We start from the raw sequence: 144,179 nt of genomic DNA, 5'->3' as shown, positions 1-144,179 counted from the left end.
TTAAGGGCTTGTTACGACTGCACCATCTTCTCCTTCGGCCCAAACCTGCTTCCTTCTTTTCCTCCCACAAGTGTTGTTTTTTTTTTTTTTTCTTAATTTTGGTTTTATTGGAGTATGGTTGACTTGCAATGTCGTGTTGGTTTCAGGTGTATGGCAAAGTGATTCAGTTATACATATACATGTACTCATTCTTTTTCAGATTCTTTTCCCATACAGGTTATTACAGAATATTGAGTAGAGTTCCCTGTGTTACACAGTAGGTCCTTGTTGGTTCCCACAAGTGTTTTGTTGTTTTTTTTTTTTAAAATATTATTGAAGTATAACATACACACAAAACATACTTAAATTCATGATTTTTTTTAAGTGAAGACAGTTCTGTAAGCACTATCCAGATCAGGAAATACAATTTTTTTTGGTATTCACAGATATTACTAATTTCAAGAAGTGTAAAAATAGATCTTTCAAGCAGATATATTGTTATGGACAGACTAGAGACAATAGCCAATTAGCATTTTAATGTTCATTATTTTTTTAGTGGAGTTGTTTGGATAGTGATATCAAAAAGTGGCATTTTATAGAAAAACAGAAAATTGTAAGGAATAATAATTTTTTTCAGGCTAGATTGCGTACTTTAACACCAGTTTATGCATACTCTTCTCTGATGAAGTGAAAACATACCTACAGTAAATGTTATGAAGGGGGTCTTGAAGAATGTTAATTTTAGATGGGCCCCAGAAGGATGATTCACCATTTTGCTCTTGGAGCAAAGATCTAGGCTTGTTCCACTGTACTCATATTTGCAACTAATTATTTTAGGGTTTCTGATGCATTTAAAATAATATAGAAGCTTTTCTTGTTTGGGTCAATGATTCATTCAAACGCTTATTTCCTCTGACTTCTCTAAATGTTCTAAGTGATTGTCCATTTTAACTTCTCTCCAATACAGCACTGAGAGTCCTTGTTGTTTCCCACAAGTGTTTTTAATGAGAGTACTCCCCAATAAAATTTTGCATGCAAAAGCGATTACGAGAATAAAACGGGGTTTAAGAATGAAAATATTTAGCTAGTGATAACTGTCCACAAAACAACAATCACAACGAAAACTGTACCCAAATGCTCTGATATGAGTTCAAAACAATTAAACAAGAATTTGCAGATATGAAAGGGCATTTCAATTCAGAAATTTAAAAACCCAGAATGGAAGTAAACAAAGAAATAGTGAAACTGTGAAACAAAAGTGAACTGAAGCTAGGAAAGATTTAAAAAGATGCAATCTTCTCAAAGTATCATCATATTACAGGTGTCCAAAGGATTAGATTTAACTGAAAACATAATAAGAAAATCATAACTGGACAATTACATTTTAAAAACAATACCTTAGGGGCTTCCCTGCTGGCGCAGTGGTTGGGAGTCCGCCTGCCAATGCAGGGGACGCGGGTTAGTGCCCCGGTCCAGGAGGATCCCACATGCCGTGGAGTGGCTGGGTCTGTGGGCCATGGCCGCTGGGCCTGCGCGTCCAGAGCCTGTGCTCCGCAATGGGAGAGGCCACAGCAGTGAGAGGCCCGCGTACTGCAAAAAAAACAAGAAAAAAAAACAATACCTTTTACAATAGCATAAAAAAGTCTAATATCTAGGAATAAATCTAATAAAATGTACAATATCTCTAATTAAAACTATCAAATATGATTGAGAGAAATTAAAGATGACCTTATAAATGCAGAGTTAAACCATATTTATAGATTGAAAGATGCAATATTTTAAATTGTATCTTCTCCCTATATTATTAAGTGTCCTTCTCCACAAATTAATTTGTAGATTCAACACCATCCCAATCAATCCCAGCAAGGTTTGTGTGTGTGTGAAAATTGAAAACAATTATCAAATTTATATGGAAATGCATAAAACCTAGTATAGGCTTTGAAGAAGAACAAATTTTAAAGTTTTACATCTCCAGATTTCAGGACTTACTTTAAAGTCACAGTAATTCACAGAGTGTGGCACTGTCTCCCAGGGGAACAACCCCACTGTCCTCAATCCATACCTAAACTCTCTCTGTATAGTAGTATACAAGTGCACCTGTCTTGAGGCAAAGAGGTGAGAAACGCTATTCCCCATTTCTAATACAAACCTCCCCTCTGGGCAAACGTGCAGAAAACCAAAGCTGACTGTATCTTCTAGATGTGTTTACATGACAGGAAACAAGAGGCCTTAACCACAAGAAACTGGCATAGGTTGGTTGAACTTCAAAACTGGGACAAAGGTTGCTCTACAGTTCCTTACAGCTCTACAGTTCCTTACATTTCTACAGTTCATTGTAATAATAAGATCTCCACCGCCTGCACTGAGGTTGTTGGACCTGCTTCTGACCCAGACACCAGAGGACTATACAAGGGCAGAAAAGAAGTGAGAACTGCACTCTGGGAAATCCCCACCCATTTCAACTAATCAGGATGACAATACACCCTTGCCCCCCACAACCTCCTAAACCCTTGTCTATAAAAAACCTGTTCTCACTTGTAATCAGGGAGAAGGTGCTTTCAGAGGATGAGCTCTCCCTTCTCCATTCCTTGGCCAATGAATAAGGTTTCTGTTTGCTGCTACAAAAAGTAATTTTGCCTTATTGATGAGAACAATAACCAGGTAGGGAAAGAACCAAACAAAGGGTAGGTAACAGCACTGGCCATAGGATAGAGAAATCAACCATAAAACAGAATAAAGTATCCAGAAATATGTGTGTGTCTGTATAGTCGCTTGATTTTCAACAAAGGTATCTTTGAAATTCACAGGAGATAGAATGAGCTTTTAATAGAATGGTACTGGGTCAGTTGGATAGTCATAGGGAAAAAATAAACCTTGACCCCCACCTCACATGTAAATTTTAATTTGAGATACATTATAAATCTAAGTGGCAAAGATGAAACAAAACTTCTAAAAGAAACAAATGAGAATATCTCTATGACATGAGGTAGACAAAGATTTTTTTTTTTTTTTTTTTTTTTTGTGGTACGCGGGCCTCTCACTGTTGTGGCCTCTCCCGTTGCGGAGCACAGGCTCCGGATGCGCAGGCTCAGCAGCCATGGCTCACGGGCCCAGCCGCTCCGCGGCATATGGGATCCTCCCAGACCGGGGCACGAACCCGTATCCCCTGCATCGGCAGGCGGACTCTCAACCACTGCGCCACCAGGGAGGCCCGACAAAGATTTTTTTTAATAGAACACAAATAACAATAATCATAAAAGAAAAGAGCTAGAGAAAGTGGACTGTGTTGCAATTAAGCTTCTATTTATCAAAGACATTATTAGGAGAGTGAAAAGATATGTAGTGAGGGGCTTCCCTGGTGGTGTAGTGGTTGGGAACCTGCCTGCCAGTGCAGGGGACACAGGTTCGAGTCCTGGCCTGGGAGGATCCCACATGCCACGGAGCAACTAGGCCTGTGCACCACAACTACTGAGCCTGCGCTCTAGAGCTCGCGAACCACAACTACTGAAGCCCACGCCCCTGGAGCCCGTGCTCCACAATAAGAGAGGCCACTGTGGTGAGAAGTCTGCTCACCACAATGAAGAGTGGCCCCTGCTCGCCGCAACCAGAGAAAGCCCGCGCACAGCAACGAAGACCCAAAGCAGCCAAAAGTAAAAATAAATAAATAAATAAATTTATATTAAAAAAAAAGATATGTAGTGAGAAAAGTGTTTACATTTACATGGTAAAGTGCTTGTTTCTGAAATATATATAGAATTCATATATTAATAAGGAAAAAACAAAACAATGGCTAAAATGGGCAAATAACTTAAAACAGGCAGTTTACCAAAGAAGATATCAACATAAGACAAATGATTCAACATCATTAATATTAGAACATGCAAATTAGAATGGCAATGAGATACCAGTATACACCCACCAAAATGACCACAGATAAAAAGCCTTGGCAATATCATGTGCTGGCAAAGATGTGAAAGAACTGGAAATCTCATATATTGCTGTGGACGTATAAATTGGCCAACACTTTAGATAACTGTTTGGAATTATCTACTATCATCTGAATCAGAAATTCTACTCCTATACAGTATATATATCCAAGGGGAATGAGTACATATGTTCAATAAAAAGACATGTACAAAATATACATAGGAGTTTTATTCCTAGCCATTAAAAGCTGTTAAAAACAGGCAAAATTTGGAAACAACCCTAATGTTACCAGGTGGATTGTAAACATAAATTTGAAAAGAAAAACTATAAACCCTTTAGACGATAATATAGGAAAATGGCTTCAACCATCAAGTCAAAGAAATTTCTAAACAGGATGAAATGACTGATAAATTTTATATTACTATAAAATTAAGAACTACTTATCAAAAGGTATCACTAAGTGGATGAAAACACAAGTCACAGAGTGGGAGAAGATATTTGAAATATTTAAAACTATTCTATTCCAGGATTTATGTGCAAAAAAAAGGTATGCATATGAATATGAGGAGACATGGATAAGAATGTTTGTAACAGTATTATTTATAATAACTAAAAAGCTAGAAAGAAGTCAAATATTTGTTACCGAAACAAGTTCATTTTACCTGATGCACAGCCAGCCAAGCCGAGAAGATGCCGAGGTCTGCAGCAGAGAGAGGGTTTATTCACCAAGCAGCCAAGCAAGGAGACAAACCTCAGACCTGCATCACTTAAAGGAAGATGAGTAACTCGGGTATTTATGGGATAAAGAAGCAGGGTGCTCAGAGGCGTGAGGGGCATGAGGGGCGTGAGGGGAGTGGAGGGCATGAGGAGCGTGGGGGCATGAGGAGAGTGAGGGGCATGGGGGCATGGGGAGCGTGGAGGGCATGAGGAGCGTGCAGGGCATGAGGAGCGTGAGGAGCATGGCGGGTGTGGGAAGTGTGGAGGGCGTGAGGAAAGGTGATTGGGAAAAGGTGAGATGGTAGTCACTCTGCGCACGTGTAGCTAAGCTATAGGCCTCAGAAAGCCAGGAGGACATTCGTGCATGCCCAGTTGGAGGGTCAATGGTCCTATCCAGGCTTTTTTTTAAATTAATTTTTTTATTGGAGTATAATTGATTTACAATGTTGTGTTAGTTGGTCCTATCTAGTCTTAACCAGCTCAGCTGGAACTAGACTCATCTGACTCCAGGTTCCTGGAAAACAGCTCCGGTGAACATCTTGTTTAGGGTTCTTGCCGCTCGGAGGACATGCAAGTTTTTTTGTAGCAACCATTAAAATGACCTTGATTAGTGAGGTCAGGTTACAGGTATAATGATTTAACTAATGATTACCTATGGTTTCATATTCACCAACAATATATAGTGAAATAAATAGTGGTGTATTTGTGTAATGGAATATTGGATAGCATTGGAAATTAACAAACTACAACTTCCTAAAATTACATGGACAAATCTCAAACATAAAGGTAAGTGGAGGAAATCAGACACAAAAGAATGATTCCGCTTATACAAAATTCAAAAACACAAACTAAACTACATCATCTAAAACTGCAGTGGCATACAGAAATGCTACAAAGAAAGGCAAAGAAGAGATTATTATAAAGTTTAGCAAAGTTACATTTGTTAGGGCAAAAGGGGGTTGTAATTGGGATGAAGCACAGGTAGATCTCCAGGGGGCTGGCGATGTTCTATTTCTTGATCTGGGTGGTGGTTAAATGGGTGTTCAGTTTTCTAAAAATTTGTTAAAGTTAAGCTGTGTATTTACATTTTATGCCTTTTTCTGAACGATATTACATTTCACAAAAAAGGTGTGAAAAAAACTCTATTTTCATTATCTGTTTATAAGTGCATGCTTACTCTTGGAAATATTATCTCACTCACTTAAAGACTCTAATCCCAAAGGTAGGAAATAATTTTAAGGTTCTTCTTTCATTATAAAATACAAAACAGGACAGAAAATTATATCTCAATAATACAAAATTATATCTCCCTACTAGTCTCATTACACAGCCTATTTTTCTCTCAGAAAAAAAATTACAACTAACAAATTAGAATAAAATTCAACAATGCTGGAAGGTTAGAAAGATAAAAAAAAAAAGTTGTCTTCATGAAAAAACAACTCCTATAATTTAGTCAGGACCCACATGCCAAGTTAGAAGCCTGACACAATGGCGCTTTTCAGCTCCTTGTTAAAAAGGAAGGGTAGAAGCTGGGACTTCCATGGTAGTCCAGTGGTTAAGACTAGGTGCTTCCGGTGAGCAGCAGACTTTGGGGAAGATGGTGGAAGAGTAAGACACAGAGATCACCTTCCTCCCACAGATACACCAGAAATACAGCTACACGTGGAACAACTCCTACAGAACACCTACTGTACGCTGGCAGAAGACCTCAGACCTCCCAAAAGGCAAGAAACCCCCCACGTACCTGGGTAGGGCAAAAGAAAAACAGAGACAAAAGAATAGGGACGGGACCTGCACCAGCAGGAGGGAGCTGTGAAGGAGGAAAGGTTTCCACACACTAGGAAGCCCCTTCGCGGGCGGAGACTGTGGGTGGTGGAGCGGGGAAGCTTTGGAGCCACGGAGGAGAGTGCAGCAACAGGGGTGCGGAGAGCAAAGTGGAGAGATTCCTGCACAGAGGATCGGTGCCGACCGGCACTCCCCAGCCCGAGAGGCTTGTCTGCTCGGCCGCCGGGGCGGGCGGGGCTGGGAGCTGAGGCTCGGGCTTCGGTCGAATCCGAGGGAGAGGACTGGGGTTGGCGGCGTGAACACAGCCTGAAGGGGCTAATGCGCCACAGCTAGCCGGGAGGGAGTCCGGGAAAAAGTCTGGAGCTGCTGAAGAGGCAAGAGACGTTTTCTTCCCTCTTTGTTTTCTGGTGCATGAGGAGAGGGGATTAAGAGCGCTGCTTAAAGGAGCTCCAGAAAAGGGCGTGAGCCGTGGCTGATAGCACGGACCCCAGAGACGGGCGTGGGACGCTGGGGCTGCTGCTGCTGCCACCAAGAGGCCTGTGTGCGAGTGCAGGTCACTGTCCACGCCCTCCTTCCAGGGAGCCTGTGCAGCCCGTCACTACCGGGGTCCCGGGATCCAGGGACAGCTTCCCCGGGAGAGCGCACCGCGCGCCTCGGGCTGGTGCAATGTCACGCCGGCCTCTGCCGCCGCAGGCTCACCCTGCACTCCGTGCCCCTCCCTCCCCCCCGGCCTGAGTGAGCCAGAGGCCCCCAAGCGGCTACTCCTTTAACCCCGTCCTGTCTGAGCGAAGAACAGACGGCCTCCGGCGACCTACATGCAGAGGCGGGGCCAAATCCAAAGCCGAGACCCGGGAGCTGTGAGAACAAAGAAGAGAAAGGGAAATCTCTCCCAGCAGCCTCAGAAGCAGTGGATTAAAGCTCCACAATCAACGTGATGTACCCTGCATCTGTGGAATACATGAATAGACAACGAATCATCCCAAATTGAGGAGCCGTGTGGATAAAAGGATCTTGGTGCTGCAGCCAGGAGTCAATGCTGTGCCTCTGAGGTGGGAGAGCCAACTTCAGGACACTGGTCCACAAGAGACCTCCCAGCTCCACATAATATCAAACAGCGAAAATCTCCCAGAGATCTCCATCTCAACACCAGCACCCAGCTTCACTCAACGACCAGCAAGCTACAGTGCAGGACACCCTATGCCAAACAACTAGCAAGACAGGAACACAATGCCACCCATTAGCAGAGAGGCTGCCTAAAATCATAAAAAGTCCACAGACACGCCAAAACACACCACCACACGTGGACCTGCCCACCAGAAAGACAAGATCCAGCCTCACCCAGCAGAACACAGGCACTAGTCCCTTCCACCAGGAAGCCTACACAACCCACTGAACCAACCTTAGCCACTGGGGACAGACACAAAAAACAATGGGAACTATGAACCTGCAGCCTGCAAAAAGGAGATCCCAAACACAGTAACATAAGCAAAATGAGAAGACAGAAAAACACACAGCAGATGAAGGAGCAAGATAAAAACCCACCAGACCTAACAAATGAAGAGGAAATAGGCAGTCTACCTGAAAAACAATTCAGAATAATGATAGTAAAGATGATCCAAAATCTTGGAAATAGAATAGACAAAATGCAAGAAACAGTTAACAAGGACATAGAAGAACTAAAGATGAATCAAGCAACAATTAGAAACACAATAAATGAACTTAAAAAATACTCTAGATGGGATCAATAGCAGAATAACTGAGGCAGAAGAACGGATAAGTGACCTGGAAGATAAAATAGTGGAAATAACTACTGCAGAGCAGAAGAAAGAAAAAAGAATGAAAAGAACTGAGGACAGTCTCAGAGACCTCTGGGACAACATTAAATGCACCAACATTCGAATTATAGGGGTTCCAGAAGAAGAAGAGAAAAAGAAAGGGACTGAGAAAATATTTGAAGAGATTATAGTGGAAAACTTCCCTAATATGGGAAAGAAAATAGTTAATCAAGTCCAGGAGGCACAGAGAGACCCACACACGATAAATCCAAGGAGAAATATGCCAAGACACATATTAATCAAACTGTCAAAAATTAAATACAAAGAAAACATATTAAAAGCAGCAAGGGAAAAACAACAAATAACGCACAAGGGAATCCCCATAAGTTTAACAGCTGATCTTTCAGCAGAAACTCTGCAAGCCAGAAGGGACTGGCAGGACATATTTAAAGTGATGAAGGAGAAAAACATGCAACCAAGATTACTCTACCCAGCAAGGATCTCATTCAGATTTGATGGAGAAATTAAAATGTTTACAGACAAGCAAAACCTGAGAGAGTTCAGCACCACTAAACCAGCTTTACAAGAAATGCTAAAGGAACCTCTCTAGGCAAGAAACACAGCAGAAGGAAATGACCTACAATAACGAACCCAAAACAATTAAGAAAATGGGAATAGGAACATACATATCGATAATTACCTTAACTGTAAATGGACTAAATGCTCCCACCAAAATACACAGATTGGCTGAATGGATGCAAAAACAAGACCCATATATATTCTGTCTACAAGAGACCCACTTCAGACCTAGAGACACATACAGATTGAAAGTAAGGGGATGGAAAAAGATATTCCATGCAAATGGAAACCAAAAGAAAGCTGGAGTAGCAATTCTCATATCAGACAAAATAGACTTTAAAATAAAGACTACTAGAAGAGACAAAGAAGGACACTACATAATGATCAAGGGGTCGATCCAAGAAGAAGATATAACAATTGTAAATATTTATGCACCCAACATAGGAGCACCTCAATACATAAGGCAAATACTAACATCCATAAAAGGGGAAATTGACAGTAACACATTCATAGTAGGGGACTGTAACACCCCACTTTCACCAATGGACAGATCATCCAAAATGAAAATAAATAAGGAAACACAAGCTTTAAATGATACATTAAACAAGATGGACTTAATTGACATTTATAGGACATTCCATCCAAAAACAACAGAATACACATTTTTCTCAAGTGGTCATGGAATATTCTCCAGCATAGATCATATCTTGGGTCACAAATCAAGCCTTGGTAAATTTAAGAAAATTGAAATTGTATCAAGTATCTTTTCCAGCCACAACGCTATGAGACTACATATCAATTACAGGAAAAGATCTGTAAAAAATACAAATACATGGAAGCTAAACAATACACTACTTAATAACGAAGTGATCACTGAAGAAATCAAGAGGAAATTAAAAATACCTAGAAGCAAATGACAACGGAGACATGATGACCCAAAACCTATGGGATGCAGCAAAAGCAGTTCTAAGAGGGAAGTTTATAGCAATACAATCCCACCTTAAGAAACAGGAAACATCTCAACTAAACAACCTAACCTTGCACCTAAAGCAATTAGAGAAATAAGAACAAAAACACCCCAAAGTTAGCAGAAGGAAAGAAATCATAAAAATCAGATCAGAAATAAATGAAAAAGAAATGAAGGAAACGATAGCAAAGATCAATAAAACTAAAAGCTGGTTCTTTAAGAAGATAAACAAATTTGATAAACCATTAGCCAGACTCATGAAAAAAAAGGGGAGGGCTTCCCTGGTGGCACAGTGGTTGAGAGTCCGCCTGCCGATGCAGGGGACACGGGTTCGTGCCCCGGTCCGGAAGGATCCCACGTGCCGCAGAGCGGCTGGGCCTGTGAGCTGTGGCCGCTTAGCCTGCACGTCCAGAGCCTGTGCTCCGCGATGAGAGAGGCCACAGCAGTGAGAAGCCCACGTATCGCAAAAAAAAAAAGGGGGGGGGGGGGAAGACTCAAATCAGTAGAATTAGAAATGAAAAAGGAGAAGTAACAACTGACACTGCAGAAATACAAAAGATCATGAGAGATTACTACAAGAAACTCTATGCCAATAAAATGGACAACCTGGAAGAAATGGACAAATTCTTAAAAAATGCACAACCTGCCAAGACTGAATCAGGAAGAAATAGAAAATATGAACAGACCAATCACAAGCACTGAAATGGAAACTGTGATAAAAAATCTCCAACCAACAAAAGCCCAGGACCAGATGGCTTCACAGGCGAATTCTATCAAACATTTAGAGAAGAGCTAACACCTATCCTTCTCAAACTCTTCCAAAATATAGCAGAGGGAGGAACATTCCCAAACACATTCTACGAGGCCACCATCACCTTGATACCAAAACCAGACAAGGATGTCACAAAAAAGAAAACTACGGGCCAATATCACTGATGAACATAGATGCAAAAATCCTCCACAAAATACTAGCAAACAGAATCCAACAGCACATTAAAAGGATCATACACCATGATCAAGTGGGGTTTATCCCAGGAATGCAAGGATTCTTCAGTATATGCAAATCAATCAATGTGATACAGCATATTAACAAATTGAAGGAGAAAAACCATATGATCATCTCAATAGATGCAGAGAAAGCTTTTGACAAAATTCAACACCCATTTATTATAAAAACCCTGCAGAAAGTAGGCATAGAGGGAGCTTTCCTCAAGATAATAAAGGCCATATATGACAAACCCACAGCCAACATCGTCCTCAATGGTGAAAAACTGAAACCATTTCCACTAAGTTCAGGAACAAGACAAGGTTGCCCACTCTCACCACTCTTATTCAACATAGTTTTGGAAGTTTTAACCACAGCAATCAGAGAAGAAAAGGAAATAAAAGGAATCCAAATCGGAAAAGAAGAAGTAAAGCTGTCACTATTTGCAGATGACATGATACTATACATAGAGAATCCTAAAGATGCTACCAGAAAAGTACTAGAGCTAATCAGTGAATTTGGTAAAGTAGCAGGATACAAAATTAATGCACAGAAATCTCTGGCATTCCTATATACTAATGATGAAAAATCTGAAAGTGAAATCAGGAAAACACTCCCATTTACTATTGCAATAAAAAGAATAAAATATCTGGGAATAAACCTACCTAAGGAGACAAAAGAACTGTATGCAGAAAATTATAAGACACTGATGAAAGAAATTAAAGATGATACAAATAGATGGAGAGATATACCATGTTCTTGGATTGGAAGAATCAACATTGTGAAAATGACTCTACTACCCAAAGCAATCTACAGATTCAATGCAATCCCTATCAAACTACCACTGGCATTTTTCACAGAACTAGAACAAAAAATTTCACAATTTGTATGGAAACACAAAAGACCCCGAATAGCCAAAGCTATCTTGAGAACGAAAAATGGAGCTGGAGGAATCAGGCTCCCTGACTTCAGACTATACTACAAAGCTACAGTAATCAAGACAGTATCATACTGGCACAAAAAGAGAAAGATAGATCAATGGAACAGGATAGAAAGCCCAGAGATAAACCCACGCACATATGGTCACCTTATCTTTGATAAAGGAGGACGGAATGTACAGTGGAGAAAGGACAGCCTCTTCAATAAGTGTTGCTGGGAAAACTGGACAGGGACATGTAAAAGTATGAGATTAGATCACTCCCTAACACCATACACAAAAATAAGCTCAAAATGGATTAAAGACCTAAATGTAAGGCCAGAAACTATCAAACTCTTAGAGGAAAACATTGGCAGAACACTCTATCACATAAATCATGGAAGATCCTTTTTGACCCACCTCCTAGAGAAATGGAAATAAAAACAAAAATAAACACATGGGACCTAATGAAACTTAAAATCTTTTGCACAGCAAAGGAAACCATAAACAAGACCAAAAGACAACCCTCAGAATGGGAGAAAATATTTCCAAATGAAGCAACTGACAAAGGATTAATCTCCAAAATTTATAAGCAGCTCATGCAGCTCAATAGCAAAAAAACAAGCAACCCAATCCAAAAATGGGCAGAACACCTAAATAGATATTTCTCCACAGAAGATATACAAACTGCCAACAAACACATGAAAGAATGCTCAACATCTTTAATCATTAGAGGAATGCAAATCAAAACTACAATGAGATATCATCTCACACCTGTCAGAATGGCCATCATCAAAAAATCTAGAAACAATAAATGCTGGAGAGGGTGTGGAGAAAAGGGAACACTGTTGCACTGCTTGGGAATGTGAATTGGTACAGCCACTATGGAGAACAGTATGGAGGTTCCTTAAAAAACTACAAATAGAACTACCATATGACCCAGCAACCCTACTACTGGGCATATACCCTGAGAAAACCATAATCCAAAAAGAGTCATGTACCAAAGTGTTCATAGCAGCCCTATTTACAATAGCCTGGAGATGGAAACAACCTAAGTGTCCATCATCGGATGAATAGATGAAGAAGATGTGGCACATATATAAAATGGAATATTACTCAGCCATAAAAAGAAATGAAATTGAGCTATTTGTAATGAGGTGGATAGACCTAGAGTCTGTCATAGAGAGTGAAGTAAGTCAGAAAGAGAAAGACAAATACCATATGCTAACACATATATATGGAATTTAAGAAGAAAAAAATGTCATGAAGAACCTAGGGGTAAGGCAGGAATAAAGACACAGACCTACTAGAGAATGGACTTGAGGATATGGGGAGGGGGAAGGGTAAGCTGTGACAAAGCGAAAGAGAGGCATGGACATATATACAGTACCAAACGTAAGGTAGATAGCTAGTGGGAAGCAGCCGCATAGCACAGGGAGATCAGCTCGGTGCTTTGTGACCGCCTGGAGGGGTGGGATAGGGAGGGTGGGAGGGAGACGCAAGAGGAAGGGGATATGGGAACATATGTATATGTATAACTGATTCATTTTGTTATAAAGCAGAAACTAACGCACCATTGTTAAGCAATTATATTCCAATAAAGATGTAAAAAAAAAAAAAAAAAAAAAGACTAGGTGCTTCCACTGCAGGGGGTGTGGGTTCAATCCCTGGTCGAGGAATTAAGATCCTGCATGCCAAGCGGTGTGGCCAAGTAAAAGGAAGGGTAGGAGCCATTGCCAGGCACAGAGGAAGAACTATCCAGTTATCCAGTTACAAGATAATTCAAAAGGAAATTTAGTCACTACAGAATTTAGATCCAAACAGTCATCACTGTCTGTAGTAGAAACTATTTAAATTAAAAACTACTTTCTTGGGGGCTTCCCTGGTGGCGCAGTGGTTGAGAGTCTGCCCGCAGGGGATACGGGTTCGTGCCCCGGTCCGGGAAGATCCCACATGCTGCGGAGCGGCTGGGCCCGTGAGCCATGGCCGCTGAGCCTTCGCGTCCGGAGCCTGTGCTCTGCAACGGGAGAGGCCGCAGCGGTGAGAGGCCCACGTACCGCAAAAAAAAATAATAATAATAAACAACAACAACTACTTTCTTCACAGACATTTGCAGTGAGGAGTCTGGATCTATGCCTGTTGGTTCACAGAGTGGCCCTCATACAAAGAAGGCAGGGAGAGACAGGAGAAAGGGGAAGACCACAGCAGACTGGGTGGCAGTTTTAACTTACGAGGCTTGTCAAGATGAATACATCTCTACCCCGACCACCAGAATCTTAAAAGTTTATACAGAGGTCATAATAGGGTTGTCATGTATTCAGTCCAGATGGTCTCAATGCCACATTACTCCCTCAAGGCTGCATTCTTGAAAATGACTCCCACTGTGGGAATGGTGGGTAGACATATATTTCAAGGGTAGGGGAGGGAGTAAGGAGCCTCTGAATGCCTGGGTCAAGCTCACTGATCAACTAGTGGTCACTTCCTTTTAATGACCTCCTCCAACATGCCTTTTAGCCATCTCTCACTAGCTGTGTAGCCTAGGAAAAATCATTCTGTTTAAGCCTCAGTTTTGTCAATTGAAAAATGAAGGAAATAATCTTTACCCTAACTACCCCATAGAATGTTATGAGAAGGAAATGAAAAAATAATTGTGAATTCATTTTATATGTAACAAAAGGATAAACACATGTGAGTTTTATAAACTCTAAAAAGGTGATTTCACATGTGTGGAGCGGATGATGAGAAATCAGCATGGGGTTTCTTCAAATAATTCAAACTAACCCAATGAATCACTGGCATCAGTAGTATTGCATAATATCCCTTGGGTGTGCCGGTTGGGATAGAGATAAGACTGACAACTGCTGCTCTAGAAGTTATAGTGGGAGCTCACATAGAAAGCTAATCAATGACTCATTTGAAGGTTATAGCGGTCAACCTTCCAGAATTACTTTAAGAAGTGATAACCTCAAAAGAAGGACTTGTCAAAAGAACTTTAACTCAGATTATTTTGCCAGTTTAATCATTATTTAATATCTGAATATTTGCCACTTTATTCAGTTAAAATAAATTCTTGAGATTCTAGGAAACAGAAAACATGACTTACTTTAGTATCCCCAACACTGCACAATGCCTGGCATGTGATGTTTATTAAATGACTGAATTAAGTGGATGGTTTTGTCTCTCTTATGCCGTTAAATCTATTAAAAACTTTAAAAAATGCAAATGTAGCCCTCCCACAGCATGGCATCAGTCCTAGCTTGTTTTAATGGAATTTCTTTAAATATTCAAGGAATAGACCATTCTTAATATTTAAACACTCTAAATGGACTTTTAATGTCAATCCTTCCAATGAACTTCACAGGTCCAGTCTCAACTTGATATTAAATTTGTCTCTGTTATTGTAGTCACTATTAAGAAACTGCATAATGGAATAAGAGTGGAAATCACATTTGCAGGAATGGGATCTGTGAAGAAAATCAGAAAACTTTACTGATATACTGACATAATGGAAATAAATTCCATATTTCTGAAAGGGACCTCAAGGGTGCAAAGTATCAATTAATCAATTTAACAAAGTGCCTCAAAAATAGCTGGAATAGCTAGGACAAATTTTTTGGGGAAAAAAGAGATAGACTTACTCTTTCATATAATAAACCACATATTCAAGATACAATAATTAAGACACTGTGGATCTGAAACAGAAACAGAATGACAGATGATTGGGTTAAATAGCACATTGAGCTCCAGAAAGCCTACATCAGAATTTAATACATTTTGTGGCATTACATAACAGTGGGGAAAGGACAGATATAAACAAATGCTAGGAGGTAAACAGACTAACCATTCATAAAAATAAGTAATTTAGGGCTTCCCTGGTGGCACAGTGGTTAAGAATCCACCTGCCAATGCAGGCGACACGGGTTCGAGCCCTGGTCTCGGAAGATCCCACATGCAGAGGAGCAACTAAGACCATGCTCCACAACTACTGAAGCCCGCGCACCTAGAGCCCATGCCCCACAACAAAAGAAGCCACTGCAAGGAAGAGCCTGTCCACTGCAACGAACAGCTTGCACGCTGCAACGAAGAGTAGCCCCTGCTTGCTGCAACTAGAGAAAGCCCACGCGCAGCAACAAAGACGCAACTCAGCCAAAAATAAATAAATAAATAAATTTATTTATTTTAAAAACTAAGTAAATTAAACGTTTACAATACCTTATACAAAAATAAACTCCAGTAGGATTAGGGAATTAAATCTCTAAAAATATACAAAATAAAACACGAAAAGAAAATATACATGAGCTTTTTTTTTTTTTTCTCGGTACGCGGGCTTCTCACTGTTGTGGCCTCTCCCATTGCGGAGCACAGGCTCCGGACGCGCAGGCTCAGCGGCCATGGCTCATGGGCCCAGCCGCTCCGCAGCATGTGGTATCTTTCCGGACCGGGGCACGAACCCATGTCCCCTGCATCGGCAGGCGGACTCTCGACCACTGTGCCACCAGGGAAGCCCACATGAGCATTCTTATAATTAAAGGCCTTTCTAAAAGTAACTTTAGTAATCATAAATGAAAAGATTGTTAGGTTTTAGGTAAAGAAAAACTCAATACTTCTGTGTATGAAAAGACAATAAATAACAGCTAAAGAGCTGTAAAATGGCGTAGTAAAGATATCTTTGCTAACTTTTTTTTAAAATTTGTTTATTTATTTATTTATGGCTGTGTTGGCTCTTCATTTCTGTGCAAGGGCTTTCTCTAGTTGCGGCAAGCAGGGGCCACTCCTCATCGCGTTGCATGGGCCTCTCACTGTCGCGGCCTCTCTTTTTGCAGAGCACAGGCTCCAGATGCGCAGGCTCAGTAATTGTGGCTCACGGGGCTAGTTGCTCCGCGGCATGTGGGATCTTCCCAGACCAGGACTCGAACCCGTGTCCCCTGCATTGGCAGGCAGACTCTCAACCACTGCGCCACCAGGGAAGCCCCTTTGCTAACTTTTTTAAGCAATCAATTGAAAGCAACAATTGAAGTGGGAAAAAAAAAAGTCCTTTCTGAGATAAAACTAGGAAACACCCATGCCCATAGTCACATATATTTGAAGAATTCCTGCCAGGAATGGTGAAAATTTGACCAGGGAAGGGAGAATGTGGAGGGAGCATGCTCACTACAGAGCTCAAGTGGAAGTAGCTGATTCTAAAATATGAGGGACATGAAAGAGGGCAAAATCAATGAACTTTTGTTTGCAGATGAGGAAACAGCATCTGAGACCCTCGTTGAATCCCCTTTAATATCACAGAGAGGCAAAGGAAGTAAGGACAAATGAGGAAAGAGACAGAAGAAAAAAGCTTCCAACATGCCACATCTGCTACCATGTGCCAGAGTTGGAAAGAATTTTGATGAGCAAGAAGCTCTGCAGTTGCTAATCTTTCTCAGCCAAAATGAACAGGACTTAACCCCTTATAACCATAGCCCCTGTTTTACATGAGCTTCATTCTGAGTTAGAGAGAATTCCTGGGTTTTCCACACTATCCTGTTGCAGATAACTAGCCAAGGAAGAATTTACCTCATTCAAAATCCAAGGCACTTGCTGTGGGGTGGCACCGCATGTGTAGTTTTTAATTTTACCAAAATTTCCTGAAAAGAAAATACATCCACCAGTATAGGAGAGGAAAAGACATGGACAACATTTTCAGCAAGATCCCCCCAAAAAGCATCTGTGGCCAAACCATCAATAGCAGTAGGATCTGCATGAAATAACTGTTGTGTGGTGGAAGTTCACTACTGTATCCTAAAAGATATCAAAACTAAAAAATTACCAATAAGTGCTCACCCACAAGAAGGGAAACACCATCCTGATGGAAAACCAGTATGGACTTGATAAACAGCAATAGGGAAAGACTTTCATGAGGTCCAAGTTTTGGTAACTACAACAACAACAGCAGCAGCAGCAGCAGCAAAAGTCATATGGATGAAAAAGTGCTAAGGCTGTCTGGGCCTTTGAGAATCTCAGAAATAACCACCAAGAGTTATTTTCCTTAAGGATAAAGCTTTATCTTGAGAGAAAATATTGTAAACATACCAAATTGAACAGAGCAAGGACAAAAAAGACTAAAAGAAAAAAGGCTCTGAGGAAGCAGATCCCAGAAAGTAGTGCAACAGCAAAACACAGTCTAAAGTGGAGAGCACCAACCTGGCAGCAAGGCCTATAGGGTGGAAGCTGGAGCACACAGGGCTAGAGGCAGAAAATGTTATTGAATCCGATGTTACTGAATCCAACAAGGCTACAAAGAGAGGCCATATTTTAAGTTTTCTATGGTAATAACAGAGCAGCTAGGAAATATATCCTACTCCATCCTTCCCATTCAACAGGAAACTCCTAATAGCCCAGAAAAACACCTTATTTAAACATGGGTAACACAAAGGATACAATTTAACCCCATAAATTACAAATTATAAGAAAAAAATATTAAAATGAACTTCATAATATTCTGATTATGAGAACACAGAAAAATGGCTGACAAAGCAGATGAAAACTGAGATTACAAAATGAACTAAAACACATTAAGAAAATTATTGCACCTTTGAGAGAAAAGCACATATCAGAAATAGAGAATCTCAGAAATTAGTCCTTCAAGCTAATATGCACCACACACACACAAACACACATACGCCATGTGAATCTCTACCATGTTTGGCTTCATCTAATAGTTTTGGACCAAATTGTTCAAAAAGAGGGTTTTTTTTTTCTTTCTTAATTATTCTCAGAGATCTCTTGGTTCTTGCTTCATGTCCCCACTGGGAGGGCCTGGGAGAAGTGACATACCAGTAGCAATTAGCACACTCAGAACCCAGATCTTGGTTTTTAAATACCATTTTCTACTAAAAGAAATCAGAGTTCCTTGGAAAAATGAATAATTCCAGGCCTAGGGCAGGGAAAGTACAAAATAAGTCTGGAATATCTTGTGCATGAAAACAAAGAAGTAATAGAGTCAATTTGAGAGGGCACAGAAGCCATCTTTAAGGGATTCCCACTGGCCAAATCTGGGACAATTTGAACTTTATAATAAACAATGATGATAATGGATTATAAGACCGTAAAAATCCACAAATTCATCCTAATTTAAATAAATGAACTAAGTAATAACATGTTGAGGAATAGAATATTTACATAGTTTGAAAGTAATTCTTTACAAAATACCTTTGAGAAAAAAATTAGTAGAGGAACCTGGAAGACAACATTGTAATCAAGTAGCTAAGTTAACATTACCAGGAATAGGAAAATCTAAATAATATACTATGGAATGGGATGCATTGCGAGCTCAGCATAACAGCAAAGGAAACCATAAACAAAACAAAAAGACAACATATGGAATGGGAGAAAATATTTGCAAATGATGCAACTGACAAGGGCTTAATTTCCAAAACATACAAACAGCTCATACAACTCAATTAAAAAAAAAATTAAAAAATTGGCAGAAGACCTAAATAGGTCTTTTCTCCAAAGAAGACATACAGATGGCCAACAGGCACATGAAAACATGTTCAACATCGCTAATTATTAGAGAAATGCAAACCAAAACCAAAATGAGGTATCATCTCACACCAGTCAGAATGGCTATCATCAAAAAATCTACAAATAATAAATGCTGGAGAAGGTGTGGAGAAAAGGGAACCCTCCTACACTGTGGGAATGTAAACTTGTGCAGCTACTATGAAAAACAGTAGGTAGGTTCCTTAAAAAACTGAAAAAAAGATACAGCAATCCCACTGCTGGGCATATATCTGGAAAAGATGAAAACTTTAATTTGAAAAGATACATGTACCCCAATGTTCATAGTAACACTGTTTACAATAGCCAAGACATGGAAGCAACCTATGTGTCCATCAACAGATGAATGGATAAAGAAGACGTTTTTTATATATATATATATATAGATATATATATATAGATATATATATACAACAGCACAGAGTTTGTTTTTACAGTCAATGATGCAAAAATGAATTATAAACATGTAGGAAAAACAGATAAGTCTAAACTGACTTGTCTAAATTAACTATCTTGTAATCTTCAAAAGCATCAAGGCCCTAAAAACTAAGGAAAGACTGAGAAATGATTGTAGATAGCTAAGAAGACTAAAGAAATGTGACAATTAAATGCAATGTAAGAGTCTGAGCTGGATCCTCTTTGCTGTAAAGGACATTGCTAGAGATATTGGTCCAACTTGAATTGAGGCTGGATATTAAATAATAACAATATATCAATGTCAATTCTCTAAATTTGACAGTTGTAGTTATGTGGAAAAATTTCCTTGTTAGTAGGAAATGCACATAAGCATTTGGTGGTGATGGGGCATCATATCTGCATTTTACTCTCAAAAGTTTCAAGGGAAAATGTCTTTGTGTTGTACTTTCAAATTTTCTGTAAATTTGACATTGTTTCAAAAAAAAGAAAAGAGTAAATTAGAAGGAAGATAAGAATAGATAGACACAGAAAGCAGAGCAAAGAAAATGAAAAATGGTTAAGAAATTAAAATAAATTTTAAAAATTAGATACAAAAAGATTTTAAGACAATGACAGATATGGAAGACCAACCGGGAAATGGAATATGGATACTACTGAATCTCAGAAGAAGAAAAATCAAAACAAAAATAAATATTTAAAACTATATCTTAAGAAAGTTTTCTAAAATTAAAAATAAAGTATTGAATATATAAGCTGAAGTAAAACTCCAAGGAACTGGTAAATATTTCTCAGAGTGGTCAAACCAAAACCTATTCTAATGTGGAGTTTCAATGTTAGAGAAAATTTAAAAAAAAACAACATGGGAGGGATAATCGTAACAGAAGAGAAAATGACATTGGGAGCAAAGCCAACAGTCAAAAATAAGAAAAGGATTTTGAGTGGTTTTCCTTGGCTCTTGATGTGTTCAAAGGTTTATCAATACTGCTGAGTTGTTGTTTGTTTGAGGAATCAATGCAGAGTTTGATATGACTGAAGAATTACAGGTGAGAACATTTTCAAAGTTAAGAAAAACACTAATTCTGTACAACCTGAAGTGTGGAATCTGCCAACATGTATTACAACTGATGGTGGCATAAATACATGTGGAGCAGAACAAAAGCTTAGATTGACAAATTTGCAAAACTTGTGAAAAATGTAATGTTTAAACCCTTTTATTATTCATTGTATGATTCATCAACAGGGACTTTGAGGGTGATATTTGAATCGATCGTGTGTTATGAACACAGTGGCATTAACAGTGAAATTTATGTGCTCTTATAAACTTAATCACTGGCAATTCTGATAATTTTTGTTCAGAAATAGTTGAATAGCTTTAGTTACCCACCCATATAGAACGTTAACAACCTAACACTAGTAAAATTTTGCTGACTCCTCTGAGCACAGGGCTGAGATTGACATTTTTTTGAATAAGAACTGCCCTCATTGGCTATTGTTAAACTTTTAATGGCTTTGGAAATAAGCTGTTACTACAAATTTGATAATGTTTCTTAATGAATTCAACCAAAAATAACAGGACAAAACAGTGCTAATGTGTGAAACTTATTTAATACTAAAGTCATTTCATTGACAACTAATATTTGAATCTCAAGTACATTCAAACTGCTTTACAATTCCCATGTTGGCCAAAGATAAAACAAGAAATGAAATTCCATTTCCACACAAATTTGCAGATATATTTTCCAAGTTCAAACTACAGTTCCAGGAGTATTTTCCAGACCTCAGTGTATGAAAGAATGGAACTATCTGTGTTTCTTATCTTTTATTCCCATATGTGGCCCCACCATACCTCCTGCTTTAAGATTCTCCCTCTACAACACTTTCCCAACCATCCTCATAATTTTATAAATCCTCTTAACCTTCAAAGGCTTCCCTAAACATCCCGGACCAAGATTTCTCCCTAAGTTCAACTCCTGTAATAACTATTATCTGGTCGTTCATTTGACCCTTTGTGTATTGATCTTTTCTTGCTTATTATATATCCACCTACACAATCAATATCTCCCCATATATGCTGTAAATTTCTTGAGGGAAAAAGTTACATCTTAGAGTACAATCCACAGCCCCTGCTGGCAATACTTGAAACACTGGAAACTGTTGGTTGATTAACTGCTTGAGCAGGTATTTTTAGTTGCAAACATAAAAGTAATAAATGAAGACTCATCCACACTTTGCTCTTACAAATTTAATGAATTAACATTTCTTAGGTATTCACTTACTTTTGGCTAGTCACAGAAATAAACCTGAAATTGTCTCTACTCCCAGAAAAAGGTAAGGTAGAATTATCTCCTGCAGTGGCTCTCAACTAGAGGAAGTTTTGCTCCCCAGGGGACACTTAGCACTATCTGAAAACATTTTTGTTTGTGGCAACTAGGAGGTGCAGGATGCTATTGGCATATAGTGAATAGAACCCAAGGATACTGTTAGGCACACTGCAATGCACAGGGCAGCCGTCCACAACAAAGAATTATCTGGCTCAAAAAAAATGTCAATAGTACCAAGGTTGAGAAACTAATTTTCTGTGCCAATGTGGGCTGAGATATATAAAAATAGTTCTCAGTATTTGTTTTCATCTTCTGAATTATGACGTTTTCATATGACTTATTTTTTATATCTGTGAATCTAGGGCTAATGTTCTCCCCTCCCACTCACCCCCACTTCACTAGACTAATATGTTCATGAGGCTGGAAACTGGCCCTCCTCTTTGAGGTGCTCAGTAAGTGTTTGTTAAATGGATAATGAAGTATTGAAATATTATCCATTCTTCCCAACACATTTGTTTAACACTTACTTTCTAGAATGACTGACCCTTCAACAATCTAGAAGGACCTTCAGAGATAAGTGCATCATGTGCTTTTTAATATTCAAGACAGTGGCAACTTTTCTTCAAATAACTTCCTATGGGAAATTCTAACATGGAAGGCAGATAAAAATAGAGATGCTCCATTGAGTCAAGGTGAGGGATCCAGAGCCCAACGGCCAGTCCACCCCTAAGGTGGACATTGAGAAACCAACCCACTCAAATTACACTCAAATAACAATCAGGAAAACTGAAGTAGAAAGTGAAAGTAACTAGAATAAAGTCAGAAGGCTAGATAGTGGTAGGTCACTAACTGAAGCTGTGTTCATTCATTAAGCACCCTGAAAGACAGGTGCAGAACAAAGGTTCCTATTATGTTGAACTAACCTAATATTATACTATGCTAATATGTGTGTGTGTTTATATCTGAGCAACTAGGGCTGATTCCCCCCACTACCACATTCACCTCCTAAAAACTCCATGAGGCCCCTCGCCACCATGGAAATTCAAGACGAACAAAACCTGTGGATCAACTAGCTATAGAGACATTTCTTTATGAATCCTTCTTTCTAGTGAGACAGTACTTATGTGAGATCAATTTAGAGGAAAAAATTTTTTAAAGTCCTTTAACACCCACTTGCCCTTCTGTGTAAATAAATGATTCTTAATGGGGGGGAGTGTTGTTGCATAATGGGATTTTGGAATTAGGAGAATGTGTAGTCTGAAAAAGCATAGCCTGTAAATTTATTTTTAACCTCCCCCCAATACCTCTAATTTTTGTAATACATACCTCAGAAAGCTTGTCAAAATATTTTTGGCTGGCTGGTGGGAATACTTAGAAGACAGTGATTCTCTAACAAATAATAGGAAAGTAGAAAAGGGATGTCTAAGAGAATCTCACAAGGAGAGGTTGCAGCATGAGGTTTTGTGTTTATCAGAAGACTGCAAGATATTTAAAAGTGGGAGGTAGAACACAGGGAATTTCATGTAATGACCTGGGACCTTTCAACGTTCTACGTAGCTGGTGTTAAAAACAATTGAAAGAGGATTGAGTCTGGGCATCGAACGTTTGGAAAATGAAGCGGCCAATGCCAAAGGCCAGAGATGTAGGCCAGGACCTTTACTGTGAAGATAAGGAAACCATTCCTGGGCTCTCTGCTATACTTCTGTTATGATTCTTTCCCACACTATCAGCATAGAAAAACACAAAACGACTGGAAGGTCAGTATGAGGCTGGAGTCATGCTATGATCTTGTCAGAGTCACAGAATTATGATGGAAGACATGCCCCAAAGGTTTCTACCACCAGGTGAACACATAGTAGTCAGAGATCAAATTTAAGTGGATTATACACCCAATCTACCTTCATGTCACACAAACCCCCAAATGACTTTTTTCCTCTTAGAATTCTTGTATAAAGAAGCTGAACAAAACTGATGTGTGAGTTAGCCAGGGTCAATGCTATATTTAACAACTTGAGAGCAAAAACAGTTTCAACTTTCCAATAAAATCCTTGTGTAAGCAATAGCTTTATAAAATGTCACAAACACAGCTGTTTGGAGGGCACAGAGAGATTTGTACCTATGACCACGAGACTGGCCTTGGGGAACTTTCAGGACAATGATGCCACCCTGGAGTGAAATTTTTAAAACAAGGGGGAGGGGAGGGGGAAGGGGAGGAGGGGAAGGATGGGATAAGCAAAAGCGACGTCTTCTCATTAACCTAGCCTATCGGAGCACTGCCCCAAATGTCCATCCACCTCAGCTCATTTGGAGCACCCGCTGGGGTCTGCAAATTCCATCTACCAGTCATAAAGTGTCATCAATTAATCTTCCCTCGTGTCCAGCTCCTATCTTTGTGTTTTTTCTCCCTCTACAGCCAAGAACTCTTCATGGAGGGTCCTTAGAGATCACAAATCTCAATCCTCAATTTATAAATGACAAGAGCAAACAAGACCCAGAAAAGGGGAGGACAGTCATTCTGTGAATTTCAATAAGCATTATAGAAAGTACCTGCCAATCACCGTAGAAGATCTGGTGTGTTTTCTGGAGGAGATTAGCAAGAGGATGCAACCTCCAGCTGACCCAAGAGCTGGACCCTGGCAGTCGGAGGCTCTTCACCCCTCCTCTCGTCCTGGTAATGTATGCTCCGCCCACCATTCCCACACTAAGAGCAAGGATGAAGCCTTGAGAGAGTAAAGTGTTGCTGAGACCACCTGGACTGGATACTGACTGAACCCTGTGAAGGCCTCTATGGAAACTTGAAGAGATCTACTCCTGCAGCCACCCAAGACAAGCCTACCCTCAAATATAAGTTCCCTTGCTTATTAAGTCTGCCACCTACCAACCTGGAGTCGTTTGGCCCTTTCTTCAGCCTCTTGCCCTCTGTGTACAGGGGCGAATTTCAGATTTCACTCAGGAAGCTCCGCTGGTTGCGAACCAAGTGTTTTATTTTATTTTTAATAATTCTTATTATCACATGAAATGGAAAGCTTCTTTGCATTTATTCATTCCCATAAATAAGAGCTTGGCTCATGATGACAGATATTTGCTTCAGTCTTCCAAGCACAGCCTGTGTTGAGGCTGGAAGAAGCAAGGATCACAAACGAATCTGTTTATTTCAAGATAGCTTTGACCGTCATAACCAAGAAATGCCATCCTGCCCCTTGGGACCAGCCCTTAAGTCATCACTAAAATCATGTCTTTAATTTACTGATAGCTGGTTTTATAAAATCTGGTTTAAGAGTGTGATTTCTATGAAAAGATATATGAATGTAAATAATAAATGTATAGGTTTATAAAATATAAATGGTAAGATTTTATAGAGGTTTAGTCAAAGTTTTAACCAATGACCAGAAAATTTTAAAAATACCATCACATTACAACAAACCTAAATTACCAAAATACAGTTCTAAAAATACAAGCTGTTCTATTTACATGTATTTCATTTTTACATCAATGCCTCTGAAAGATCTATTAAAGTTGTTGGTTACCTATCATTAGTAGTTAATTTTTAAATGTAACTTAAGTTTCCAACTGCACATTTTTTTTCTTTCAAAGACAATACCTCTCTCCCTACATCTTGAAAAATGAGTAGAGTTTTGCTAATAGTAGTAGTTCTCCTACTGCCCGTTCCTTTGAGCTCAGGAATTAAAATAAATTTCTTTAGCATTTTTCCATATTTGCTTTAATTTTTTGTTGAAATATTTTAAGATAAGTTACAGACATATTTCACTCCCTAATACTTCAGCATGTGTCTTTAAATAAGGATATTTTCTTATATAATCACAATACCATTATCATACCTGACAAAACTTATTAGTAATTCCTTAATACCATACTCAAAAATCCCAAATTGCTCCAAAAAATTTTTTTATAGCTGGTTTGTTCAAATCAGTATCCTCTGAAGGATCATGGATAGCATTTGCTCATTATGTAACTCTAAAACACCTCCTCCCCACTCCCTTTTGTACCATGGTATTAATTGTTGAAAAGTCCAGACCAGTTGTCTACAAGATGACCTGCCTCCTAGATTTGTTTATTTCCTTGTGGTGCTAGTTGTTTGTCTAGTTTCTGAATTCTGTATGAAGTAGAAGGTGTAACAAAAATTTGAATAAGCACACTACTGGCAAGAATACTTCATAGGTGATACTGCTACTTCATATTTGGTCCATTTCCTATCCCAACTGGAAACTTTCCCACCATGGTCATCTCTCTTCTCCCAGGATCTGTCAGTGACAGAAAATTAACTTTCTCTAAATGATCCATCTACTCTGCTAATGAAAAGCTCTGAAGAAAAGTTTACCCCAGGTTCTGTTATTTATGGTTTACCTTTTAACTAAATGAAGGTCCTGTATAAATGCACAGAATTTAATCTAAATAATAATAATAGATACTAATATCAGAGGCAGAGTGGCATAGTAAAAAGTTCTTAATTTTGGAAACAGACAAATGGTTTCAAATGTTGGTCCTGCCCTACCACTTAATTGTCTTTGGAACTTTGAACAAGTTATCTAATGTCTGAATTGTGGTTTCCCTAAATGTTTAGAGTTATTGTGAGGTGTAAACAGGTTCATGAGTAAAAGCATCTAGCAAGAAGATCTGCACCAGCAAGTATTCAATAAATGTTTGCTGGGCCCCCCACATATGCCAGTGCAATAAATAAGATTTTTTAAAATGAATTCTGCAGAAATGACTACTCTATGTGTGTAAATAGATGGATTTATAAATCTAAAATTGAGATTATTTTGGAAACAGAGGTAATTAATCTTAGATTGTGAAAGCCAGAAAGGCAGGGAACAGCCTCATTTCTCCATTTTACAGATAAGAATGTAAAGTCAAAGAAACAAGGTTTTGCTTCTACCCACACTTAGCCCCCCCTTAAGCATCTGTGATAAATTGGTGGAACAGAAGATGGCAGATGAAAAATGTGCCTTCCCTTCCCAAGCCACATTAAGAATCCATTCATCCTGAAAAGAGAGGGAATGTGGTCTAGAAATGCAAATATTTTCATCTCAGCTGCCATGCCAAATGAAAGCTAAATGTGTCTTTAAAGATCTTTGAAAAACAATGCTTTTATATGGGAGATTAATATTTGAGTTTTCTGAAATTTCTTCATTACCCTAAACCACAGAGACCCAGGCATATGGTCGCCCTGAAGTTTGATGAATGTCAGGACCCAAGTGCAGATTGAAAACTGCCAGCCCACACTTAGAAAGCCAGGGTCACACTACATTAGTATGAGTTCAGTGCCATATGGCAAATGCCCCAGTTTATTAAACATGCTGCTTTTGAACTTACTGCTAATAGGGTATCATTATAAAATGGGCATAGAGAAAGAAACAGAATTAGTTAAAATTTTTATAGCTTGATTTCTACCATGTATATTTTCTTAAAAAAATGAAAAAAAGAGATTTTTCCAGTTAATTAACAGAAGGTAGAAATTTAGAGAACTTTAGACATATTGCAAATAATACTCCACTGGTGAATATTTATTCTAAACAAGGTTTAGATCATACATTTTTTGTTTACCTAATGAAAATTACAGCGTAAGAGGTACATTTTCAAAATTGGCTATCTTTCTCAGAGAGGAGCATTAACTACATCGATTCAATCAGTTTAAAACTATATACGTATTTACCTGATATTAATAAAATAACAGGAACAGGAAATAATGTCCATCCCCTTCCTTTAGTATAGGTAGTAGTTAGTGCTCCATTTCATGGTAAAAAGGTTTACCTGCAGATAAGAATATGGGGAGTCTTTCCTTGACCCCCAGTAATGACCAGATGGGGAGTGGAATAGCCACACAAGCAGTCCCTTGGGTGACTCAAAGGAAGAGGTTCTGGAGAGAGCTTATAAGGATGGAGTTCAGTACCTTCCCCGAAGACCACCGCTGAGATATGGAGCAGCAGGAAGCTCCCTGACCCAGCAGCTGCTGCTAAGCACAGCCTTCCTTTTCCTTCCCGGCCATCCTGTCCAAGGCTGAACTCCAAGTCAGGAAAATTTTCTCAGCAAGGTAGTGATCTGATCCAAAATAATCAGCACTTAGCTGTGACCAGCCGATGGGCTTAATCCTTCCAGGAAGTGTTACAAAACACCCTAAAGAAACCTACAATTCATGACGTGAAAGCAAATGTGTGTGTGTGTGTGTGTATGTTTATAAGGGGTTGCTGAAGAAGTCACTAGGGGCTCTTCAACGAGCCCCCAAAGCCTCCTCCCTGTTTGCTCACATCTCCACCTGAAAGTAAAATTAGCCACATATACCTGCCTCTCATTTTCTCTGAAATAACTTTGCACAGTAATTTCAGGGACATTCTTATTTTTCAAATGTCTGGTCCTGTTTGGCTCCATCCACTCTGAAACCAACCTTTACTTGCATCTTTGGATCTTCCATTTCAGATGAGAAAGCCATACAGTCCAGAATAATCTACTCTTGAAATATGTAAAAACATGTCCCATCAGAGAACTGGAATCCTGTTGAGTTATAGCTTATAAATTCCCACAACCCAAAGAAGTATATGTAGGTAACATTAAAATGATGACTGCTCCCTTGAGGCATTTTATATTGTACTTGAAACATTATTTTAACCAACCTTCCGGGCTTCAAAAGGACAGAGGGTTAGTAGGTCAATGATTTGCTTATGTTTCAGACAAGAAAAGGTATCGGACTACATCTCATTTCTACTCACCTTCAACAATGCCTGACTTACCAGCCCTAGGTTTACGGTACTGATAGCAAATCCAAGTACTTCCTCTTCCATATCCAGGGTGCGTGCTGCTCCTCCCGCAACCCAAGCTAGAATCCTGAGCATGTCCCCAAATGGAGCAGCTGACATTGTATGCCCAATCCCTAACTAATGATTGTGGCCAGGAAAATGGTTATTTTGATTGGCCTACACCAATCAGGGTGCATGTCTGAAGCTGGGGATGAAGTCATTTCCCAAGAAGGACACAGATTATATGGAGGATAGGTAGATACTAGTAGGAAAATTGGAGAAAGGGAAGAATGAATACTGGTTGTTCACTACATAGACATCTGGCCTGAAAGATAACAGCAAGCCCAGGGCTATATATACTGAAAATTACTGTTGGGATTACTAATAATAGTTTCCAGATTACAAACTAACAGACAACACCAAAATTCCAAGGCCAGTATGTTTCTTTTATTATTTTTGTTTGACTTAAGATGGTTGAATGATTTCATTTTCATTTATAAGCATTACAATAATTCCCATGCAAAAACCAAGACCGTATATGCCTAATTGCAATCGGCCAAAATCCAACCCGTGAGACTGGACATTCAAGATCAAAATCAAAATGTTGCTTGACCTTTCCAATAGTAGACATCACGGTCATCCTTTGAGAGATCGGCAGGCCCCTGACCTCCCAAACACTACAGTTTGCCATGAGTTCATACCAAAACAGGGAGCCGATCAATGCCTTGCAGCACCTAAACCTGGCAAGTAATTTCATTCATGAAGACAGGACACCTCTACACCAAGGCTGCCACCCACAGTTATCTCCTGGTTCCTGCTCTATAGAAAAATCTGCTTTTGAACAGGCATGGTATCTTCTATGTGGGGACTGATATTAATTTTTCCTTCCAGTTTTCCTCAAAACTCTCTGTAGAAGCAGAGACTTTACAAAAAAGCTTACCTCTATAATGTCAAAAGAAATACAGTTGACCCATGAATAATGCAGGGGTCAGAGGCACCGACCCCTGTGAGGTTGAATATCCATATATAACTTTACAGTTGACCTTTTATTCACGATTCCAAATCCATATATTCAACTAACACATTTAGTGGAAAAAATCCGTGTATAAGTGAACCCACGTAGTTTAAACCCGTGTTGTTCAAGGATCAACTGTACATACAAAGACAACTACTTTATCTAGCATGTACTTTCCCCAGCTTCAGATAAAGTCACTTAGCAGATATAAAGCTTTAAAAATTTCTCAGTAAGATAGGAACCAGGAATATCAAGGAGGGCAAAACAGGACCCCACAATTAAAGAACTAAACAAATACAAAGAATCATTCTATTGATTAAGACAAATGGGCTAAATGAAGAAATGATAGCATCTCAACATTGGATGTTAATTTATATTGAAATACACGCATTGGAACTCCGACAATGGCAAAAATCTCATTAGTGCAAATAACAATTATAATGGTATATTCTTTAATAGGATTTAAATAAGGCTTCAAATAATTACACACACTAAAACTACCATTTGGAAACCTTAATTCTATCTGGAAAGTTGTCAAAGACACCCTTCCAAACCATCCAAAGTTCTGATTTAAGGACAATTACATTCAATGAAGTTGCTCCAGACACAATTTATAGCATTATCACTTTCAAAGTCTACACTGTTTGGCAGAGAGGGAGAAAATACCCTGGCCACTGGTCGAAAGAAATAAATCCAACTAACGTACCAGGTAGTTCCCAAGTTCAGATGATTTTTAAATATCAGTGGTGATAAACGCTAATTAAAAAAAATAAAGACAAAAGAAGGAAAACAAAAAAATAAGAGAATCCTGAAGCATGAGAAAGAGATTTGTTTCCCCACTCCCATGAACAAAAGTATGAAAGCACAAAGTATGAAACAGAAAAAAGTGAGAGAATTCATGGGTATTTTCATCTATGGCTCAAGTTCTCCTTAAAAAAAACAAAACCAAACACCAAAACAACATGTAATAACTACAAAAAGTAAACAACAAAATCAGAGGCAGAATATGAAATAGTAATATACTGTTTCAGAGCCTGCACCATCCTGCAGAACCAGGAAACTTAAAATGTGTTCTTAACAGATCCAATCTAGGCTGGATATGTAAAAAACAGAAAGACGGCGTCACAAACCACACTACACATTATGAGAGTTTTAGAACCAGAGGGGAAAAAAAGGCAGCAAAAACGCTCAGAAAAATTTATCATCAATTCTGAAATGGGGCCTTGTCACATCATCAGGGTTAATGAAGACGGAGATCGACTTCCCCGGGTTCTCAGTCACTAGTTGCTGCAGTTTTTTGGCCAGACGGTCATCGGGCTGGTTGGGGTCCCCTCCATCAGACTGCGGGGAGGGGATGCTAGTGGTGCTCCCTCGTCTCTGGAGCTCCAGTGTCAGCCGGTTGGCTGCCTTGACGTGCTCGATGGCGGTGCGCAAGTGCTCCGCCGGGTCTGAGCGGACGGAGGAGAGCTTCCGTGCGTGGAGCATGACCGTCTCCTCGGACAGGTGCTCCAGCATGTTGCACTGCGGGATGAAGTAATTGGGACACATCTTGTTGACCAGACAGTGTTGCAGGTCATCAATGAGGCCCAGCAAAAAGTGGGCTGCATAGTCTTCTTGGGCCAAATAGTTGGCAGGAAGTCTGTCGCAGGCCCAGAGCATCATGCTCCGCAGGTGATAGGGGCTGATAGCCTTAGGCCGGGACAGGAGTTTAATGATGATGGCTTTGCAGGCCTGGTAGGCCTGCATGAGGCTGCTGGAGATGCACTTCTTCAACTGCACCTCACTCCTGGCAAAGGACAGCCGCCACTCATTGTCCTTCTTTCCCTTGTAGGAGCAAGCAGGCACCAGGTAAAACCCACTGATGACTTCTTCCTCAGTGATCTTCCCATCCCAAAAGTGGTTCTCCATGAGCCAGCTCTGGGCCACTGCCGGCCAACCCTTGAAAGAGACCACCGGGACAATATCATACAACATGCGACTGCTCCCCACACCCAGAATGATAGAGATGATGGTCCCATTCTTTTCTACCTTTTCCACCTTTGGCATCCCTCGCTGGGGTTTCTTCTGTATCTCTGATAGGACAATGCTGATGGAGTCATAGAACCAGTCAGCCACTTTGGTTGGGGAGAAGAAGTAGTTGGTGGCACCATTGATGTGATCTACGATGGTGCAACAGTCTTTCCACTTACTGATCGTCCCCTCGTCAAAGAGCCGAAGGCTCAGCCAAGAGTGGCACAAGGCTGAATGGCGCATATCCAGTGTCACAGGCTGATTACGGTCATGAAGCTTCAGGGCTGGCACCAGAAGAGTGAAGTCCATATCATAGTCGGTCCCTCGGGCATAGACATTAAGCTCATCTAAGTCCAGGTCTACCACGCCTTCCCGGACTCCTCCAGAAAGCAATAGATACTCATTGGCCACTGGAAGTTTTTGGTCCAGCTTTTGCACCATTCCTGAAAACAGAAGGAGAAAACACTATTACAGGAAGCACAGATACAAGAGTCTTAATGCATCAATCGAGAATGTGCTGAGCTTCTAAGAGCCACTATTCGTTATCAATACAAAACCAGATCTTAGGCTGCTGCACGGACCCAGCCAACAGTACATTGTTCATTTTCATTGCTGCTAGAATCCATCCTTTTCCAAATGGGGGAATTACGCAGATTCTTCTCTCATGGTGAAAGCAGTATCATTTTCAATCATAAACCATGGCTCCTCTTCCCCTAGTCATCACCTCAGTTAATGGCACTGCCATCCACTCAGTCACCCAGGCTGAAAAACCTTAGTAAGTTTCAAGTCTTACTTGCCTTTCTACTGCCAAATCTTATCTATATAGCCTCTGCAACATTTCTTGTTCCTTCCCTGTTCTCCATCTCTGCTGCCATCATATAATGCCTGGCTCTTCCATCTCTTGCCAAAGCTGTCTCCCTCCCCCACACCCTCCCCCTGCTTAAACTTTCCTCTGTTCCGATGATTCTCAATGTGGGCTGTGGACACTGAAAGTTAAGACACTTTCAGAGGACAGTGAGGTCATGACTCCTTTCATAATACTAATACATTATTTGCCTTTTAAACTGTGTTGACACTTAAGCTGACATTTAATGGTACAAAAGTAAAGGAGGGCAAAATTGCTGGTGCCTTAGCATTAGTCAAGAAGTGGCACCAACCGTACTAACAGTCATTTGATTCTTTTTTATTGGCATGCACTAGCATTTAAAAATTAGTAATAATCCAGTTTCACTTAAAATCCTTAATGGAAAAGAAAACTGGATTAATTTTGTTGAATCCCAACTTTCAAACCTCCTTTTTATGTGACAAAATAGGAAGTAACCATAAAGCACCTCTGCTGCATACTGAAATACAAACTCTGTCTTCAACAAAAGCACTCATGTTTGAGTTGGAGGCTAAATGAGCTGCTTTCTTCATGGAACACCATTTTTAATTTAAAGAATTACATATAAACTATGGGTATTTAGACTTCAGTATGTAATAGACATTTTCTTAAAAACTGAACAAATTAAGACTGACTTCACAAAAACAACTGAAATATTTATTGCCAATGAAAACATCAGACCTTCAGGAAAAAAAACATTATTTTAGAAAACTTATCTCCTGCACCATAAACTTAACATCTTCCCAAATTGTATACTTTTCTAATGAGATTGGTGGTGATAGAACAAATGTGACTTTTAGGGATGATATTATGAGCTCTTTGAGAGTGAGAACCATGTCTCAAAGATGTATGAAGCAGCCACAGGGGTCTGCTCCCAGCAGGCACACAATTGAAGCTATGACTGAATGACAAAGGAACAAATAGATGAAATTAATAGGCTTAAATATGAAATACATAAAGGCGAGACGGAAATGACTGTTCCACGACCAACATACAAATTTACCTTCCCTGCTTCCTGTCTTTTTATTATGGATTTACCTGTGCTTCATTATCTGACAAACTACCAGCATCACTCCGTGACTTATTTAACAACTTTTCCTGAAAGATCAAAAAGAATGACCACAAACTATGATTCCATTAGTCATTGTAGTTACTTTTAATCAGCATAGTTTTTTATTCATAAGGCAATACCAATGCAAATAAATAAACCATGTATATGTGTCTATGCTACCGCTATATTTCAGAATCTGACACTCTGATAAAAATGTGTTCTTTTTCATTCTTTAAAATCCTATTTTCCAAACAACAAAGAGCAAACGATCACTTTCTTTTTAAAGCAATCAATAAGTTATCCAGCATTAAAGAGTCAACAATTCATCAGAAAGAGAATTCAGTGTACCTGATTTTTTTGGGGTGGTGGTGGTGCTGTTTCTCACGCTCCCTGTGCTGTGATGTGGCACCCAGATCCCTCTTCAATAAAGACTTCTTGTCTCAGCTGCTGAGGCTGTCAGTGCTTATCCCTCAAGGATGGTCTGACCGCAAAGAGCCACCTCAACTAAGACCGTGGGCTGTGGTTAGGGTTAGGGTAGGAGGTAAACATCCCGTAACCAATCAGTGTGGAAGTGCCCCAGTTCAGGGTACTCTGATGAGTCCCCAGCATCCAGAGTTCCCACTAGGGCCCGCTTAGAAGGACACCACACTTCCCCCTCCTCCTGACCCTGCTTCCACCCCCTCCCTTGCACAGGTGCAGATCCCAAGGGTGCTCCTTTGTAAATATCCTCACTCCATCTCAGGGGCTGCTTCCTGAGGAACCCAATCTAAAACACTACATACTAACCCAAGCAGCCTTCACTACAAATCAGCAGTGAACAATTTATTTTCCTTTTAAAAGTGGTTTTTAAAAGCCAGACAGCAACCAGTGTGGAAACTGTAACACCAAGAAAAAGATTCATTTCTCAGCTGTCATCATGTCTCAGTATTAACCTCATCTTTACAAAGTAATAGCTACCACCTCCACAAGTTTTGGCTGTAGCTCTAAAAGGATAAGATGGAACTTTCAGAATCCCGAGCAGGTGGTGAAAATCACTTTTACTATTTTACAGGCTCACATGGAGGTACAGATACTTTCAAAAGGAAACATTTGATCTTGAAATAATTTACTCATTATTTCATATATTGTTTCATTCCAGCATCTGGAGCGCCCCAAACACACATGGGGAAAACCATGACATGCTGGGTTGTAAGTAGTAAATAAGATCTGAATTGATTAGTAGTATTGTTATATGCACACTACATAATTGTCCCCTTTTAGGCATAAATAACTCAAAATTATATACATCTTTTTCTCCTAGACAGGATCCAACTGGCTCTGAGCACACTAGCCAGAACCTGTCTACACAACCAGAATAACATCTGTAGTAATGGGCTGGGGATAACTTGTTAACAAACGTGTCACTGAACTTTGCCTTGGATTGCCACAGTTTTGTTCGGATAATTAAGGGTGAGAAAAAAGCTAAAATTCCTTTCTGCCCTCTACTGGATTAAAGAAGAAGTTTTAACATATTTTCACTTGTTAGAATATTCCACTTTCCTCCCAATTGCTGCTTATGCACCTAAAATGTTGGCCCTTCTTTCAAAAGAGCCGTATAAAGTATTTGGCTAAATTCTAATATTCAGGGGTTAGGATAATGTTGGACATTTCTTATTCCTTTAAAAAGGGCACACAGAACTTGAGCAGTAGAGAGAATACAGCTGAAGCTCATTTGCTAAGCTCCTAGGAGCTAGAAACAAAATCCCTAAGGCCACACTGTTCCAGGAAGCTGATCCCCTGAGACCTCCACATTTACATTTAGCCTGCCTGAGCCCATTAGTCTGCAGTTTTACAGATTATTTGGTAGCACAAATTGGAGCCTTCCCCAGAACTGCACAAACTCAAAGGCCCTCCTTGAAAACTTCCCTGGGCTAAGTTTAAGTAAAAATCAGCTGACATTAGCTATCATCCCAGATGGGTTGCCAGGCAACTAAAACACAGGCAGGGTCTGAGAGGGAAAAAAAATTCTACTGTACACTTTGGCTGTAGGCATTAGTTCCAACAAGTGCCATCTCTGAACTGATACAAGGTTTTTTGTGTAATTACAGGAGACTTTTGTGATATCACGTGCCTCTGGCTGTTTAGCTATCAGTAAATTATCGGAAACAGTGAGTGGGAACAAAAGAAAGGTTGAACACACACCACTGAGCTTGTTAGCAGCAGAGAAAAGGAGAGATGGAGAAGTAGCTTATTCCCCTGGGTGGGTCTCTTCTTTTCAGGGAAGCACCGGCATATGTTTGCTCTTAAAAACACAAAGCAAAAGTGCCTCCCAGCCTCTCTTCCTGTAACTGATTCCTTGATTTCAGTTTATTTCGTAATGTCTACTTATGAGGACCTTAAAACTACTGTTTTAGGTACTGGGGCCCCAAGTTTAAGGAATGAGTTCCCTATCATCCACTTAGTTCTTTGCTGACTGCCTTTAGAATATCAAGTGAAAAACTGAAGTCTGTCCTGGACTCCCTTGTATTCTAGTGAACAAAACTTTATCACATTCTGTTGAATTCAGATTACTAATTCCCATCACTCAAACATATAATGCCAGCTGGTTGACACCAGAGCACAAGAACTAAGTATCATTTGTCTTCTCCCATCTTCACAGTTTCCCTCAAGTACATCTATGAGAACTCAATTAGTAAATAGATAAGTGAAATTAGTACTTATATAGATTCCTTTAAAAAAAAGAATTCTTAACTATGTTGAAGAGATAAAGATCTATCAAAGAGAGAAAGCTTTTATGTCTTGTAACTAAAGCTACAGAATACATTTTATCTCTCTATATATCTTTGACTATGTATATAAAAAAGATTTCTATGTAGATAAAAAAGACCTGAATATCTCAATAATATTCATTGTTTCATAAAAAAAGTATTACGTTTTTCACCTCAACTCATGTGAAACACCAATAACGGTGCCTTTATGGCACTGATCCTTATAGTAGGAAGGGTACAGAATGGGGTGATTTTGCAAAGTCCTTCTATGATTTTGATACATTCCCTTAGGGTAGCAGTCTCCTTAGCTGTTAATAAACAATATAAACCTTCCGGTAAAAATATTATAATCTATGTTTCAAGTATTTTTGTCAAACTTATTTGATAGTCTGAGCAACAATCTAAAAAGTAGGCATGGCCATCTTCTTCTAAAAAAGTCACCAATCTATGAGATTTTTAATGACTTCAAATTGGGGAAAGTTTTTTCATTTTCTTTATTCACAGCCAGAAATCATCTATATGAAGTCCCTCACTTTATAGGTGAAAAACTGAGTTCAGAGAGGAGAAATAACTCATTCAAGGTCACACAGCCCTGGGGACAGATTAACAGCATTGCCTTTAATTCCCACATTTGTTGTGAAGGTCAGAGTGGCAAATGCACACTGTTCTCCCTATGACAATGACCTGACATGAATGTAGAATGGCTGGGAAGGAAAGTAGCAGAAGTCTCAAGGCAAAGTGCCAGCTTTGCACTTTTGTTGGTCAAAGCTTTCATGTGACCCTGGACCATCAGCAGAACATGCCCCATCATCCACATTTATCAGAAGGAAGAATGCACCTGATCTGTCTTACAAGAAGCTACCCATATTCCCAAATAAATACACTATAAGACACAGGAAATACAGAAGTAAAACACCAGTGGAGCTTCCTAGCTTTTCAATTATCTGCTGAGTGATCATTAATATTAACAATTTTATAGTATGTTTTATAAGTCAAAGAGTCTGTTTTATTTGCATAACTTCTGAGACAACTGCAGGTAATTTTATTTAAACTTTTTAGAGACCTGATTAATTCACGTATGGTAATAACCTATTGACCAAATATATATAGTAATAGGACTGATTCAAAAGATGCCTCCTCAAAGAAGTCTTCCTTGATCTTTTCGCAACTTGACACTAATTATGTCTGCAAGAACACTGGAGTCAGAGCAAGACAGGCTTGGATTTGAATCCTGGTTTTGTCATTTACTACTTAAGTAAGCCTGACAAGTTATTTAACCTCTCTGAGCTTCCAATTCCTCATCTATTCAAAATGAACAAATAAAACCATAAAACTGCACTTCTAGAGTTGATATGAAATGTCTAAGCACACTGTAGCTATTTAGTTCATTTTCCCCATATAGTCTTCCCTTTCTTCACCATCTATAAAACTGGCTTGGCCAAACAACTCCTATTCCACAGAGTTGATAATCTATCTAAAGCCTCTAAGCATGTGTAAGGCCTACAAAACATGTTAGATGAAGGGAAATGAATGGAGTGTCCTCTCCTCCAGCCGCACCCAGAAGCCCAGGGATGCCTCCTCTAGTGGCTGCCATTGGGTAGCATGGTGCACAGCCTGGCCAGTAGAAGGTGGGCTGTATTCCAGCCCTTTCGTGTTCCCTCAGAACAAGTGCCCTGCAAAATGAACAACCTATACACCCCTGTGAAGGACCTTGATCTGAATTCTTACCCTAACACTTTCTACACCTATAATCATAGTGGGTTGTATTCATGGCTTATTGTCCCTCCTTAATGAGATAACAACATTTGGCACAGTAACTGGCAAAGCGTGTCAGTAAATGAAAGATGCTCTCACAGTCAATAGTCTATGAGCTCCTGCAGTCAAGGTTTTACTACTGCAGGGGCTAATACAGACTTTGGGATTAGAAGGCAACTGTGGGTTGGATGCATCATTTGGCTCAGTCAACTTGACTACATCATCAATCACAAATTGGGAATCATGAGATTTGCCATATAATGTAATAGAAAATACTATCAGCATATCTCTATAAAATCATCCAAAAGTCAGGTTGGAAAAAAAAAAGCCTCACTAATCTTTCATTATTTTCTTTCTTAAAAATTAAAACTCAAGTTCTAAAAACTGGTGGGCTTTGGCAAAGTTTACTAAGCAATTTTTTTTGGGGGGGGGGGGGTACGCGGGCCTTTCACTGTTGTGACCTCTCCCGTTGCGGAGCACAGGCTCCGGACGCGCAGGCTCAGTGGCCATGGCTCACGGGCCGAGCCGCTCCGCGGCATGTGGGATCCTCCCAGACCGGGGCACGAACCCGTGTCCCATGCATCGGCAGGCGGACTCTCAACCCCTGCGCCACCAGGAAAGCGCTACTAAGCTATTTTGAACAGAATGAACATGAGTTAGACGTGGACCCAGTCCGATTCATCCAGGACCCACCTAATTAAACATTGTGGGCCTAGGTTTCCTTAAATGACATTGGGGAATAACAATTAAAAGTTTGCTGGGTGGCCATGGGGATAAAACAAGAAAATACACACCAAATTACTTAGTGTGTGGTCTGGTACTCACTTGGCAGTCAATAAACAGAGGGTTCTGCGCATGTGCCCACATTAGCAAAATATTTTTCCCATCCAGTAAGTCTCATGGTTTCTGCCAATCAAGACTTATTGGCAAGACTCAAAGGAGTGTCTCATTAGCCCCACCTAGCAGCCGCCTACAGCTATAACAGGGAGGGCATGAAAGATAGGTTGTTAGTTTACAAAAGGAGTGATCATTTTAGAAGGTTCATTCTTGAAAGATAGAAACAGTAGCAAGTGAAAAGAGTGATGCCAATACGGTATCATAAGGCTACCTAAGGATACAGAAATATACCAGTGATGACCAGATTACCTCTCTCCTGATCTTCAGAAGCAGCAAGAAGCTTCTAATGGAGATGTTCAGCATTAAGTCAAATGTACCCTCCTTCAGCCTGTGACCCAGCTGAGTCTGGTTTGTATTCCTTTCTCATTTGGGGATGTATATGCCAACTACTTAAGTACTCTGAAACTGGAAGTCTGGGTTTGATGGGTTGGGGGGAGGCTGTAGATTTTAGAAGAGGAATAATGAAGGAGGCCAAGTCTAGGAAATTGCAAGGATGGTGGTGGGATTCAAAACTTGGGTTTGACTTATTCATGCATGTGACCCATAAGTATCAGTGCCTCCTCTGAGCCAGTACTATGCCACATACTGAAGACACAACAGTGAAAAGAAACACCCTGTCTCCACTGCATGGTCCTTATGTGGAGCGAGAAAGCCAGCTACATTTGTATCAGTTACATTTGTATCAATCAGGAGAGATGTGATTATGCTGAGTAACAAACCTAAAACCTCAGTGACTTCAAACAACAAAGTCAGGCAACGTGACCATCGGAGGTTGCTGGCTAGGGCTCTTCTTTCCTTCATCCAGGACCCAAGTGGCTACAGTACCCCTCATCTAGAAACTCACAGGCCCTCTACTGGAGGAAAAGGAAGCCCTGGGGGATCTCTTTTCGGCAGCTAAATGCCTTGGCCTGGGAAGGACATATGTCATTTTCATTCACACATCACTGGCCAAAACTAGTCCCACCCAACCCCAGGGAAGAAACTGCAGTTCTACCTCATGCTGGGAAAGCAGAGAGCCAGAAATATTTGATAAGCAGTATGAACAACTCCTACACTAACCAAATAAGCACACACTAATGAACATATAAGTATAAGCTGAGATAATAACTCTGAAGGAAGTGAATAAAGGTCCTAGCCAAAACATAGAAGAGGATGAGGAGGACTGCAAATTGTTTCGCCTGGAGAATGAAAAATTCAAGAAGACCGTGAGATCCATCTTCAAATATGTGATGAGTTGTCCTGGTAAAGGAGAAACGGACTTTAGGTCTTCTCTCTCATCTGTTTTACTCTGTCATTTCTAATCTGCAACCCAGCTGCTATCACAATCCTCCAACCAACTCCACCGATTTTAAAAGAAGAGATCACAGTAGTAGCAATAACACACATCAGAACAAAAGAAGGACTGACTTTACAAAGCACACTTTCAAAGTATGTACATCTCATATCAAGGGCTCTCTGAGAAGGGTACAAACATTGATTGGCTCTACTATGCATTGAGGCATAGGCTGAATGTCTCACCTGTGTCATTTCTTTCTATCCTCTTGGCACTTGGAAGTAGATCATCCTATCCCCATTTTACAGATGAGGAAATCAAGAAAAATAACAGTCGAATAAATCGTTCATGGCGATAAAAACGGAAATGGGATGAAAATTCAGGTTCATTCCATACTCTTTTCACTATCCCAGTGATGCTTTCCAGCATTAAATGGGCTCTCCTGAGAGGATAAATAATTTAATATCTTTGGACCTTTAAAATTGCCACATGAAACACTGTAAGAAACAGTTAGTGGAAGCTTATTTCTCTGTCAAAAAATAAAACAAATTCTATTTTGGAGTAAAATGATTTTTAAAGCAGATTAAAAGCTCATTTTAGCCATGCCTGGGAAATGAAGTATTATAAGCAAAATGGGTCAAGGATTATAGGGAAAGACAAGATTATAGATGACTTTTTATTTTTAAAAAAAGTGAGTATCTAGTGCTGCGACACACAGCCATGTGTGCATGCACGTATGTGTGCTGCATACTTAACTCAGGCAATTCTGAAAGAGCATTCCACAAGTATTTTAATTCCAAGGGCATCCTTGGAATTCTTTCAGTCCCCCATGACAAACTCTGAAAATGTTCCTATATATTCAGATGCATAGTTTAATTTGCTTACTTTAATCCAACAGCAAAGCCTAAATTTTAAAGTCCTATCCCCTAAGTTTTTACTACTAGACTGGGAGTGGCTGAGAACATCATTACCAAGGGAAATACTAACCACAAAGCCAGAAGCTGTTACTGAGTTCTAAATCTTTTTCATTTGTGGACACAGCAGTATCTACCACCGTCACTTTTTTCCTCTGTGCAAAACTCAGCCCAGGCACACTAAGCCACGGGGAAAGAAACATGAGTCTCAATAAGAGACATGCCCGTTGTGACTCAGCAGCCTGAGAAACTATGTCACTGTTGATTAAAAAGGGACTCCACAGTGTAGTGTAGCTGTGGTCTACACGACACACTCAGAGTTGCTACATTAGCTCAAAAATGGTTGCAATTTATATAAAGACCCAGCTAAAGGATTTTAAAACTTCATTGGCTAGCAAAAGTCCTGCCTTAAAATTAGTTTACTTTGGAAATGTTCAAACATACAGAAATGTAGAGATAATAGTATAATGAATCACCATGTACCCACTGCTCAGCTTCAACAATTATGCTTGCCATGCTTGTTTCATTTATTCACACACTTTTGGCTGTAGTTCTTTAAAGCAAAGCCCAGATATTATACCATTTCACCCATAAAACACTTCAATATGTTTGTCTGACAAAACCTTTTAAAACTGTAACCACCATTTAAATATCTAAAGAAGATTACTTATTATTACTATTATTGACTTCACTGATTTTACCTTTTTCCTAATATGTGTGAATATATGAGTGTGTGTATGTGTAGGACAGGCTGTTGATGCCCTGCACCTGCAGCCACGGCAGGCAGTTTCCTGTGAGATGGCAACTTCCCTCCTTAAGGCCAATGATTCTGCTCTTTGGCCTGAGGGTCATCTCTGCTCTGGCACCACTGGGAAGTGCAGGGGAGTTCATGCAGGAGAACTTACTTTAATCCAACAGCAGGGGAGGGCAGGAATCAGCAGACAAGTGCCCCGCTTCCCCAGACTCTGGTGGGACAATTCTGAGTTCTACACAACTTCCCAGAGGGCCCCACAAGATGAATCTGCTCATGAACAGTCCCTTAATTGGCTTTTCTCCCTTCTCTGTCTCAACTGATCTACTCCCTCCCTCGTGCTTCTCACAATCACCTCCCAAGTGAGCTACCACATCAAGGGTTTACTGGAATCTTCAAGGGTGAAAATTTTCAGAGTGATATACTTGGATTAACACTGTCAGTCTGACACTGTTACTTCCTGACATGATGAGAGACCCCAGAGCCACTATATCTGCAACCAAGGGACTCCTATTACATGCTCAGAAGAGATGGAAGGGAGAAACTAGGAGCCTGTTAATAAGCTGACTATAAACATGGTAACTACCTAAAGGCATCTCCTCTTGTCCTCTGAGAATAATTTAACTCTAGGACATTTTCCAAAGCACCAATTTGCAGCCAACAACCTTAGCCAGAGATTTTTAAAAAGCTACTACATAATTACAGTGTGAGCTAAGATCATAGTCTAATACCTGATTTTTAATAAAGATTATAACAGTGCATTTTTCCTTTGATGCCCGAGAACAGACCACGTAAATAAACGGATTCCGTCTTATAAAGCAATTCCCAATAACTGCCAGGAGGTGGCGCCCATACTCCATTCATTTACTAAGAGTTTTTGGAACCAAAGTCATAAAATCCTCCAAAGAAAGCTCTAGGGAAACAGGCTTAGCAAAGGGCTAAGACTTGATAAGACTATATTAAAGCACCACTCCGGGGCCTATTTGCCCTCAGCGACTCAAAACCTTGTCTTTTGGTCTCCCAGAGGAAATCTGGTTATTCGGGAGCTGATGTGCTCCACCTACGCAGAGCCCAGGCTGAAAGATGCTTTGTCTGGGCAGGCAACATGGTTGGCAAACGATTCTTAAGAGTATATTGAAGACCTTGTTGCAAAGTACAGTTTCAGCTCTCATCGGTTGCAGCTGAGATGAAAACAAAACAAAGAAAAACATGAATAAAGCTTCAGGTGCCAGGAATAAGGGAGAGAGAAGGCAGAGTAAACAGTTTCTGATGGTATGAGGTTTAAGGCACCACTCTTTCTGCAAAACTGTTTCATTCTGACTATAAATAACACACTCAAAGATTTCAGGAGCCAAGATGGAATTGATTTTTTTAAACCTGGCTTCAATCAATAAATAATCCAAATAAACACTGCCTTACTTTGTATGATGCTTTGCAGTTCCCAGATCCTTTTCTCATTTGTTCCCAGCAATAATGCCGTGAAGAACACTAGAGTTCTTCTCATTGTACAGGTGTGGAAGCTGGCTCTTGACAGCTAAGTGACTAGCCAAGATAAGTGTACAAAATATCCACAGAGTTCTTTGGCCTGAACAAGATTAAAAACTAGTCTGATCACATACAATTATTTTGAAAGAAGGAAGGGGGTGTTATTTGAGTTCTTTACCAGGTTATCAATCTGTTTCTTACAGAGTTAGCAGAAGGAGAAAGAAAGGGCTGAAAATGTAAAGCTTGCTCTGCCAGGGGCAATCTACGGACGATAAACCTAGAGGTCTGAGTTACGCCTAGACTGACTGGGTTACTGACAAAATGCCCCTCTTTCCTTAACCACAGCTGCTAAACAAGCACACATCATTCCTAGAAAATAATTCGTCTTTAAGTTTCAAATAATGAGATACCTAAAATTAGTAATTAATTTTCCACATATTGTTATAACACCTATTATTAGCAATGGCCCCCTTGTCTACATTGTCTTTATCTTCATTTAACTTGAAAAAAAATGTTATTTCATTGTACTAATACCCTGAATCAAGTTTCCAAACAACAAGGTAGTAACATACTAAAAATCTGCTACTTCAAAAAATAACATCTCAGTTAACACGTCTTAAAAGTTTTTCCACTGTATAAAGCTGGAACATTCCATACAAAGTTCAGATTAATACAATTACACCCATACCTAAAACTTAAGGAAGGATGAGGGGATCAAATAAATATTTCCAAGGAAAACAGACCTGGAAAAAAGTACTGACAGCCTGACACACTAATAAAGAGCAGAATCTACTTCTGAGCCACAATTGTTGACCTGATAATTACTTTCAATGACTGGATGAAACCATACTTTATTGTTTGAGCATGAACACGTTCATATCAAAAGAAGTCAGACTTAAAAAACAACTAGTCAAAAAGCCCTGTGCAGGAGGTTGAAATTTGCAGTTTAAAAGCATGAGTAGATCACTTAAAAGAGGGTCAAATTGTTGCAGTGTTTTTAAATCCAGGCTGGCACAATAAAAAAAAGTCAAAGAGAAAGTCAAAAAGGGAGTCTCTTCATGCTGACGAGCGTAAGTGATACTTTGAAAATGGCTTCTTTCGCCTACTTTTCCTCCAACCATAAAAAACTAGAGCAAGAGTCAGTGGTATGAGGATGAAAAGGGAAATTCGATATTCTAGCCAGAGATTGTAAACTAAAATGGTGGCTAAGAAAGATATAAAAGGGTTTGGTGGGGTTTTTTTTTAGCTTTATACTGTTGAAGGATGTTGTTTGAATCAGTTGCCAGTTCGGTAACTCTTGGACTCCAGGGGATGAAGCTGAACTTGTGTGTACCCTGCACAAAGAATGGGAATGAATCATAGATTATTGGGGCCAGAAATGAATTCCAAAGTTTTGTACTCCAACTGTCATGGGACAGAACATGTTGCTAAGGCCCAAGGGCAAGGGTGACACAGCACAGCACCTGGCACAGGTACTGAGAAGCAAACGCAAAGTCCTGACCCTCAGTCAAGGGCTCTCTCCACTCCATGCCGGGGTCACTAACCAAACGGTGGGAAAATATGGGTCCCCCCATCCCACCCCAGAAGGACTGAAGCATAATCTCTAAGGAGACATATGTGTTTTAAACTAGCAAATCTTTAAATGCTTTTAAAAATGGAGACTGCCTGCTCCCTCCCTCAATTTCAAAGCAGGAAGTTTTATTACATGGACTCAAGAAAAGGCAGAGCTGTCTGGTTAGAGGAAGGGGTTCACTGGACCAGTGATACTTTAAATCTTCAAGAGCTGAGATTAACCACCCTTCAAATCAGGAGAGATACAACTTTGGTGGGACTTTTGGAAACATGTCAGTAATTGAGATTCAGGAAAGACGAGACATCTCTCATGCCTCACACCTGGGGAACTCATTTACCTCTCCAACCTCCAAGTTATTCAGTTTGAATGAAAAAGATATTTTTGTTAGATTCCTGCCAATTATTTTTTCAACCCCTCTAACTCCCTCTACCCATCAGACAGTGGCTGATTTTTGTCTTCTGTTCAATCTGAAGCTTGGACAAAGCAACTGTGGAATCGACCGAAATCCTTAAGGGTACTTTGCCCAAGCACCACCCTCCCTCGGGAGCACATATGTGGGTCAGGGGGTATGACTGGGCAGCACAGCCATACACCTGTGGCCATGGGCACAATCACAGCTCAGTCCTTGAAATCAAAGATCACACCGTTTAGACAGAAGTGTACAATCTCCAAAGCTATCAACTGCCCGGGAGGTGAATTTAGGCACGGTGGATTTGATACAGACACCCATATGCATACTGTGTCCCTTCCAAAAATCCAGTGAGATTAGGTTTTCTAGTGAAGCAGGAAAAAGACTAAATGAGAAGCATTCTTTTAAAAAGTAGTGCCAGCTTGAGAGAGGTCATTTAAGGACTCAAACCCAAGTGTGATGTGACTGTGAGATGTAGAAATCTCATTTTAAGGTCGTTACGAAAATGACATTTGTGCACTGACCCAAGTCTTGTCATGAGAGTACCTTTCAGATGAAAAATTCCATAAATTCATTTTAAAAGGGGGGAAGGGTGGTTTGGGGAGAAACCCTCGAGCAAAACCATAGGACATTTTCCATGTTTCCACTAGAGGTCGTGCCTTCCTTTTTCTTTAAGGTTTCGGACTGGCTCCAAGCCAAAGGACTGGAGAAAGGCCTGAAGGTTGGATATAAATTTTTCTAATTCATACCTGATTTTACTGATATGCTTTCTAAGTGAGTCCGAAATGGATTTGGGTTTCAGATACAGTGTTTCTTATCGGTGAATCCCCAGTGTCCGCGTGCTGCTTGCAGCAACTCTTTTGAAATAGTGGGATGGATGTCATACATTCACTGATAAATTTCGACAGCTTTAAGGTAAAGAAGGCATATGGAAAAGGAAGATACCCTAAGAGATAATGTGGATGATGCGATGGAGAGATAATAATTTTATGATATAGAAAAGCTTGAATGTGAACCCTAGCTTCATGATTTATTACCTTTGTGACATTTGGGTAAGTGTACTGAACTTTTTGAAACTTTAGTTTCCCCATTAAAAAAAAAAAATGAGGATAATACTACCTCTTTCACAAGGTTATTATGAGACTTGCCTGAAACAGTTACATAAAGCTCCCAATACAATTTCTGGAACTTTGCAGATGCTGAGAAATTGTAATTTTCTTTTTAAAATAGCATTCTGTTCACACTTCTCTGGGTCAATTAATATTACTGGCTTTTACCTTGCTGTTTGGGCATGTGATTTTTTTTTTTTTTTTTTTTTTTAAGGAAATGTTCCAGTATTTGCCTATCTGTTCAACCATCTCCCTCCCTCCCTTCTTGTTTTCTTTTGATTTTAGTTTCCCCATGTTTATCAAGTAATGTGGGTTGAATGAATCAAAGCTCATGACAACTCTGCCAGCTTTGTAGGGGACAGAAAAGCATTTTTAATGAAAAGTCAGCGCAAAGTACCTGGTTGGTAGGAGTGATGCAGAGAGGGAAACGGGAGGAACAAGAAAAGACAGATGTACTGATTTTTATGGTCAGTTTTAGCTTAATACCATCTTTTTTGTTCTCTGTGAATTTGGTATATGAACAAAATGTAGTGAAATCCTTGATACTGAATAGATTCTGTCTTGTAACTACAGTGGTTCTCTAATGAGCATGCAGAATAATCATCTGGAGAAATTATTAAAACACAGATTGTTGGGCCTTGGCCACCAGAGTTTCTGATTCAGTGGTTCTGGTGGAAGACCTGGAAATGTGCATTTCTAACAAGTTCCCAGTTGATGCTGATGCTGGTCCAGGACTACTCTTTTAGAACTGGTTTAGCACCGTCACAAAATTTACAATCTAATTACAGGAAAGAAAATGGAATCAGTTTAAGGAATCTAGGCTCTAATCCTGATCTTCCATTAATTCACTGTGTGGTGAGGAAGGTTCATTACCTGTCATGCCCAATTTGCTTACCTGGAAAGAGGAACAATGTCTCTCTACTGATGAGATCAAATGAAGGTCAAAAGAAGAAATGGGTAAATTAAAACTTTGAAAAATTAGAAACTACTCTGGAGGAACAAAGTAACGGATCAACAATTCTAACAGCCTATGAGAGTTCACCTGAGATGCCAACGTGACTACATCAGGGGATGCCCAAATCTGGGGGGGGTGGGTGTCTGCAGGGTGTTTCCAGATGAGATTAGCATTTGAATTGGTAGACTCAGTAAGGTAGATGGCCCTCCCCACTGTGGGTGGGCATCGTCTGATCTGTCAAGGGCCTGAACAGAACAAAAAGGTGCAGGAAGGAAGGATTCACCCTCTTTTTCCTTCCTCACTGCTTGAGCTGGCACATCTCATCTCATCTCATCTCGTCCCATCCTCAGACTGGGATTTACACCATTGACTCCCCTTGTTCCAGGCCTTCAGACTCAGACTGAATTATAGCACCAACTTTCCTGGTCTCCAGCTTGCAATCGGCAGATAGTGACAATTCTCAGCCTCCATAATTGCATGAGTCGATTCTTCATAATAAATCTCCTTTTATATCCTGCTGGTTCTGTTTCTTTGGAGAACTCTAATACACAGCCATTACTTAAAAGATTTCCTTAAAAGACTGGAAAGTGACAGTCCTGGGTTCTAGTCTGGTTCTGCCTCTGACTTATCCCGGACACACACTTAACCCTTACGGGTCATAGTTTTCCATCTAGCAAGAGGTTTAGAGATAAGATGATCCCTAAGGTCTTTCAAATGTAAAAATGCTATGGTCCTAGAATCAGAACATGAGCAGTGATTGGGGCTCGGGCAGGTCTCAATCTAGGGAACACCATCTCCCCTCCCAGAGCTGAGGGCAAGTTATTTTATTCTGTCTGCATGGATCACCCAGCAGTAACCTAAGGGCCACAACCTTGGCCCACACTTCAGTGTAGACCAGTCCCAGAACCCAGGTGTGCCATAGCCCTGCCAGCCCTCAGCCTGAGCTCTCAAACATTCCCAAACCAAGTTCCATATTGGCTATCATTACTGAAACAGTACATTTGTCATCATTAGATCACCAGAGCCCTACACCATCCATTCAGTTGACAAATGCTTGAGATTCTGTCTCTAAAATGTCTGCTGTGTCATGCCCTCCCCATACATACTATTGCCACTGTATGTCATTGTCACAGTTGAACTTAAGCCCTCATGTCTCTCACAAGGACAACTGCAACCCCTCTTAACTGGACTCCACTCCCCTTCACCACCACCCAGCATAAGCTGCCAAAAGGAGCTCCTTCAAGGTCGGATCTGATCGCATCACTCACCTGTTCCAAATCCTATAGGGTGGCCACCATCCCTGTAGCCAAGGCCTCCCAGGGGACTTCCCTGGCAGTCCAGTGGTTAAGACTTGGTGCTTCCACCGCAGGGGGCGTGGGTTCAATCCCTGGTCAGGGAACTAAGGTCCCACATGACATGAGGCACAGCCAAAAAATGTTGATAAAAATAATTAATTGGGCTTCCCTGGTGGCACAGTGGTTGAGAGTTCGCCTGCCGATGCAGGGGACACGGGTTCGTGCCCCGGTCTGGGAAGATCTCACATGCCACGGGGCCATGGCCGCTAAGCCTGCGCGTCCGGAGCCTGTGCTCCGCAACGGGAGAGGCCACAACAGTGAGGGGCCCGCGTACCGCAAAAAAAAAAAAAAAAAAAATGATGAATTAAAAAAAAAAGGGGCCTCCCACATTCTGAGGCCAACTTCCATTTCAGCATGGCTCTTACTGCTCCCTTATCTTCCTCAGTGGCTCCAGCCCCAAAGTAGATCCCCCAAACTCTACTGGTCCCCTAACTATGTCCTTGCTTTCCAGCTCCCAAGCCTTTGCTCATTCTCTCCTTTTGACCCTCTATCCTTGCCTGTTGATATCCGGCCAACTCCATCTAAAAGCTTCTGCCTCCTAACCCCCCACGTTCACACATGTTATTTCCTTTCTTTCTTTGTACAATCTTTTTGATTAACCTGATATTTTCTGAGATTTATGAGGTGACTTGTATGACAGCTATCTGAATTCATTCCCAAGCCTCACACAAGATAAGTTTTTTGCGGACTCACCTGTGTCCCCCTGAGTCCTGGGGGTTAGGCTACTGAGATCTAGAAACAGTCCATCCTGATACAGAATGTGTCCTTATAATATAAACTAGTTCGGACTGCAAATAGAGAAATTACGTCAGCACAGTAAAAGTAGTGTTAGTTCATACGCAATTTTCCAAGAATGTTAATATTTTGTACAACCAAGGAATAGCCATCAAACAAAACATGCTCAAACACAGCAGAATGCATCAACCCACAGAACGAATGACGCTCACATTCTTCGAGACTCAAATTGGCATGTGATCTGTCATGGAAATGCTTTTGTATGATTTTAGTGCATTTCATCTTTGTCTCCACAATTCAACAACTTTACCCCCTTTTCTTCCCCCCTAAAACCTTTTCATGAAGCCACTTTCAACCTTTTTTCAACGGTAAACTCCTGTATTAGAGTATTCTGTCTTTTTTTGTTCAGTACTGCTACTGCTTTTGTTAATTTCCTGGTTACAAGCTCAAATAGGCTTGGAGGGATCTGCTCCTAACCCTGTTTTCCCCACAAGCCCTGTTGTTTCCTGAGTGTCTGCTATGAACCAAGTATATTATATGTTATCTCACTACTTATATGCAAAATCTTTCAGTCTGACATTCTACCCTCATTTTACAAGAAAAGAGTCAGACTCAGTGGTTAAGGGTTTTGCTGTGGTGACTCACACAGGATTGCCTGAGCCCTGTGGGCTTTTCACTGCTATGGTGGCTTCCAAACTGAGTGCCAAGGGCGGAGCGCTCCTCTCAGGTCCTGTAGCGAGTGGAGGGTGAGGGCGTGTGAAGGGTAAGGGAGACTGCGCCTGCGCCAGATGGGCCTCCCGCCCCTGCTAGAACCACTTTTATCTGTTTTACATATTGGGCTTCCTCTGATGCTTCTGTCTGAAGTAAGAGTCCTACAGTTTTAAAAGGGAGGAATAAAAAGGGTTGAAAATCCCTGCATCCTATCAAGCTGGCTATTTCCCAATTCTGCCTGAGGCTGGCCTTCAGCAGAAAAATAAATCAGTTGCTTACAAAAGATCTACTCTATACAGAATGCTGTTGTGGGATTGGGGGGGTCCCCCCAATTCCCTGCTCTAATCATTCCAAAGCTCTAAAAAGACTTCACTTTATGCCCACTTTACTCGCTCATTTGACTCTCTCTACCCCTTTCCAGACATTGCAAGGCAGGTTGGGGGCTGGCAGAGGTGCAGGAGCCTGGAGGGCAGACCCTCCAGCTAATGCCCTAGGGAGAAGGTGGATCCGAAGTAGCTCCGAACCCGAGCAGGACCCCCAGGGCCCAGTCCTGGTGCTCCCTAAGAGAGGCCGGCTCCTTGCCACCAAGAGAGCTGGTTGGACAGGATGCTCTTTAATGCTCTTCCTGACTGAGAAGAGTGTGTTTCGGAGCCGAGGGAAGGAGGGGGAGATGTTTTAAGAGTGAGTTTATATAGCAAGTAAATGGGTGTAATGGGTGCAATGGGTGTAAAGCACATGCCCCACAGACACACGCAGAGGCAAATACAGACCTTTCGTATGGGTTGTTTCTCTAAACGTCTTGAGTAGTAAGGAACAGATGCGAAAAAAGAAAGCGAAATATGACGAGTGCTGATATAACTGAAGCAGAATGGGACAGAATACATCTATCTTTAATTCCCCCCAAGAGAGTAATGTCTAACAACACAAAAGTTCATTTCAGATCTTTCCAAGGACCTCTCCGCGTCCAGTGGTGAGGCTCCATGTCTCAGGGAAAGGACGTGCGTGGAAGTTTCTTTAAAGTGGTTAGAAAGAAAACAACGGGCGCTGGATCTACAGCCAGTCTCTGGGCGATGAATGATTCGTCGCCTTCTCCTTCTGGTATTGATTCTCGCCTCAGACAGACAACAAGTGATTGCAGATGAAAGCACGCATGCCTCGGTGACTGCTCAGCTTGTGTCTGAAAGCTTCCCCAGCATCCTGGCCCCCGCACACCCCCTCCCCGGGCTCTCACTGCAAAGGCCCATCCCCCTCCCTGCGGGAGCAGCTCAGCTGGCCGCACCTGTACACATCTGGAGGTACCACCCCTGGGGTACCTACATTGCAGCCTCACCACCTGTTTTCCATTCCCAGAAATCTATTTCAAACACACACACAGAAAAGTCCAACATTATGCCTCCTTGAAATAACAATGTCCATGTCACTGACATGAAAATTCTTCTTGATGCTGCTGTCTTCCAGATATTGCTAATGCCATCATCCAACCACTCCTAGCCTCTTAATAACATAGCCCATTTATTGAGCATCTACTTTGAGCCAAGGATTTTTAATGTATTACTGTTCACCTTTACGCTGACCCTGAGTGGTATGAAGGGAGATTCTGAGGTTAATTACCCAAAGTTACATAGTCTGTGGATCTGACCTTTGAACCCAGGTGTCTGATTCAGAAGACAGTTAACTTGGGAATTCCCTGGCAGCCCGGTGGTTAGGACTCTGCTCTTCCACTGCAGGCGGGGGCACGGGTCCGATCCCTGGTCAGGGAATTGGGATCCCTGCATGCCAAGCAATGTCACCAATATATATTATATATATATATATATAAAGAAGAAGACAGTTGACTTACAAACATCTCACACAGGTCAGTGGGAACGACTGGCCACATCCCGTTTCCCCCTTTTCTTAAGCTCCTTCTCACAGCTCCAGGGAGATGGCAAAGGGACTAAAGCTTTCTAATACTAGGGGTGAAGAAATGAAAGAAGCTGGGAAATCTGGGGAGAATTGAACCTGGAGACAGATTTTCAGGCCTGGATTTTCTGTCTTTTCCCTCTCCTCTTGCCTGAAATTCTACCCATCAGGTTCATTTTCACAATTAAAAAGAGAAAATGGAAATTGCTTCTTGGAAGTTAAGGTGCTAATTACCATTTCCTCCTTAGTATAAATGTGTTCAATAGAAGTGAGACATTCTCACCACAGTGGAGACCACCTGCCTGGCTGGGATGGGAGCTTTGATTCAGTGGACTGTGATTTGTGCTGGAAGGTCCTGAGGACAGAAGTCAGAGACAGGGAGGCCTCCAGAGGCCGGGCCAAGGAAATGATGTGCCGGTTTCAAAACTGCTCTTCCTTCCTACTACACGGACTCCTACCCCCAACCCACGCTAAGAAGACAAGTACTAGGGCTCAGCTGATGACTGAGTTAAAATGGCACCAATGAACCCAGGCATTATTTGGGGTGTTTTTACATGGAAATGTGTGATCTGATTCCAAACAAACAAATATATATTCATCACATTCCTAAATGTGAGGCTACCAAGAGACATTATTCACAGCAAGTCATACAGAAGCTAATTACATGAGCACAAACAAGCTTAACAGAATCAATCCAAAGGCAATGGGGAGTGGGGGAATCTGCTTAAATACTTCACTCCTACAGGAAGTTGTTTCTAAATGTGGTTGAAGAGGAGAACCTGTGATACCCTGGAGAGTAACTCTTACTGTTTCATTTTAATTATTCATTTCTCCTCGAAATAAGATTCAGTAAAAAAAAAAAAAGTTATATTAGTTCATTTCAGACACCCATTTTGATAGGCATGGTGGGATAGAATTCACTATTAAAACAAGATCTTGCCAACTATATTACTCTCGTGCCCTTTAAATATCCACCTAGAAGTTATCCCACAAACGTAAGACCAAATGCAAATCACTGGGCTTTGTGAACCATAAAATCCAATATCAAGTAAGTGCTATCAGGGTGATTAAAAGGGAGCATGCTGACCTATTCTTATTGAGCCAGTGACGCTCCCCACAGCCACGAGGGGATCATTTTCTCTTTCATGGCTTTGCTTCTCTGCGTGCAAATGGGAAGGAAGCATTCATCACTCACATTCATCCATCTCAAAAGTACCAGGGTCCTTAGAGCATCTAGTCTCACCACTTCATTGTAGGGATGAGAACACTTACGGACAAGGACGCCAAAGCAGGACTACAAGTACTTAAAACCCACAAAGCTAGTGAGTGTCAGAGCCTGGAGCGGGTCAAGGTCTCCTAATTCTTGGATCAGCACTGACACTCTGGTATAAGAGTCAAGTATGACCACACAGAGTTGCTGAGATGGGCTATAAATATACAAACCTAAATCCTTTACAGGACAGCCCGGCCATCACACTAATGCCAATAATCAGTTCACATTTGATTTCTCTGGTTTCTACCAAACAGCTATGGTAGAATATAATAATATGATAGAAGTTGTTTTTGACACATTTAGAAGCTACTATAGTATTCGTTCAAAGTTAAATTGGCATTTTTTAAAACATTACTTTCACACTGAATATCCTGAGTTCTCTATTCATAGGTAACTTTAACCAAACACATTTAACATTCTTTTTAAAAATCCGGATTACCTGCAAAGAAATTCTGTTTAGAACAGATTTAATTTTGACTAATGCCATACAAAAATGAATCCAATTTGCTTTAAAAACATTGAGCCAATAAATGTCTGATAATCTCTAAAATGACTTGTAGCTGGAGGATTCCTAACTGGGTTGTGATCACGGCTTAACAAAATGCATCTCTCCAAGATAAGTGTACTCTCCTGGCTGACAGCTGAAAGGATAGGAAAAAGATTACTCATGGCTGGTTTGGACTTCACATATGTATACGTAAAAGGTTAAATTCAAAAGTTCAGTACTTTTGCCAACCCATTTTATTCAAATCAATTTTTTTCTGAATAAAATTAAGATTAAGCAGTTGAGAAAATATAAAAGTCATGGAAGTAATCATTGACTCCTATGCCGAAGCATTAACAGAAATACTTCTACTGGAAGGACATCCCACAGATAGCCAAATGACCTTTAGGGCAAAAAGTCCTGGGAGGTACACAGAGCAAAGTCCATCCAAACACTCTTCTTCCCCCCAGTCTCCACCTTATTTCAAGGAGCAACTTAAAATATTACATCCTCTGAGCAGCCCTCCTTGATTCGGTCTAGTTGCTGCCATGTGTTGCCCCAGGCATATCCCTGATACACTCTACTTACTTACCTAGCTCCCAATTAGAATGTCAGCTCCTGGGTGTAGGGGCCTGGTGGCGTTGTGGCCTGTTCCCTTCTTTACTTCTAGTGCCTAGCACAGTAAGCGGCACAGAGAAAGCATCCAAGTGCTTACTGGATGAATGGAAACAATGAATGGGGAGAACAGAGGCCTGGATGAATGTATGTGTGAGGAATGCAATTCATTTCAGACAAATTCTCTTGCCAAGGAAGTAAAAACATGGAGTGTAGAAAAGACCTCAGAGATCATCTGGCCCAACCTCCTCATCTTCCAGAAGCCAAGTAATCTTGGCTTAGTGCTGCATGAACTATAAAAGAATATTTCAGAAAACATATGAAAGAATATTAGGAAAAGCAAACATTCTCTCTAATGAAGGAAGATACCAGCCCACACAATCTGCAAGCAGAACTTAATTAAAATGTTCACAGTGCTAATTTTATCTGGCTTCTATTAGTGCCTTCAAAAGTGTCCATCTATTACCTGGCAGTGTCAAGTCTACATCATCCAGGCTCAATTACTTAGTATGTAGATCAGGCAAGATTCTCTCTTCCTCTCCCGCCTGTGTTTCTCCAGCTTTTCATGCTCATTAGCACCTCCAACAGAAGGCTGAGGAAACGAAACTCCAATTTATCAATGTCAACTGTTGAACCAGCAAATTGCATCAGTCCCGCCCACACATGGAAGTGTTTGGACAATTCTGAATCAACAAGATGTTGGCAGCTGTGTTCCTATGGTTCAGTAATTGCATTGTTTCCTACTGTGCTCTACGGGTTGTGAAATGAATTTATTAAATAACCTACACAAAGGGAATGTGGTGTGGGCTAGTGGAAACAGCTCCGAGCTGGTGTTGGGAGACTGTCCCACTTTGACCACTAGCCTTGACTTCAGTTTTTCTAGTCCTCAGGCTCCTAACTACCCAGGAGGATAATTCTGCCCTGAGCAGCGGAGAAATCTCTGGCACCTAAACCATTGTTGTTACTGTGCTTGAGAGAATGCACTAGAGCCTGTAACTGACCACTTCATACTGGAAGACAGTAGTCGGAAAAGGAAAATTGAGTCCACACACATTAAGCATATAATGGAGGAATTTAAACAGACATAGCGTGTAAGAACCTGCTATATAACACGGGGAACTCTACTCAATACTCTGTAATGACCTCTATGGGAAAAGAATCTGAAAAAGAGTGGATAGGTGCATGTGTATAACTGATTCACTTTGCTGCACACCTGAAACACAACAGTGTAAATCAACTCTACTCCAATAAAAATTAAAACAAAAAAAGAAACAAATTCTACTGTCTTTGGTAAGTTTGCCAGTTGGTATTTTGCCAGTTGTCTTGGGTTATTAAAACTAGTTGGTGTTTTGTAAATCTGGCTGTGTGACAGAATGAGACATATTTTCAAGTAAAGATGAAAAACTTACTTGGTATATTATTACAATTGTAAAAGAGGAAAAACAATTAAGTTTAAGAAAAGTCAACCCTAAGCCTAGTTGACCCTATTTCCATTAGTGTTAAAGCAGACTCAATCTTAGAAGGCAAAATGATTTGTGATTACAGAGAATGTCCCCAGAGAGCCGCCCTGCTGCGGGGTGGGAGGGAAGTCTCCCTGGGCCCTAAATAGCTCAAGGTCTCTTGAGTGGTTGGGGTATTTTTTTCTGGGCAAAGATAGAGGAGTCTGAGTGGGAAAAATACCCTCCCTTCCACTGGGAGTTGGGCACTCACTCAGAGCCCTAATTTTGTTTTCAATGGTTTCCCATTCTTTCTTAAAAAGCAAAAAAGTTAAAGTAAGGCTTTCTCTCAAATTAAGAAGCAAAATTCCACTCCTTTCCAAACTCTATAATCAATTATTTTATAAATAGGACTCGACTCAGATCCATAATCATTTACTGAAGTCTACACATAGCCCAGTGGTTCTGGCCAGGTGGTACAATGGCTAACAGATTACTTACCCTGGGCTTGATCATTTCCACAATGGGCGGGATGATAGTTAATGTGCGTCAAGCACAAGCCCACGACTGGCTGCGCGCTGAAGTCTATCATAGCCGGGCTAGGTGCTTAATTTCCCAATCTCCTACCTAAACCTTGAAGAAACTATAAGAGGTAGGTATTAGGATTACTATTTTGCAGACAGAGAAGTGGTTACTCAAGGGCACGAAGTGAGGAAGTAAGAAATTTAGGAACTAAAACCAGGTCTGGCTCACTCCAAATCTCACCAGCTTTCTGCAACAAGATGTTGGTGTGAATCTCTGGGATATTTTGTTCTTTCTAGACTGGATGACAAAGCCTTGCAAGGCACTCTTCCGAATAAATTAATGGTACTACACTGAGGCCTTTTCTTCCCAACAGAGTCAATGGAACATGTACACAGAAGTTCATCATCAGAGCTTTATGTGCTTTCGTTCTGGCTGAATGCTAATTTACTTTATTCTCTGATGAGGAGACCTCTAGCCAAATTGCAGGTCAACAGCCTGATGAGCGGCACAGTGGAGTGTGAGTTTTTAGAAAGCCACCCATGGAGCTGCATTCAGAGCTGAGGATCAGTGCTCCAGTCCTCCCTGGAATGTGCCATGGACCGAGACAGGAGGCCAAGGTTCCAGCTTGCTTTTGCCTCAGGACTGGGGCCGAGAAACCTGTATTCCCAACTCACAACTGTAGCAAGTCATTCCCCTCATCTGGGGCCTGTTTCCCCATCTGGAAAATGGTGGATTTGGACCGAATGTTGTATTTTTTAAAGTCAAGTCTATTGAGGTATAATTTATCTACAATAAAACTCACCCCTTTGACAGATACAGTTTGATGAGTCTGACAAAGGTATACAGTTTGATAACTATAGCCACAATTAAGACACAGAAGACTTCCATCACCCCCCAAAATGTCCTCATGCCCTTTTGCAGTCAATCCAAGCCCCAGGCAATCTCAGATCTGATTTCTATCCCTATAGTTTTACCATTTACTGAAGGGCACATAGGTGACAAAGTATATAGCCTTTCACGGCTGGCTTCTTTTACTTAGCATGGAACTTTTAATATTCATTCATGTTGTTGAATTCACCAAATCAATAGCTGGCTTCTTCTTATTGTTGAGCAGTATTTCCCTGTATGGATATGATGCACTTTGTTTATCTACTCACCAGGTGATGCACAGTTGGGTTGTGTCTAGTTTTTTGCTAATATGAATAAAACTGTATGCCTTTGTGTTAACATAAATTCCATTTCTCTTAGGTAAATACTTAGGTGTATGATAGCTGTGCCATTTGTTAAGTGTGGGGTGTGTGTTTAACTTTCTTATGAAGTGTCTCACTGTTTTCCAAAGTGGCTGTGCCATTGTGCATTCCCACCAGCCGTGTATATGGACTGGTTGCTATTTAATGGGTAGCCTCAGATGACTGCGATTCCTATCAATGTCTCATGAATATATCGACTCTTCCAGAGCAGAGGTCCCACGAAATGCACCTCAGTAGCCTTCACAGCACCAAGGACAGATGCAAAGTAAGTGCACGGACTCAGTGTTGGGAGCCCTTCCGGGTCTGATAGCGCTATCATTCTCTTTTTTCCTTCTCTGGACATCTTGTTCTGTGACAGTGGACACTAAACACTGGCTTTAGGCTGAAATCGGTCTGGGACGGCCTGCAAAACTACCACCTACTAGCTGTGTACGGTAAATACTTTCACCTCTCACAGGCTTGATTTCCTCTTCTGCAAACTGGAGGTGATCATTACCTCCCACGCAGGTTGTCGGAAGATTAAATGATGTAATTATGTGTGCTCAACCCACAGTAAGTGCCCGGTAAATAGCAATTTTTAGCTTCTACAGTTACAGACTGGCGTGGCTGATAAAGAAATGGTAGGTGATCAACTTGACCCCCTTCCAAAAGTCCCCAACAACAACTAGAATGTGAAACTGGAGTGCCCTGTGTTCCACTGCAGAGGCCTCACCATGTTTTCCCAATAGATTCAAACGGTTCAAGAGTTCCCTCTCTCCACGCATTATGTTGCTGTATTTATTCTTCTCCTTATTTATAATGTATACACGTGTGTATACGTGTATGTATTAAATACGTACATACAGCGAGAGAGAGAGAGAAATGAACAAAAGAAAGAGTTCCTCTCTTGTTGAGCTTAGAGTCTAATGTGTTCCTTTTAACTGATGTGTAGAAAGACACAGGACAGAAGTTTTGCCATCGGCAAGGAAAAAGGCAGAGTGCCAGGGCCAGCATTCTAGATCTCAGCCAAGCAGCTTAAAGTGTGGCAGCATTTATGGGATTGCTGCAGCTCTAACTTCCATTTTATTCAGGGAAATATACCGTAGGTCCAAAGGTTTCCTAAATGCTAATGTGTGTGCGTGTGTGCGCGCGCGCACGTGTGTGTTAAACAGGGAGAGAGGAGAGAGGCAAGAAAGGAGGACGGGGATTCCACTGATGGGCATCTGAGCTCTGAGTAATGCAACAACACGTTTCATTTTAAGCGCTGTTTGTGTTTCATCCCACCCGCCCACCCCCCTGCAAGCTAACTGCCTTGCTGTTTTGAGCACCCAGCTGTTGCTGTCTGAAACCTGACCTTCACTGTGAAGAGGCTCACAGCTGCAGCAAGCTGTCTACCTAGTAATGCCTGGGTTCTTATCGGCTTCAAGCCTCCCTTTCCCTTAACAAACTTAGTGAAGTGGGCTGGTTTCCCTAGTTCCTTCCCCCAAACCATTAGTCTCTCGGCCAAAATAAGAGGAGGGGGCAAGTACCCCTTGAGGAGAGAGGAGTTCTGGTTGCAGGGCAGCCCTGCAGAAGGCCACTGGAGGCCTGCCTGGCTCAGTTCACTTTCCTACTAAGAGCGTGGTTCATGGACCAGGAGCAAGGGCATTATATTAGAACGTTCATTAGAATGCAGAGTCTCAGGCCGGACTCTAGACCTACTGAATCAGGGGACCCCAAGTATGTGTAGGCACATTAAAGTTTCAGAAGTGCTCGAATGGGGTATAAACCCCAAAGAGTTTTCCAAGAGCCTGACCTAAGCATATAAGATGGCCAAGCAGGTCGGGACAAAACTATGTTGGAAAGGCAATGTGGTGCGAAGGAAACAGCCAGCCCCAGAGACCCTCACTGTCTGATATTCATGCCCTTGTGTAGTTCCTGCAAACACGGAGTCAGGGTTGGTCTGTGTGGCAAATCATATGTGTAGAAGTGAGAGCACGAGACTTCCGGGGCAAGGTCATAACAGGCACCGCAACATTTTCCTGGCTTGGTCCTTTGGATCACTTGCTGGGGTGGGGAGGGGAGGCGGGTGGAAAGCCCATCACTCTGTGGGGGCCTCTTTCAAGACCTGGTGGAGAGGCCCACATGGGGATAAATTGGGGCCTCCCAGCACCAACTGCCAGTCACGGGAACAAGCCAGCTTGTAGGTGGCACCTCCAGGCCCAGCCAAGCTTTCTGGTGACTGCAGATCCAGTCAACGCCTTACCTGCTACTTCATGAGAGACCCCAAGCCAGGACCACCCAACTAAGCCACCCCCAAATGCCTGATCCCAAGAAACCGTGTGAGCGAATCAATGTTTAATGCTGTTTTAAGCCACTGAATTTTGCAGTATTGCTTATTCAGTGACAAATAACTAGCACAAGGACAGAGAGCTGGGTCTGAAATGGGGCTCCCCCTTTACTAGGAGTGGTTTTCCACACTCACATCACCTTCTTCGTGCCTCAGATGCCTCATCTACAAAAGGAACAATCACAGTTCATCCAATCTTCAACCCCTATGAACATACAGATGCACCATTACTTTATATATCACTAAGACAGGAAAACAAGATGTCATCCAATTAGTACATCTTAGGTCCTCAAATGCACACAAATTTTAGAGATGTAAAATTGTGGGAAGATGTGCATCTTAAAATTGATGAAATACAGTATGATGTTCGTTCTGCCTGCCACATGGAGATGGTAAAAGCATCAATGGCACAGCAGATGAGAAGGCGGGAAGTGATGGGCGGCATTCTGAAGCACCACTGCCTGAGAAAGGGAAATGACACTACGGTTCCAGACCAGCTAATTAAACTGGCTCTGCTGGGCTTCATCATTTCACTTTTAATGCTCTTGCCTCGGGCTCCTTTCACAATTTATGCTCAAAATGACTGCTACAAAGCCCAACTGAGAGGGAAAAATAGTTAAGGAAAACCATCTATGGCAGTGCTCCCTAAACTTGCTGGAGCATAAGAAATGACTCAGTGCATTTGTTAAATATACACCCAGGCCCCTTGCTAGAGACTTTGATTCAGTAAATCTGGAGTGAGCGTTGGAATCTATATTTTACCAAGGGCCCCAGGCAGTTCTTATGAACACACAAGATTTAAAACACTGATCAAAACAAGATAATATCCATCTCTTATTAATATTTTTCCTTGCATCAAAGCATAATAGGAAAGTATAAGTCTGGATTGCCTTAGCTATGTCCCCATATAAAAAAGACCTTCGATCTGGTATAAGATTTTACTGAAGGTCAATGTAAAAACAAACAAACTGTCTTACAAAGGCATTTGCCATCACTAGAAAGTGTACTGAAGTCATGGAAAATTATACTATTCAATGCTTATAGTGTAAAGATCTGCATAATATTAGAGGAGATATATTAAAGAATGTATCTCCTAACAGGCTGATTTGTTTCCTTTTTTAAAAATTAAGGTATAGCTGACATACAATATTATATAAGTTTCAGGTATACAACATAGTGATTCACAATTTTAAAGGTTAATCTCCATTTATAATGATAAAATATTATCTATATTCCCTGCACTGTACAATACACCCTTGTCACTTATTTATTTTATACATAGTAGTTTGTGACCTGTTTCCTTTTTTATCAGTCAACAAGAGTTGCTAAGCAACCATATTTTCCTTTTTTGCTTAGACTGCCAGGAATCTTTCACCTAAAATCCATGCCCCCCAAATGATAATAACATTAGAAATAATTAATATTTTTGGGCAAAAACATAGTTGCTGCTGCACAAAGCTTCTTGGGAGGTTTTGAGTTTGTTGTGTATTTTAATGGTCATGTTTTAGTCATGTGTTTTTTCTTAATACTCACAAGTCTTTTGGGAAGTAGGCAAGAAACAGATTTTTAAATGAATACTGTTTGTTTTGTTTTGTTCTGTTTCTAATCACATTTAGACTTAACGACCACAACCCAATGTCTAGCAACTCTTCGCTGAGTTACATGGGTTGTCTCCTCTCATGCCAATCCCTTGGCCAGCTTTTAAAACATCATAGGAATGCTAACCCCATCTTGGCAAGGAATGTTGATTTCCTATTCAAGCCAAATACTTATGCAAATAAACAGAAAATAATTTTAGAGCACCTCCTCAAAAGCCTCTTCTTGTTTCCTATGGTGCATAACATAATCTTCTGACAATCTGATCCAACTATGGCAGCAGTCAGGCCATTTAAAATCTTTCCCTATAAGAACAAAACACACAAAAAAATCTTCCACTTCATTTTCCAACATTTTACTCATGTGCTTTCAGTTTTGCAACAGAATTTCATCCTTGACCTGAATGTCTAAATATCTCCCAAACAATAATTAAGTCACCACAACCCTGCTGTGTAAAGGGCATTTTCTGACAGATGGGATACCAAGACAGAACATGGAAATTGCTTCTACTCTTCCCCAGCCTTATGGAGCAAGGAGACTCAGGGCAAGGATTTTCATAATCAACCTTGGAGCCTGAGGTGCACGTAGAGGCTCAAAAGGACGTGACTAAGTTATCGATATAGAGTATGGAATAGTGTTAACTCATTGATGTTCCAATAAATATTTCCAATCTCCACGAATTTCCTCATACCATCTGCCTATCCAAGCTGACTTCACCCTGTTTTTTCGGTCAAAGGTCCTTTTACTCTGTGAAGTCTTCCCAACTGCCCCTCTCCTCCCATCAGGGTTAATCCCATTCTCATCTGTCTTCCTGTGACACTCACAACATGGCAACACAATGGATTGCCTTATCTATTTGTCTCCGCTGCTGGACCAAGTTGCTTGAGGTCAGTGATCCTAGTTAATTCCTCTTTGAACTGCAGGACCAATCAGATTAACCCGGTACACATCAGGCGCTTGGTCAATTTGTATGAATGAAAGAATCTAGTTCAGGGACTCTGAGGTCCCTCAGATTCTCTGATACAAATTCAGTCATTATGCAAATAAGGACATTAGGCCCAAAGAACCCATCTTTCCCAGAGTTACACTAAAAAAAGGAAACAAGACAGACAAAAATCCAAATTTTCTCATTCCCAACCCATTGATTCTCCTTTACTGGACCTATTACACGACCTCTGACCTATTTGTCAGATCCCTGTCTTCTGCCACCACTTCTTGGACTTTCCAATTTAGTTAGTCTCTCCCTCATCCATCATTTCTCAATCCAGAATCAGGTCTTCAGGGAAAAACCTTCCAGCCTGGGGCAGGCTCCTTCAGTATCTGCTCCCATACCTCCTCGAATCATGCTTCTTTCCTGTGGAGAATGTATCCCAGCCTGCAATTATACTTTCAAAAGTGAAACTATTTTATGAAGGTCCAGCTTTCTCACTAAACTCCCTGAGAGTAGAAACATGTATTTGTTGCTGCCATTCACTGCTATATCCCTAGTGCAGGAAGCCTCACTCGACTAATTTTTTTTTTTTTTTTGCGGTACGCGGGCCTCTCACTGTTGTGGCCTCTCCCGTTGCGGAGCACAGGCTCCAGACGCGCAGGCTCAGCGGCCATGGCTCACGGGCCCAGCCGCTCCGCGGCATGTGGGATCCTCCCGGACCTGGGCACGAACCCGCGCCCCCTGCATCGGCAGGCGGACTCTCAACCACTGCGCCACCAGGGAAGCCCTCGACTAATTTTTTGTTGAATGAATAAATCATTTAAAAACTCTCTAAAAATAAGGAGTGGGTCAGTCGTACAAATATTCCGTCTCATGAATAGCAGAGATACAACAAAAGCAGCTCACCCTTCCTGTACAATATTAAAAGATATCTCTATTTTTGCGTTCAGATAATTCACTTTATAGATAACATGGAACTGATGCTTAAACTCAGATGTCCCTGTTTCAGAATCTGGGAAAAACCTGGGCAGCCTTCTTCTTTCAATGGGTTCACAATGAAATGCTAGTTATTTTAGCATGAGATTAAGACAAACTGGGACCAGCAGTGTGATGCTCACAGAATTTCTTTCTCAGGATAGACTGAAATATCTGGATTATGTAGACAGCTGCTTTCTACAACAGGTATGGCTATTTGAGAGGATTATTCTAATTCAATTTGCCCCTGCATCTTTAAAAAGTTTCTTAAAAGCGTGTAGCAATATTTGCAATTTTTTCCCACTTAACCCAGAGAAAGGGCCAGGTCACGTCTCTAATCCCCAAGTCACTTACAGATTCCAGAAAGAAATATGACAATTTGATGTAATTGCTTAGAACATTTTGACAATCTGTTGGGTCTAAAACAGTTTAATTAGATATCAAACATCGTTTCCAGTTCTAACTCTGGAATTAAACTAAAGAAGTAAATGGCTCACTTCTGTTTCTCTCTTCTTCACCTGTTTAAATATAACAAAACTCTTGTCAGTTTGAAGGTTTACTAGCCTTGATCCTACAACTCATGGTGAAAAACCTGCCCTCCTTTGGAAGACCAAGAAGAAAGTGGTGAGAAAAGCCCTCCCTTGGACAAAAAGCTTTGATTACAGGATGTCACTATTTTGGGAATGTTCTTAGCACATTCCCTGTGAAAAACCATTATATCTTCCCCTCCTTGGAGCTTGAAAAAAATGTCCTACCTCTCCTAAGCTGGGGTATCTCAGAGGTGTTGGAGTGAGGCAACAGTGATGTCAGAGAGTATGGTTATGTGCTCTGATTTGGCTTTGAGTGAATAGACTTGGGTCATAAATCAAGAGACCTAATTATAAACATAGCACCATCCTTCCCTGGACCTCACCTTCCTCTATTATTAAATAAAGGGCATTACTCAAAGGTCCCGGTTATCACTAGCATCCTGTGACTCTAACTCTGACCCTACTAACACAGAGAGAAACCTCAGAGCTTGCTTCTGGGAAAGCAGAGAAAGGACCAGATATCTAGAGGGGGGTTTACTGTCTGTTCTGCCTCCGCTATAGATGCCCCATGGGTTCTCTGCACCTAACCCTGGCCATTGCTTCACAGTGGACCTCTAACATCCAAAGGTAATCTGGATGCTTGTTATGGGCTGAAGTGTGCTCCCGTCAAGTTCATATTTTGAAGCTCTAACCCCCCAGTACCTCCAAATGTGACTCTATTGGACCCTAATCCCAGCAGACTGATGTCCTTATAGGAACAGGAAACTGGACACAAAGAGACCCAGAGGAAAGGCCATGTAAGGACACATTGAGAAGCCAAGGAGAGGGGTCTCAGGAGAAACTAAATCTGCTGACCACTTGATCTTGGACTTCCAGCCTCCAGAACTGTGAGAAAATAAATGTCTGTTGTTTAAGCCACCTAGTCTGTGGTATTTTGTTACAGCAGCCCTTGTCAACTAATACAATGCTGAACTGATTCACCTGTTTAGATAAGAACTTGGATCTTCTTGTCTATATCTCTCCTTTCTCCAATGAAAAGACTTCAGTTCTAAAGCAGGAAAGTAACTTTCCCAAGGTCACACAGGTACTTAGTGCCTGAAGAGATACTAGAACAGAGCTTATAGAGGGAAATAGGTATATTCAACAGCCTGGACTTTTTCCTTAAAAACAATCCATGTCATACAATAAAACACTGAAACTTGGCATAGACATATGCATCAAAGAACTCATACCCAGTGTACAGTCATGATATGCTTGAGTGACCAATTATAAATTATGGTATTTCACTGAACTGAAAACACATGTTTAAGACATGCCCTGTTTTACCCAGAACTCTGTCAGCATCCAGGAGGTATTAGGATTTCTTCTACTCTAGAAGGCTAACAACTTTCCTCCAGGGAGTGCTCACCTTAGCTACTGACTTTCCTTTGTGCTCTATTCCTTCCCAAAGGGGCTTCCTGAAGTCTGTGTACAGGGAGAGACACTCATACATAAGCATGACTGTTTCTGAGACTAATACCAGGCATGAGACTCAACATTTGCACTGGAACCCATCTCCGTTCTCTACTCCTGGTCACACACAAGACCTGACCAGGCAGTCCCTGGGCCCTTGGGTTGACATGGGCTCCATGCCAAGCCTGAGATGAGGCTCCAGGGGGGACCTAGCTGCATGTTCCCCCACCACAGAAGACGGAGGCCCTGAAAGAGAACTCAGATGAAATTATCAATAGCAAACCCTGATTATCAAAACTGGCTTACGGAAAAAGGGAAAGGTCCTAGTTCACTAGTTCCTAAATGGACATGTTCAGGCTGTCTGCATCTGAATCATCTCAAAAAGGTTTGGGTTCTTTTAAAAATATAAACTTCAAAACCTCATCCTTAGGCTGTGCTATTTCACGGATCTGGGGTGGGGCTCTGGACTGTGTATTTTTAGGTGATCCTCGGGTGAGTATAAAATTTGGGAAATACTCAAAACCGCTCTACATTTCTCAGAGTTGAAAGAAAACAACTGAGAAGTAGCCGGTGTCTACAAATCATAGTTTATATCATTGAGTCATTATCATTAACTATACTGGAGTTCTTTGAGGTACCATCCATCTGTTTTTATATTAGCTTATCCACTGTTAGATAACAGAACATCCCAAAACTTAGTGACTTGTAACAACAAACATTTCTTATCTTTCAGTTTCTGTAAGTTGGGAATTCAGGTGTGGTGGGGCTGGGTATTTCTGGCTCAAGGGTTTTCACGAGGTTGCCATTAAGTCACTGGCTGGGGCTGCAGTCATCTGAAGGCGTGACTGAGGCCGAATAATCCACTTCCAAACTGAGGCCTCAGTTTCTCACTGACTGCTGGCAGAGGCCTTAGTTCCTCCCCACCTAGGCTTCTACATAAGACATCCTATGTGTCCTCATGACATGGCAGGTACCTCCCCTAGGAGAAAGTAATCCAACAGAGAGAGAAAGGAGGAAGCCACAGTTCCTTTCATGATCCAGTGCCTGAAGTTACACATTATCACTTTCACTTTTTTCTATTCATTAGAAATGAGTCACTAAGTCCAACTCACATTCATGGAGAATAGGCCTCATCTTTTTTTTTTTTTTTTTTTTTATGGTGCACGGGCTTCTCACTATTGTGGCCTCTCCCGTTGCGGAGCACAGGCTCTGGACGCGCAGGCTCAGCAGCCATGGCTCACGGGCCCAGCCTCTCCGCGGCATGTGGGATCTTCCCGGACCGGGGCATGAACCCGTGTCCCCTGCATTGGCAGGTGGACTCTCAACCACTGCACCACCAGGGAAGCCCTAGGCCTCACCTTTTAAAGGAAGTGTCAAAGAATTTGTGGACATATTTTAAACTACTACAATTTCCAATATATGTCATACTCTGAGAATGGAATAGAAATTAGAAATACAGAAGCATCTCTGGTCTTCATGCTGCCCTCATGGAATCTGGGAGTAGATTCCATTCCAGGGGTAGAAGAAAGGACCAGGGTACCCAATACATTATTCTCCTTTTATGAAGTCAAGCTAGCGAACAGTCAGTTAGGTTAGGGGCAGAGGCACATAAATGTAATAAATTAGAAGTCGAAAAGACTTGGGTGTGAGACCCGACTTGCCCAGCTTTAGCTTTGTACCTCACTTAGCCACTGAACTACTACCCTCTTTCTTTACAAAATGAAAATTATTTATTACTCACTAGTGGTGAAGGGGCAGAGTTGGGGGCAGAGACTCTACAAAGGCAAAGCAGATAAAATCCATAACAGTGAGGGACACACAGCAACGTGCTAGACATATTAATAATTATGATTACTAGCATGTTTATTATAAGCAAAGGTATGCACATCAGAAGGTGATGAGGCCAATATACCCAGGTCACCTTAATTCCTTTTGCATAGTCCCTCTCTGGATTTGTATACCTTCCTTCTAGGTGCAAAGCAGCCCCTTAGCACTCTCTAAGGAAATCCCACCCACAGGGACACTCATCTCCCTGCTCTAAATTCTTTCTGGCGGACACATCCTACCTGTGCTGTTCCTAGCAATTATGTCTGCACAGGCCCTGCAAAATGTATCTAGACTGCCTAACGCTACCTGATCAGGTAATGCCTCTCAAGGGCTTATATTTGTGCCCCTGAATTTGTAAATGCCCATTCATATTGAAGGCGAGAGTGAGAAGAACTGCAAATAAGTATGGACACATCTGGAAATATCTTGTGCTTGTGGGTATGTCTATATATACATATTTAAGTATTATTTATCTAAACCTGCTATATGCAAAAATAAAACAAAATAGTGAGACAGAATTCTACTGTAATCAGAATGGGAACTTCCTTGGAGCTCTGAAGAATCTGATTCAGAGTACGGCTGCCAAAGGAAACGTCAATCTACACAGAAAACAAACTTATAAACACCGAGGTGTAGGAACGCATCTGAGAAAGCTCATTCCCAATTCTTTTTCAAATCCCTTTCTCCTCCTCCCCAGGGTTTTCAGACTCATTAAAGAGATCCAAGAAATTTCACCGTTTGGGGGAAACTCACTGTGGTAAGGCATGTAATATTAAACCACCCCGTGGCCTTGAAAAAAATAAAAAACAAAAAGCATACCCATGCAGAGATAAGAAAAGAGCTTGAAAAACAATACTCAAAACTCTTCCAAGCACTGAGGCCTGGAGGACATACCTAAATCAAAAGTATTTTTTTAATGTATCTTTAGTTAATAAGTCAAAAATTCAAGGAGCATTACAAGAATACGTGTAAAGGTCCCCTGCGGACATAAAAGGTGATCATGAGAGGGAACACAAAAACCGGAGGTGTTCAAGTTTTAGAAAGCCACCTGCCGCGCTCCCCTTTTTGCAGAGAATAAAGGGAGAAGGGCTGAAATTAGAAACGCTTATACTCATCCCACAGTTTCAAAGTCAACGAAGGGGGACAGAGTGTGTTCGAAATGAAAAAGAAAATCAAAGCTCTTTTAATTCAACCACCATAACTTTGTGCTTGAGGGTACAGCAAGGACTTTTCCTTTTTGCTTTTTTGCTTTTCCTCCCTCCCCACAAACCCTCCACCCTCCCTGAGAAGTTAAGTCACACAGTATCTGGGGCAATTGATCAGGAGTTATTCCCATTTAAATTATAGCCCAATCCTACCAAACCTAAAAAATCTAGAGTTTGTTCTCAAGAGCCTTCGTTGTTTAAAACAGATGAGCAAGGTTTTGCGGTAGGAAGTTTCTTGTGGTGGGAGGTGACTGGCTGGATCTCCCCAGATGACCAAATAAGAAAAATCCTGCTGAAAGACGGCACTGGTAAGGGCCTCTTAAGCGACCTTGTCCAGTAGAACAGCCAGCTATCAGAGGCTTTGATGAAGCAATTGCTGAATAAATGAAGGTCTAGAAGACGAGGTTTCAGTCGATTAGCACAACCTCTTAGAAACTTTCATACAATTTGGGATTGCTACATACAAATATTTCCTGCAATCACTGGGTGCTGCTGAGTTGTCTCTCAATTTTCACCAGAGCTTACAGACAGGAAGCAGGTTGTAGAAAATATTTTACAGAAATAAGAATCAGCAAACCACACGTATAATGGAAAGAACACAGGTCTTAGATCAGAAGGACCTAGGGCTGAATTCACAAGCTCTGCCTCATAGTAGCTGATTGACTGATTTAGATAACTAAACCCCCTGGGCCTTAGTTTCTTACATTTCCCTCCCCACCTTTTTTTTTTTAAAGCCAACAGCTTATTGTGAAGACAAAATAAGCATCTCCACGAAAAAGTACTTTGAATGAAGTAATGACGCCACAACAGTGAATGACACCAGCTTCTGATCTTCCACAATCCCCAGGCTAGCTGGAAAAACAGAGTATATGAATGAAAAAGACAAGGCAGGTACAGTAACCAGCCTCCAGGGTGGCCCCTGATGATCTCACCTTCTGGTAGTCACATCTTTGAGTGGTCACCTCTCACAATGTACCAAGGCGGGTCAATGTGACCAACAGAAGTGATGGTTTTCACTTCCAAGATTAGGTAACAAAAGGCATTTCAGCTTCCATCTAAGTTGGTGTTTCTTTCTCTCTCTCTGATCACTCACTTTGGGAAAGCCAGCTGTCATATCATCACACAGCCCTCTGGAGAGGACCAAGTGGAGAAGAACTCAGGTCTCTGGCCAAAAGCCTCATAATTGAGCTTAGAAATGGATCCTCCAACCTCAGTCAAGCCTTCAAATGACCGCAGCCCTGGTTGAGAAACCCTGAGCCAGACCCAAGCACCTACCTAAGCCACTCCCAGATGCTTGACCCTCTGAAATTGTGGGAGATAATAGATGTTTGTTGTTTTAAGTTATGGAGGAATCTGTTACACAGCAATAAATCACTAATACAGTAGGTTACACTAAAAGTTGCAAGGTTTGGAAGAGGAAGAAATCCCTGAAGTCTGGGAGTTGTTTGCCGAAGAATTAAGTTTGGAAGGAAGGTGAGGGGGCAGCCCTGGGTTGCAGACATGAGTGAACGAGGCAGAGAGGCAGGAAAGCATCAGACAGGTTCAACGTGCAGTGCGGAGAGAGACAGGATGCCAGCCAGGGCATCTGCCACTTCTAATTCAGACTGTGGAGGGGTGAGTACAGATCCTTGAGTAAGGAGATGCCTAGGCCGTAACTAGGGCTGAGAGTTCCCACTGGTGGGCATGTAGTAGAAGATGAATTAGCTACACAAAACCAGAGGCAAGGGGCTTCCCTGGTGGCACAGTGGTTGAGAGTCTGCCTGCTAATGCAGGGGACACGGGTTCGAGCCCTGGTCTGGGAGGATCCCACATGCCGCTGAGCAACTAGGCCCGTGAGCCACAACTACTGAGCCTGCGCGTCTGGAGCCTGTGCTCCGCAGCAAGAGAGACCACAACAGTGAGCGGCCCGTGCACCACGATGAAGAGTGGCCCCCGCTTGCCACAACTAGAGAAAGCCCTTGCATGGAAACGAAGACCCAACACAGCCAAAAATAAAAATAAATAAATTAAAAGAAGGCTCAACATTAAAAAAAAAAAAAAACCAGAGGCGAGGAAGTCAAGCAGGAGTCTTCTGTAATGCCCCAGGGGAGGAAATAAGGAGCTGCCCTAGAGTGCAGCTGAAGTAAGAATGGAGAGAAGAAATGAATGTGAGATACATCATGAACATGGTCCACCATGTCAAGCATGGCCGTCTGCCAGAGCCTGAGGTGTCTGAATCTCCACTCGGTCATTTAATCTGTGTGCAGAGTCAGTTACATGCCTGAGGACACAACTACCACGGGACACATCCCTCAGTCATTCATATAACATGCTGTCCTGGCATACAACACATTGCACTATAAAATTAATGCCATAAATATTGGAGATGATTTAGACACAAAATTAGAGTGAATGTGTAAGCTTTGTTTCCTTTTAAATCACCTCGACTGCAAGAATGGACTCCAAATTACACTGTTATCCTTAATAATGTCAAATACTAATAAAAGAGGACACTGTGTAAGTGACACTCAGAAAATTCAAAAACAATCCTTCACGCCAGCCATAGGTCGGAGGAGGAAAGCCCTAAGAAACAATATTAGTACTATCAATCTCGCCCAGTCATCTATGTAACAGGAGAAAAATCACCAAAATGCCAATGGAGATTCAGACAACATTTACATTGTGGGATCCCTGGGGTTCTCTGGGAAGTGACACCATCCAATTACTCAGAGGCTGCCGAAGCTGCTGCTAATGTTGAGAGCGGTGAGGGCCATTCCGGTGAAATTATAGCAGGACAGCTGACAAAGGCGCCCCACCCTTTGGCTGACTGTCTTTGACTCACAGAGTCTCCAAGGGACCGGAGGAGAGGGAGCAGCATGCCACACATTGTGGGAAGAGCACACGTGGCTATCCCTTCCCAGACCTACAAGGCTAGCGCCCACGTGGTTTAGCATGGGCGGGAGGTCGTCTGGCCCACACCCATTTGACAGCTAGGGAGACTGAGGCTGAGAGAGACTTAAGAGAGACTTAAAGCTACTGGCCCAGGTCGCGCAGCCTAGAAAGTCGATTGGGACTACATCCTGGTTTCTCTAACCCCCAGCCCGGCACTCTTCTCGTTTCCTTCCGCCCCATGGTGGACAGGAAGAAGATGAAGGCAGATTCTTCGAGCCTCCAGGGAATGCACTGTGCTCTGACATTCACTTCCACCCAGAAACAAAACTTGAACCCTTCAATTCAGCACACTTTGAGCATCTACCCTACACCCAGCACTCTGCCAGGTCCTGTGAGGTAGAGATGAGTCTGTGAGCAAATGGAAGCAGGGATTGGGGCACTTTAGTGGAGGCAGAAGATGGTCGTAGCCGACTAACCAAAGGCTGACTATCAAGGGTGAGGGGAGAGCAGACTTACTGGAGAAGGTGACATTCAGAGTGCAGTTAGGGTCCTAACGGGGAGGTGGTGGCAGAGGCCATTCAGAAAGTCTGGGAAGGCCATGGTGCACACTGGAAGGCTGGCTCTAGGGAGGCCTGAGAAGGAGATGACTGAGAGTCCAGGTGCACAGGGAGGCTTGGAATTCCAAGAGAAATGTGAACTTTATCTCTCAGGCAATGGGGAGACATGGACTCTTTTACAAAGGGAGTAACACTATTCAACCCCAGACAGGGCGGGGCTCCATCAGCCCCATCTGTAGCTTGCTAAACGAAGACCGTCTGTCACTAAGGCTGTCCTTTCAGGGGAACTACAAAAGACAAGGACTGAAAGCAAGCTCCTTCCTGTCTTTGACATGTCCTAGCAGAATGCCAATTAGCCTTCCAGGGAGTGAAGGTGCAAAGAACCCAGCTTCAGTAACTGTGCTTCTCCTCCTGCTGTGATGACACAGGACTGTCATCACCACTTAGGGACAACTCTGCTAACACCATGCCGTATCAGGACCAAAGAGATGCCAAGCATCCTACTCGGTTCAAAAGCAATAGAGGGAGGGATGTTTGCTTCTGAAAATTGGGCTTGATAAAGTCACAGAAAGAGAAACATCTGTTTGGGAAACAGTGAAATCTGCCAAAGGGCACATGTACAGTACATACATATAAACAACTATAGCTGGGTCAGGGAAGAAAGAGCTCCAGACGTTGGAAGCGAACGCCTGTATTTCCATCCTGGCTCTGTGACTTACCAGCCGCCTAACCTGCAGGTTATTTCACTTTCCTGAGCCTTGGTTTCCTCATCCGTTAAACAGAAATAAATGCCCTCTTCTTTGCCCACATGTCAAGAAGCCTGAGGGAGAGAGGTGCTCACGCAGTGCCCAGCCCAGGATGTAAGCAGCCAGAGCTACCCTCCTAGCAGAGTCAGACAAGCAGCCTCCTGAAATGGACTCCCCGTTTGCAGACTGAGTCCCAAACTGCCAGATTTGGGCCAGAGCTCTTGTCCTCCCAGCTCTGGAGCGACCGCTCTCCATTGCTGATTATGAAATATGCTGCTGTCGTCCAGGTTTTGATTTCTGCTCAGTCGTGTTCCTTCTAGTTGTGCCTCCCTTGGTCAGAAACCTACACTGAAACCGCCTGAATGGGGTCCTCCCCACCGGCCAAGTCTCAGGAGACACTTTACCTCGTCCCAGTCTCTGCGATGGTTGGGCCTGGATACACAATGCCCATCGACATTCAAGTTTGTTTAACCCTTGGAAAGAATGGGTTTAGACAATTTTTGTTACCCTGGAAGGCTAGTTAGTGCTCATGTGATTAACTATCTCTCTATTCCTTGCCTTGGTGTGAGCTGGATGCCCTCAAGCATGTGGTTACTTCAGAGACATCAGCACCTTTTCCCTAAAACCTTTGGCATCTCCATTCATCTCTCCCCCGCGGTGCTGCTCGCCTTGCCCTTTCCTGCCCTTTCAAAGACTGATGGGCAGATACACCATACTGCTAACATGATACCAAAGCGCCCATGCAATCCAGAAACACAGGTGATGGAGGTAAACAAAATGGCATCACCCACTTCTGTTCCCCAGCAGATCTCTCCCCTGTCATTTCTCTCCTCTGACAAGTGGAGCCAGCAAAACCCCCTGAGGGAGACGGGGTGGAGGTTTAAGTGCCTCCGTGACAAAGCTCCCACATTCCGACAGGCTGGGGACCCCAGAGGGAGATGAAATGCTTCAACACCCTTCCCCGAGCATGACCCCTTCCCCAGGTTAACCCCCAGGGCCCCATTCCAGCCTCTTCCTTCACAAGGACACCATTCACACACGGCCCATGTTTTGCCTAAAAAAGAGAAGCCTGAATAAGCAAAGAGCCCCCCTTTGATCTGCAGGAGAAAGTCTACCTCCAAGCCTCCCATCCCTCAGCCAGCCAGTTGGCAACCTCTTCCCTCATTTCCTCCAGAGGGAGGGCAACAAGATTAAAGCTCTGGCCCTTTAGTTCTCACTTGGAACTTTTACAATGGGTGATTAACAGCCTCTTAACAAGAGTGGTCCTCTTCTCACCAAAGATTTGACTGCTAAGTAAATAGGATTCAAAAGTAAAAGAAACACATGTATGCATTGTCCTACTTCCTTGGGAAGCTCAGAAGTTGCAGACTTAAGTGATGAGAAGCCTAAAGAACTGTAAAAAAAGGATTATGGGGTGACTGGCACTTTCTTCAAATGACATAATTTACTGAATAAGGTTTTTCTTTCCATATGTAATTAAGAGCCAGGGAAAAAGCAACTCCAACCACTTCATTCATTACTAGTCTCAGGAAGCACATTACACCATCCCTAACTCAGGCAATGGCCTGTGAGACTATGGTATAGGCAGCTGTGTGCATGGGACCTTGATTCTTACAAACATTTTTGTTAAATGCCAGTTAATTTAAGCTCTCCCAGATGACCTGATTTCAGGGTTCCCTGAACCCCTTTATTTGGAAGTAGCAACCAGAGCCCAGATGCAGGGAAAACTAACCACATGGAAGCAGAGTCTCCGGGAATCCCCTGGGAGAAGCCATTCCTGAGTCTTCACAGTCTCAGGGTCACAGAGCTGGAAGGAACCTAAGGCTTTATTAGTCCCCAAGACAATCACACAATTATTTGTCAAAACAGAATCCAGATGATTGGGTATCAGAGACCCAATATTACTTTGCTGATTAAGGGTTGAAAATAAACTCACAATCGGGCAAAGGCATAGGTTCTCCACTTAATTATCCGGAGATTAAGAAACATTAGACCTGTCAGACCCAATCTTTTGGGACATGCTTGACAAACGTCAGATTGCTCCCTCCCTTAAGTCAACCAAAGACAGTAAAAAGAACAGGGGTTTTTGAGTAGATTAGAACTGATTCCAAATCTTGGCTCTGCCACTAACTAGTAGTTAAGCATCTTGGGAATTGTGTCTCTCAAAGGGTAATTTTCCTCATTATGAAACAGAAATAATATCAATTTTCATGAAGAGCTGGGATTAAATAAGATAGCACATGACAGGATGTTTCTTGTTACATAGTAGGTACTTCATCTTCCTTCATTCCCAGGTTATACAACAATGGAACACCATAACATCCCAAATCAGAGTTCTTGCAGGACAAACAATTCCCAGTTCAACACAGCAGCAAATCAGTTGCTCAGACTTTTTACAAACTCAGAACCCCATCAACCTAGTCGACAACTTACTTTTCACTGACTACAACATCCTAAAGCTGTTTGCAGAGCGCTGTCTTCCAGGGATCTAGAGATGGAAATGATTAGTTAGACACAATCTGAAAAATGTAAACAGTTGCATCCATTTAACATGGGGTTGAAATACTCTAGCTGAATCAGAGCAGGCAAAATTTATAAACAAATGAAAATTCCATCAACAAGATTCAAATAGAAACTTCATTTGGGCTTAGTTTCAAAGTACTGTATACTCTCAAAAATAAAATATAACCAACCAAAATATATTTATGTCTACAGCTGTGACATTAACATTAGCGGCAGCTTGTTTACATGTCTCAGCCAAAAAATGCTCGTCCATCTGGTCACATACCCAGCATTACACACATATTTTAAAGTTATGCAAATATTTCCTATATGCAAACACAGAGGTTATTTCATGTAGACAAATCTGGAAGAAGTCAAGTGCAAATATGCTGCAAAGATACTGCTTAACCCACAAAAACTGACATGTTCCTTTCAACCTGCCAGTTAAATGCCTGCTCTGCTTTCTCATTCATTCACCCACCTCTACAAACATTTGCATTGACATTTTGCCAAAGAGTTATCCCACAGATCTCTAACGGGGAGGGGAGAAGGGAATACAACAATTATACACGAATTTCAAACACTGGAGGTGTCTTCAAAAATATTCTGGCCCAGAGAAGGCCCAATATCAAGCCAGATTTTTAAAAGTGACATCAGTACTTTAATATTATTATACACTTATGCCACAACAGGCTGTCCATTCATATAGGAGATAATTCCTGACCCACTTCCTACTCCAAACAAAGTAAGCTGAGATTGTGACAGACCCACTATTTTGCAGACTAAAAGTGTACTTCTGAGTTCATATTTCTAACCTGAAGAAAACCTTGTAAAATGCAATAAGCCAACCTACAACAGTTTAATACACTAGCATCCAGGAACTACATACTGTGTGTGTGTGTGTGTGTGTGTGTGTGTGTGTGTATACACATCTCTATTTCTTAAAGTATACACTTAAGGTATACAAGTGATTCAGTACTAATTGCCAAATCTTCCTAGAATAAAATCCAAAGCCTGGTCATGTACAGCCAGCAGCAGGGTAACCCATCCCCATGACCATGGCATTGGATAAGCTTCTGCTATAGAAAGTGTTATTTCCCCTTGAGGCTCTGAATGACCACAGACAAGGAAAAACAAATGTATTCAGAGGGCCCCTGGGAGCCTAACAGAGAACTCTAGAATTCCCCAAGTTCTGGATCCACCACAGTTATGATTTTTTTATTTCTTGAGTAGTTAATCTGTCTACACAAAGAAGTGTACTTAATGTATTACAGATTCAATACCATTATATGACTCTCAATGCTGCAGCCAGAGAGGTCATTTTAAAGCACACGTGCAAATGTGTCACTCCCCTGTTCAGTCCTGAAATGTCATCCCACTTAGAGGAAAGGCTGGAGTCCTCCCAATGGCCAGAGGGGTGACAAGCCTTGCTTTCCCACCACTTTCCTCTGCTCTGCTCACACCAGCTACACTTGCCCCTTGCTGTTCCTTGAACATCTTTAGAATTCTGCCCTGGCTAGAAGACTCTTCTCCAATGTTCTCACAGCTCATCTTTAACAATCTTCTAGTTTTTGCTTTAGTATCACCAACTTACTCTATTCAAAATTGCAACCTCTTCCCATTGCCTTTTACCCTGCTCTACTTTTCCTTTTTTTTCATGTCACTTACTGTATTCAGTAAAAAACAAAATGGGACTTCCTTGGTGGCACAGTGGTTAAGAACCCACCTGCCAATGCAGGGGACACAGGTTCGATCCCCGGTCCGGGAAGATCCCACATGCCATGGAGCAAATAAGCCTGTGCACAACAACTACTGAGTCTGCGCTCTAGAGCCCGTGAACCACAACTACTGAGCCCGCGTGCCGCAACTACTGAAGGCCGTGCACCTAGAGCCCATACTCCACAACAAGAGAAGCCACTGCAATGAGAAGCCCGTACACCGCAACAAAGAGTAGCCCCCGCTCTCCGCAACTTCATTGCGTGCAACGAAGACCCAACACAGCCAAAAAAATTTTTTTCAATAAAAAATTTAAGTAAATAAAAAACTAAATAATTTATTATCATGTCAATTGTTTATTGTCTGTTTTCCCCTGCTGGAATGTTTAAGTTCCAAAAGAGTGGGAGTCCTTCTCCAGTTCGTTTAATTATGTGTGTCTCAAGTGCCTAGAACACTTCCTGATGCATAGTAGGACCTCATATATTGGCTGAATAACTGAATTGCCAGAGACGGAAGTGCTTTATGACAGAACGACTCCCTGGGGCTCTGCTAAGGCAGAGACTAGGCCTGAAGATTCCATCTCCTAGGGCGTTTACTCTACAATGCCACAGGAAAGGACCTGGACAGGACTCCTGAAAAGGACCCCAGGCAGATGTTGGACAAAAGCTCAAGCAGAGTAACAGAAATATGGACAGACTTGGACAAGACATACACCGCCCAAAAAGCAAGCATCTCATCCCTGCAGTGTTCAGCACCTTCCAAGGCGCCCTACCGCGTGGACTCTTCAATTCGAGGTTCAGGGCTCTCCAATCTGGCACCCAGCCATGGTATCTCATTCACTCTGTCACTCATCACATGTGTGGTGAGCCAGGCATCACCCTTAGCCCTGCATGTACTCCTCTACATTCCACCGAAAAAGCTGCTTGTCCCTGCCTGCCCCCAGCCCCACCTACGTGCACAGACTGTCTGAGAACCTCAGGCTCAGCCCCGCCCATTGCCTGAGTCAGCCATGCGGCCTGGATCACTTTTGCTGACTTAAATCCACAGTGCACCATCAACCAAAGGGCATGTAAGAACAATTCAGAGTACAACACACATTGTATCAGCCACCCTCCAACCACGAGCCACCCCAGACTCTGAGCTACTGACCCATACAGTAGTTTAAGATTTTTGCAACCTTCTTCCATGTTTATAATCACTTTTAAATGCTTCATATCCTCTGACTTGTAATGCGGGTGGGGGTTAAGAACACAGACTGTAGTTAAAACAAGCCTGCTCTGTCAGTTACTAGCTGTGCCAATTACTAGGTTTACAATGGTGATTGCAAGTGCACCTACCATAGGTCAAGTGTGAGGACAGACGAACTTAAGAAGGCAAAGCTCATGGAACAGTGAACATAGAAACACCCCAAGCAAATACTCAAGATACTCCCATAAACTCCCATAAACGAAATGAAGTATATCTACACAATGGAATATGATTTGGCTATAAAAAGAAATGAAGTTCTGATACATGCTACGAAATGGATGAACGTTGAAAACCTGCTAAATGAAAGAAGCCAGACACAAAAGGCCACATGTTATATGATACCACTTATATGCAATGTCTAGAATAGGCAAATCTATATTCAGAAAGTAGATTTGGTGGTTGCCAGGGGTTGCTATGGAGGAGGGAAAGGAAAATGACTGCTCATGGGTATGGGCTTTCTTTTCAAGGTGATGAAAATGTTCTTGAATTAGAGAGTGGTGATCGCTGTACAATGCTGTAAGTAGACTAAAACCACTAAACTGCACACTTTAAAGAAAAAGGGCATTATCCCCCCTCTTCCTCCTCTACGGCCTCCAGAACTATGCCAAGTCTTATCATCATATCCCTCAAAGTCCCCAACAAAAAGCAAGACAAACTAAACATCAGATAAACTAAGTAACCAATGACAAATGCGGAGCCAAAATTTTCTAGGAAACATCAACAAAGACTAGAACAACTGAGCAGCTATGAGGAATGATTGGCCGACTTGGGCCAAGTTTGGTCTCCCAGGCATTTGGAGTCATGCCAGCACACACTCATTCACTGAGGCTGAGGGTCAAAGCAGTTTGTGTCAACAGGGGAAACGATCAAACAACAGAACTTGGACGCATCAGTTCAGGATTAAAAAGGGGGAGGGGGAACCTATCTCATCCTTTCAGTTGGGGTCATAATCAGAGTCCTCCATCAGCGTGCCCAGCCTCAATTTTCAACATGCAGACCTATTTATACCGCCTCCCTTTAATCAATGTAATGACTACAAAAATAAATGAACTGGAAAGGAGGGTTGTAAGGACAGAATGCATAGGAAACAAACTGGCACATATTTCAAAGCAACAGTTTCTTTTCTGGAACCCGCGGGCAGTGAAGAATTCTTAAATATATTCTAGCGCTCAGCTGAACCATCCTTGCCACCTGCCCCATACACACGTTCTAGAGGTCATTTTCCCCACAGAAATGTTTTAAGGAGGAAATAAACAGAGGAAGGGGAAATGCGCTATAGTCTCAAATAAGGAAAGGAAAATAGTGTTTTCCTTTTATGACGGAGAGAAAAAATAAATGTTCTTTCTTGCATTTTCCAGACTCCAAAGGCTCTACATATAGGAAATTTAAAACAATTAGAACAAAGAAAATGTGTCAATATGGCCGACATAATTAGAAGATGGATAAAGAAACAAGTGAAGCCCAGTCATCCAGCAAATCCTCAAATTGTGCCTTAGGATTTTCAGAATTAACTCCTCACCATAGACTCTCTGGACAGTGTCTCCAGGTCACTTTCATCAAGATGCCCATTTTCTCTGCCTGTAGCAATCTTATTCCATTTCCAAATTACTCTGGGTTTGCCTGTTTCTATTGTCCAGAGCACTCAGAAATCCAGACTCTTAAAAGTGCTTCCATCTCATCGTCTCTGATTTCTCTCAGCTACTTTTCTTTCCCATTATCACCCTGAATCCAGCCCTCAACATCTCCCTCCCCTGAGACTATTTGAATCACCACTGACCTAGTTTATCTTACTGTATAGCTCTTTGATCCATCTTCTACACACCCCAATATAAATAAATGAACAAATAAGCAAATGAATGAATACATGTGTGCATACCTGAGTGAAGCCTGAAGTCCTCAACCTGACCTTTAGACCAATCACACCCACATCCACTCCTCTCCCACTTAAGGCCACTTGACTGTCACCTCCACACCATTCCACAGCCATTCTATTCCATCATGACCCTGTCAGAATTCAACACTCCTTTCTCTGCAGGGCACTTCTGTGGCAAGTGGTTTTTCACACTAAGGTAGCATTTAATGCAATAAGACTTTTATCATTTGATGCTTACCAAGTTTCAGTTCACCACAAATGTAACCACGTCTTATTTACAATTCCTTACTGAGTACCTATGATGGGCCAACACAAGGGTTACAACCATAGTATCGGGGTTACAACCTGAGCGCTGTTCAATAAATGCCCACTGACTATGTCAATGAATAAGGGACCCCAACAGAAATATGACATCTGCGGACATTTATTTTGCACTATGCTAAATGACGGGCATTATACTAAATGCTTCACCTACGTTTCTGGTTTTGTTTTTGTGTGTGTGTTTGTGGGGGGGGTGCGTTTTAATTAAATCCTCAAATGACCTTTCAGGTAAGTACCATCATTTCCATTTTACAAATAAGGAAACTAGGGTTCCAGCTTCTAAGATCAGAGTCAAAACGCAGCAGTACCAGGATTCTGTGCGAGGTCTGTTGATTCCAGAACTCACTCTCTTGAACATTAACCTCCTCTCCCTCTTGCCCTCCCCCTTCCCCACCCCTTACCATTTAATGGATAGAAAATGGAGCTTTGGAGAAGTCGTAAAGCAAGACAAAGACGCCAGAGATCTACGCTCAGAATAAAGGAAATCAGAAGAGCTTCTGATTGTACTCAGGACGGGCTGCCCCCACCACGTCTTATGAGAGGGCAGGTTTGAGGAGGTGAGATGTGGGATACCTTCCTTTAGCACAAGCTCTGGAGCCTCCGCACTTGGCTTTAACCCCCAGCTTCCAGACTTTTGAACACTGTGAGCTGGTGCAGATCGCTTCAGCACTCTGCGTCTCAGTTACATCACGGGTTCAATGAGAATCGCAATGCCTATCTCACAGGAGAAATGAGGAAACGCGAGGGAATCCAGACCCCAAGCACCACAAGGAAAGAGATCCAGTTTACCTTTTACACAGCTCTACCCCGGCCCCTGGCACTGTACTTGGCACATTTTCTGAAGTCTGAATCATGGTTTCCTGGGTGTTTCTCTTGTCCACTAATAACCTGCTGCCTATGTGATATCTAAAAATAATGAAGACATCATCGTCATAATCATTATTACCACCACCCTAAAACATAAGGAAAAGAAATTAAGCAAAAATAAATTAAGAAATAATATCCTACAGCAGGCAAACAGGAAAAAGAAGTATTTGCATTTCATTACAGCTACCATGACTGCACACTTTTCACAATGGAAGAGACATAAAGGAAGAAAAGAGAAAGGCAAAAAGAAATATGAATAAATTAAGAAATCTAACTGATAGCCTAAACGTGTAATCAAAAAGAACAGGCCTTGGAATATAAATTGAAAGATCTGCTCAGAGAGAACTGATTGAAAGCCCAAATTGAACAGTCTCAGCAATTTGTGGGAGAAGAAATATTCTGAAATGGCATAACCTAGGAACAAAGAACAAAGCGTTTTTATCTGGCTCCCAAACAATTAAATGAACCTGCCAATTCCACGTGGAAGATGGGCTTTAAAGAACTGCAGTTGAGCTGAGGGAGCATTCAAAGTGAGTTGGAATTCATTAGACGCCAGAGGAGAAGCAGCCACAGATTTCTGAACAGGCATCTCCAGCCCAGGCCAGGAGGAGCCCGAGGCAGCCCAGAGCTGGCTGAAGACTCAAAGGAAAACCACTCTTTGATTAACCCATCCAGTCTGTGCATCTTACCCAGCTCCTGGGCTCATTTCCTCCCATAGGCATTGCTAGTCCACATGTCCATTATCGCTGAGGAATTACAGAAATGTGGCTAAAGAGGAAAGAGCCCTGGCTGCAGTTAGGAGGGCATGAGATCAATTCTTACTCTGCCCCTCATGCAGAGAGAGGAGGGAAATTCCTCCCTCTGAGACAGTTTCCTCACCTGTGATGTGGGAAAAGGCAGGAGGAATACATCACATCAGGATATTGGTTCCTAAGTCAATGGGCAAAAATCAAATATGTTAAAAGCAGCCCTGCACATATACAGACAAAACTATAACTGAAAAAGATACATACACCCCTGTGTTCACAGCAGCGCTATTCACAATAGCCAAGACATGGAAACAACCTAAATGTCCATCGACAGATGGAAAACAAAGATGTGGTGTATATAATGGAATACTACTCAGCCATAAAAAGGAACGAAATAATACCATTTCCAGCAACATGGATGCAACTAAAGATTATCATACTATGTGAAGTAAGTCAGAAAGAGAAAGACAACTGCCATGTGATATCACTTATATGTAGAATCTAAAATATGACACAAATGAACCTATCTATGAAACAGAAACAGAATCACAGAGGCAGAGGGGGTTGGGGGAGGGATGGAGTGGGAGGTTGGGATTAGCAGATGCAAACTTTTATATACAGAATGGATAAATAACAAGGTCCTACTGTATAGTACAGAGACCTATATTCAATATCCTATGATAAACCATAATGGACAAGAATATTTTTAAAAGAATATATATATATATATATATTATGTATAACTAAATCACTTTGTTGTATAGCAGAAATTAACACAATATTTTAAATCAACTATACTTCAATTTAAAAAATATTAAAACTAAAAGAAAAACTAAAAAAATAATTAAAAATATTAAAACTGAAAAAAAAAAAAGCAGCCCTGGATATCTCTACACTCACCCAGATGGTAGGGTCAACATGTCTTAATGCATATACCATGAGAGCACAAGGGACCTGAGGCCAAAGGAGAGCGCACACTTCTGTCTCCATCTGCCATCTCCTGCCCCTGAGGACACTGCCTCCTGGTGGGACTCCAGACTCCAAGTCACCAGCACCATTTAAATTGCTTGTCCTCTTTCTATTTTTTTCCAAGTCATATTATTACACTTCTGTAATTAAAGGGCACAAAATATAACATCATATTATAAGTTCTGCCTCGATCAGAGGGATGTCTAAAGACCAAGAGGGTAAAAGAGACGTGAAAGCACTGTGAAAACAACCAAGTGCTTTACAATAATATTATTCATCTCATATGTTGTGAACTTCCAGTGGACTCACAGAGGAGTATTTACAGGATCTAACACAGAGGCTGACAGATTTTCCAGGCACTCAATAAATAATGGAGATCAATGGATAAAGTTATGAATCAGCTAACCCTCAATTTAGTATCATCTATTTCAGGTTATAAATGGGACAAGATATGTTCCTGGACCTATCTCGTAAGTACTCACAATCTAGTTGGAGAAGACACGCTCTCAGGACACACAGGGCTGAAGACGATACACCTGCAGATGCTACTTACAGGATACAGACCACAGCATAGGGAGGGGAGAAATTTGTGAGCTGGACTCATCCACAAAGGATCCTACACAGGATGACACTTGAACCAGGATTTCATGACACAAAATGGATGGACGATGGATCTGGGAGAGCTCTTAAAAAGTCAGTTATTCAACTCCATTATTTTAAGCTTGAGAAAACTAAGCCTTTGGAAGGGGCTCTTGGGTACTGGTCTTACACAGCAATGACAGCACCACCACCAAAGACCATGGACCCTCGCTGAACAATACTGCACAATACAGAATAGGTCTCACTTCACCTCACTGGGAACAGCAGTAAAACAAGCCTGGCCATCAATCTTTATCCAAAGTCACTTATTAACCACCATGAGACAAAATGCTAGACAGCGTGGCAAGTGTGTGCATACACGGACACATGCACATGCTCTCTCGTGTTTCTTTCTTTCTCCCTCCTCCCTCCACCCCCCAAGAGGATTCCTTGCTCACAACAGAGCTAAGAGAGTGCCTGAAGGTCAGTCAGAGAAGGCAGAATTTCCATCTTCATATCCCAACTCAAGTATCACCTTCCCAGTGAGGCCCTCTCTCCTGGACCATTTGATTAAGGACAACCCCATCCCTGCTCCACCATCTGACACCCTATGCACACATTTTTTCTCTCTCTCCCCTGCGTAGGATGGAAGGGCCATGGGCAGTGATCTCTGTCCGTTTTGCTCAGAGCTTCAACTACAGCACCAAGCGTGTATTAGACACCCAATGAAATGTTTATTGAAAACAATGAATAAACATAGAAATCAGAGGCTTCATGAAGAAAACATCATTTGCCCTCATCCTGAAATGATGGATGGTATTCAGGAAAAAAAAAAAAAAAAAACAGATGCTGACATGAGTAGGTGCCAGAGTAGACATTACAGGTGGAGCAAGCAGTGTCACACCAGTGAAGGGTTCCTTGTCCTAAATGCAAGATGGTTAAAGAAAATTAAATTCTGTATAAATAGAGCTGGAAGACTACCACCCAATCTCAGGAGGCCACTTTGGTAGCCCCAATCTCACACAGACCCTGTTAAAAAGCAATTCAGCTGGGGAGGCGGGGAGGGTAGGGGGAGAGAGTGATGCTTGAAGCCACTGAATGTAGCACAGGCCTTCAAGCTGTTGTTCACGAGGCCAAGTGTTTCCCTGAGCCAAAGCGCTGCCTCGCTCTTCACACTGCCTTGGCCAGCCCAGAAAGGCCAGCCAGGGTCTCTCCTGCATTGGTTTCCACCCCCGTTTCAGGTTCATGCCACAAAACTGGGCAGAAACTCACGGGGATGCAAAGGGCTTTTTTTTTTCTTTTCTAGTTATTTTATTTATATATTTTTTAACGCTGCAAAGACTGATTTGGGCAACAAGTAAATCTGAAAAGGAGAGAAGTCATTAGCATGCATAAAAAATAAAGGCAGGAGAATATTGATTGTGGCAATTTAGGAAAGCTGGCACAATGTACCTCTCCAATTCACAGGAAATTGAAAGAAAATACAGTCCACACTGCATATTAAATGGAGAGAACATGGCCTCAGGATGCAGGCAGTTGCTGAGTGGGCACAGACAGCCTCTGTGCTCTGTCTGCCTGCCCGCCCCAGGAGCCAGCACTGCCAGAGCCACTCAGGACAATCAGGCGACATTACCAACGTCTATGGCAACTTCTTCACTTATGTCCCTGACTCAGAAGGCAGCCATTTCCCACAAGTAATCTAAACACATCTGAAATAAATCCACAGACACTCAGAGGGATACAATTGATGTTCTAGTGAGGAAGGTTTTAAATACCAATTTTATTTCTCTTTCTTTATTCTGTAAACGAAAGCAGATTGGTAAATAAATAACGTAAGCTGATGATTTCTGAAGCGCTGGAGTGGTTTAGAGGAAAGTGCCTTGAACGAAAAACCAAAAGGTTAAACTTCGTTCCTGCTTTGGGGAAGCGCACACCAAGTGACCTTGGGCAAATCATTAGGCTTCCTTGGGCCTCAGCTTCCCTTCCTGACTGCATCTTACTGAGAATTAAATGGATACTATTAGTTCATTGAACTGTAACAAGCCTCTGAGTTGATACTATTATTAACCCCATTTAACAAAATAATTTTTCCAAACTCACAGGCAAGAGGAAGAGCCGGGCCTCGCTGGACATTTGGTCCTGTCCAAAACATCCATAAGACATTAGGTCCACGCCAAAAGGTCCTTAAAAGCTGGTCCTATCCAAAACGTCCATGAACATATTTGTTCCATGCCAAATGGTTTCAGACAGGACCAAATATCAAGAACCTTTGGGTGTGGATCAACTGTCTCCATCTCCGTGGACATTTTAGACAGGACCAGATATGACCTAATATCAAAACCCTTTTGGCATGGACCAAATGTTTTATGAACCAAATGTCTTATGAGCATTTTGGACAGGATCAAATATCTGCTAACTGAGCCAGGACTTCGAATCTGCCTGATTCCCAGTCTCATGTTCTTAATCCAAACCCTATACTGCCCTCAGGTTATCATCTCCAAGCTCCTTCTGGCTCTGACCACCTAAGGCACTCATTTATTCATCTGTGTAAATTCATTCAAATAGAAAGGGTTGAGGCCACCAGAGTCTACTTGCCTTCAAATAGCACCCAAGTATGGGAGGAGACCCCCCACCTAATGGTATGAAAGGTGTCTGCCACCTCAGTAGCAAATCAGAGAAGCAGTGAAAAGCTCCTTACAGCCCCAAGTAATAGCTGGGCTCTGTTCTGATTAGCTGTCTGGGGACAGAGAAGCAGTACCGTGACCTCTAACAAAGACCCATTTCTAGTGACAGCCTCTCCTATCACCCTGCCCCATCACAGTCCATTATCATCTGACATTATCATCCAATGTGCAGTGACAACTCTGTGCTAACAGTTGTTTCCACAGGCTGGGGCCACAGGCCAAGTGTAGCAGAGAACAGTATAATCACCCTAGGGCCAGGCCCTGCTCTAGGGGCCAAAATGCTAAATGAGAAGAATGGAGCTTAGCAGCACCACATGCAACGGAGAATAATTCAAATGTTTCAAGGGTGTGTGTTGACCACCAAGATTGTGTGACTGAAGCTGCATGAACAGAAGTGGATTCTCTGGGAGTAGATGTGTCTGCCTTGATTTGTGCCCACACTACACCTGGAAGATTCTCATTTCATTTCACCCAACGCACTGACAAATAGGAAGTTCCATTAGTGTGGAGGAAGCTTGGTGATGAAACTATACCCGGACGAAGACTTGAAGAAACTGGGAAGATTTAAAGAGGAGAAGCCTTGGAAGCCAGGAGCACCATCTTCAAAGCCTGAAAGCCCTCCCTCCTCCCTCGAGAGGAGGACGCTTATTTACTCCATGTTCACCCTCGTTGCTGAATGATGGAGATGGCAGGAGGGAGAATGGGCCCCCATTAAAGAAAGAAATTCCCCAAAGGCTGCCACCCAAATATAGAAAATTTGCCTCTGCAAGAGTCACTCCCCAGGGCTAGAGGCACTGAAGCAGGGGCTGGACAACCATTGAGAAAAGAGGCTGAGGAGTTAAGGAGTCATGATTCCATAAGAGGTAGGTCAAAGTGCAATTTGGGATGAACTGTGTCCTGCAAAAAAGATCAGGTCCTAACCCCCAAACTCCCTTATCTATGAGCGTGCCCTTATTTGGAAATAGGGTCATTGCAGATGTAATCAAGTGAAGAGGAGGTCCTTATGAATTAGGGTGAGCCCTAAATCCAATGACCAGAGGGAAAGCTGGACACAGACACACACAGACAAGACGGCATGTTAAGATGGAGGCACACACTGAAATCATGCAGCCGCAAGACAAGGAACGCTAAGGATGGCCAGCGACCACCAGAAGCTAGGAAGAGGCAAGGAAAAGATTTTTCCTTAGGGCCTTCAGAGGGAGCACGGCCCTGCCAGCTCCTTGATGTCAGAATTCTAGCCTCCAGAGCTATGAGGGAATAAATTGGTTTGAAGCCACCCAATTTGTGACAATGTGTTACTGCAGCCCTTCAGAATTGATAAACGCAGCAATCCCCGAACCCGGTGACATTCTATCTATGTCTCAGGAACTGAAAGTTGTTTTCCAAGTGGGAATTTTGATGGAGTAGTAACATTAATTTTTGAATCAGAAGGAATGGCAGGAAACTGGTTTAGTTGGGTTTTTTTCTTTTTTTTTTTTTTTTTTTTTTTGCGGTATGCGGGCCTCTCACTGCTGTAGCCTCTCCCCTTGCAGAGTGCAGGCTCCGGACGCGCAGTCTCAGCGGCCGTGGCTCACGGGCCCAGCCACTCCGCTGCATGTGGGATCTTCCCGGACCGGGGCACGAACCCGTGTCCCCTGCATTGGCAGGCGGACTCTCAACCACTGCGCCACCAGGGAAGCCCTAGTTGGGTTTTTTAAAACTCATTCACTGAGTGCTTAACATGTGACAAAAATTCTGCTGAGCCCTGAGGACACAGGATAAAGGAGACATGATTCCTGCCCTCAGAGAACTCACCATCCACCTTCTACCGTAACTTGACAGATGCCTTTACATCAGTGATGGGTGCTGTAACAGAGGCATTTATAACCACAGAGGTAAGCAAAAGAGTAGAACGTCATCCGTGACAGTGGGTAGCAGGGAAGACTTTTTGCAAAGGTTACATCTGCACTAGATCTTTAAAAAGTAGGTGTTCTCCAGGTGAACCAGATAAGGAAGTGCTTTCTAGGCATGACAGCCCAGTACAAAGGCCTCGGACTAACTCCTCCAGATATGGGTAGATTAGGGCCTAAGAAGGGACAAAAAATAAGAGCTATGGGGAAGCATCTTAACCTGTACAGGAAATAGTCTAGGAAACCTCACAAGTGCTTGGACAACCCTGACTCCAATTTTTAAGAGTCCTATTCAATTACCCCACCTCACACCCAGAACACTATGTCATGTTTATTGTTTCATTTTAGAGTAACTGGAGTGCTAGATTCCTTCCCCCATGGCTGGTTATATACCACCTTGTAGTTCTTTTTTTTCTTTTTTTTTCTTTTTTTTTCTTTTTCAGGGTTTTATTTTTTTTAACTTTTTCTTTTATATTGGAGTACAGCCAATTAACAATGTTGTGATAGTTTCAGGTGCACAGCAAAGCGACTCAGCCATACATATACATATCCACCTTGTAGTTCTAATGGGGATGTCAACACTTAAAATACTCATGGATGAAAAGCTAGACGCATCAGATGGTTTCCCCCACCAGATTTTTAATCCATTCATTTCTCCTCACTCTGGCATATGGAGATAGGAGAAGCAGAAATGAAACTAACAGCTGCTTCTCAATAGTGGAGGAGCATAAGAAGATGTCAGTGTGTCACACATGACAGCTGTGAGCACTCTCAGAACATAATTATACAAGCTCTGGTGTAGAGAGCTTCCCCACTTCCAGAGCACTCTCACGTGTCACTGGGTTTTATTCCTATAACAACCATGGGAGCCGAGTAGTATCTATGAGGTTAAGAGGTAGCCCAGGGGTTAGGTGAACTGCAAGTTGGAGGCTCCCCCAAGGTTAGAGCTCGGTCTCCTGACCCCAGGGTGCTCCTGCCTTCATAGCTCTGTGTATTTGACTTTTTTTTTTTTTTTTTTTTTTTGCGGTAGGCGGGCCTCTCACTGTTGTGGCCTCTCCCATTGCGGAGCACATGCTCCGGACGCGCAGGCTCACTGGCCATGGCTCACGGGCCTAGCTGCTCCGCGGCATGTGGGATCTTCCCAGACCAGGGCACGAACCCGTGTCCCCTGCATCGGCAGGTGGACTCTCAACCACTGCGCCACCAGGGAAGCCCGTATTTGACTTTTGAAGCATGTAAAAAGACTCCTAGGATGGTTCAGCAGGAGTAAACAGAAACTACTCAACTTACACGAAGAGTCTACTGGAAGAGCAAAAAGAGCAAGTTCTGTTTTCCTCCATCTTATAATTGAGAGGGATTTCATGCATACCATCAAAATAACTACATCTCCACATTCTGAATGTGGGTGTCTTAAGAAACAACTTGAGGGTAAAGTAGGAATTGATGATGTGGGATGCATGTAGCTGCGATAGAGCTCAGGGAGCAGATCTGGTCCAGCAGACCCCTCTAACCCCTTCCCTGATCTGCCACCCCTGCCATGCTCCTATGTTCAAGATATGACTTCTGTGTCCAAAATATGACTATATTTGCCTCCTTTAAAAAGCAAGGGAGGTTGCTTGAAGTTGCTGATACCAATGGTAATGAGGAAATCAACTCATCAGAAACTGAGAACAGAGCCATTGACCCTTGTGCCCATGGACTTTTCCTTAAGTATCACTCTATTAAGCTAATTGTTCATTTCCAGGGCTCAGAATTTCTCCCAAATGCTCAAGTTAAGAAAGTAACTGCAAAATTTAAATTTAAACAGACTAAAGCTGCAACATACAAGTGTAAACCAGAATCACATTCTTCCTGAAAGAACTGAGAATACTACTGGTGTTGTCTCTTTATGAGGATTAAAAAAACAAAAAGAACATCAATTAGATCTCATCTTCTGGTTTTAAGATGTCTCTCTGATTAAAAAGGGAATTAATGCAAGGAAATAAATGAAGTTTACATTTAATTAATCTTCTTACCTCATCCTATCCCGTAGCCCAGTATGTGTGTTTCAGGGATTTATTTTTGCCTAATCTATAATGTTAAAGACACAGTGCATCTCAGCATACATGCGTGCATGCACATATACACACGCACACACACACATGCTCATATCATTCTGAATTGTTATGTATTCTTTTCCAGGTGCCCCAGGTTGTAAATGAATTCTGAACTAACTTAATTGTCTTGCATTTCCACAAAGGCAGCACCTGCTTTTGAGGCACTTGGGTGATCGCATGAAACATAAGGATATAAAAAACAATCTGTCCTCACACTAGGTATGAGATCATTCAGAAGGAGAGAAGATGGTTCTCATCTTTAGAGGAGTCCACTGGTTTCCTGGGAAATTGCTGAAATACTAAGCACAACCATGTTTTCTGACCATCTTTCTCCTCCAGCCCCACATACCTAGAAATAGATGTCTCACCCTGTGTGCGGAAAGGTTGTAAATTTTCCCTCCTCCCGGAAGAGACGGGAGAACACAGAGGGATTGGAGAAACCCATTCCCCTTCCCCCTCATCTCCTCTCCCGAGCGCGTACACACAAGATGGTGTGAAGCCAGGGGTTGCAGGGAGGCGATAAACCCAGAAAGTATTGAAATATTAGGTTATGAAGTGACTAACTCAAACAGGAATGTCAGTGCCTCGCTAATTAGCGGGAGCAGCGCTGGGGTGAAAGGAGGAAAAGGCAACTCAGATAAGCCAAGCTGTGGAACCCTCAGTCCCTCACACTCGACGCCCACAACCCTTGCAGGGAGAAAAAATGCAACAAGGAATCCTCTGCAGCACAATTCAGACGGGCTCATGGGCTCATGGCTCCTGCTCTTGGCTGAGGAAGGAGTCCCAGCAGAGCCAAGCGGCCTAAGGCTGATGTAAAGTGGCTCCCCAGACCACCAAGCAGCATTTTGTCAGCATCTTATTTGCAGAGAGGAAACCCTATGCCCTGGCTTCCCCTGCTCTGGGCCCCATGGCTCACAGATGGCACAATGAGAGGCAGCAAAATGTGGTGAGGGCAGGCATTCTGGCTGGAGAGGGTGTGGACTTGGTCCAGGTTGTTGTTTGTTTCCATGTTATTTCTGGAAAGAGGGCTCTTGAGAAATGAGGTCAATCACTGCTTCCTTTAGAGCTTCAGGTGTTTTATTTTTTTATTTTATTTTTTTGTGGTACGCAGGCCTCTCACCATTGTGGCCTCTCCCGTTGAGGAGCACAGGCTCCGGACGCACAGGCCCAGCGGCCATGGCTCACGGGCCCAGCCCCTCCACGGCATGTGGGATCCTCCCAGACCGGGACACGAACCCGTGTCCCCTGCATCGGCAGGCGGACTCTCAACCACTGTGCCACCAGGGAAGCCCCAGGTGTTTTATTTTATCTATGAATGGAAGAGGACCTCTCTCCTGGAATCTAGGCTGACTCTGCCACCACTTGATCAACAGAATACCATGGAAGAATGCTTTGCAGGCTTTCAGGCCCAGGCCTTAGGAAGCTAGCACCTTCCACTTTCAGCTTCTTGGAGCATTCTCTCTGGGAACCTTCATCTTCCGCATAAGAAGCCTGACTTACACGGAGTCTGTCATGCTATGACATAAGCCAAACTAGTCACAAAGAAAGACTAGAGGTGGGGGAGAGGTTGGTAGGAGCAAGGCAGAGAGGTGTCTGGCCAGCTCTCAGCTGAGGTACAGAAACCATAGAGCAATTACAAGCCATCCCCTATGTACAGTCTGAATTCCTGTCTCACAGGGTCGTCTAATACAAAAGTCCTTACTTCAAGCTACTAGGTTTTAGGGTAGTTTTTCATGCAGCAATCAGTACCTGAAACAGAGACCTATAAAAGCCCTTCCAGCTCGAACAACTCTGATTCTGTGACCTTCACGCATCTTGGTGGTCCTCCACTTCTTACCCCATCCTCGCTAGGGCAGCCAAATCCAGAAGTTGGAAGGGTTGGGTGCATGTTTATGGTGGACCATCATTGTCTGCGTCCATCCTCCCCATAGCTCAGGAACAAGATTTTCATTTGAGGAACCATCCCTTCTCCACTCTCAGTCCACATAAAAGGAAGGGATTCACCTTCCATTGCTCCAGGGGTAATCCCACCCCCTATCTATCCCTCTGATGACAGTGATTGCTTCAGGAGTGGGTAACTGATTTACTCAGAGCCAATGAGACATAAATAAGGCAGAGGTTCCCCCCATGAACTTGAAACAGAAGAGGCAGGTAGAGCAAACCTACCCCTGGACTTGTCAGTGATGCATGTCAATAAATTCACATTTTGCTTAAGCAACTTTATGTTGAGTTTTCTGACACTTTGCTGCTGCTGAAATTCCTAACTGCCAGTTAATGGAGAAAGGGGTATCGCTGGCCCTTGCTTTCTTCCATTCCTGGCCAATCAGGCATCAGTAGCAGAGAAAGACATCATCTTGGAGGTAGATGAAGTAGGGGGAGTCATACAGGCAACATTTTAAAACACATCAGGGCCTCACTTTCTGGTCTTTAAAATGAAAGATTGGACTGAGCTATGTTGAGGGAAGGAAGAATTCTTTCTTTCTTAGGAAAGAATAATCCTAGGAAGAACATCCCTGGGATTCTGTGAGGGCAACACTTCCATGCTATTCACTACATCATATAATCATTAAAAACTGAAGGTAACCCAGCAGACCGGTATTAGTGGATAGCTAAGCAAACTACCACAGAAAGCAGAGTGGGAAATGACAGAGGCAATGAAACAGAGAGTTTGGGGACTATGTTACTAACTGAAAATGTGTCCATCTAATAAAACACTAACTGATTAAGTAGGCCACAGACTAGCTGTTAAAATAAATGTACTGGATCTAGTAATGGGATAAGAGGAGGAAAAATAATGTGGCTGGATTGGGTGGTGAAGGAGATAAGACACAGTGAAGGAAGAGATCCAGAATCCGAAAGCTGGCTCCAGCTGAGGTCTGATGCTCAAATCCCGTTTCCCACATCACTAGAATAAACCCCAAGCGCAACATAGTACGTGGCTTACACTGCTCAGACTCTAATCACAGTTGGCTTTCCTGGCTGTGCCAAGGGAGAGTGAAGGGTACCAATTACCCAGATGAGACACTTCACTCTGCAAACCCCACCCCAATAGCCCTAGACCTCGGCTTGCACTTGGGGTGATGGCCAGTTCCACAGGAAAGAGCAGTAGCTGCACCCCCTGCCACCAATGAGTCTATTCCAGCCTGCACAGGCCAAAGCAAGCGACCTGCCACTAACATCATGAATAATGGAGAAGACCACAGCTCTCTGGGCAGCCACCAGCACAGTCTACAACTGCCGAACTAAGCAAGGAAAGGGAACTGAACAGCAAGAAACAGGGCGGCTGCAGCACTCACGTTCTATTAGAGGCATGCAAAGCAATTCCCAGAGGAAAAAAAATTGTACAGCAATAGTACCTGGATGGATGATCCTCGAGTGGAACAAGGGCCTGAGATTTGTCAGAATGACTTTCTGGAGGAGACCAATTAACAGCCATCATGAAATACATTCATACAACCAAATCTGATGATCTTGGCCCAGAACTGCTCAGGCACACAATGATCCCCAAACCATGCAATCAGGACTGCCCTTTATTCTCAAGTGTCCAGAGAGGATTTCCCCAACATGAGTCAGGAAACCTGGATCTGAACCTCAACTCCATCCCCCCAACTGAGTCTCCCTGGGAAATGACATCCTCTGACTCTCAGCTTCTTATCTGTAAAATGGGTAAATAAACCAGAACATTTACAGCATAGTGAGGGCAATGAGTGAGTGCCCTAGATCAGTTGGGTGTTTTGACCATGCTACCCTTATATTTAAAAATACAAAACCCACATTGAAACAGGCAGGTCCAGGGATAGCTTCTCATCACATGCCTTGTTTAGGTTAAAATATATTACTTCCGGGGCTTCCCTGGTGGTGCAGTGGTTGAGAATCTGCCTGCTAATGCAGGGGACACGGGTTCGAGCCCTGGTCTGGGAAGATCCCACATGCCACGGAGCAACTAGGCCCATGAGCCACAACTACTGAGCCTGCGCGTCTGGAGCCTGTGCTCCACAACAAGAGAGGCCACGACAGTGAGAGGCCCGTGCACCACGATGAAGAGTGGCCCCCGCTTGCCACTACTAGAGAAAGCCCTTGCACAGAAACAAAGACCCCACATAGCCAAAAATAAAAATAAATAAATTAAAAGAAGGCTCAACATTTAAAAAGAAAATTTACCTCTTCTATGTTTATATTTAAAAAAAAAAAAATATATATATATATATATATATATATATATATATATATATATATCTATATATATCTTCCAAACAGAATGGTCTCCTTCTATAACTCCATACTGCTCTCTTTCTAATCAATGCGGCCTAATTGGTCATCTCCATCCACAGAGCAAATATCCAATGTGACTTCTCGACCAGACACTACTCAGTTACCAGGAACATCTCTTAGTGGTAAGATGTGGATAAAGAACTTTCAGAGGTTATCATGAGGCCACCGGTGGATATTATACAAAGAAGAACTTCCAATTATAAAGCTTTAATTCCCAGGGAAGGTGAGCATGCTCAGGAGTCAGTCATTTCTATACACAATCCACCTGCTGCCCATGCCACCCAGGCTGACAGTCCCCTAGTGTGGAAAGTTACAGCTATTTGCAGATTGAAGGTATCCAGGTTCTTTGGAAAAGGAAGGGTACTAACTTATTAAAAATTATGGTTCTCTAGGAGGTGATGGGACCTACGAAACATGGATTAATAATGTCAGAAAAAACCTGACTACTGTAAAACATGCTTCTTTTTTCTCAACAAAAAGACACTGTGCAGGAAGCTAGGCATACAATGGTGCCAAGAACAACACAAAACCTGTCCTCATGGGGAGCATCTTCTATGGAGAAGAGCTGACAAGGACAGGTACAGATGTGGGAATAGAACCGAAAAATCTAGCCTTATCTATAGGGTTAGGGAAAGACTTGAAGAATAGGGGGGAGGGAGAGAGAGAGAGAGAGAGAGAGAGGGCAGAGAGAGCACGTTCCAAGGTCTGAAGTCAAGAGGAAGTGAGTCGGGTTAAAGGACCTTGAAGGAACCCAGAGTGGAGAGCACGAAGAGGCTAGAAGCATGAGATGAGGTTGGGGGAGTGGGCAGAGGCCAGGAGGTCCCTAAAGACACGTTGACAGGGATGACTTTCAATTTCATGATAATGGGAGCCATGGAAGGTTTCAAGCAGAGGAGTGACATGATGGGGGCAAAGCTCTATGGGGAGAGCAATCAGTTAGACTCTATTGGATGGTTCAAAAGGCATTTTAGTAACTAGAAATACCTTTGGGTACTAAACAGAGACATCATAAGGTACTGAGATATAAAGAAAAACAAAGAGCTGACCTAATCTTGTGACATATCCCAGACATTTCACCCACTTTCTTATAATCATGATCCAAGTTTGTGTCTCATAATACTGAAGTATGGAAATAATGCTTGCCTTGCTTTTTGGCTGTTTAGATTTCGATAAAGGAACATTTACTCATTTACTGCTCAACCTGTTTCCAAAAAGGATTTGAGGCAATAATAAAAAAAGATAAAGAGAGACCAAAAAACCAAAATGTATCCCAAGGTAAAGGGGAGCTCACTGTTAACCTTCTGCACCACCCCTGGAGGCCTCTGGATCAAAAGGGCAAAGCTCTGACTTTAGGGCCAAACATTTCAATAGAGAGAAAAGAATCGTGGGTCAAGGGATGGCTGAAATGAAGACACAGAATCAGTTTCCAGGTTCTTTTCAGGCTCATGTCTGGACAAACCCCTCTCCCTCCTTCAGAAGAGCCAAAGAGAACAAAACAATGGACGAATAAATAACTTGATAACATTAAAGATCCCACACTATGTCTTTGAAAACAGAGGCCACAGCCAAGGTTTCCCTCTTTCAGAAAGACAAAGGTACGCGCGTGCGTACGCGCGCGCGCGCACACACACACACACACACACACACGCACACACACACACACAGGCACAGCTATTAAACATGCCATTGGATCCTGACCTCTATTGCCTTTTCCTTGAGGCTCAGCCTAAGTGATTAGCTCCCCAAGCCAAACAGATCCCCAAACGGGCAATGCTCAGCAAAGCACCAAGCATGAAATTCACCAGTTTAGAAGACACAAACCCCAAGGAAGCAACCCCCCACCCCTGTCCTATACACCAAGAGTGGGGGGCAGTGCTTATGTGCTTCGCTGCAAAATGAAGCCCTTCCCCCTGGCACCATCTACCTCCCCCCATCTCGACAATGGAAAGCCACTGTACAGGAAGTAACTATTGATATGATTACGTTAGAGTTGAGTAATGGTTACCAGCACTCAAGGGTGTAAATTCAGACACCACAGGGAGAATTTCTAGAATGACAGTACTTAATAACTCAAGGAGCCCCTGGATACTTCCCAGCTTCACCATGTCATAGCACACAGAAGAGAGTGAGTATGATACTGGGGTTAAGGGGAAGAGGCTTCCAGGACCAGAAGTCACCAGTCCCAGGAGGCCTCCATGCCCATTCCCCCTCCTCATCTATAACCTGTCCATTGCCCCAATCTGAAAAGCTCTGCCTGAAGCAACCACTGAGGTCAACCCAGGCTTCCCTCCCTTCTCTTCCCATGCCCCCATGGCCACAATTCAGCCAATTTCACAGCTGAAGAGACCAAGCAGCCTCTTAGTGCCTCTCCCCTATTATCCCTCCCTTACCGCTCTCTGATCTGCTGTCCTGCTCTGTGAGCTCCACTCCCTGGAAGCAGAAGACTCCCCTAGAACATTCCTTCCCTTCTCTTCAGCACTGGGCACAATACTGGAAGATGCTTTTTATTTTATTTATTTATTTATTTATTTTTATTATTATTTTTTTTTTTTTGCGGTACGCGGGCCTCTCACTGTTGTGGCCTCTCCCGTTGCGGAGCACAGGCTCCAGACGCGCAGGCTCAGCGGCCATGGCTCATGGGCCCAGCCGCTCCGTGGCACGTGGGATCCTCCCGGACAGGGGTACGAGCCCGCGCCCCCTGCATTGGCAGGCGGACTCTTAACCACTGCGCCACCAGGGAAGCCCAGAAGATGCTTTTTAAATGTTTACATTTAAAATGTCTCCTGGGCCTCCCTGGTGGCGCAGTGGTTGAGAGTCCGCCTGCTGATGCAGGGGATACGGGTTCGTGCCCCGGTCTGGGAGGATCCCATATGCCGCGGAGCGGCTGGGCCCGTGAGCCATGGCCGCTGAGCCTGCGCATCCGGAGCCTGTGCTCCGCAACGGGAGAGGCCACAACAGTGAGAGGCCCGCGTACCGCAAAAAAAAAGAAAAAAAAAAAAAAAAGTCTCCTCCTATGGCCCCTTCAGGCAAATATGTGCTTTATGGTCCCCAGCCCTGGAGTACTGCACCACCCTGGGGGTTTCCTACACGCTGACCACACTTTTGTAAATTTCCCTCTAGGAAACGCTCCTCTGTGTTCCCTAATTTGGGTGTGCCACCTGTTTCCTCTTGAGACCCTGACTGATACCATGTTGAACAACAAGAAAGTAGTTATGTTACATCTACAACATGAAAACAGCCGCCTGCACCATGTTTAGTAACTCAACTGTAAGTTTTTTTTTCTATTAGGTTTTGTTACTTATTAATATGTTACCCACCAACCATTCCCCTATTCTCCAAATGTCAGCTTCGCGAGGACTGATGCTGCTGTATCCCCTAATACCATGCAGAGGACCCGGCATTTAGAAGATACTCAGATGCTTGCCAAAGAGATGGATGAATGAGTGAATGAATGAATGGATGGATAAACGGACAATATGGTAAAATATCTGATGGAAGAAAAAAGTCAGAAAACTGAATATGAATTAGAATTACCATATGGATGTAGAGAGAAAAGAAGTAAAAGAACATAAAGCTTGATTTTTTGTTGTTGTTATTATGGAAAGACTGTGGGTAGATTTTTAATTTTTAATTTTTCATTAAAGTCGCAGTGTTTATATAGCAATAATACTTTAAAAAGAAAATATTTTTGTGTCACTCAAATCTGGAATGAGAAGGGAAATGTAAAAAAATATCCATTTATATATTTTATGGGTACACAAATGGAATACTAAAATAAGAGACAGCCAAATGATTAAACATTAAAGTTGACTTTCCCACCACACATAGCATTAAAGAGTAATTAAGACTTTCCACTGTGTTAAGCAACCACATGCCTAACAAAGTTGCCATAATCATGTTAAGTCAAGGCAGATGGAAGCAAATGAGATGCAAACAGGGCATAGTCCCCACATGGATTTATGGCCCACATTTTTTTTTTTTTTTTTTTTTTGCTGTATGCAGGCCTCTCACTGTTGTGGCCTCTCCCGTTGCGGAGCACAGGCTCCAGACGCGCAGGCTCAGCGGCCATGGCTCACGGGCCCAGCCGCTCCGCGGCATGTGGGATCCTCCTGGACTGGGGCACGAACCCACGTCCCCTGCATCGGCAGGCAGACTCTCAACCACTGCGCCACCAGGGAAGCCCAATGGCCCACATTTTTACTGCCAGCAGTTCTTTCCAAGCAAGGGACTACATGGTTATATGCATTTATTTACTTCTATACATTTTTCAGATGCTACAGTCAGAGTGGAAATACTTCTACACAGATGCTGGAGACTTAGATACTAGGTCCAGATCAATCAGTAAGTAGCTGTGTGACTGACACTCAGCAAGTTGTTTTACCACTCTGGACTCCACTTCCCTGATGTGGAAAATCAGAGGATCCATGCCAAACTTGGAAGTCCCTATACTTCTGACATTCTACACTCACTACCTGGAGTGTTAGGACATCTGATGGCAAAGATGGAATGTCAATACAATTACTAGAACATTCCCGAGGCACTCCCAACTCAAAAGGGCCAATGCCAACCTCTCTATCTCACACAAAACCTTGCTCCCCTTTGCTCTCTGTCTTTCTTTGCTGTGAATGCCTCCACCATGTATTCTTGTGCCCAGGAGAGCAACCTGGCCATCACCTTAGATTTCTGCCTCTCCTTTACCACCCACATCAAACCCCCTCAACTGATCAGTTTCACTTTCTCTTTTTTTTTAAATAAATTTATTTACTTATTTTATTTAGTTTTGGCTGCATTGGGTTTTCGTTGCTGCGTGCGGGCTTTCCCTAGTTGTGGCAAGCAGGGGCTACTCTGTTGCAGTACGCGGGCTTCTCATTGCGTGGCTTCTCTTGCTGCGGAACACGGGCTCTAGGCTTGCAGACTTCAGTAGTTGTGGCATGCAGGCTCAGTAGTTGTGGCTCACGGGCTCTAGAGCGAAGGCTCAGTAGTTGTGGCGCCCAGGCTTAGTTGCTCCACGGCATGTGGGATATTCCTGGACCATGGCTCGAACCCATTTCCCCTGCATTGGCAGGTGGATTCTCAACCACTGAGCCACCAGGGAAGTCCCCTGTCTCTTGACCCTCTCCTGTTTTTGCCATAATTGCTGCTCCTACTCCAGCTCAGGCTCTCATCATCCCTCTCTTGGACCATTGCAACACACATCTAACCGGTCTTCTTCAGTTAGTCTATTCAATCTGTTATCAACATGGTAGCCATGGTGGTCTTCCTAAAGAGCAGTTCACGCCCCTGCTTAAAAAACCCTTCAGTTGTCTTTTATCTTAAGGATAATGCCCTATATTTCGAGGTTGGTTCACAGGCTCTACATTATCTAGCCCCTGTTGACTCTCAGCCTCACTCCCGCCACTTCCTCCTGTCCCTCTATTGTCAGTCATTCTAAGCTATTTGCGGCTCCCCCAGGGGCCACGTTTTCCTTGGGCTCATGGCCTCTGAACACAACACGCCCTCTGGTTAGAAGGGTCTTCCTTTCCACATTTTTCCTACATGCTGGTCTGGCTACTTCCTACTCCTGGTCCCTAAGACTCCAGCTTTCTCCAAAAACTTCCTTAGGGCTCCAAATCTGGGTTAGATGGTCTCCCTATGTTGCTCTTGTAGCACCTTATGCTTATTATTCAGAAATACAATAGCCTGTTTTCTGAGGGAAACTCGAGAGGCTTTCTCATCACTTATTTCCAGAATCAAGAACTATGTCTGCCCACAGTAATTAAAAATGATTATGGATGAATGCATGAAAGAGAAAGAGGGAAAAAGAAGAAAGAAGTAGGAGATGAAAAGCAACTGATTTGTAGGCAAGTCAAAGACCCTGTACCACACAGGATTCATGTTAGCCAGGACCCCACAGATTCCATAAAGGCCTTGGCTGCACACTTAACATTTTCTCAGAGTTCTAACTTAGGAGATGGAATGAATTCTCAGAGATTACTACATCTATTATTTTGTGCTCAAGCTGTATTACCCTCAAATCATTCCAGATGATTCCAAGCTCATCTTTAAAGTAACACTCATAACTATCTAGGTCATAACTTTTTTTTTAAATCTGAAATTAAGCTTTCAAAGTAAGGATGTCTGACAATTATTCTGAGTGTTCAGAACCATTTCAAACTAGGTACCCTCCACCAAACAGGTGATGTATGTTCTTTTTCAGTATCTGAACCTTTCTTCAGTGCCATTCCCAGTTCTCTACTCCAAGCTCTGCCCATCTCAAATATAAACTCATCCGCAAAGGCTTCCCTGGCCATCCATGTCAGTGAGAATAAAGGTAGAGTTTACCCTCACTGTCCTCCCACAAAGCTTCATACAGAGATCTTCTCATGGTCCACACTGTTCCTCTGAAATTACTCAAATATTCATTGTTTATCTGTAGTTACATACTATACATACATATTTTACAACATTTATCTGTAGTTATTCAAATACTTGCTCAAACTCCTAGCCAATGCATCTTTATTAACAAGAATAAGTGACAACTGAGTGACACCAGGCTACTCATATGCAAGTATTACAGACTGATGCACAGGTTTTACACATCTTTCTCTCCAGATGGTTCCATGTCAAAATTCTGATGGGCATTTTTGTTGTCAGAACTTGGAAGGACCAAAGATACCAGTTGTTGCGAATTCAGGGTCCCAAGTAAATCATAATGTCCTTTTCACACAAACCTACTGTTGCAAAAGAAAAAAAACGCAGAGAGGCAGCATGATGGTGGAGAAAAAAAACCTGGAATTAGGTAGGGACTGTCCCCCAACCAAATGTTTACCATCCCCTTTTTCCCATCTCTCAACATCCAAAATGGTGAATGTGAACTAAAAGACTACAAAAGGCTTTTTGACGCTATGGTGCATCATCTACTTATAAGTTCTCTTCCCCCAGGCAAATTCAGTGGCAGGGCTAAGTTATTAAAAAGGTGGACACAGGTTGAGTGCCTTTATAGACCTTTCTCCCCCTATAGAGAAAACTGGACAAGAAATAAAAAGCTTAACAACTTCTTTGAAACCAGATTTTTGCCTATTACCTTCTATAGAATAAAGACTTACTCAGCAGCATCTTCTGGTCTAGTCTGCCCTTTCATGAAAAACTAACTTTTTTATAGCCTTAAAAAACATCCGTTAGGCAAGTGAGGCTTTTGAATGTCTGCATTTATATGAACTGTGTCTTGCAGACCTTACTGTGAGAATCCCAATTCCACTCTTCAGCCCAAGCTACACGCACGTTGATCACGTGGTGGGCATTTTGTGCTGAAGAGCAGGATCATGGTGTCAGCAAAATACGAAAGGACACCTGCCCCAGCCCCCCACCCCAGGGGAAAAAAGAGACAGAATAGGTAGTAAAGAAGCAATGACCAAACCTTCCGCAAGCATTCCTTATCTCCCTAAAATTCACAGATTCCAAAATGCACACAGCAGTTGCTGGCTAAGGCTGAAGATTAAAAGCACCAAAAAAACTGTATCTTAGGGGTTAGGAGGGGAGAGATCAAGAACGGCTCTCTCTGCCCCCAATAGTATTTAATAAAGAGAAAGGAGAGATTCCAAGGGACCACAGAGCACATGTGGCTCTTTTTAAGCCAGATGCCACCAGCACAAGGGGTGGCAGCACAAACAGCCTTGAAATTAAAGTCTCCAAGGGGACCTCAAGAAGATGGAGAGGCGGGGCCCACGGATGCTCCCAACAATAACCAAGACGACACAGCATTTGAGCAAAGGCAGTGACTGGAACAAACCCCCATCGGGCCTCGAAAAGGCATTCACTGCTTCCTCCATCTCCGTATTCCTTTCTAGCTGATTAGTGAGATTATTAATTTCTCCCAGAAATGAAAGAATGATTGGAGAGATTATGGAAATAGGAAACCTCAAGACAGGAAGCCGATCACCATGCAGAAGGTTGGAAGAAGGGGAGAGCTAAAGAAAGGGGTATCTGCTGGAGGCAAAAAAAAAAAAACAAAAACAAAAACAACAAACCCTTCTTAATCAACTCTTAGGCAGGAGCTTTCAACAGTTCTAGAGAAATTTCTCCCAAAGCAGATGCATCTTTTTTTTTTTTAAGTCTTTATTGAATTTGTTACCATATTGCTTCTGTTTTATGTTTTGGTTTTTTGGCCGCGAGGCATGTGGGATCCTAGCTCCCCGACGAGGGATCGAACCCGCACCCCCTGCATTGGAAGGGGGAGTCCTAACTACTGGGCTGCCAGGGAAGTCCCCAAAGTAGATGAATCTTTAACTGACTAATGTCATAAACAATTAAAATAGATCTTTATTGCAGAGAATACCTCATAGCAAGAAAGCCTTTAAGCTTTCCCTTAAACCCACAGAGCAGTGAGCTTGCCCAAGGCCAAATTCTTCAAATGCCAAACCTCTGAGGAGGGGTGAGAGGGTGAGCTCACTCAGAGAGGACGAAAGGATGAGGAGATTCCTGAGCTCCCTAGGATTCCACTGGCTCCCAGGAGGGGCTGCAGTAGGCATTCCTGCTGCATCAATGATTACTATGAGGACAATATCCACAGTTGCAAGTTGGGTTCTCCAGAAGCAGAAGCTGAGATGGAGTTTGGGGTTCAAGATGTTAATTAGGGGTCAACCCTTGTAAGGGGAGGAGGAGGAAGCAGGATTGGGCAGAAGAGGAGGCAGCAAAGGATCCAAAGCCTCAGTCTATCAGGGGGTGTTCTGGTTTCTGGGGAGCCTTAATACTCCTTTCCTTATCGCCTGATGTCACCAGATATTACCCCAATGCAGGTGGCCCCAGGAAGACATGTCCTAGGGTGAGCAGCTCTCTGCGCAGCCCAGCCCAGGGGACCCTCACAGAGCTGACAGCTGCGCACAAGGCTGTCTGCAGACCACGCTCTGTGCAACTGTCAGCCAGCCCTTCCCTCAAAGGGGACCTGAGTGGCTCATCTCTTCACAGCCACCTCTTCAAAGACATAACTTGCCTTGATATTTATGATTAAATTTAAGAATAGTAAGAATATAATTTACATTACTGAGGATATATTAATATGAGTAAAATACAAACCAATAGGAGAATATTTCCATTTGCACTTAAAACAAGTTGATAATCATTTTTCAGATTAAAGGAAAGATAATTGCAAAAAAATGTTGCTCTTCCCATTTACTGAAAATTATAAAGAGTTATATACATCTGTAACTGTATACTAAGAGAGATATAAATGTATAAAATTATATAGAGGATTGCCTGGAAGGATGTTCCCCAATATGAACATCTCCAAAATGTTCAGTATAATTATCTCTGGGTGCTGCGATTTCAGAGGATTTTTGCTTTCTTCTTAATATCTTTCAGTATTAATTGAATTTTCTGTAACAAGCATCTGTCTTTGTGAACAGATACAAAGATGCAAACTCAAAACAAAAGCATCCTTTCTGGACTTCTATATCCCACCCATGAATCCAAGTGAGAATCACCATAATAGAAGAAGGAACCCTAGTCTAGAGAAAAGTCCTAGATCCGGTAGTGACTCACCAGGAGAACAAAGGCTAATTTCCAGCCACTCTGGACCTTGGTTTCCCCATCTGTTAGCTGGGGAAGGGGGAAGCTGGAAGATCTCTACAGGTCCTTGCAGGCCAGTGTTTTATGGTTCTAAGAGAAATGTCAGCCACTCCCCCACACCACTATTTTTTGAAATGAAAAATTAAATTTAACTGACAAGCCCTCCAAATACCCTAAATAAATGCATATCTTTGCTGTAAGAAAACTGTATTGACAGTCATGAAATCTGAGCTGTCAGTTACCAACCCTGCTGGGAAAAAGCAGGCTCTCCAGCAGGTCTTTGCTACAGAAATTGATGAAGTTTATGTCATAAACTGGTTAAATTAATAAGCATATCTGTACCTCTGGAGGCAAACAGAGGGAAGCCTCTGGAGAAACTTGGCAGGACGGGCCAGTGGGAGCCCTCGGAGTCGGATGACAAAACCTTGATCCTGTGGAATTTTATCACTAGAAAGGTATAAATGTGATGTAGACAAAAAGAAGTGGCATCAATGTTATCTGCTCTTGTCCCCAAATGTACTGAGGTCTGGTTGTCATTCTCTGTGATATTTGCCCTTTATCCTAGCTTGTAAGCACTGAGACCTCAAGGGACTGAGAGCCAACAAAGATCATTCCCATTGCTTCTAACTCCTGAAAAGAACTCCCTGCCTCCCTTTTAGGATGTTATTGGAGTAGGCTCTGAGGTCCATGAGAGCAAGGATCATCTGCCTCATTCAGTTACAAGTCTCTAACGCCTACCCTACTGCTCGGCACAAAACTGACATTCAATAATTATTAAATAAATGAACAAATGAATGTTTCTGAGCTCAGAAGACATCTGATGAATACCTAAAAAAGAGGACAAATCCATGAATCACTTAGAGATGGGAAAGGACAGAGTATCATTCCTACTCCAAAGAGGTAAAACCTGGTAGAGAAAGATTTAGTGACATGCGAGAGCCGAGAAGCAATTCTGCTGCTACGTCTGGCACGATTCCGACCCTTAAAAGATAATTATATACGTTTCTGGAAGATTAGACATATTTGAGAGTTGAGATAAGAGCAATAAATATGATTAAGAGGAAAAAATCGGTTCTGTGAGGCAAATAAAATCATAGTAGCAAGGGTTACATTAGACCGGAGGCAGACCTTCGGGCTGTCTTCAGATACCAATGAGACTACAGTTGCGAGCTCCATTTAATTACTAACAATAAAACATCCACAACGAAGGGATCTTGCCGCTAGACAACCTCAGAAATAGCACAGTATTTAAACTCTTGGGAAGCCATATTCTATCATTTTTGTCAATGTGGCTCAATTACCAACGTGTCTGCTCCCACCCCCAGCAAACGTATTTTGGTTTAAAAGCCCAAATCCTCCTCCTTTCTGCCAGAAACAAGATCCACTATGATCAGTTTCAGTTCTATACTCTGCTCATGAATAAATATCAAGTTTGTGACCTTTATCACATCCTCTAGGCAAGGATTATTATAATGAGACCACTGATCAGTGGTCTCCACTCGCACAGCAGGAAAACCCGGATGTGAGGAAGGCCATTCCGAAGGGAGAGGTGATTAAACATGAAACAGTCCTCCGAGAAGCCCCCTTTCTCAGTGATCTTTAAAAACACCATCTGTCTCAGAGGACTCCGAAGTAGTGCTATCTAGGGCTGGGACAGCAACAGATGAAAGTAAGAGCAACGTGCAGGCTCTGGGAGTGTAAAATGCTTTCAAGGCCACGGCAGAGCTGGGACTTTGCCACCTCAAAGCTTCCTCAGAAGCAGCTATAAATTCCAATAAAATCAAAATGGCCCTGGAGCACCATCATAACTCTTTGGAACGTCACCAGAATCTACATAGATGAGGTGGGCAGGGCACAGAAGACCAGCGGAAATTTGAGACAAATTTCCCACACTTCACAGTGGTCCCTTTTCACTTTTTTTGGTTTTGAACCCCACCAGTTAAATCATTTTCATAATTTTTGTCCACAGCATCCAATTTTTTGTGATGAGCTGGGTGCATCAATAAATCACACGAACATTTTTGAGTACTTGAGTTTACAAAATATGTGTACATAAATTGACCAGCTTTTTAAAAGTCTTTCTTTTACAATATTTCCAAACGTACGTAACAGAGATGATACCATGAATACCCGTGTATCCATCAGGCAAATCTTGATACTTTGCCACATTTCCTTCAGATTTTTGAATAGAGAATACAGATATGATTATTCCATTCCATTTAGAGTGCTGATTCCTACCCTGAAATGTGCAGGTGTCATTCTCAAGCATGTGTTCATGTGCTTTTACTCCGTGTGTAATCATAAACAATGCATAGTACTGTTTTTTGTTGAACATTAAAGTGTTGTTGTACAAACCGTTCTGCAACTTTCTCTTCTAAATGTTATGATTTTGACATTGTCCTACGTTGAAAATATGACTCTAGTTCATACATTCTGATTGCTATATGGTATTAGAATTTAATTCAACTTTCATAGTCATCTTGTGCCTGAAATGATAACAGGGTAAATATTTTGCCCAATTCTACGAAGCAGTGATTAGACTCTGACTTAATTCTTCTTATTCAAAAGTCCCATGCTCTTTTTACTGCAAAATTCTTGATACCTGAAAACAGAATAAGACTAGAAATTACAAAGTCTTCACACAAAATCCTACCCAGCTTCAGGGTAGGATTCCTACCCACTTCCTACCCACTCTCACCATTGTCTCGAGATTCTTCACTGAACAAACTAGGCCACCAACTTCATGCAGAGAAGATGCCAAACTGAATGCCTTTGATTTCTTTAAGCTAAACTACACTCTGGGAAACTTGAACGCTGTTGGGGTATTTGATGCTATTAAGGAATTAATGGAACATCTTTTGAGGTGTGATGGTACTGTGGCTATGTTAAAAAGGCAAAAGATGTTGCTTAATGTTTACAAAGTTTCAGTTTTGCAAGATGCAGAGAGTTCTCGAGATTGGTTGCACAGAAATATGAATGCAGTACTGAACACCACTGAACTGTGAATGGTTAAGTTAGTAAATTTTGTTTTCTATATATTTTACCCCCAATTTTGAAAAAGGAAGAAAGAAATCCTTAGGGGAGAATTATATGTCTGGGATTTGCTTTAAAATAATCCAGGGTAGGATGGGGGTTACTGATGAAACAAAATCAGCTGAGTTGATAACAACTGAAGCTAGGTGATAGGTAAATGGGGATTCATTTTACTAGTCTCCCTGCTTTTATATCTTTGAAGTTCTCCAAAATAAGAAAATTTAAATAAGGGTTTAGCCCAGCCACAACCCCCCCCCGAACTTGCTTAACCAGTTGTTTTGCTTTTAAGTAGAAATTAAAAGCAGCATATTTTTCAAATGCTAATGATTCTGAGAACTTTTTCACCTGTTGTAGTTCTAGAATGAACAGTACCTCTCCAAGTTGAATGCATGTGCATATGGTTCACCTTGAGACCTTGTTCAAATGTGGTTTCTGTTCAGCAGGCCTAGGGAAGGGCCTGAAATTCTGCATTTCTAACAAGTTCCCAGGTGATGCTGCCGGTCCAAGGGTCACACCTTGAGTAGCAAGGCTTATAGGCAGCTAGCGTTTGCAAGGGGAGAAGTCAGCAAAGCTTTATTTAGATTGCCTCTCTGGGGAGTAGAAGGGCACCAACACTACTGCCCTGTTCTGGAGCAAGGTCTCCCCACTCCTTTGCAGCCCAGCACCAGGCACCACTACTTACCCAGTGGTAACCACCAAAACGGACAGGACAAGAACAGAAGAATCCCAGGAATCAAGTTTGTTTTTTTCAGGGCCAGTCCTGTACACCTAAACTCATTAAATAACAATGAAAACTTCCTGCCCTGATAGTCTTCTGCTTTTAAATCTATTAAGTAATGACTAAACCAAAGAAACGCTTCTAGAAGTCAAAGCTCAGAGGCCAAGGCAAGACTTGGGAATCATTAACAAGCTGTGAGGTTAAAAGAGCAAAATATCTTAGAAACTCTAGTAAATTCCATCTGATAAAAGAAACAAAAATCCATTTAAGCATGCCTAAACAACCATCAATCTCTCAAGAACCAAAAAAAAAAAAAAAAAAAAAAGAATTTCTACCTGTAAAAATCCTACCACAAAATCCAATTAGTTTGTCTAATGTTTTATGGTCATCAGGTAAACTTGAGGACAAAGTCTTTGGTCCTCAGAGACTATTCTATTATCTGTTAGACTAGGCATGTCCACAGGGCAGGGATTATAATTTATAATCGAGGATTCCCTCCTTTAGCCAGTATGATATGTGATTAAGCCATTACCATATCATCTCACGGCTCCCTGAGAGCTTGCTAAGTGCTAGGCAAGCAGTGAGCAGTTTATATGAATTATTTCACTTAAAATGCTTTGTCTTCACTCATTGTCTTTTGCAATCTAATTACAAGCTTCTAAATCCCTCGCCTCTTTGCAAATATTTTTCCTAAAAGGTTCATTCTTGCTTTTCTCAGCAGGGAATGATGTTGCACAAAAGGCACTAGCTCTCTGCCCTTTGAACTCCAGATCCAAGGGATCCAAAGTCTAGGGGAAAGACTCAGAATACGCCCCTCCCTCACCATTCACACAGGCAGAGCAGGGACCAGCCACAGGAAGGGTATGGAAGAAATCCACACCGTCCCTGCCTTCAACAAACAGACAAGTGGAATGTCACCAGCAGAAAAATTAAAATATTATTTATTCACTCCCCCCTCACACATGCACATCCTATAATTCTCTTCAGAGGAGGCAGAGGGAATCCTTCTGACGAGAGGATTAAGGTCTCCATTAAGATGGTTTTCAGGCTGGGCCTTGAAATATGGGTACTTATAATACAGGAAGGAGGAAAACAACCTGAGCTTCCTGCAAGATAATTTTATAGGTATTGAAAAAGTCTGTTTTGTAAGAAATGAGTAAAGAAAAAACCTTACCTATAAAGTTAACAGTTGGCAAACCATGCCTCTTCCTGACTGCAGAGGATCATAAATTCTGAAAGCCATGAAGCCAAGTGATTGTACTATCTCGTAAAAACCTCTGAAACAAGTGAATTTCAGCAAAAACGATATATGACATGAGAACATGGCGTGAAGTCATAACGGCCGCCCTCACATCTCCCATGGCAGGTGGTTATGTTATAGAATGTGCAGGCCTCTCAGAAATATCAGATCCAGGCAGAGCAATGGGGAGAGGAAGAATGGAGATTTTAACATATTAATAATAAAAATTCAAAGACTGTCTTCAGTGGAGGAAAAATGATGGTGACATGCTCAAAGCTGTACTTTTAGAGGTCATTTTCTCATCATTTCTTAACAGCTTATCTCAAAGAAAAAGAACACCACTCAGGGGAAGATGAAACAAAAGGTTTATTTAGACTAAAAAACACACATCATCTTCTGACTCATAGAAAGCTCCACTGGAAGCTTCCTGCTCAAATTAATCGGTTGAGCCATTTTATTTCAAACAGGCGAGTAAGGTCCTGCCTTGATGGTCCTAAACTTACTGTCTTAGCTCCTTCCCCCAAAGAGGCAACTCAATCTTGGTCATAGTAAGTCCACATCCCCTCCCCCGCTCCCCTTCACCCTGTCCTTTCCCACCACACACTCCCACATCAGGAAGTGTCAGCACCAGCTCCACCCACATGGCTGGTACCTTTGACCAACGAGTCCTATCTCTCTGGGCTTCCATTTCTTTTCCATAACAAGGATGGTGGCCATTTTTCTTAGGTACCAACTACACATCAGGCATTGGGCTAAGAATGTTTTATACTTAATTCAACCTCACAAACATCCAGTGAATTGCCATGAGGGTCAAGGAAGTTAAGACTCATGCTAACATTTAGATAGGAAAAGGCAAAGCAGAAATTTAGACCAAGGACTGTCCAACTCCAAAGTCCTTGCTCTTTGTTCTCTCCACATCTCTACACAGCTTTCATAAAAAGAAAAGTGTTCAGCCTGATGACTGTTAAGGGCCCTTCCAGATCTGACATTTTATTTCCAATAGTCTTCATGTTCAGGTCCGGATTTCCATACGTCTGAACTCATCTTGCCCGTGCCTAATTATTTGCTTGCAGCATGCTCTGGATGGGAAAAGACACGGATCAGAGCATCAAGGGCAGCTCTGGCACAGGTATGAGTTTGCTTCTCTCTATCCAATGTCTCTCATGTAGTTGGGGCTCTGTGGTTCCTGTCACCTGCCTGCCAGCATACCTGCCAGCCCTCAGCTCCCTTCATCCAAGAATTTAGATCATTTTCAAGCCTGCATGCAGGAGAAAGGTTTAAAAACCAACCTAAATTAATAACTGCAAGCTGTCTAATATACGCTGACACTCTGCTTGATGCTTTATGTGCATTAGCTCGGTCTCAAAAATGTGTGCATGAGGTCTCAAAAATCACCATATTTATTTATTTATTCATTCGCTTATTCAGCATATATATTGAACACTTTGTCTTTGCCAGGCACTGGCAAAGGGGAGGAGGGAGATAGCATTAGCCACATTTACATACATTTGTGGAAATGGCTCAGAGAGGTTAAGTGGCTTGTTGAGCCAGGGACAAAGTGGCAGTGAGCAAAGATTTCAAAGGCTATCTTGAGCTTGAAATGGTAATAAGGGGATAATGCTCTCCAAACATCTCCAATAACTTATTGGTTTCATACCCAACAATATAGAAAGGGCTTTCACATATGTTATCTCATTTAACTCATCAATTCTACCATTTGTTTTAAAGAAAATAGTTTCCTCATATTTCCAAAATGCTGGGCAGTATAATCAAGTACTTTTATTAAGAGCAGGTCTGAGTATATCACCTTTTAAAACTTTTGATGAGTCACAGACCTTCAAGGAGAGGGATAGCGCCCTTATTCCCTTACATAACAGATTAAGCCCTATATGCCCACCTGCGCAAAAAGTACCATAAGAACAAGTCACCTCACAAATAGCAAATGTTCTGTTACCAAACTAGGCTTATTTCTTAAGCCACCCACTTTAATTCAACCCAACATACACTTACTGCATTTCATCTCTATGCCAAAATTTACTTATTTTTTCTCTTGCATAAAGTATATACTCCTAGGGATCTCAGTCTAGTAGGTGGGGGATGGAGAAAGGAGATAGGGAGAAAAAAATGAAGATCATTTCCAGGCTAAAGAGAGTAGTGTGATGCTACTCCCTTTGTAGTGTGTGGATAAGCAGATCCCATATTGCCACAATTTTACATGAGAAACCAGAAATCTAGATTTGTTTTATTTATTTTTTAGGTACACAAAAGATTTATTACATAATCTTTGACTTTGGTAATAGAAGGCAGGTCATTTAGGCAGTAGCAATAAATTTATCCAATTCGCTCCCTTTATTTTACCTCTATGCTTGAATTTACACCTTTGAATTCTGGATTCTCCTTATATTGTTTATTAATTTTTTAACATCTTTATTGGAGTATAAAGCTTTACAATGGTGTGTTAGTTTCTGCTTTATAACAAAGTGAATCAGCTGTACATATACATATCTCCTCCCTCTTGCGTCTCCCTCCCACCCTCCCTATCCCACTCCTCTAGGTGGTCACAAAGCACCGAGCTGATCTCCCTGTGCTGCTTCCCACTAGCTACTAGATTCGTTTTAAATAGTCACCTGAGATGTTGTCATCTAATTCAACTGTGTGTTTGCTTTTAATACAATCAGGGCCAAACACAATAGGTCTACAAGCAAAATTCAGGCTGCAGACAGCTGACATAAAACATCTGGATTAGAATAACAAATCTAATAGGAGAGTCAGAAAAGCACTGACTTTTCCTGTTTCCAAATCAGTAAGAGAAAAGCAAAAGAGGGATTTTGAAAATCAAATCGACTGTGAGAGAGGGGCAAAGACAGGAGTTAACAAGGAATGTCAATGTTAATGTTTTTAGTAGTTGCAGTAATAGTACAGAAAAAGCTCGCATTGGTCTTCCACATGAGCTGTGTCACCTTTGGCAAGCTACTTAACCTCTCTGTGCCTCACCTTCCCCATCTATAAAATGTGCTAGCATAGACCAAGCGTCAATAAATGTCAACTACTGTTATTGTTACAGAGGTGATGGGAAGCCCTTCCCGAAGTAAAAATGAGCTACATGAGAAAAGAAAAGCTCCAAAAGCTGTGAACACAAGGCAAAATTTTAACAAATTACTTTCCAAAAGTTTAATCTGATTTTAGGCATATTATTTAACCCATCTACACCTTAATTGCTGGGTTGGTAGGAGGGGAAAAAACAAAACTACTTACCTCACAGGGTTTGGGGGTAAAAGCACTTTGTACACTATTCCGTGTCAAACAAATATTACAACTATTAGCCCAAATATGAAATATAATATTGCTATTCCACAAAATACACACATAAGAGGCACATGAGAAAGTGGCAGCTCCTTGTTGCTCAGACAACCCCCACTGCTTATCACATGTACGATCCATCATGAGCTTCCAAAGTACCTACCTTCACACCCAACAGGCTCGTTGGTCCTCACGCATCAGTCACCCACCAGTGACTTGGAGTTCAGAGACTTTTGTCTCCATTTTACAGATGAAGATTTAGAAACTGAGCCTCTGAACTCCTAACCTAAAGTGCATCCCCATGGACCACACTGCCTGCCTGTAGTAGCACATTCTGAGGGAGAAAGCCTCAGAAAATTCTGTTGAATTCCTTTTAATTTTCAGTCATTGCTTATTAATACGGCCAGTCCGGGCAGACTCTGGGGCTAATGTTACAGCAATTGAAAAGCAGAAAGTAGCTCTATAATTACCCTAATGCTTCTAATAGAGCTACACAATGGGCACAGAATTATGTACGGGGTGGGGGGGGAATTATATTAGACACCTCTGAACCTTTGAAACTGTATTATACTTAGAACCTTAGCAGATGAGCAGGAAGTATTTAAAGAAGATGAAGATGAATTTCCCATTTGGTGTCCTACTTACTTTGCACAAAAAGATTTGGCTGTCACTTTCAGTGTAAACTGCCTCCTTGGGGCCTTCCATAGCAATGACACAGGCTGCTCAGGAGAAAGCCCTGAGCTTTTGTACCACTGACAGCAGAAGGGGCCAAGGGACCAAACCCTGACAGGGGCCAAACTCCCCTGGAATCTATAAGTCACTCTTCTGAGAGCCTCAGGAGGGGATCTGGGCTTCCCCATGTGTTCTGTGACATGACACCAGAACTGCCTCAAATGAGAATAGAAACTGCCCTCCAGACACTCCCTCGAAAAATAAATAACTGCCCCCAAACCAACCACTGCAGCAAATCTCCATGTCTATCCCAGGATTCAAAAGTAGAGCTATTTGATGCAAGTTTTGGTATCAGTTAAGAGAGAGATGATTCTACTTATGGAATCCTAGCATCACAGACTAGGGCAGCCCAATTTCTTCATTTGACAGTTGGGGAAAGTCAGGGCTGGAGAGAGGAAGTGCCTTGCTGAAGATGAAGACACAGTAACAGAATGAGGTATCCAACGCCGGTCATATAAAACCATACTCCATTTCCTGCAATGCTTGGGAAACGTCCTCAACAATCCTTAGCCTTGTTGAGGCAGGCTTCGCTGACCATCTCTCAGAGCCCAGCCCAGGCTCTTCTCTCCCCAGCTGATTCTGGAGTACAGTGTAGTGCCGCCCAGCTTTCTGACCAACCCTCTACCTGGTTTCCCTGAAGACAAATACATGACCTTTTTCATCCTGGAAGATCTCAACCTCTCATCACAACAGAGAGACAACAGGTAAATAGAACACCAAACCCAAGAACATTTAAAAGCTGCCAGAATCTTATAAACTTGTTGCCCATGGTCCATAATGTACAGTCTAATTTTTTTCCTGAGAACATTTTTAGAGTTTCCCCTTCTATTCCTCAAACTGGAGATGAACCTCCACCTCTCCGTTCTTTAAGAAGCCCTCTTCTCTCCACCCAGCACCCCACCCCTCCATCTCCCACCTGAGCAACAGGAGCAAGCATTCTGACCAGAGATGCCCCCATTTCATGAGGCAGCTATCCCTCAAGGGGAAGACCCCCTTAGGCTTCTTCTCATCCAATCACAATGCAAAAAGGTAAGACTAATAAGAAAGATAAGGATTGGTAAGAAATCTCTTCTTTGTCTGAAATCTTGGAGCACATTTCCAAGCCCTTCTCAGTCTCTTCAAGATTCTTCTTGGTATCCTTAAAAAACTAAAAATAGAGTTACCATGTGACCCAACAATCCCCTTCCTGGGCATATATCCACAAAAAATGAAAACCCTAATTTGAAAAGATACATGTACCCCAATGTTCATAGCAGCACTACTAACAATAGCCAAGACATGGAAGCAGCCTAAGCATCCATCGACAGAAGAACAGATAAAGAAGGTGTGGTATATACACAAAATGGAATATTACTCAGCCTTTAAAAAGAGTAAAATAATGCCTCTTGCAGCAACATGGATGGACCTAGAGATTATCATACTAAGTGAAGTAAGTCAGACAAAGAAAGGCAAGTATCATATCACTTATATGTAGAATCTAAAAAAAAAAAATTGATACAAATGAACTTGTTTACAAAACAGACTCACAGACATAGAAAACAAATTTATGGTTACCAAAGGGGAAAGAGGCAGGGAGGACTAAATTAGGAGTTTGGGATTAACAGATACACACTAATATATATAAAATAAACAACAAGGATCTACTGTATAGCACAAGGAAGTATATTCAATATCTTGTAATAACCTATAATGGAAAAGAGTCTGAAAAAAAATGTATGTATGTATAACTGAATCACTTTTGCTATACACCTGAAACTAACACAACACCATAAATCAAGGGTACTTCAAGTAAAAAAAAAAAAAAAAAAAAAAGATTCTTCTCGGTATCCAACTCATGATCAATCCAATTTCATCAACCCTCTCCGCACAACCAGCTGGCCACAGGGATTTCCTACAGATTCAGGAAATGAAGAGAACTGGGGGGTGGGTGAGGGACTGGGGGACCTGCTAGGGAATCTCACCACGGCCCTCACTTCTCAAGGGACGTATAAATGGGGATGCCTTTTCTTAATACCATTACTTCTGGTCCAGTGCCCACCTTCTTCATTTCACCAGCAGGTGCGCAATCTCCAGCACCACCCTAAATTCTCAAAAGGATTAGTGTAACCTTAAACTCCATATGCAGACTTTTGAGTGAGAGTTCCACATTCTCCCACAGCTGAATACACAACCCAACCATCTCCAAGTCAGGTCTCCCCTAAACTATCTCCCTCTCTTCTAAGTGAAAATTGTTTCTATAAGCATCAGATTGAAAACCTCAGCTTTACTTCAATTACTTTAATCCAGCCAAGCAAGGGGTGTTCTGTTCCCCTTCCAAAGGCCCCTCGGGCTGGGTTCACAGGGTGGCCACAGTAAGCATCCTGCTGGTCAGTCCTACACTTTTCAAAATGTCTGGGAAACTAATAAAGGCAGAAGAAATTTCTTTTAGTTTCCTGGAAAACCTAGCTTTTTATTTACAAAACTTAAAAAAAAAAAAAAAACATCAGTAGGAGCTCCACTCTACCTGTTCCATAAAATGTTAAACCAAAAGGTTTGCACAAAGAAGTACACTAGACCTTTATTCAGGCAACTTTATGTTCTGCTTCCCTGTTCACAGGCTGACCCATTAATCCTATCTAAAGGAAGTAAAAAAGGATTTTCAGCCAGAAGTTGGAAGAGAAGGGCAGTTTCGTGTACTGTGTCGCTCATTTAACATACTAAACATGCACTAATTTCATCCTTAAAACAGCCCTATGAAGTTGGCATTCTACTCAAAATCCTTAAAAACTAAAACTGAGTATAAAATTAAAAGATGAAATACATTCTTTTATCCCTGCTTTATGAATGAAGAAAAGCATCAAAAAGGCTAGTTGGCTCAAGGTCACACAAGCTAGTCAAGGTCACACAGCTATGCAGTAACAGACTCAGGTCTGCCTGACTCCAAAGTCCCCATTTTTGTTTTCCAGGATCACCCTGCTTCTTGTAATCTCAGAGGCTGACGACACTCCTATTTATGTCCTCTTTTGTGGTACTGATGCCTCCTCTCCCTTCCAGATCCAGAAGGACAAAAATAACCAGTATGGTTCCTCTGAAACAATGAAATTTGTTTGTTCCACAAATCTGGCTACAAGGATATTGCTACTAAAAACGAAATCCTCCATGTTAGCCTGGTATCCTGTTAGTATTGCATAGATGTGAGCAATGACAGAGCTGGCTAGTTACTGAGCATCTCCACAGGCAATCAGTGGGCTCCAATTCTTTGATATTTGGACTTCAACTCTGGGGTGTCTTGGATGTCACAAGCAGGAGCTTGCTTATGGCCATGGGAGCCCCAGCAGGAGCACACGGCATGGGATGAAAGGATTAGACCTGCCTCCAGACATGATGTGGATAAGAAAGGGTTGGGGAGAGAAATCAATAACTCCCTTCTCATATTTCTAAAATGAACATCAAGGTGCAACAATAAATGGTAGATTCCTCTATAACAGTGAGAGGAAAAAAAAAAAAGACAAGGAAAGAGAAGATGGGGGAGTTAATAACAAACATGTTCCATTAAACTAAACAACTTTCCGTCCAGAGATCCAGCAACTCGGTGAGCCTTAAGAGGTATTTACTACAAAATGACAAATGACAAAAATGAGGTTCAGAGAAGTTACGTAGCTTGTTCAAGGTCACCAAGCTAGACAGTAACAGCGAGCAGACAAGGATTCAGGTTTCCTGACTCTGGGCCCAGGGCTCTTTCTGCTCACAAGCCTCTGTGAAGATGGGGTTGGTCTCACTCACTCACGTCAGGTGAAGTCACTGGGTTTCTAGTCCCCATTCTACCATGAACTTGCTATACAGCGACAGAGATAGAGTGAGGACTGTGACAAACTGGAGAAAGTGTGGCACCTCGAAAGGACACAGCTGCTATTCAGTACCAGATTATGGCCATACAGGAAATAAATGTAGTCCTTCTCATTTTTCAAGCTGGAAATCTGGCTTTGTGAAAAATATCCCAACTTTTAAACGTTTGCTCTAAATATTTAAAAACACCATGTTGGTCAAATCAAACACATACAGGGGAAACCAAACCCACAGGTAACCAGTTCTAAATCTGATGTTAATTTGCATAATAAAGGGCGAGACCAAGTGGCTAGTTCCTAATTAAGGGACCACAAGGCATGGAGTTATTGGTGCTAGAAATCCATGTACCCACCAAGCACTACCTCTCAAGCCTACATACTACTATTTTTCAAGTATATATAGACACTATTATGAAAAAATTCAAAGTAATTCACATGGTTAGCTAAATTCATAGTAGCTTTCTATAACTACTCATTTTTCTCCAATAAACTGATAGTAAAAATATAACCACTACCATTTGAATCCTCATCTTTTTTTTTTTTTTTTTTTTTGCGGTATGCGGGCCTCTCACTGTTGTGGCTTCTCCCGTTGCGGAGCACAGGCTCTGGACACGCAGGCTCAGCGGCCATGGCTCACGGGCTCAGCCGCTCCGCGACACGTGGGATCTTCCCGGACCGGGGCACGAACCCGTGTCCCCTGCATCAGCAGGCAGACTCTCAACCACTGCGCCACCAGGGAAGCCCCTCATCATTTTTTAATTAAAAAAAAAAAAAAAAGACCCTCATGTTTAGAAAAGGTTGGAAATGACTGAACTAGATAATTTCTAAAGTGTACATTTTTATAATTCCATGGCTATAAGCTGCAGAGAGGTGGGAGTCTAGGAAGAGAAGTCCCCTGAACACACCAAGGTATGTCCTTAAAACTCGGCACACAATGACTAACTCAATGCCTATTGTGAACTATGTTCTACCTAACTGTTCAAGTTCAAGAACAAAAGCAAAGTAGCCAACCACACGAGCAATGTTCATTGAACAACTGTGTTTCAGGCAAGTAGAAAAAGACAAGCAAGAATAGGTCCGAGATAAGCTATCATTGAGCCTTCATGACAATGGGAAATGTCAGACATCAGCAAACTCATAACGGATCAGTGCAACTAAGACACCTATGAAGATAGAATGCAGGTTTAGGAGAATGTGACCTGTCCTGGGCTAGCCTGAAAGGCCTCCTCGAGAAGTGACATTTGGATTGAGCTGAGATCATCTAGGGAAGTAGAAGTTAAGGCGTTGGTTGCATGGGTGTGTGGGAGGAGGGATGGTGCATTCCAGCAAAGGGCCTCAGCGGTGGGGATATGGTATTTCCAAGGAACTGAAAGGCCTATGTGGCTGAAACCAAGAGAGTGAGGACATCTGAGGTTTGAGATGGGGCTTGAAAAGGCCTTAGGAAACAGAGCACTGAGTCCTTCTAATCCTGTTCAGAATGTTTAGGCTTTTACTTCAAGAGAGATTGCAGTGTCAGCACCTTACAGAGCGCCCATCTCAAAGCAGGTGTATAAGAAACATACAGTGAAACTGAAGGGGTACCAGGAGGTGAAGCCAGAGATGTGAGCAGGAGCTGGGTCTCCAAAGACTCTGTAAAACACGCTAAGCAGTTTAACTTTACTGTGAAGAATGATGGGTTGTCCCTGAGGGTTTAGGCCTATTTAAAAGGTGACTCAGCGTGGAGAATGGGTTTAAGGGATTGGAAGCAGAAAACCCAGGGAGATTATTGCAGTAACCCAGGAAACTGACAGTAGTGACCCTAACTAAGGTGGTGACAGTGGGAATGGAGAGAAGAAAACAGAGCCTAAAGGATGAGGCAGAATGGACAGGCCTCAGTTCCTTTTCAGCTTCGGGGTAGGAGGACGAGAGAGGGGCTCAGGATGATTCCCGAGTTCCCGTCTTATGACTCTGGTGAAAGGTGGTGTGGCTGATCCAGGAGGAGCAGGCTTGAAGCACAGACAGATTCACTTTGGACACTCAATTCGTGGCACCTTTGGGTCAACCAAGTGGACTTGTCCAAGAGGCAGTCAAGTCCGGGCTGGGGCACAGGCCCGGAAGGCAACAAGAGAGATGGAAAATGATACTACGAGAGGATCAGAGAAAGTGTGAGGGGAGAAAAGACAGAAGGATCACCAAGGGCTGGACAAAGAAATACAAATCTGTCCCCTACATGGAGATTGAGGAAACGGAGAAACCCAGCAAGAGTATGCTGGATGGAAGCCAAGGGAAGAGAGTTTAGGAGAGAATGGTCAACAAGGTCAAGTTGGAGAAGGAATGACAAATCACAGCACCATGTTCTATTCTGGTTGGTATTTCCTTCAGGACGTTAATCATAACCTACAACTTTTTTTCACTGTCCATCTCCTTCTAAGACTTGTAACCAAATATGAAGGTTTGTTCCCCACTGTATTCCTACTGCTCACAGAGGGCTTGTTGCACAGAAATTCTCAAAGATCTCTGTTGAAGGAATATGTAGAATGCACATGTGAGTGTTTAAGAAGGAATCAGTAATGAAGGAGAAACTGCAGATAAAAGGGGCAGAAATAATCCCCAGGGAAGAAAGCTGGGCCCGCAGAGAGGATGGGACCCAGGAGACAGGAACAGAGGTAGGTTGGTCCTGAATGACACAAAGATACTCAGAAAGATCATTTCCCATCCATCCTCCTCCCCAAGAACCAGAGATGATAAAAAGTCTCTCCCATGAGTTTCTACACTGTCCAGGTGGGCTTGCCCATCCCGGATGCTCCATTCCCCTGAGATTTTATTCCAGGAAAAAATGAGTAAGTAGGTTGGGGATGAGGTTTCTCTGAGGATTCCAGTTCCAATCCTCTGCATCATGAGCACCAGATTTTCAAGAAGTGATTTCATCCCAACGACTGATTTTGTAGCATGAAGCCAGTGTGCTTCAGTGCTGTAAGTCAAGTCAACGCACAAACATCTGCCCTTACAAAGCAGGGCAACTAGATCCAATTTTTACTTAAAGAATTATTCCCCTTTCAAAAGTAGTCACTTACTGCGCTAAAGAGTCAGATCCCTTAGTTCACTTAAAACCCAATTTGATTTATAAATTTTGACTTCACAGTAACTGTCTTCAGAGTACGTCTGGCATCTGCCTTTCACTGAAACAAGATGAGCTTCCATTGCCCCCACAATGACAGACCACATTAACTATGTCCTAATTAAATGTTCTAAATCTGGAATGACATGGGGGGAAAGCGGGGGGCAGAGCCCGTACCTTCATCAGACTTGCCCTAATTTACTTAGCATCAAGGGCCCAGTTGACCTTTATAGAGCCTTAAATCAATCAATTAGCTGAGACACACCTTCTTACTTTCAAAATGAGGAGATGGCATGGATAAGATGGTATTTCACACAAAGGACTTTCAATAAACATAAACCACAAGCATCAAGAGAATGCTTGTCCTGAGGGCTGCCAAGAAAGGCCAAGTGTTAGAATGAAAAGAGTCTGGAACAGGAGCCATATTAGCAACTGGCTCGCCAGACAATCAAACCAACCTCTTCTCCGCTCTGCCCACTATTCCCTCACTTCCATCCTCTCCCTCAATGTTTAGCATCGCCTCATGTTTTATGCCAGCAACGAGCACAGCGCCTGGCATGGTGATGGCGCTCATGTTATGGAAAGGTACACGGGGTTAAGAGCTCAACTGCCTAGATTTGAATCCAGCCTCTCACTAGCTTGAGCAAGTGACCTAACTGATGTAGTTGATTTACAGGTAAAGCAGGGGGATGGTAGCAGCATTGTTACCATCGCAGTATTATTGTGAGGATTACATGGGTTAATGATTACAAAGCACTAGGAACAATGCCTGATAAACAGCAGGGAAGAGTTTCCCAATACAGTCATGATATCACCACCACCAGCTTGACCTTGAGCAAGTTACTGTCCACCGTGGGGTTAAATTTCCCCACCAGCGACATGATGGGGTGGATGAACTGATCTCAGGAAGATCCCCACTAGCTTAACTCCTCTATAATTCTTTGAATCCTATTACAACTCTCGAAATCCTCCTAAGGCTCTGAGCCCTCAGACCAGCAGCAGAGAAGGAAGATCCATTGCCAGGAGTCTTACTAGCCCATGGAGCTTCAACTCCTCCCAAACACAGGCTGGACACAGCGCCCCACAGTCTACTCAGCCAGTCCCCTTTCTTACTGTAGATACAGACTGTTCAGAGACAAAAATATTCATTGTGATACTCAAAGCTGTGTAGACAGCAGAGGTGTGAGGAAAGGACACACGTCACAGGGTGGGCGGCAGGGGGAACCAGAGAGAAAGACAAGGAACAATCAAAAGACAAAAAGCAAACATGACACACCAGAAATACTGTGCCCACCAGGTTATTTATGCAGCATTCTTCACCTAATAGCTTAAAAAACCTTCAAACTACAAGGCAGCTCTGTAGCAGGGAAATGTTCCCTATCTAGAAGCACAGCCCTCTCAAAGGGATTCCCCTTCACTTTAAACCCAGGCAGATGCTCCCCAGGGAGCAGATGCTACGGGGTAGACAGTCTTAGGTACAAACACCTTTCTCAGGAAGCAGTCACTTGCCAGACATTTAACTCACCTCCACTCTGCCCAAAAGTGAAATCAGTGTTCAGGATGATCAAGTCCCCTTTCCCTTCTGGGCCTCAGTTTGCACTTCTGTAAAATGGAGGAGGGAGCAACTCAGGCCACCTAACTTCCAAGTTTCCTAACAGCATTAAAATTGTAGTATTCCAGGACTTCCCTGGTGGCACAGCGGTTAAGAATCTGCCTGCCAATGCAGGGGACACGGGTTCAATCCCTGGTCCAGGAAGATCCCGCATGCCACGGAGCAACTAAGCCCTTGTGCCACAACTACTGAGCCTGCGCTCTAGAGCCCACAAGCCACAACTACTGAGCCCACGTGCCACAACTACCGAAGCCCTTGCGCCTAGACCCCGTGCTCCACAACAAGAGAAGCCACTGCAATGAGAAGCCCACACACCACAACGAAGAGTAGTCCCTACTCACTGCAACTAGAGAAAGCCCACGTGCAGCAACAAAGACCCAACGCAGCCAAAAATAAATAAATAAATTAATTAAAAAAATATATTATAGTATTCCATCAATGATTTCCACTTTGCAGGAGGAAAGGTTTTTTTTCTTAATGAGGTAAAAAAAGATCCATAGTTATTTGTTATTTTCTGCCTGAAGCTAGGTTTCCTGAGGTCAAATTGCCAGTCTACCACTAGCTTTGTGACTTTGGGCAAATTGCTTAATCTCTCTGTGCTTTGGATTGCTCATCAGTAAATTAGAATAATACCTTCCTCATAGGGTTGTTGCTAGGATTAATTTAGATAATGTACATAAAGTATAAAGCACTTAGAACTATTCTTGGAATATGGTAGACATTATTTGAGTGTGGTTATTATTATTTTCAGTTACACAGATAGTTTTTCATTCAAAGGGAAAATTTATTTGGAAATGGCATGCAAGAAGTAACACCAACACACACAAACACACACAGCAGGTAGATGGGAAATCTGGGTTCTAACCATGATTCTGCCCCCAAACTAGCTGTACAGTAGCGGATGAACTATGGCCCCCTCTCTGGGGCCTCAGATTCCAAATCAGAGGTGATAAACTGGCAGCCACAGTTTGACCTACAAGGGAGGTGAGAGGTGATCTCCTTCACCAGCGCAGCCCCCTACTGCCCGGCATCCCTGACTCTGACATCAAGAACCAGCTGGCATTTACCACGCGGCACACCACACGCACTTTCCTTACCACCCAGTCCCTGGTGCGCCTTTGGTTCCCTGGTTCAGATCTAGAGGGACCGCCCCTTCTCACAACTGGGCTATGAGCCCCTGGGGCACCATATGCCAGCAGGATTCTGTTGTTCCAGATCAGAAACACAGCCTGTGTTAAAGCAGGCTGCACACACCAAGGGCACAGTTGAGAACAAACTGTTGAGATTTCTTTATTAATCACAGCATCATCCGTACAAGCAGCTGCTATCAGGAACAGCTGCAGCTGCTAAAAGGGTGATCTTGAAGCAGCCTAGAAAAGTGCTTCCAAGTTGCATACCGACAACGGGCACGTGCAGACCTGCAGTCTATTGGCTTGGTTCTTCCTACCGATCCTCAGTGCCTCTCTCGGGACCAGAAATCCTCCTTCTTCCATACCCTGAGGTGGCGTGGGTTAAGGGAGGTTTCTAGAATCAGCCTAATACAAAGAATTTGGGGTGAACTTCAAAGGATTTCAATTTGATTCCACCTCAACCATTCAGTGACCTTGAGTGAGTTACTTCTCTTGACCATGGGTTTCTTCCTATGTTAAAATAGAGACAATAATAATACCTACTCTAAAGGGTTGTTGTGAGAAGTCAAAACTAGATTATGCTTATGAAAGTATTTTGTAGACTGTGGAAGTCCAGATGAAAAAATACAGGTTTATCATTTTCCCATGAAAACTGCAGTTTGACGCGTAAACCATCTAATACAGAATTCACTGTTGTTAGCTTAGGGCTATCAGAGGTGAAATCAGAGAATCACATGGCTACAAAGGGCCTTTTGAGGACCTGTAATCCAACCTTTCTACACTGTCCCCCTCTGCACCAGTCCCTGAATGCTATCAACAAGAGCCTAGCCAAAGGGTGGCCCCACTTGGAAAACCTCCACCTGCAGGAAACTCACTATATTCCAAGGCAGGCAGCCCATTCCTTCCCCCGTGGGCCTAATCCAAACATAGACCATTCCTCCTTGTAGAGACCAAATCAGACTTGCTATAATTTAAGCAGCCTTGAAAGCTGCTTTCAAATGGACCCACCCCAGGGCCTTTGCACATGTTGTTCTACCTACTTGAATACACTTCCATCAGTCTTCAGGTAGCCAGGTCCTTCTTATCTTTCCAGTTCAAATGTCTCTGCTTCAGAGGCCTTCTCTATCACTCTTCACTCCATCCTACCCAGTGACCTTCCATCATAAGGGTCTGTGTTTTTTTTTTTTAAGCGCACATCCCTATTTATTCATGTGCTTAAATCTTGTTGAATTCCCCAGAGAACATAAGTCTTATGGAGGTAGTGACCTTGCTTCTCTAATTCACCACTCTGTGCTCTTACAATACAGTAACTTCACCATAGTAATTACACTAGTTCATGGTAGGCACTCCAACATATGTTGAATGAATTTTATGAATTAATGAATGAATACTTAATTCTATGCATACTCTAGATATTCAAATACTCATTAGAAGAAACAAAAACCTCAACAAGCCTTACACCAACTCCCACTACTGACTTAACTCACAAGTATTAATCATGTCTTCCTGTGTTGAGGAAAAAAACTATAAAAAAAATAAACAAACTGAACAACAGCTCCCCATGCCAGCTTTATTCATAGCAGCACTGTCCCTAGTAATCTGTCTCTTTATCTTGTGCAGAGGGAATTCATGAAAAGGCACTTAAGTGGACGAAAAACAGATAGCTGTTTCCTGGAGACAGGGCCTCACATAATGGCATAATTATGAACTGTCCTTAAAGAGATCACTCAGCTGGCAAGTAGTCACCCAAGTCCATTGTGAATGCTGTCACAGGCCCTCAGATATGCGAGGCTAACAAACAGACATGAAGAATGCATGCCTACAGGGTATGTACTGAGCCATGCTGCCCTCAGCCAGCCTTACCCACTGTGTACCCTTGGCCCCGTGGAGAGTAGAAAAGCCACAGAGGTATGAAAGCTGCTACCCTTGCCTGGTCTGGGAACACAGACTCACCCCAGCAACCATGAAAGATATCTGGGTAGAAAAGCCACAAGCTCTTTGCAGGCTATATGCTGGAGCAGAAGACACCGAAGATCTGGGTTGAGTCCTATTTTACAACCTACTCTATAACCTCCAACTAAGTCATATCACCTTCCAGAGTCTCAGTATTCCCATTTGTAAATGGGGGGTTACTAGTTCCTTTCTCAAAGACTGGTCCAAAGAATAATACCACACCATATCAGATGCTAATATGTATTGAATCTATAAAGCACTGCACAAAGATAAAGTATTGATGGCAAATTAGCTTATAATCATAAATAACTGCTGCAGTTAGGATTCCAGAATAGGCATCCAAACACCTGGAGGTTGACTGATAAGCACAAGGAACACCTTCATGAGAAAGATGACTTATGCTTTCTATGCATCCTTTAAAGCCCCAAGTGTGGGAATGCAGGAGGTTCGCAAGTACCCCAGATGCCCAGGGAAGAAAAGTCAGGGTCTACAAGAAAGGGGAATTTCCCACAAGTCACGGTTTGCCGCTCTTGGTCAACAAGCTACAGCAATTAATTGGGACATTTCTTAAACTGCCCTATGATAAGTCTTAAGGATGTTATTATTGGAATCTAGGAAAAAACTCCCCTACCACATGAGGAGATCAGATCAAGATTTTCTTGACTCCAGAGAAGATGACGGAATATGGCTTAATGAGGGGAGCAACCATAAAGAGACAATGTCAGAAAGCACTCATGCCTTAAACAGAGCCTGAAATCAGAAGCTGTGCACAGAAAGGCTCTTTTAAAATTCATGAAGTTACGTAACACTCTGTTGGCACCTACTGTTTACGTAAGCCCACTGGGCGCTGCAAAGGTAAATGAGCAGGGATTATTTAGCCTACAGCATGGGGAACATGTGGTAAGGGCTATGAAAGGGGACCAGGTGTTAGGAGAACACAGAGGGAAGGGAAATTTCTTTTCTCCTTGGAGAGATATAGGAAAGCTTCATGAGTCAAGTGGCATTTGAGCTGGGAGAAGAAAACAAAGCAGAGATGAGATGTCAGAATGCTGAGACTCTTAACTGCTTCTGTGACACAGATGTCTTGACAGGCTAGAAAAGCCTGGCGACCCCTGCAAAAAAAACAAGTATATTTAAATAAATGACAAAATTACACAGGACTTCAAAGAAAATTGGTATTAAAACACAAAATGCAGGCTTCCCTGGTGGCACAGTGGTTGAGAGTCTGCCTGCTGATGCAGGGGACACGGGTTTGTGCCCCGGTCCGGGAAGATCCCACATGCCGTGGAGAGGCTGGGCCCATGAGCCATGGCCACTGAGCCTGCGTGTCCAGAGCCGGTGCTCCACAACGGGAGAGGCCACAACAGTGAGAGGCCCGCGTACCGGAAAAAAAAAAAACCCACACAAAATGCAGTTAAAAAACAAATTTGTGATAGAGTACCATATGTGATTCTTTATTAATGCAGTCAATAAAATCTAGCAGCAAGTCTAACATCTACCATAATTTCAAAGCAGCAGTGAATGGCTTTTTGAGACGTCTGTAATATCTGTAATGTGAAGTGAAAATATCTGTGATTTCTATTGGCAACAAAAGCAAAAAACAGAGGTACTGCTAATACTACTATGGTTTGTTACCTACTTTTATAATGAAAGTAAATGCTACTGCAGTTAGCGGTCAATAAAAATAAAGAGGTAATTTTTCCCCAATCAAGTTCACAGATTCCAACTTTTTGTTTCCATGGACCCAGGTTAAGAAATCCTGATAGAGAAAACAGCCCAAGCAAAAGAAGAAAGTGAGAAATTCGGGTAATGTTATGAGACCATGTAGAACATGCAAAGACACAAATAGGAGATGGCATTGAAAGGCAGGCCAAACCCTCAGAAGTCACCAACAAGAAGGTTCTTCATTCCCCAATCATTAAACCACAGAATGTGCTCTAAGTTCCAGAACAGTATCTTCTTTTGAAATAAAAGATGAATGAAAGAAGCAAGAAAACATCTTAACACAGGTTATAGCTCCTTTCCAAAAGTGTAGTAGATGACAGCACATTGATAAATTTACTAAAAAAGAAAACCCACATATCCAATAGGATTATGTATGTAAAACTGTAAGCATGTAAGTATGAGTGGGTGTAAGCATGTTTTATAAACATAGATGTCCAGAAAAAATGTACATCAAATATTAACAGTAATTAGAATTTGGAGGTGATTTTACTTTCTTCTTTGTATTTTCTACAATTGGAAAGTGGGCCAAAAAAAGGCCCAGAAAAGGTTAGGTGACTTAGGGTAACACACATTCCACACAGTACAAAACAGAGCTTTACTAGAACTCAGAAATGTCCTTTTTTTGTACCTTCATCTTCAGAACTGAATGCATCTGAACACAGGAGGTAGGTATAACTATTTGCCCCAACTTACATATTCAGACTCTGAGACTCAGAGTCTGTTAAGTGACTTGCCCAAAATCACAGAGCAAGTTAACTGGAGGAGTTGGGGCTAGAATCCAGTTCTCCTGCCCCTCTAGAAGGCAGAATAGTATCACTGTTGAAAGCAAGAGTTTTGCATCAGCCTGACCTTAGTTAAGTCTCAGCTATACCACTTACTTGCTAGTAAACTTGGACAAATTCCTGAATTTTTCTAATCCTAGAGTTCTCCATACTTCTTTACTTCAAAGGGTTATGGTGTCCTTGGGAAAAGATCCAATGATGTGAAACCCTATTACAACCTCTGACACAGAGGAAACATTCTAATAATCATCTCAATCACTATGCCTCCCTGTCTCTGTCCCAGGGGGAAGGACTCCAGCTCTACCAGAAGCCAACAGACATATCTGCTCATTAGACACAACAGCCCAGTTCTAGTCTCAAAAGTCAACTGGGATCAGCTCATCGTGTGCACAAGCAGCTCTACTGGACAGGAAATGAACAACGTCAGGCCTAACACGGGACAGAATGTCAGAGTGCTGAGCAGCCAGTTTGGGGATCTCTAGGGATTCGGATTCAATAGGTCTAAAACAGGACCAGAGATTCCAAATTGTTAAAAAGCTCCAGGAGAATCTAAAGAGCTAACATTCAAGGACAAATTCCTAGTTTGACATGAGAAACTCTACTATTTCTGTGAATACAAAAGGGACCCAGTCTAATCACAAGCAATGCATTATCCAATGGGTGGCCCAACAAGGCATCACAGGAAGACCAGGGATCATCAGTGGTTCCAGGGCTCTTCTGTCATGAAGGACAGCAAACGCCCAGAACCATGGAGGGAGAATTGAAACCAACTCAAACCAGAAGCAAAAATAAATGTTCAGAGGGACTTCCCTGCCCCAGATGCATAATGTTTTCAGAGCTGGAACAGACTTCAAAGATGACATCCATTATACAGATACCACAGCACATTAGTGACTAGAACACTGAGGAAAGTACCAAGACTTGGAGGCCCACAAAGCAAAGATTCACAATAAATTCCCTCAGTAAAGACTGCTGGATGAATTCATTAAGGAAAAGTGACATTCAAACACTCGAAAGACAGGGCTTCAAAATGGCCTACTCTGTAGATATAGAAAGTACCTAAAAATATGGTAGTTCCGACAGCACTCAGAAACACCACAACCATGTGCCTGAAAGGAGACAAGAGTCAGCAAACTATTCTCTTAAAGGTGATGGGCAAAGCAGAAGAGGGAAGGGTCTCCACAGGCTCATATGAATTAAAGATTTTGCTCATTATTTTATCCTTAGGACCCTGCATACTGCTTGACAAACAGTATAACATTCAGTAAATATTTGTTGAACGCACGAAAGTAAGAGAGACAGGCCAAAAGAGACCATCTCTGCTCCTGCAGGCTAAGCAGGGTACTGAGTATAGCATTCCCCACGGGGTGGGGCCTTTTTGGTTGTCTGGCCCAAGAGCTATAGAAACTGATTGCCCACACAGCGGAAGGAACATGAGCTTTCGAGTCAGGAATACTTGGGTTCAAACTCAAACTCCGTATGATCTTGGCATAAGTACTTGACCTCTTTGAGCCTCAGTGTTTCATCTTTAAAGGGGGATTAATACCACCTACTTCACCTCTAAAACAGGCATGATGGTATTTATCCTTAAAAAAGTTTCTGGAAGAAAATTACATGAATATAGTTATGCAAAGTAGCTAGCACAAGGGCCAGCATACAGTATGAACTTAACAAATGGCAATGTGGGTTGGAATTAATCATGCCCTCTCCAGCCAGAGCCTATATTCTCCTAGGTCACCTCTAATCATACTCTATAGTCTTTCTGATAGGAAGCTGCAGAAATAATTCCAGTGTAAGTTCACTAGATTTTCTAACAATGCCCATTTCTTTAAATAAATAATAAACTTTTCAGTTTACAAAATAACTTCATATTCACACACATAATTCTGAAACAGTGCATTACTATTATTCCATGTTTAATAGATGAAAATACTATTATCTGTGTTTAATGGATGAAAAAACTAAGACCATCTAGCCAGCAAGAGGCAGACTGAGACAGGAACTATAGATTTTAACATTTTATTCTAATGACCATCAGTTTCTTAACCTGAAATTCAAATGAATGATCTTTCTATGGAATAAAATACTCCAACTCAGACTGCTCCAGAACTCATGTCAAATGCTGATTGGATTACCCTGATACAGCTGAAAGCAGAAACAAATTTCTGAAAGAAGAGACAATATTTTTTTTTAAACAAAGCCCTTCCTCTGGATTTAATACATCAATTCTTGATAGAAAAAGACTTAAAATCGGGCCAAGAGAGTTTTAGCAACGTCTCTTCCATTTATTAGCCATGGGACCCTGGATGATTCTTAACCCTGGTAAATTTCAATATCCTTATCTGGGTAATGGGAAAGCAATACCACTCCTAAGGTTGTGTGAAGTTCCTGGCATAGAGAAGGCAGTCAGTAAGTGATAACTTACTTAATGACCACACCATGGTACCAAACATTTGGACTGAAGGGGAAGCGACTTATTTCTTCCTGGCTCTTCTAGCTTCTTCATAACCCCTGCTCTGCATCTGTTCAATGGGGACACAACCAGTCTTCATTTGACCTCACCAGGGAATGAAGATAACAAAAGAGCTGGCAGAGACATTATGCAAATACCAAATATTATTAAAATATTAATGAACTCTGGCAATTTCCCTGAATTTTGATAAATGGTGTTTATTATGCACTGCCAGCCTCTCCCACAATCTGGGCTCTCACATATTAACTAGATAATAACAGCAATCATTCTCCTAAAAGACCAAGGTGTAGAGAAATAAATAGTGAATCTAGATGACTCCCGCAAATACCTGCCTCCAAAGGAATCAGAATCTCTGGACAATCAGAGAAGGTCAGGACAGACCATGGACAGCTGGGTGACCAGTAGCAGGCTCAGATCAACTCCACAGCCTATGCAGACCCTGCTTTGATAGGACAGTGGAGTTTCCTGGTGCTGACAGGTCATTGTTTATGACAATAGCCTACCACAACTTTGCCCTTCTGCGTAGTAAAGTTGCCTCCAATCTCGATAAAACAAAAAGAATCTGGGAAGCCAGTGGGCGGGGTCTTTAGTCCAGGCTAACAATCTCATACAGAAAGTGGCTGCCCCTGCCAGCTGCCTAAAAACAGAGGTAGCGTTATCCACAGCTCCGTTAAAGAGGTTTGCAGCAAACTCCTCTGCCCTTTCGTTCTGTGTGAGGGGATAATGTTTTCAGGCTGCTGACAATCCTCAGGTGCCGCTCAGACAGAAGCAGAACAAAGCCAAGAGGACTCACACCCACCCCCCAAAAACTCCCAGAAATAAGGGCCTGGCGCCACCCCTGTTAACACCTTAACAAGCTGAGGGTCATTAAGACACATCATTCGCATATTCATGAAAGACTGTGGACTGCGGCAAGTGAAACAAAGTGCACAAAAAGAGATTTTGTTTTTTCAAGCCAAGTGAAAATCCGCTTTAGGAAAAGTGAATCCACACAGGGACCCTTGCTGTCGCCAAACCTTCACTTGTCTAGAGCAGCCAGCACCTCATTAAAGGAAAGCAAGCAACTCACAAATGAATGCAGCACCACACACAGGCAGGCTCATTTCGCCAGCTGCCTTCTAGTGCCCAGAGGGGCGAGAGGCTTAAACGACATTCTCCTGAATTTTCTCTCCCGCAGGTGGAAACATCACATTCCCAGGGGGCAAGAAAGACTTCTCTTGCAAGATCAACTGGGTAAAAATGAATAAAAGGGAATTTCGTTTACCTGTCAACACCATGCCACTCATGACATTTAACACAAAATAAATTAAGCACCCTGCAATAATTCACCCTTCGTAAAGGCTTTGAGAAATCAGTGTATCAGCCGTGGGGTTAGCACAGGATTTCCTCATGAGCTGGGCACTTAAACTTACCCCTCCCCACAGCCTCCCATTTTCTGTTCCATGACTATCCTGACTGATGGTGACCCAGCACCTTTTCCTAGTGAACGACCTAGGACAGGAGACATTGGAATTGAGGCCGGCGCTATAACAACACAATGGCAGACTTCCATTATATACGTCAAAGAGAAAGGACATGATTAAGCAACTTAAATAACTGCTCTGAGCCTTCTCTGTGTGTCCCACCCTTCTGACAATCACCGTGCTGGTTTTCAGATCTGAAAGCTTTGTAAGCTTGTAAGCTTCCCACCGCAAGGTTAGGGATTTATTTAAACACACACGCACACGCGCGCGCGCACACACACACACACACACCCCACATTTAATTCAATATTAGTTGAATGGTCGAATCTCTCAACGGAGAGCTTTTCAACCCCATACACACTTGGGGAGTGTGGAGCAAAAAGTAAAATCCAGCCCCAAGTTTTAACATGCTTCATCCAACTTCCCAAAGCGTTACTACCCACCACCAGCACACGTACAATTTGTATTACCCCCAACCTGGGCTGTGGAGAGGAAGCAAACCGAGAGGTAATACCCGATAATAGAACCAGCAAGGACAGCAGACAGCCGGCTGAAATCCAAGTAGACGGCAGGAGGAAGGCAAAAGCTCAGTCTTCCTCTGTGGTCCAAGACCTTTTTCAATTAAATTTCCCACTACCTGGAAAATTGCCTAAGAATGTATTTGTCGAGCGCACAGAGACACGCAGTAGGGCAGCGCTACACTGGAGTCCCAGTTCTGCGGAGTGTTCACCGCCAGGCCACGTACTGCATGCAGCCAGAGTTGCACTGGTGGAGCCACAAGCTACGCGGGAGGCTCCCAGTAGCGGACACTCAAAGCACTAATCCGAACGACAGGACACCTGGGGAGGGGTTCGGTCTCCCCGGCCTGACTCAATTATTTTCCTTTACACAACATTCAACAATCTGTTAAGGAACTGTAGTTGCCAGGCTGGGGGGTGGGAGGGGCGGCATTATTCTAAACCCGGACGTCGCCGGGGTTCGAAACCCAGGACACCTCTCTCGGCCGGTGCATAGACAGCACACAAAGAGGAAGGGGTTGGCGCTCCTCGGGGTCAGAGCACTGAGCGTGGTCATTTTCGATCTGGGAATTAGGAATTCCGAGCTCAGCAAGAAGCCCGGAGAAGCACCGGAAATGCTTCCGACCGCTTCAATGGGAAATCTACTTGCAAATCAAAGTTGCAGGAACTCCCTGCGCCCAGCCTACTTGAGCGGGTTACCAGGGAACACCCAACAAGTTTGGACACCGGGGGCCCGGCTTGACAGCGCCGCGCCGCAAGCGAGACTAGAGAGCAACTTGTCGCTCGGGCGCCGAGCCAGAGCCCCAGGCTGTCTCCGCGCCCCGAGCTCTGGAGAGGACCCGAGACTCGGCGTTGGGAAGGAGCAGATCCGTGTCTCTGGAGACAGATCCCTTAATTGAAAGGCGCAGCCGGTTCTCACCTGGACCGCGCGGCTTCCAGGGGCTTCCCCCAAACAGTGAGATGTTTCACCACGAACACTTCACCTGCCTTCCAGCCCCCCGTCGGTGAGAAATTAACAAAAGAGCCAGCGAACTGGGGTGGAAAAGGGACCCGGCACAAAGTGTAGTAGGGAGGGGAGGGAAGGCAGCTCAGGTTGCCGCGGAGAAAGAAGGGAAGAGGCGGAACAGAGATGGGTTATACCCCAGGCACCCGCCGGCTCCGGGAAGAAAATCAAGAAGGAAAGAGCGCGCGAGAAGGGGGAATGGGTTCTTTACCCCGCTTCCCATCTCTTTCTCTCTCTCACACACACACACACGCACACACACGCACACACACACACATCCCCACACACACACATATCCCTCCCTCCCTCTTTTTCCTCCTTACCCAGCATGGAAAAGATGAAATCCTTGGCTGTGTGAATCTCCAGTGCTCTCTGGTCGTCATATTCCCGCTGGTCGTGCTTCGTGAATTCTTGGATGAGTTTGTTCAATTCCTCCACCCGAGCTCCCGACCTGAAATCCAGCTCCGGGAACGCAGGCTTGTTGTTACAGCCCAGGGAGGCTGCCTTGCTGGCGGTGGGAGCCGCCATCTTCATACAAAACGCGCCGAGTAGCAGCTCCGCGGCGGCGGCAGCACCCACCCCGCCCCCCCACCCAGCCCCCCTGGGCGTCCTCCCCTCGCCGGCTCCCTGGCTGTGACCCGGGCCCGTGGGCGGGCTGGCGGGCGGGCGTCTAGGCGGGCGGTTCCGGCTCGGTGCGCTCCGGGCGTCCGGGCTTCAGAAGGATCTGGACTGCAGCGAGAGTGCGTGTGTGGCCCCGACACCCTTCCCTGCGGCCCCACGCCCGCCCAGATGCTGCAGGTCTCTGCCCTCCCCTGGACCTAGCTGGCAACTGCGGTAGCGGTTGTGGAGCCAACCCGAGCCTCCCCCGGGCGAGGAAAGTGAAGTGGAAACAATGTGAAATTCACCAGCTCTGAAATCAACAAGCTGCCGGCTCCTGTGTTACGGAGCCAGCACCAGCGTCCCTCATTTAAAGGGACAGCGCACCCAGTGGAAAGAAAAATAAATAAATGACAGAGGTCTGAGCGCCTAGGCCACTTGCCAATCTGTACTCGGGCAGACGAGAGAGGTGTAGACGTATTCTTTCTCTACCTCCACCCCTTTTGGGGGCAGGGCTTGCCTTGCCAAGCGCGTTCATGAAGGGAGCCTTCCTCTGTCTGATTTTAAGGGCGGTGTCCTGGGCGAGGGCATCCCTATGGGAGCGTTTCCATCTCTAGAACTCCAAAGCCTTTAGGTGGTGAAGGAACCTGCCTTAAGGAATATAAACCAATCTTCTGCCGTTTCTGCACAGATTGCCAAATACGACATGATTAAGCGTATCAAAAAAAAAGACAGTGCCCACCCCGTCCCGTATAGACACGCCCATTAGCCACTAAAGTATCCCAACCTTTGCCAGAGGTAATTAATTTTTCCTGGATAACAGCCTATTAAACTTAACATACAATGACTTAATGCGGTTCAGCCCCCTCCAATATAAAGATAGGAAAACTCAAGAGTAGGTGTGGAGGAGGGAGAAGAACAATGAATTGCCCCAGGTTCCAATGAATGTTGAATGACAGGTGAAAATTCTCTCATACAGCATTCGAGCATCCACTATTTGCCAGGCAGAGTGCCAGAATCTCAGTGGACAGGGATAAGCCAAAGGACATGGTTCCTGAGATGGAGTCATACTCACTTGACAAGGCAGATTTTACCAAGTCATGGTCCTTTAGACAGAATAGGACCTCAGAGGTGTTTTCAGTGCTTATGAGGTTTTTGACTCAGACACTAAGGAGACCTATTTGTTCTTAGGAAAAAAGGTTATCTTCCTCCCTAATTCTCCAAAATCCAACTCATCTCTATCCCACAGTCCCTGATATAAGATAAAAGCCTTTTCTTACCTGGGTTCTCATGGCCAATAATACAAACTCTTTTGTTCGTCCAGGCTCTGTCATGCCTTTCCCTATAAAATGGAGATGATAATTCCTGTCTCATATGTTGTTTCAAGGATTACATTAAATAAAGTGGGTCAAGCACTAGGTGCAATGCCTGACATAATAAACATTTAATTAAATGTTAGCTTTTACTATTATTGTTGTTATAAACTTAAATCTTTCCTCTTTCCAACCTATCCACATTGTTGCCATGGTGATTTTTACAAAACACAGATCTGGGTATTGACATCCTCCTGGATTTTTCTCCTCTTTACTCCCTTCCCAACTTTATACCAATGCCAATTCCATAACATGCCTTTTTCGAAAGCCTTCCCTAAGACCCTCCCCCAAGCTGATGACAACATCTTCCTCCTTAGAACCTCCACTGCACCCTTTCAGAAACTTTCATATGCCTCTGATGAATTTTGACCCTACTTTATCATTAATGCAAGTTTCAAACTATGAGCTTCCCTAGGATAAGAACTACATGTTACTCATCTTCAGATTTGTCCCTGCAGGAAGGTCCTCAATGTTTATTGAACCAAGTGATGAGTGAAGAACTTTGGCATAACCAGTTAATTTCTTTTGCTTTTGGTTTCCTTCTCTTTGAAACAAGCTTCCTTACCTACTCAATATTAAAGAGGGAGGATACATGTCCACATGAACGTTGGTGCACTGATGAGGGAGCTACTTAAAACTCTGGCTTTTGCAGGTCTGCTATGCTGCCCTGACTTCTCATCTGAGAGGGTATTACCATTAACTGGGCAGTGGGATAAGCTATGCAAGCGGTCGGAACTCCAACACAAATCCATCCACTCCCATCTGTCAGTGCTTCTCTCATGATCAATGGTAGGCATCTGTGAGACAGCTGGCTGAGGCACAGTCATTTCATGGATCAGAATGATCCTAGTTCACCCATGCAAGCAACAACCTCCAACCTAATACAGTTTGAAAGAATTCAGACAAAAAAGTCAAGACACTTTTTCTTTGTTAATTTCCAAAAGTGTGAATGAGGCAATGCTCCTCCCTTGTGATACTTATATTGATAGAGATAAAACAGGTTGTTAGCAGGAACTGTGCCTTATTGTGCCTCAGCCCTGGGTTTTGGATGTTTTGAATGAGGGAGTCAACAAATGGTCTCTCTGTTCTTTTATATTTTCTGTTTACTTTCCATCAGCCAGATCAGAATTCTAAGAATCATTGACCTTCAGTGAGTCTATATATTTGGAGAATGTCCTGAATAGTAAACTAAATACCTTTTATATGCTCTTATACAACTCTGATAAGATGATATAAATATCCCTTGTCCAATTGGCAAAATAGGAAAAGAGGATCAGACCGTAATTTCCTGAACTGGTCTTTTGGGAGACTTTTTTTTTTTTGGTTTTAAATTTTTTTAAATCAAATTACAAACTAAATACCGAAAACATCATAATCATAAAACAAAACAGGAAACAGGAAAACAAAACATAGCAGGAAATAAATAGAAGTCTAATTTCAATAAATCAAGAAGTAGAGGTATTAAAATTACAAAGATATTCTTTGTAATAATTAAATATAACTAACAAAAACTGAGAATGTTGTGGAAGATGGGATGTGAATAATATTGCAATCGCACATAATACTTCATATCCCATAGTGAGGAGCAAATAGATGTTACCCGAAGTTGATAAATCAATAGGCAGAAGTTGTAATGGTAACTACGATAAGAGTTAAAGAGAGAAAATTTCAACAGTGATTACCTATAAGTGACTGGTTATTTTGTATTACTCCCTTTCTACAATTCTTTACATGTGCTTGTATTACTCTTCTAATTTAAAATAATTAGTTTTAAAAGATTTGGATGTCCTTCACAATGCACAGAACCAAAAGAAAAGATCTCTTTTGAAGTGTCTTGTTTTTGCCAAAGATTGGTTCATCCACCAAATTGGAATTACTTAAGCTGTAAGAAAAACCCATCACTGGCTGGATAGCCTCCCTTCATTAGGCTGTATAGCAGAATGAAAGCTCTCAGAAGGTCCAGACCACTTTACATGGCCAGCTTCCATCTAACGTCCTTCCAAATTAATGTAGTAACAGGGCCAATGACCAGTCACAGGATGGTTCTCATAGTGAGACTCCCCTTTTGGGAGACTTTTTAACCTAGTAGACTGTAAACTCCTCAAGGGGGAGTGCTGTCTCTTCACCTTTGTAAACACCACATTTAATACATTTCCTGGCTCATCTTATGACCTTAATTAATGTGTTTGAATGAATGAACGAATGAACAAATTAATACCATCTCTCAACGTCCAGGAAGTCAACATTTAGTTGATTTTTGCTACAATTAAATATTCAATGCAAGCTATCTATGGTTTCCCAACAATCACTTGAGTTCTTGTAAATGTAGGTATTTCTGCTTAAGTTTAATGAAATGTTTCTATTTGTGTGCCTTTTATTTTTCCCTGTGTATGTTATATGGCCTAAGAGAAGGAAGGGAAATGGAGAGGAAGGTGAAGAGAAAGAGAAAGAGAAAATTATTAGAAGATACTAAAGAGTGTCTCAGACTTGTAATAAAAGTGCAGGTTTCTAGAGTTTTGACAGATGACTCAGGAAAGGTCAATGGAGTGTACCATCTAAATAAGCACTAAGGTAGGTCGTTCCTTTACTTGCTTGTGTGACATCAAACAGACCAGAGAAATTCACTGCTTTTCCAAACTGCTGTCCCACTTAGAGGCAGAACTTGGTCCCTTACTTTCCCACACCCAAATTGTATGAGCTTGTGAGAGAAGCCTTCTGCTTGCTTCTCTGGGGCTGTTTGTTTTTAAATATGGCTCTCAAGTTCTGTGGCAAACTCTCAGCCATGAATAACTGGGCTGTGCAGCCCATGCATTAAAAATAGCAAGCTCCACACCCACATGATGGATTAACAAAATATAATTTTAAACAAAGATTCTCTGGTCTGAGAGCAGCCCAGGCTAAAAGATCTGACCTTCTTGGGCAGTTCCATTTTCATAAAAGTCTAACCAGGGGAGGTAACCCGAGCTTCTTATGATTTGAAAATGTAGGCAGGAAAAAGAGAGGCAAACACCACAGACATGTGGAATGTTGACAGGAGAAGGGACTTGGGGGATAAATTCCATCCACCACCTTCACTTTGAGATAGGAGAACCGGGACACAGAAAAGGAGAGGAGGCTTGCCTATATAGTAGAGGCAGTGCTGTTCTATTTTTCATACTAACTTCAAATTTAGTAAGTATTTCTTGTGTTTCCAGACCACCAGAGGGGGTGTGAAAAATGCTAGGAAATTGGACCAGAATCGTAATAAAAACAAGAGGAGAGTGGCCCTTGGGCAAAATGGACTCATTGATCTTGAAAGTTTAAATTTCGATATATCAGGAATTGCTGACATTTGGAATTACTTAGGTACAGCTTTTTGCCACTAATAGGTAGTAATCAGGACTAGAGCTGAATTTCCTGGGTATCTCACAAAGTCGTTCAGGTGCACATGACCCCATCTGGGGTAAGTTGCTAATTTTACCTCTTGTGAGATTAGGCCAGTGAATTGTTAGTGAGGTCCCCAGAGCAGGGTGGATAAGTCATGACTTAGTCTGTTTAGTTCTAACAAGGTGACCCCAGAGTGAAGCCCCACCCCTCTGACACTCACATGGTTCATGGGGGCTCATTTCACCCTCTCCTTGAACCCTGTGCCCTAATAGCCCCGGGGGCCTGGGTGGTCTAACTGTGCAGAAACTGCATATAAATCACCCAAATCTGTCCTTTTATTCTCTGCTCCTGCTGTGCCCCAGGAAGCCAAATCTGTACCTGTGGAAAGAAGAAAATGGACTCTAGGATGGGAGATAACAATATCTGATAACAATTATTAACAATTGTCTTCCTTCCAATGATGGAACACTTTCCGCTTCAAAGCACTTATCACATAAATCTGTTTATCCTCACAACCTCCTACTGAATAAAGCAGGTTGGTCCGGATTGTGATTATTATTCCAATTTTAGAGATAAGAAACTGAGGCTCAGAGAGATAGTGATGTTTGTAAAATCACCTAATTGTTGTCTGTCAGCTCTCTATTTAGACGTCATCTCCTGCTAAGGGCTTTTCCTGAACCTCTTCCGCCCCCTCCCCACACCAGTGTAGGTCCTGGTGGCTCCTTATAGACTCATTGCCTTTGACTCTATCACTTCGTTGTAGCTGCCTCATAACTTGTCTGTCTCCCTCACAAAGGTGTACGTTCTATGTGGGCAGAGACTGTGTCTCTCTTGATCACCAATGTGTCTGGCACACAGTAAGTGTTCAATACAAGTTTGATAAAGGAGAAAGTAAATGAAGGAACCATGTGGCTGGCTCAGGCCCCAAACTCAGGTCTTTGATTTACGACCCAGATCCTTTCCATCAAACCTCCCTGGCTCTCTTATCAGCAACCACCAAGCCTCCAGGAAAACACCAACAATCTCTTATGCTTTTGAAAGCTTTACACTTTACCTAGCATTTCGCATACACAATTGGCTCCCAAAGCTCAAGTTCCATCATGGCAAACAAAACCTTTTCTTCTCTGTCTTTTAAAGTCTGAGCTAAGGCCCTTTGTTGAATAAATTTTATGACAAAATAACTTACAAAAAATTAAGTCTAAATATTCAATATGTCCTTCTTTGGGGGAAACTTAAGTTTACTTGACCTCCACACATCAGGCAAGGAAAAGCAAATGGAATAATTGCCCTAGAAATCCTATTTCTTTACAAATGACTTAACCTCATCCACTGTTCTGGGGAAACTGTGGGACCCCTCTTAGCAATCCCTGGACACTGCACCATCCCCATCTAGCCCTTGAACTTGCCCAAAGGCCAGGCTCTTGGTCCGCTACACCAATCCATATCCTGTATTGTATGTACCTTGGGTGCTGGGTCAGGTACTGACGGCGGGGGAAGGGTGCACAATACCTTATCAGTTTGGTTTGCTGTGAGCAATTAAATGAAGCGTGTCACAGGGGAAATTAATTTATATTATTTCTGGGTGGCTACAGAGGATGGAACCAGGAGAGATGGGTGGCAGTTACAGAAATGCAGGCTCCAGCTCAGGATACAGAAGCATTTTCTATCCACGTGAGCTGCTCTGCACAGAACATGCTGCCTTCTGAATTAGTAAACTCCCCATCACGGGTGGTGTTCAGAGAGCCCTGTACCCATCTGTCAGGGTTACACCAGAAGAGGTCACCGAGTTGGTAAGGAGCATAGGCTTTGACCCCCGAGGTGCCTTTCAGTTCTGAGAACCTAAGACTGTGATACTTTTTCAGTTAATGCAATAACTGAGAACTAGTTTCCTGTAAGGATCCACCTCAAAACAGAACTATATTCTGCACCCTGAACACAAGGTGTTTTATATCCATTTTCACATAAGTTCCCAAGAGAAAGGATTGTGTCTTTCTTTTTCTCGGCTTAAAATATCCATGGATTTCGTTGTTTCTGGCTTTCCTACTGTCCAATCTAGCAGGCAATTTCATTCCACCGCCTACAAAGAAATTCTGTTGGTATAGACACCTGTCCAACACATCAAACACAAATTCCACACCCAAATTCACATTCAGAGAAGCTCTCAGTAAAAAGAAAAGAAAGGGATTTCCTTCAACACATTTATTTACATACTTCGTATAATGATACAAGCTGGCTCTCTGAGCGGACCTGTAAAATTGAGCAGGGAATGGTAATGATGCCTGTTCTGTTTTCTAAAGCTTGTCAAAAAATGATTCTCTAAGCCCTGCACTGTAACAAGTTTATTTGAAAACCTTGGCTTTTTTTTCCTTCAACTATGCCCAGCACAGTACATGAACAGAAGGAGTTGTTTCCCTTTGTCCGAGACCCAGCGTGTTTAGCTGTGGTCCAAAGCTCATTTTAAATTCCAAGTTGCAAAACCTGGAGAGAGGGCATTTAAGGAAAATGCTGACACTCCTTCAGCTCTGACAACATTATCACACACAACCATAAATATACTTCCTGGACCATGTCTTCTCGTTCTACTTTCCCTGTTAGTAGTTTCTAAACAGAAAAAAAAAAAAAGAAAAAACCCTCAAACCTCTTAAATAATTATCCAGTGCTTCTACATCATCTAGTGGAAAAACAAAAGAAAATAGGGGGAAAAAAGGAAAGAAATATTTTAAAAAAACAGAAAAAACCCCACAGCCCCCTTTCTCTATTTAATTTCTGATGAATCATGTCTATTTAAACTACCCTGTAAATGTGAGTTATGCGCACCTTATTGTGCCTCAGAATTTTTGCGGGGGGTGGTGGAGCCATATGGATACACGTTATGGATAAATACGTTCATATAAAAGCAAAGGGCCAGGGCCTCCCTGGTGGCGCAGTGGTTGAGAGTCCGCCTGCCGATGCAGGGGATACGGGTTCGTGCCCCGGTCTGGGAGGATCCCATATGCCGCGGAGCGGCTGGGCCCGTGAGCCATGGCTGCTGAGCCTGCGCATCCGGAGCCTGTGCTCCGCAACGGGAGAGGCCACAACAGTGAGAGGCCCGCATACCACAAAAAAAAAAAAGCAAAGGGCCAGAAGTCAGGAGACAGATGCGAATCTTGATTTTGCCGTTAGTTAGTTCCATGATCAGAGGAAAATCCTCCCCTCTTCTCTGAAACTCCTTTTCCTCAATTGTAAATGAATAGAATAAGGTGTCATCCAGGTGTGACATTCTGAGACTGTGACTCTGACAGGAAAAGACAAGCAAAGCAATCTTGTGCTCAGTACAATTTCTAGCACATTTTGTTTGTTTATGTTTCCCCAGTCTTTCCCTGCACAGTTGGACACTCCATAGTTGGACGTCCTAAGAATTTTGTTGAGGTTCCTAGCTTTTAAAAGAATTAAGCTGAAATCAAGAGAGGAGAATCTATAAGTGCATGGAGAACCCCTCCTTGGCATGTCTTGGCTAATAGCCTCTTATTCTCTGCTGGGGGGCGGGATAGAGCAAAGCCTACTGTGGAAACTCACTCAGCAGCTTGGCCCTGGGGCACAGACAGATGGCCTCTGGCCTCTGAGGGACCAGCCAGGGCTCAGCAGGTATGTTCAGACTCTGGAAATTTTCCCTTCAAGATGAGAGGAAACAAAGGTACCCAAAGAAAGTACCCTAGGAAGTATTTACAAGAGGCTGCAAAACAGTTATAAAATAATTTTCTGACCCTAAAATTAGAAGCAAAGGTTTGATGTTCTGAAGCTAAGGTGCAGGATGAATGTATATATGGGCCTTTATAGCCAGTTTATAAAGCGCTTGAAGACAAGTAATTGTGGTTTTGGCAAAAAGCTTTAGGGAGGCTTTTTATTTCTTTACAACCAAGATATAAAAGAAGTCTGGTCCCAGAAATCTAGGCTGAAGTTTTCTTTAGGTACTTTGGAGAAGAGCAAATTTCCAAATTTCAGGTAGTAATTGATGATAGCATGACAAGCCATGAAAGAAATAGCAATCATCACATAATAAATAATATTCAAATGTGTATGATAACAAAAACAGATGCAAAATTAATGATATTATAGCCATGCATGCAGATCACAGGTATTAAAGAAGGGTAGGAGGGAGTTCAGAATTCTACCAGATCAAAATCCTAATCATTCAGATAAAAAAGATGATGCATTGATACAAAGAATGCATGTGACTGCCTATGGGAGCACACCGAATGGCAAGACTGGGATTTTTCCTGCCATATATGTCAGCACAGGAGCCAAAGTATGTAAGGGCAAGTTGAAACCTACTACATAGCCAAAAGTGATATTTTCCATAAAGCTGTCTTTTTTATTCCTTCATTCTTTCAGCAAGTATTTCTTGAACTTCTATTATGTGTCAGGCACTGTGCTAGGCACTGGGAATACAGCATTGAACAAAGCAAAAATTTGTGTCCCCTTGGAGCTTACAGTTCATGTAAGTCACTTAAATTTTTTTCCAGGTTGAGTAGAAAATATTACTTGGAGAATAACGGTCTATACGGATATAGATGAGATTTTTTTTTGTAAGTCGCTTAACTTAAATGATAAACTGGATATATTGTGCTGCAAGTAACCTCTTTATCCATATCAGTCAGGGCTCTCTAGAGAAATGGAGCTAATAGCGTATATGTACATAAAGAGATTTATTTCAAGGAGTTGGCTTATGCAATCGTGAGGACTAACAAACTCAAAATCTGTACAGCAGGCAAGTCCTAAATCTGTAGGGCAGCCTGGCAGGCTGGAAACTCAAGCAAAATTTGATCCTGAAGTCTTGAGGCAGAATTTCTTCTAGAAAACTTCATTTTTGTCCTTGAGACCTTTCAACTAATTCGATAAGGCCCATCCACATTATTGAGGGTAATCTCCTTTACTTAAAGTCAACTGATTATAGATATTAACCATTTCTACAAAACACTTTCTCAGCAACAGCTAGATTAGTGTTTGATAAAAGAATTCGGTACTATGGCCCAGCCAACCTGACACATAACACTAACCATTACACATCTACCCTATAAATCTATTAAGTGCTGATCACATTCCAAGTTCTGAGATACATCATGCACAGTCCCTGCCCTCTGAAGTAAGGGCATAAACCATTTAATTCAATAAATACATAAAAATATGAAGCTCTATACATCTATAAGAGAGGTAAAGAACAAGTGCTAACTTTGAGGGTCTGGAAAAAGAAACAGTACTTTTAGGTAAAGAAGTTGGGAAAAGCTGAAAACACAAAAGACAGTTGACCTTGTCCTTAGAGAATGGGTAAAATTAGAGCAAGGAAAACAGGATGGTGACTTCCTAGTGGAAGAAATGGCAAAAGCAAAAGTGTAGAGTCAGGAAAATGTGTGATGTATATAGAAACATGGAATGGTTCAGTTGGGCTGGAAATATAGAGCATTCATCAAAACCTCTTTTATTTAGCTAGTGATTACTCAGTACTTGTTCAAGTACTTATTCCAGAGATATTAAAACATTTGCAGATGAAACAGAGAGATCAAGAGGCTCCTCCAAAGTCACACAGAAAACTTTCACATACAAGTCAGTGCCATTTTCTTTCAGAAGCTACAGCTGACACTTCAAAAATGATTTTTACCATCCCTAAGAAAGGAGACTATGCTTTATCTTTGTTATTTCAATTTACTTATCTTTGAAAATGTCATGTTATTCTTTGATAAGTGGAAGAAATTTATTAGGTCCTAGCTTTCAATGAGCATATAGGGATCGATGCCCTGAACAAGATGGTCAGGGATTTATATATCATAAAATTAAAACTTACTGCTTTTAGCACTCAGTTGAGGGTATTTCTTGGTTTGTGCTATAATTAAATTGCCATGGTCAGGGGAATGGTATGCAGAAAGCAAGTACATATAGGAGCCACTGTGTTAACCAGAAAGTCAAGTTCACCCAGGACTCCTGTTATTTCACAGTTGTGTGCTTTTTATATTCCACTTGTTACAGTTCCTTTCAGCCCGCACATTTCCATGCCCCAAGCCCCTCCCTTATTTCAAGGAATAGCTGTTGGTCTAGCAAGTCACTATGAAATAGATATTGCCGTGCCTTACTGCACTACCAGGCTCCACCATCCCTGCGTTAAAGTCGGTCATCTTTTTGCTAACCTAGGAA

General features: G+C 42.4%; 1 protein-coding gene across 1 annotated transcript; it reads right to left on the bottom strand.

Annotated features, from left to right (window-relative positions):
• Positions 1–30,859: 30,859 nt before the first annotated feature.
• MB21D2 (Mab-21 domain containing 2) lies at positions 30,860–133,212 on the bottom strand (the record flags this gene model as incomplete). The annotated part of the gene is made up of 2 exons (XM_079704972.1): positions 30,860–32,124; positions 133,002–133,212. 2 exons carry the CDS (start codon positions 133,210–133,212, stop codon positions 30,860–30,862), a joined length of 1,476 nt encoding a protein of 491 aa, XP_079561098.1.
• Positions 133,213–144,179: the final 10,967 nt, after the last annotated feature.

This window comes from Hyperoodon ampullatus (genome assembly GCF_949752795.1).
Source record: "Hyperoodon ampullatus genome assembly, chromosome: 5".
Taxonomy (NCBI): Eukaryota; Metazoa; Chordata; class Mammalia; order Artiodactyla; family Ziphiidae; genus Hyperoodon; species Hyperoodon ampullatus.
Note: the sequence above shows the minus strand (reverse complement) of the source record. Positions and strands in the feature narration are given on the sequence as shown.